At 37.2% G+C, this 104,861-nt stretch overlaps 1 protein-coding gene across 2 annotated transcripts; it reads right to left on the bottom strand.

The window, feature by feature from the left end:
* Positions 1–33,592: 33,592 nt before the first annotated feature.
* On the bottom strand, positions 33,593–87,430 carry N4BP2 (NEDD4 binding protein 2). Of its 2 annotated transcripts, none has more exons than XM_065907187.1 (17): positions 87,348–87,430; positions 85,141–85,480; positions 80,067–81,207; positions 76,492–76,616; positions 74,234–74,322; positions 70,674–70,750; positions 66,243–66,395; positions 62,182–64,550; positions 61,486–61,571; positions 60,935–60,980; positions 59,329–59,525; positions 55,627–55,745; positions 51,016–51,154; positions 46,354–46,542; positions 45,238–45,406; positions 38,542–38,665; positions 33,593–37,001 (listed from the first exon to the last, which is right to left on the bottom strand). In XM_065907187.1, the coding sequence occupies exons 2-17, from the start codon at positions 85,364–85,366 to the stop codon at positions 36,956–36,958; spliced, it is 5,295 nt and encodes a 1,764-aa protein (XP_065763259.1). In that variant the 5' UTR covers positions 85,367–85,480; positions 87,348–87,430; the 3' UTR covers positions 33,593–36,955. The 2 variants fall into 2 exon arrangements, with proteins under 2 accessions (XP_065763259.1, XP_065763260.1); XM_065907188.1 differs by lacking the exon at positions 87,348–87,430 and adding an exon at positions 81,431–81,485 and having other exon boundaries at positions 85,132–85,266.
* Positions 87,431–104,861: the final 17,431 nt, after the last annotated feature.

Here is a 104,861-nt window from a genome sequence, read left to right as displayed (position 1 = left end):
GGATTCTAAGTCCTATGTTGTTTGTCTCAATAGTTTTAAAGGGTCTAGAAAATTTTAAAACAAATTGTTACTGGTAATTTATTCCTTTTGCACAATTTGAACAATCAGAGGATCTTCAGAAACGTCTTCTGAAGTCGTCTGCTCACCACCCTACAAACATCTTAAGATAAATGAGAATTTATTCTTTCCTTTCTCATTCAACAAATACTCATTGAACCCTTGCTGTAATATTTATTGAGATCTGTGTTAGGCACCAGGGAGACAGCCGTGAACAATAACAACCACAAAAATAAAACAGCCTGCTCTCATATGTTTATATCTACTGGAGAGAAAAGTGATGAATGAGATAATTCAGTAATATAAAATGTTACAGAGTGCTAATTACAAAAAAAGGAAAATAAAGCAGGGAAGAAGGACAGGAAGCTTGGGTGGGATGCATATTTAAACCGGATGGCTCAAGAAAACCCTGGGTGCAAAGATGAGGGAAGCAAAGTCTTTCAAAGTCCAATAGCCACTTTAATGGGTAGTGGTCCTTAACATCAGCATACATCCCTAGATTTGATGATCATTGGCCTTCTCAGCGATGCAAGATCTGCTTCCTCTTCTACTCAAACTTGGGAGAGAGAAGCCAAGCACCCAGCTCAGGGGGCAGCTCCGCTTCCTCCCTTGACTGAAAGGGAAACTTGTGCATGCTCACCTGTCAGCCCCAGGCCTTCACTGAACCGCTCACCTCTCCTCCTTTCCTAGTCCTTTCTGACCCTTCTCTGAAACTTTGTTAAGTCATTTTCGTGATGGACTGCTAATAACTCCAAAGATACATGACCAGAACTAAGTACTGAGTGGAAGATTCCAGAGTAGTAAGAGTTTTTTCAGATACACCCGGCTCAATGCTGCCTTGACCTTGAACTTGCTATTGTTCTCTCCCTCCTTGATCTTTTTTTTTTTTTTTAATTTTTCAGTGGGTTTTGTCATAGATTGACATGAATCAGCCATAGAGCTACACGTATTCCCCATCCCGATCCCCCCTCCCACCTCCCTCTCCACCCGACTCCTCTGGGTCTTCCCAGTGCACCAGGCCCGAGCACTTGACTCATGCATCCCACCTGGGCTGGTGATCTGTTTCACCCTTGATAATATACATGTTTCAGTGCTATTCTGTGAGATCATCCCCCCCTTGCCTTCTCCCACAGAGTCCAAAAGTCTGTTCTGTACATCTGTGTCTCTTTTTCTGTTTTGCATATAGGGTTATCGTTACCATCTTCCTAAATTCCATATATATGTGTTAGTATGCTGCAATGTTCTTTATCTTTCTGGCTTACTTCACTCTGTATAATGGGCTCCAGTTTCATCCATCTCATTAGAACTGATTCAAATGAATTCTTTTTAACAGCTGAGTAATATTCCATGGTGTATATGTACCACAGCTTCCTTAGCAATCCCACTTCTGGGCATACACACTGAGGAAACCAGATCTGAAAGAGACAGGTGCACCCCAATGTTCATCTCCTTGATCTTTTTAACCAAGTCATAGTAACAAGTCACACTGGCTTGCCATTTATTGCACATTTAACAGATGCCAATCAAGCACTTTATATGCAGTTTCTTAATCAACCCAGTAATTATGAGGTAGGTAGCGTTATTATCTTCATTTGCAGAGGGGGAAACTGGGGCAGAGAGAGGTCATGAATCTTGTTCAAGATCTCAAAGCAGTAAATGGCACACCTGGATTCCATACTCCATCTGCATTTCTATATGACGGTAGCCTGTTGAATTTTGCCAATATCTTTGGTAACCTAACTACAAGATAGAGTTATATCTTTTAAATGTTATTTATCGGGTCTCTCACACCAGGTAGGTACATCAACATCCCAAACCTGTTTGCCTGATCCTGAATGTTCACATGGCTTGTTGATGAAGATTGCTTTTAAATTTCAAAAGCTGTCATTACGCTCATTCAAATAATATATTGTTTTTTTTCTACTTTTATTTTTTTTGTTGTTTTTTTCCTACTTTTAAAGAATAGTTCTTTGCCCCTTTTTTGTCTTTTTTTTTTTTTCTAAGATGACTCAATGTATAGGCATGAATGTTGGACCCTTCTGTTTTTAGGTCCTATTTTTGTTAGTGCCACTATACCAGTAAGTAAGAGGAACTTCACCCACTACTGAAAGTTGTGCTGACAACATGAAGAATATGTGTAAAAATGGCGCTCATATGTTCTCCTGAATAAAGTTCTGGAAGATGTTACAGATATATGCTGATTTATGGAAGAGGCAATTCACTAGTCTTAAAAACACATAAAACTAGAATTTATGTGACTTCTCAGGGTATATTGAGTTGAAAAAAAGATGACCAGGGATGCTTTCATTACATATAGCAGTCTAAACATTTTTTGCACAAATACCAGAAATGTATGTAGATTTTTGGCCTTGGATGAATATTTTTTGTTTGTTTTTTTTAAGATGCTGTTTACAGTATTACAAATGGTTAAGAAAACCAGCTCATGATCTCTTTAAGCTCACTAGAAAGTAGCAATACTTCTTTTTGGGGGGGGGGGCTATATGAAACTTTTAGTATTTTATTCATTTTCATAGTTTTACGTATTAGTAAAAATAATGGCCATTATAAATAAGTATAAAATGGAAGCTGATGAAAAAATAACCCCAAGTCTTCCTTGACTCCCACCCTCCCACCAAAAACTAGCTAGTATATGGCAAATATCCTTTTCATGCATTATCTTTAGGCATATATTCACTTTGTAGTGGTGGATGGTTTAGTCGCTAAGTCGTGTCTGACTCTTGTGATCCCATGGACTGTAGCCTGCCAGGCTCCTCTGTCCATGGGGTTTTCCAGGCAAGATTACTGGAATGGGTTGCCATTTCCTTCTCCATAGCAATACTTCTTAAGCCAATGTTTTCTTCAACAGAAAATTTATATTTGACTTGTTTGGTAAATCTGGAATAATGTGGCCTAAGTTTGGGGAAGCCAGATTCAAATGAACTTAACTCTTCTTCCTTAACAGTTAACTTCCTGTGTTGGAAATACCCACTTGTTCAAATGATAAATGTTGACTCAATGAAGTAAAATTATGAATTCTATTCACTTTATTACTGATGCAGCCTTCATGGAGAGAACTAGCTTGAAACATATGAGCAAAAGTTTTTATTTAGAATATTTATCAGGTCGATAGATCAAACAAAGCATCATGTCATTCAGCTGAGACTTGACAACAGTTGGCATTGCTTATTAGAAACAATAGCTTTGGATGCAATGAAAGAGAGGCTGGTGTAGGCAGTAGAGGCAACTACTTGCTTCTGCAAGACACTGATTTCATCTCTTGACTGATGGTGACTCAGTCCTAAGAAGCAAGCAATTTCAGCTCACTATGAATCAAAAAGTGCTTAATAACATGGAAATGTGCACACAATATATTGTTAATTTAAAGAAAAACAGGACAAAACTTGATTTTAACACATATACACACATATGCAAATATTAGTAGAGTAACCCTCTAGGTGATAGGACACCACTAATTTTTATGTCTTCCTTTTCTATATTTCTCAAATTTTCTATATTATGAAAAACAACTATATGAGCCATATAGAAAGTATTGGATTTTTTAATTGCATTGAGAAAGTCTACCTAACTTTTCTCCATAAACCCTTGTTACTGCTTCCGTCGCAATATGTTTTGCATAATAACCAGTGACTTTATAGCAGTTGATTCTCAGAGGAGAATCGTGGAACCAAAGCTGAACCTTGCAAAGTCATCTTCCTCATTGCTCAGCCTATACAGGGTCACATTTAAATGATTCCAACCAAATGCAAACTCCGCTTCCACACAGAATCAAAAACAAGGGATTCCAAAGGCTTTCACATTAAACCTCTTAGAAATCCTACCTTAAATTTCCCTTAAAATAGAAATCAAGGCTGGGAAAGATCCTAGGCTATTTAGTAACTTTATCTTCTCATGGGAAAGACAAAGGAGCACTCAGAAATAAAAGTGAGGTTTCCGGGAAATTTATTCAGTGTCTGAGCTCAAAAAGAAAGAGGTAGTGGGAAATGCTTGGTGCTTATGAAAGGTAAACATGTTTGTGACAAGGGCAGTGAACGATTGCAAGATTTGGTTTCAAACTAAACCTGCTGTTTTCTTATGACTATTATTACCTAAATTATTATAGCTGCATTTTTTAACCATTTTGGAGAAAGGAGAGTATTTTTGTAAATTCTCATTAATGAGTATTTTCTGTTTAAATGACACCTAAAATTATACATAAAATTTCAAGATTAGTCCTAAACAAATGTCTATTTCCTTTACTTTTCTTTTTACCACATAAACCTTTAAAAAGGAAAAATTTCTATTAAAATTTTGTTTCCAAATAAAAATTTTAAGTTCTCAGATTTATTGGAAACAAAATGGTTTTAATAATTCTAAACAAAGCTATTTCTAGGGTATGTTTATTATTCAAAACATAAAATAAGATTGTTTTGCTCTCTATAATTCCTGTTTTAAAATAACCTTCAAAATAAAAGTAATTAGTTTTTTTAACGCTTTGGAAGAAAAATGCTAAGGTTTCTTATAACTTTGAATCTTTGTCTTTCAGATTCAACTTACAACTTACAAACTATTTTTATGTACATTACTGTATTTGGTCCTCACAAGATCACTGTAAAATAGCAAAACAAGTATTAATATTATTCTCAGGAATCTCATTTTATAAATGAGAAGACTGCAACTTAAAAAAGATTAAACAATGTGTATAAGATCACGCAACCAGTCAGTAAGAGAACTCTCTAGGTCAATTCACTTCTATAGTATTTTCCCTGCCATAAAGCAAATTACTTTTACCAATTGATTCATTAAAATACAATATGAAATAAATATTGAAGTTGTTGTTCAGTCATATCTAACTCTGTGTGACCCCAAAGACTGCAGCATGTCAGGCTTCCCTGTCCTTCACATTGAAGAGAGATATGCAAAAAAAAATCCAGAAAATCTGTTATTTTTATATGGTCATAGATTTACTAGTATAAAGAAGAAGACACAAAAATAAAGTATCTGTGCAATGAAATCCTAATTTTATATGAAAAAATTATTCATATGTCTAAAAGACTGAGAATAACTATATCAAAAATTAATAGTGATTATCTCTGAATGGTGAAATTGGAGAGAATTTTTTCACTTATTTTTCTCTAATTTTTTGTATTCTTCAAATTTTTAGCTCTAAGAAAGGATTAACTCTATAATCTGTCAGATATTACCAGCTTTCTTTAATAAAGTGATCTAAACGTACAGTTTATTCACGTCAGTGATTCTCTATGTGGTTTCACTTCAGTTTTTTGGTTTGCTAGGAATTTTTAATTTAAAAAAAAAAGGCATATGTGGTTTCAGTTTTTTTAAAAAAAAAGTAATGTGAAATCACAGTGCCATATTCTGAAGAGTTGGTTCTCTCTTCTAGCCCATGTAGCAATATAGGGCAGGTTTTTGAGATCTCAACCTGAAAAACCAATTCTGTAGTTTTCTTCATGTCTGCAATAAGTCCCAAAGTTTACTGTTCACTTGGATGACTGCCTTCCTAATAGCCATTTCTTCTTCCTTGGTAGAAGAATCTCCATTTGGTGACAGGCACAGTGTCCCGAATCAGGGCAGGAACCATGACGTCCAGTTGAAGGTAGTGTGAGAGATTCCTCTGGGTTCTGGCTCCCCAACCTCCCTTGCAGCTACAGGTAACCATGTGACCCAGTTCTACTCAATGAAATACTCAGGAAGGTTTTTTTTGGCTGTTCCAGTAAAAAGTATTCTTCACTGGCTAGAACAGTGAGAAACATCCAAAAAATACCCATGCTCCTTTCATGCTTTGACTGTTGTCATATGAGAATTCGATGTTGTGAGGGCTACAGCAGTCTCAGGACAAGAGGGAAAGCCCAGAACACGGAAGAGATACAGAGCCAGGACGTTGCTGACCCACTTGCTGCCCCTTAATTTTTATTATGTGAGATAATTAAATGCATGTATTATCTAAACCACAGCTTGTTATTCTAATATTTGCAACTGAATGTCTTCTAATGATGTAATAACATAGAAAAATTTTCCAACTGAAGCTATCAAATCTTACAAAGTGTAAAAAAAAATTAGCGAATACTCAAGCTATATGGCCAACAGTGCAGAATGTCATAGAGAAATGGTTAGATATTCATCATATGTCATATGTCTCAATAAATCTGGAAAAGAAAAACAGTGGTTAGGTAGATTATTTTACTGGGATATCACAAAGTTAGTTAAAAATAACATGTGGGAAAATCATGTGATTACATGCTGTAAGATTATGTGGGGGGAAAAAGAAAAACAGGGCCTGGAATTGTATATACGCTATGATTACAATAATGTTTTTAAAGATTATGAAGAAACAACCCCAAATAACTATCAGGAATTATCTTGGGGGATAGAATTATCAATATATTGTTTTTATCGATTCCTCTATTTTTTAAATACTGGGCCCCACAGGTTACAATCTTTACATTAAAAATACAAAATAAAGTTTACTCATATAGATAGGCATACCTTGGAGATATTACAAGTTTGGTTCCAGACCATCACAGTAAAGCAAGTATCACAATAAAGTCACACATTATGGTTTTTCCAGTGGTCATGTATGGATGTGAGAGCTGGACTAAAAAGAAAGCTGAGTGCCGAAGAACTGATGCTTTTGAACTGTGGTGTTGGAGAAGACTCTTGAGAGTCCCTTGGACTGCAAGGAGATCCAACCAGTCCATCCTAGAGGAGATCAGTCCTGGGTGTTCACTGGAAGAACTAATGCTGAAGCTGAAGCTCCAATACTTTGACCACCTGATGCAAAGAGTTGACTCATTTGAAAAGACCCTGATGCTGGGAGGGATTAGGGGCAGGAGGAGAAGGGGATGACAGAGGATGAGATGGTTGGATGGCATCACCGACTCAATGGACATGAGTTTGGGTACACTCCAGGAGTTGGTGATGGACAGGGAGGCCTGGCGTGCTGCGGTCCATGAGGCCGCAAAGAGTCGGATATGACTGAGCGACTGAATTGAACTGAAAGTGCATATAAATGCTATGTTTATACTATAGTCTATTAAATGTGCAATAGCATTGTCTCTAGAAAACAATGTACATAGCTTAGTTTAAAAATACTTTCTGGGACTTCCCTGGCATTTTAGTGGTTGAGGCTCCACACTTCTACTACAAGGGGCATATGGGTTCTATCCTTGGTTGGGGAACTAAGATCCCACATGCTGTGCAGAGCAGCCAAGAAACAAATTAATAAAATAAAATAAAAATGCTTTTTTGCTAAAAAATGCTAACCACCATCTAAACCTTCAGCAAGTCGTAGTGGTAACCTCACTGATCGCTGTAATGAACATAACAATGAAAACTTTGAAATACTGTAAGAATTACCAAAATGTGACTCCGACACATGAAGTAAGCAAATGCTGGTGAAAAATGGCACCAACAGACTAGCTTAATGCAGGGTTTTCACAAACCTTCAATTTATTTTTTTTAAAAATGCAGTATCTTTGAAGCACAGTAAAATGAAGTGTAATAAAATGAGGTATAGAAGTATATACCCCTGGAAAAATTTATATCAATATAAGAATATGTTTGACTCCTTATTGTCAAACTCAAACTTGCCAGCTTGACTTTCAAAGCCCTTCCAAACATGGCCCCTGCCTATTCCTCTAGCCCCATCCCCCACTACACGTCCAGTTCCAGCCACAGTTAACACTAATTCAGGGCTGAAAAGTCTTTCCTTTTGTGCAAGGTAAACCTTGCCAGATGTGGCAGAGACTGCTGATTATTCCCTCAAATCCCTTTCTTCAACAGAGAATGATTTTCAATTGACCACGTCATAGCCGAAGATAAAGGCAACATGTCCTAGCCTTCCTTTAGTTATTTGACTTTCTTCTGGCTACTGAAGTGTGGGCAAGCTCCAGGAATGTCCTTAATAGGAGAGCTGCTCTCGTCTTAGTCCTTTCCTTCTTAGACGCTTACGTTTGGGCAGCCAACTTGGACCGTGGAAGGAAAGCCCTGAGCTGAGCTTGGAGGAACCGGAAGGCTGGGTCCCTGATGAGCCTGTTACTGCCACTCCAGCCCTGGGCTGCCTAGCCCTCGGTTTCATTTCCACAGGAGAGACAAATAGAGAATTTGCATATCCCACTACTGGTTTTGAGTTTTCTGTCACATACAACCTATCCTAACTGATATATTAATTTATGATAGAAGCTCCTGACAAATCTAGAAGAGGAATGACAACAATATCATTGAATCACTACCCAGAAGACATGAACTGAAAGTTGGAGGTTTGGGGCTGGCACGCAAAGGGAAACAAAGGCTGAAGAAGGGGGTGGCTGGTGGTAGGACTAGAAATATGGTGAAAACCAGAGCCACCAATGACTATTTGGGGAAGAAGATAAGGGTAAAGAGTTGACTAAAGTAATTTTAATAAAGATGACTAACAGTAAACATTAAGCCACCTAGTGTCCTCTGCTACAATGTAATTCCTTAATGTCACCACCAAATTCTCAGTAAAAAGCTAGTGTACGCAGTAGCCTGGTGTGAGCAGGGTTTTTTGGAAATCAAGGCAAAGGGCTCAAGGCAGAAAAAACAACAGCAGAAATGAAAAAAAATCCAAAAAGCTGTTCATTCACTGGAAGCTGGAAATTAGAGCTTACAATAAAACATAAGCGTTCCCAAATCCCCAGAAAAATAGGTATAAATGCTATATTTCCCATTCAATATTGAATGATTTTTAGGGTCAATATTTTGCATATACTAATAAATTTTAATGACATGTTTACATATACTTTGCATATCAATTTTCATTGTACCAGAAACAGTCATGCTAGACCTATTGTTCTGCAACATATTTTCTTTTGGTTTGGTTGGGTTTTAACCAATCAATGTGCCACAGACATCTTTTCAAATAGATTGACCTCACCCTTTAATAAAAGCGTAGTATTCCTTCATATGGAAGTACCATAACCAACTAGTCCGTGTTTTTTGTTGCTGTTGCAAACTGTGTTATACTTGCGCAAAACATGTCACACTTGAATGCAATTGTGCATGAGCAGTTAAGTATTTCTGTGGAATAAATGACAGGAAGAGGCTTTGCAGGGTTGCTGGACAGATACATTTTTATTGTAGCAGATACTATCAAATTACATCCCAGAGAAGTCCACCAGTGATGAATGGGAGCACCTATTTTCTTGTACTCTCACCACACGAGGTGTTATAAATCTTTTTCGTTTTCATCAGCTGAAAAGTGGTATCCTGGTAATTAATTAGTGAGGTTCAACATCCTCTCACGTATTTACTGGTCATTTCTATTCTTTCTCTGAAATGCATGTCTATATCCTCTGCTCACTTTTCTATATTGAATTATTATTTTCATATTAATTTAGAAAAATTATTTATATGCTAAAGATGTCAATAACTTGTCTCTGTATATTTTACAAAAGTATCTCTAGGTCTGTTATTCATCTTTTAGTTTTGTTTATGGTGCCTTTGGCTGTGCCCAAGTTTTTAATTTCCAAGATTGATTAGACTATTTACCACTCCAAAATGTAAACAGTATTTTCCTATAGTTACGATTGATCATCCTTTCAAAATTACATGACAATAATGTAATAGTTAAGAGTACAATCCTTTGTACCAACCTGCCTGAGTTCAAGGCCTGATTATGCTGTGTAAACTCAGAAAAGTTACTTAATTTCTATGTGCCTTGGTTACCTCGACTATTAAATGGAGATAATACTAGCATCTATATGTCACAGGACTTGATGAACATTAAATGATTTAGTACATACCAGATGCTTGGGACATTCCTTGCAACATATAAAGTTTCAATCAAAGTTAGTTACTATTATTTTGCTGTGTCTTGATAACAAGAGTTTTCCAAAATGTTTTAATATCTGATACGTCCCATAAAATAAATGCTCCAGAACACATCCAACCCTTAAAAATGGTCTTAACCTTTCTGCCACCTGCCTAGATCAGTAAAATGAAACTCTGCAACTGTAACAGAAAACTGAAGACTGCAAATGAGAAAATCAGTGTCACACGCAAATCACATAGAAGTAACAGCTGCAAAAGCTCAAGTCAGAAGCAAATAGAAGAGTCTACGGTAGGAATTATATATTTTAACTATGAGTCTCGCCCTGACAGCAGGACTCTCAGACAGCAGCTGTTCAAACCAGTCTTACCCTATCTGAGACAAATGTGCCCTTAACAGGCAATGGAATCTTATTTCCTATACATTTAGCTAATATACTGGAGCAAGTCTCAGGGATGATCCTGTCTGCAAACCTTTCAAAACCTTTCTTTAGCTTGAGCAACTTTATGTTATTTAGAGAGTTTGATCACTGTTCTTGTTACAATTTGTAGCTAAAGATCAAGCTTGTTCCTTGATTTTACAGTGATAAAGTGTGTCCATGTTTGTTAATAATCATGAAAATCGACTAAAAAGGCACATGTTCCCAAGTACCAGGTCCCATTTGTTTCTTTAATGCCTTTCTCTCTCCCATATCTGAGTATCTTTTTTATGCCTAAAGTTGAATTATTTTTTCTTTTCTTTTTCTTGGTGAGTCTTGCCAGAATTTTCTCTATAACATTTGTGTATCTTGAGGAACAGCATTTGGTTTAACTTACCAACTCTTGCTATATTTTTATTTTCTATTTCATTCATTTCTGATTTTATCTATTTCATTTGTATTGACACTGGCAGGCAACAGCAAAGTAGACTGCTTTTCGATTGTACTCACTTCTGAGTAAACAGTTCACTCTTCTGTTACTTTGATTTATTTTGTTCTTTGTTTTCTTCAGTTGCTTAACTGAAATGCTTAAACTCTTTTTCAGTTACTCTCACTTCACAATAAAAACATTTAGCTGTGGCAATTTTATTTGAATTTCAAAGGACAGGGTGACCCCAACAGACATCTAGGCTACATGTGATTTATAAAAGTAAAACCTGCTCTCACACACACAAGAAAGACCTGTGTACAGGCTGGAAAAAAAATTAATAGAACTGGAAGTAGCCTTGAGGCGAGCCAAGATCCTACACAGGTACAAATGAGGGCTCAGATGACAGATAATGAGATAATTTGTCTGACATTAAAAAGTCAGATATCCTCACACTAAGTCTGGGCTCTAGTTGAGCAAGAAGTCTTAAAAAGCAAAGCAAGGAACAACTATGGTCTTTCCCTCCCTTCCTTCCCTCTGCATGATACCAGACCACCTAAAAGTCCACAGTGGACCTAGTAAACCACTTCCTTTCATAAGCACCCCAAGTCCATACTGTGTCAACCCTGTTTTCAAAGTTGAGCTTCAGCTGGGCACGGCCCCAGCCCTCCTCTCCCCTCCTGGAGAAAAATCTTGGAAGGCAGGACACTGCCTGTTGGTGACATCTACTTTGACTTCAAAGTTTAGATGCAAACACAGGGAGCTTGAATTATTAAAGTAAATTCAGTGAAAAAAGTCATGTCACAGTTAATGGGGCCATTATTATAGTTCCTCTTGTCACATTTTCTCTACAGTCACCATGGAGTGATCTCATTGCCTTAATCCTGCAGTTAAGGAGCTCGGGGAGAGGTAGGCTATGCCTATGAGAACCCTCACCTTGAGAGGGTTTTATTGTTGTTGAAATTATACACTCCACTCTTGGGAGGATAAACAAGATCTAACTGTCCAAAAACAGGACAACATTTTTTTTTCTTTTTTTTTTTTCATTTATTTTTATTAGTTGGAGGCTAATTACTTTACAATATTGTAGTGGTTTTTGCCATACACTGACATGAATCAGCCATGGATTCACATGTGTTCCCCATCCTGATCCCCCCTCCCGCCTTCCTCCCCATCCCATCCCTCTGGGTCTTCCCAGTGCACCAGCCCTGAGCACCCGTCTCATGCATCCAACCTGGGCTCATGATCTGTTTCTCCCTTGATAGTATACTTGTTTCAATGCTATTCTCTCAGATCATCCCACCTTCGCCTTCTCCCACAGAGTCCAAAGGTCTGTTCTGTACATCTGTGTCTCTTTTTTTTTTTCTGTTTTGCATATAGGGTTATCCTTACCATCTTTTTAAATTCCATATATATGTGTTAGTATACTGTATTGGTCTTTATCTTTCTGGCTTACTTCACTCTGTATAATGGGCTCCAGTTTCATCCATCTCATTAGAACTGATTCAAATGTATTCTTTTTAATGGCTGAGTAATAGTCCATGGTGTATGTGTACCATAGCTTCCTTATCCATTTGTTTGCTGATGGGCATCTAGGTTGCCTCCATGTCAAAAACAGGACAACATGTTATGCTAAGTAGCCCATATTACAGAATATGTTTATAACCATTATCATGACTTTTAATAACATTAAAAAAAGATGCATGGTTTCTCATTGTAAAATGCAGGATATAAAAATATATGCAAAGTGTGGTTTCAACTACTTAAATATTTAATTTATATACACAGCAGAAAGTTGGAAGAAAATCACCAAAATGCTAGCCGTTGTTTTGAATAGGATTAATGGAGAGCTTTAAAATTCTTTTTTTTTACTTATAATTTAAAGTGAGAAACTTTATAAGAACTCTACAAACCTAAGTTCATTTGTTTGTTTTTGGCTGTGCTAGGGCTTTCTCTAGCTGTGGCGATCAGGGGCTACTCTTCGTCGTGGTGTGAGGGCCGCTCACCGCAGCGGCTCCCTTCTCGGGAGCACAGGCTCCAGGGTACGCAGGCTTTAGTAGCTATGGTACACAGGTTTTGCTGCTCCTCAGCATGTGGAATCTTCTCAGACCAGGAACTGAACTCCCGTCCCCTGCATTGGCAGGCGAATTCTTAACCACGGGACCACTGGGGAAGTCCTTTTTATTTTTATTTTTTTAGTTTCTTTATCACGAGTTTCATTGCTTTTATAATCATAAATAAATCAAGAACGGTTTATGTGTAAAACTTCAAATCTGTACCTTCCATTTCTTGAAATTAGTTCTGGGAAAAAGAAAACGAAGATGAGGGGAGGGGAAGAGAGGAGAAGTTACAACACAGAGAAAAGGAAATATTGTTGGTTTGCTAGTAGGAATGATAGTCAAAGTATTTAACTGGAGTCCAGCCCAGGCACCACATCGTGAGAACACAGTTTAACGGTAACTGACTGGTCCACTCATACTGATGCATTCTCACTGAGCATCAGCCTGATTTCAGGCTACTTTACAAGGCAAGGTGTTGCTGGGGATATCCTGACCATCCCTCTGAGTCTTTGTATACATTTTCTCCTTGAACAGAACACATTTAGCTCCAGCTCCATCTGCAAAACCCTGCTTAGGTGTTCCATCTTCCATGAACCCTTTCCAGGTTGTCCCAAAGTAAATTTATGTTTCTCTGTAGTCTTTTCCCATAGCATTTATCATAATAGTGGTGCCCTGTAGTATAGCAATTATGTGTCCTACTGTCTTTTCTCCTATTCCATATCCCCACAGTGCCTAACATGGTAGAGATCATCACATTTGAGTCCTCATCCAGCTATTTTTAAGCAAGGACCCTTGTTGTCATAGGGTACCTTCCAAAGAGGTCCCAGAGTTACGGCAGCCAACTTCGTCTTGCAATGTGGGGTTGTGGACTTGTTCACTCCCAGGATCTGAGCAATCTACTGAGTGGGATAAGACAGGTTTGCTAAACTGCCCTCTCCTCTGAGAAGGTGAGGGGCTCATGGGAAAGTTGGCCTGATTGCAAGGGATGCCCTCTACTGATGGTGAGAGCAGTAGATACATGTAGCAACTGGGGTGGGGAGTGGGGGAGAAAATAGACAACATCAGGGGAGTGTCAACTGTAGCTACTCCCAGAGGTACATACAGGGGGAACTTGGTGGTGCTTCTGCAAAAAGACAAAAAGTTCTTAGCTTGGAAACATCATAGATTTAACATAATCATCTTTTCATTTTGTCATCAAACATCAATACACACTGTGTGTTGGATGTTGGGAGATTATAATATATATTGTTGAGACGGTTGTGTTGAAATGGTCACTCTCACAGACTTAAACAAACATAGCTGAATTGAATTGCTCTAAACTCGATAGTTTGCTCGGGCTGCCATAACAGAGGACCATAGACTGAGTGGCTTCAACAACAGAAGTTTATGGTCTCAAGTTCTGGAGGCCAGAAGTCCAAAATCTAGGTGTCAGCAGGATTGATTTCTTCTGAGGCTGCAAGGGAAGGGTCTGCTCCAGGCCCCTCTCTTCTTGGTTAGAGAGGGCCCTCTCCTCCCTGTTTCTTTACATTATATTCCCTCTCTGCATATCTCTGTGTCCAACTTCCTCTCCAAAGGATCCCATTTTAACTCAGTTACCTCTGTAAAAACACCACCTCCAAATACAACCACACTGTGAGATACTGGGGCTTAGAACTTTAACGGGTATGAATCTTGGGAGAATACTATTCAACCTGTAACACCCAGCCACATCTTAGGCGGCAATCCAGAGGTAAACCCAAACGCCATCAGATAGCCTTGAGCTGCCTCTCTGGCGGAGTTGCATGGGGACTAGCACCCGGACTAGAGGCAAAAGTAGCAGGGACCCCAGTCACAGCAGCAGCAGATAAAGCACAAGATGCACTCGCATCTTGCCAAAGGGCTGACAGCCTTCTCACGCAGCTTAAATCCCACTTTCCTGGCTCTCTTCCCTGGCGGCAGGGAAAGGCCCCCAGCAAACAAGGACAGTGGTAGCGTGCTCTGGCTCTTCATTTCGGAGGCTTCTGCCAGGGTCAGAAGGCAGCCTGAGAAAAGTCGAAGCTCAGTCCTTTACGTATGCAACTCAGCAAGACAGGCCAACACATCCAGATGCCTCTGCCAAACCCCAGCATAAACAAGAAAATCATTAAATTGGACATCACTAAATAAAATATGCCAATCTGAGTTCACTGAAATAGGAAAGCTGAATTCTCAAACAAATTCCAAAAAAACAATTAAATCTCTCAATTGTCAACATGGAAAATATGTATTTCATATTATTTGTGTGGAGTCCTATCCCAAGGCCACAGATGCTAGGGCCTTGAACCAAGGCCACAGACCAGAACCACGGTCACGTCTAAAGGTGACTAAGCCCTCTTTGTAACCTTGCCAAAAGTCCCCCTGATACTTACCAGACAGCTTTCTGACCCCATATTAGGCAAAAATGCCACCCAGTACTCACCTTACAGTGCCCTAACCAATCACCCAATGCCTACCTTCAAGGAGGAGTTTTCTTTGTCTTGAGGCTATAAAAATTGGCCACTAGCCCAGGAAAAGCGTCTGCTCTGCTGGACCTGTCAGAAGGTTAGACCCCTGCATTTGCAGTGCCTTCATTATCTCTGCTCCTTGCTCTTCATATAAACTTACTCCCTTCTGAAATGCTCTGTGTCTGGAATTCTCTTCCAACCCAGGCTCGGACTGCCATGATAATCTGTTTCTTAGTTTCAGTCCTTTTCCAAACACCAAACAGGAACCAAAGTAGGAAAGACATCATTGAACAAAAGGAGGATATCTGAAATATAGTGGCACTGTGTTAAATGACCCATGACACATTAACTCAATGATTTAAGTTAATGCATAACTCAGTATAGCTATTGAGCAGGAAATGGTCTCATTGGTAGCATCTGGCCAAAAAGATACAGCTGAAAATATAGAGAGAGAGTCAACAATTTCCAATCAGAGCATAAAAAATGATGAGGTCTGCTGAGTTCCTTATTAGAAGTCTCAGTTCAGTTCAGTTCAGTTGCTCAGTCGTGTCCAACTCTTTGCAACCCCATGGACTGCAGTACACCAGGCTTCCCTATCCATCACTAACTCCTGGAGCTTACTCAAACTCATGTCCATCGAGTCGGTGATGCCATCCAACCATCTCATCCTCTGTCGTCCCCTTCTCCTCCCACCTTCAATCCTTCCCAGCATCAGGGTCTTTTCCAATGAGTCAGTTCTTCGCATCAGGTGGCCAAAGTACTGGAGTTTCAGCTTCAACATCAGTCCTTCCAATGAATATTCAGGACTACATAGTTCATTTATGTTGGGATGGTATATTTAAGTGTGTTCAATGAGTAAGATTAGGGTGAAGACTCCAATTAATCAAGTTGCTAAAATGTGGTGTAAAAAAGTTACAGGGGTTCCCTTTAAACCTCAAACCTATCTGATTAGTGTTCTGAGCCTCCTCAAAAGTAAGAAACAAAGGAAAAATACATAAAGCATTATTTACCAGCATGCTCTTGACGAAACCATGTAGGATTCACGGGCTAAATTCTGACCCCTAGTGGTAAAGTTTTAATAAGGTCCTCAAATCACACACTATTCTGAATTACTGCTACCATGGTGGAGAGAAACCATCTTTAAAGGACTGAGAGGAAGGCTGTCACCCACAATCTCGGGCACTGGCCGCTTTGACTCCAGGTTGTTCAGTGTGTCAGCAAACTCCTTGGCTGGCTTATGTTTCAACACTGATCTAAGCCTCACGCAAACAAGCATTACCCAAGAACTCCAGACAAAGCAACAGTCCTTCGGTTTATTTTCAGACTCTTTTCCTCTCCCCAGCCACTTCAGAGTACCCAAAAACAAGCACGCAGAGGAAGGAAAGAAAGATGTGGATAATCAATAACCATGTTAAGTGCTAACAAGTGCAGACATAACACTAAATGAGGTGCTTCCAAGAATAGAAACCAATAATGATACTCCAAGGGGAAGACAACATTTAGACATCAGAAACTAATTCTTCCACTATCATTTATAACCAATTAAATCTAAACTTTCTGAAACCATAAGATGGATGTAACTATTCAAACACTGGCCCCATAGATCAAAAATTATATTGACACAATATTCTTATTAAAATAATAGGGCAAATATAAAATTTGAGAAGAAACTTCTTTTTCAAGAAAACCCAAACTATATTCCCTTAAGATAATCGGGTGATCACTTTGACTCAAGTCTATTTCTATTAGCAGAGGCAATAAAATGGCAAATCCCTCAATCTTAATTATGAGTCCCATACAACCAGCGCTGCTTGAGAAGCTCATGGCATCTTGTCTACATCACAGTTCCTTCCACTGTTCTAAATTTTTTCTTCAGAACCTACATATTCATCCAACATTGCCACACCCACTCTACAGACTTTAATGTCTACTACCCGAACTTTCTTATATTTGAACATATGTAGGTAGATATATATATATATATTTGGCCACACAGCACGGCATGTAGGACCTCAGTTTCCTGACCAGGGATATAGCTTTTGCCCCCTTGCACTGGAAGCAAGGATCACTGGACCACCAGGGAAATCTCATGAGTGTGTTTTTTCTCTTTGTTTACTACTCCCCTCCACCTCACCCGGCAGCCAAAGTTAACTACCTACTGTTGATCTTTACACAGCCTTCTTCCTGTTCATATAAGTTCATATGAGTACACACACATATCCAAGTTGCCATTAACTATTTTACAAAACTAGAATTGTATACCCTTTTCTGATTTTATTGTTTGTTCACTTAACAATACATCACGGGATGCCCTAACTGGTAAGGATCTGTGGAATATTTTACTTTCCAAAAATAGTCACGATGGTGTGTTCTGCTCCACATGCTCTTCCACGGCCTTACCGCTGTCCCATAAAAATGTGGACTCTATTACCCCTTCTCTTGAACCAGCTGGGCCTGTGAGCATCTTGACAAATGTGGTAGAAGTTGATGCAGTCTGACTTTTAAGACTAAGTTAGAAAAGATGACACATCTTCCACCTGTTTTTTCTCTCTCTCTCTCTCTCTTCTTTTTCTTCCTTTCCCCGTCTCCCTGTCTCTCTCTCTCAACCAGGATCATTTTGTGAGGGAGCCCAGGCTACCCTGGGAGGCCATGTGTAGAAGTTCTCACTGACAGCTCTAAGCTGAAGCCTCAGCCAACAGCCAGACATGCGAGTGAAAGAGCCTTCAGAAAACTCCAGGTCTCTTCCATCAAGTCACCCTCAGCTATCGTGTCTTCTGAATGAGACCTCAGACACCACAGAAAACAAACCCTCTCCGTGGTGCTTGTAGGCTCTGCTGCACCTTGTCCGAATGGCACCCAATTCATGAGCATGATAACGTTGTTGTTTTACATCCGAAGAGCTTCAGGGACTCATGTCACACAGCAGTGGACAACCAGAAAAGGGTGAGCTCGCCCTTCCTGTGGCTCTATAGTGTCTCTGCAGGGCGGCTGTGACCGTTTGCTGACGCAGGCCTGCTCGAGCACACTTCGTTTCCAGTTTTGGTCACCGTGTGTGTGTTAGCTGCTCAGTCGTGGCCGACTCTGCGACCCCATGAACTTCAGCTCACCAGGCTCCTCTGCCCACGGAATTCTCCAGGCAAGAATACTGGAGTGGGTTGCCATTCCCTTCTCCAGGGGATCCTCCCAACCCAGAGATCAAACCCAGGTCTCCTGCATTTCAGGGGAATTTCAGGGAATTCATTATTTACCATGTGAGCCATCAGGAGATTAAACTTTGGTCACTATGAACATTACTAAGTAAATATCTTTGAATATATAATATTTCTTGAGATTTAAGTTTTATTCCCATAAGAGTTGTAGAGTAGAATTGCTAGGTTAAATGTGTATTTTAGTTTTTACTAGGTTTTTTTTTTTTTCTTTTTTACCCTCTGGTTCATAAGGGGTTAATTTTGGGAGGGGTGCTTTCGATTTATCTTTTCTACTATTTTCTACATTTCACAAAGTTAAGTCTTTATTTTTATTAATTCCCTCTTTTACTGTCTTCTTGGTTCTTTTTCTAATTTTTAAAGATGAATACCGAGTTCTTGTACTTCTCATCTTTGCACACCGATTTCGTCGGGTCTTTTCAGTTTGGTTTTGTTGGGGTTTCCTTTCTCACTCTAGAGTTCACAATTTCAACTTTAGTTTCTAGTTCTATGCAAAGGTTATTTAGAAGGGTGGGTGTAAGCATGCTAAGTCACTTCAGAATCGTTCGACTCTATGACCCCAAAGACTGTAGCCTGCTAGGTTCCTCTGTCCATGAGATTTTCCAGGCAAGAATACTGGAGTGGGTTGCCATGCCCTCCTCCAGGGGATCTTCCTGAACCAGGGATCAAACCCACATCTCTTATGTCTCCTGCGTTGGCAGGCAGGTTTTTTTACCAGTAGCATCACCTGGGATGCCCATTTAGGAGGGTAGTCTTTCTTTCTTTTGGATGGACTGTTTTCCACTTTAATATTTTTCATTGAGGTAGAGTTGACATTCACTATTACATTAGTTGCAAGGGTACATCACAATGATATGACCTGTATCTTGTGAAATGATTACAGGATGGTAATCTTACATTTCAAATAATTAAGTTATCTTTTATAAATTTATTTCAATTTCATTAATTTACTTCTAGGACTTTCCTGGTGATCCCATGGTTAGGAATTCACTTGCCAGTGCAGGCGACATGACTTCAACCCCTGGTCTGGAAAGGTGCACATGCCTGGAAGCAGCTAAGCCTGCACGCCACAGCTGCTGAGCCCGCTTGCCCTAGGGCTGGCGCAGCGCGGCAGGGGAAACCACAAGAGAAGCCAGGACGCTGCAGCCGGAGAGCAGTCCGGCCTGCTGAAACCAGAGGCCGCCCGCACGCAGCAGCGGAGACCGGTGCAGCCAGAACTAAACAAACGGACAGACAAGTCACTTCTGATTTCATCAGATAATGTGATCTGCAAAAATCTCTACTTTTAAATTTTCTCATTGGTTTTCTGTGTGTGTGTGTGTGTGTGTGTGTGGCAGTTTACGGTCAGGTTTTGTATATGGTCAACGGCCATCTGGAAATTATATGTGTTCTCTGAAGAATATAAGATTTATACATACTTAATAATGCATATATGTTGACTATATTAGTTTTTGCATGGCCTTATTTTTTTGTCTACTAGATTTGTCTAGTTCTGAAAAATGTATGATAAAAACTACTCTAATTTTATTTTTATGAAGTTGTCCTGTTCTCTGTGTGGAGGGAGAGAAAGCAAAAGCAGGGAAAGAAGGAGGGTAGCAGATGAGGCCTAGCACTGGCAAAGATATCAAGAGGGTTTTGGCGAAAGAGGGAGAATGAGAAATATAGGGCAGAGGCTTTGGGGTATCTATGGGATATGGGAGAAGGGGAGACAGAAAGAAATTCTGTGGTAATGTACAGGGGACCAGGGACGGAAACCGCCCGCCCTGGCCAGACACAATGGTAAGCGTTTACAGCAGGAGGTCCTGGTAAGAAACGCAGAACTAACAAGCTACCACCAACCAGAAGAGTTTGGGAAAAGGTCAAAAAGAGTGAGGAGACACCAGTCCATCTATCCTGCCAACCTCCCAGAATCCTCCTCGCTGGAATCCATCCTGGCAGAGCGATGCATGGGTCACCAGGAAGGACCCTGAGCCAGAAGTGATCAGCCAGAGACAACCTGGAAAGTAAGCCCATGGCCCTAAGACCCGGGACCCGAGCCACGTGGCTGAGGAGTGCTCCTGGGGCTGTCCTAGTCTCTGTCCAGGCACCCCCCCCAAAGAAGTCTCTTGCTTTGTCGGTGTATGTGTCTCCTCGGACAGTTCATTTCCAAGTGTTAGACAAGACTCCACTCTGAGGCCCCGGAAGGGGGTTCCCCATCTGCAACAGGAATGCAGACTTAAAGAGGTGCTCATACAAGTTACCTAACACATTATATAAAACACAAGTGATGCTCCTGTAAGTTCCTTGAAGAATATAAATAAAAATTAGAATTACTTTTACTATCTTCTGAACATGCTACCCTCTTGAAACGGAGTAGAATCCTGTGGTCCTTGCCCCCCACCATGTCTTCTGCCTGCCTTTGCCTGTGTTAAACTTTAGTCAAAGAATAAGATCAGGGAAATGAGAAAGGGGAAACAAAGAAAAACAGTCAAAGGAGACTAAATAATAATAATGTAGCCATTAAGCACAGTCAAGGACCTTTTGTTCTTTCTCAAGGGCGATAGATAATATTCTGAGCCAAACCCTGGGAGCTGTCTTGTAGATACTAAAACACCAAGTGGAGAATGTAACTACATGAGGATCAGACTATACCCAGGACGTGAGCTGCCACAATTCTGAAAAATGGCCGCAAGGAAACGGGAACAAATGGACCCTGGAACCGATGATTAACTGTACCTGAAACACCCAAGATGATGCTGGCCAGACCACTGATGACCAATCTGAATATGACCGCCAGAGCTGACTGCTGTTTCTGCACATAGCCCCCCATGCCACCCCCACTCTGTCAGGGGAGGAGGAGTCGGCCTTTGGACAGATGTCTGCTACCCTCCTCCTTCCAATTGCTGGCATCTGAAACAAAGTAAACTTTTCTTTCCACAAACTTGATCTGTTTATTGGCTTTCTAGTGGCACCTAGCCGGACCCTACATACACATTTCTTCAGTAACACTCTGAGGCTGAGTCATTAAAGTCCCAGGTTCTATTCTGTTCACTCTATGTGTGAGTTTGCATTCGTGTGTGTGTGCATGTTTGTGTGTGTACACAGAAAGCGAGGCATAGTATACAAGTGGATTTATCTTGTTTTTCAGTTGCTAAGTTGTGTCTGACTCTGCGACCCCGTGGACTGCAGCACACAATATAAGTGAATCTGTATCTATCCTTTTCAGAAAACAAAATTCTGTAAAGCAATTATCTTTCAATTAAAAATAAAAATTTTTTTAAACACAAATGGGATCATACTGTAAGTACCCTTTTGCATCTTGCTTCTTTTCCCCTTAAACATACAGATGTATTTATTTATATCCTGCCTGTTTTCTGAAAAAATCTGAGTTAGTTCACAGTGAAATCACAGGCACATGATGGAAAACTGTTAAAATTACTCCAAGGACGGGAACAAGAAAACAAGGGCTAAGGGAGACAGTACATTCAGAAAGTTCAGAATGAATTCATTTTTTGAGTGTAATAAAAAAATTAATAAGGTGCTTTAAAAACAGATTCTTAAGTAACCAAATGCCAGACATTATTTTTAAAGGGAAGAAATTTTTACCTAAGACAGAACAATGAAAAGAAAAACAGCCCAGACCCTCAAAAGACAGTACTTCTCACCATACACCTCTACCTGCTCCAGAGTCTGAGCAGAGATTCAAGAGAGTGCCATTAATTGTCAGTTGTTTATACAAACAGGGAAGCTGAGATAATCCAAAATAGCAAATGACTTTTAAAGTATATTTCGTTGGTTTTCATATATTCGGTGGATAAATGAACAAGAGTGGCTTCAAACACAACCATGAAATCCTACTTCAAAGAATTATTTCAGAAAGACCCTCCCCACAAAAAAAAGAAAGAAAAAGAAAGGCCTGAGAAACTATCCATTTCCCACAATCTTCTCAGCTCCTCCCGATGACCCCATCCATCTCATCTCTTTACTTGGTGCAAAACGGCAGATCAAAGCTGAAAAATCCTCACAAATCTTTCTGCAAAGTGTGGCTGTGTTGAGTCAGATCCTTTCAGTGTGAAGGATGGGGACCATGCAAATAAAGAAAATATTTTCTAATCCATCCATATTTTCAGCAGATTGGCTTTCAATCTTCCTTTACCCTCCACTGCCTGTCATCTTCCTGGGAAACATGTATATTAAATGGATGATCCAGGAATTTGATATCAGTTCTATGACCTTCTCCACTCGGATAACCATCATCCCATTCTCAGCCACAAATCAAACTCTGTTGGCAACACATATTTGCATCCCTCGTATCTTGTTCTCTGAAATTTCTCTCCCTGCCTGTGTGTCCTCCCACTTTCCCTCACATGCTCTGAGTCTGTTCTTTAATCTTCACTATTCACCTCCATTCCCCCAGTTTACCAGTCCCCTCTGGGTGCCACTCGACTCCTCACCGGGTCTGTATCTCACAGTCGACCATTTCGACTTCATGTATATAGCACTCTAAATTCTTTCTCCTTTCCTTCCCACACTGACCCCCTACTAGACCTGCTTACCAACCACTGACTCTACTTAACCCAAATGATGTCTCTCTTTCTCCTCAACTCCTAAGAATTTCTAGAAAAAAATCACTTAATCAATACAATATACAAATACCAGGTTTGGGGGATATTCAGATCTCAATCTGAAATCTGGTTCTGCTATTTATTACCTGGGGAAATTTGGGCAAGTGACATAACCTCTCTGAACATCTGTTTTCTAATCTGTAAAATGGGGTCCATCCATTACAATGCTTTCAGCTTAAAAGAAAACCCAACCCACCCATGTTGCTTCCCATAACAAGGTGGTTAAGATCTGCTCCACTGTAAATCAACTACACTCCAATAAACATTATTTTTTAAAAGTCTACCATTATTTCCTCATCATTTAGATTTCAAAGTGTATGAAAATACAGTAAAAGTTTTGTTTTGCTGGAAAAAAATAAAAAGACTGGGACTTCCCTGGCGGTCCAGGGGGTGGGAATCCACCTACCAATGCAGGGAACAGAGGTTTGGTTCCTGGTCTGGAAAGAGTCCATACGCCTCGGGGCAACTAAGACGATGTGCCACAACTACTGAAACCCACATACCTAGAGCCTGTGCGCTACAAGAGAAGCCTCCAAAATGAGAAGCCTCCGCACCACAGCCAGAGAGCAGCCCCCACTCGCTGCAACTAGAGAAAGCCCACAGGGAGCAGCAAAGACCCAGCGAAGCCAAAAATTAACTTTAAAAAAAAAAACAGATATATTCCGGGGTTAATTCAGTGGCTCGGTGATGTCATCAAAAACAAAGGTTCTCATAAATGGCACTTGCAGCAACATGGATGGCCCTAGAGAGGGTCATACTGAGTGACGTCAGTCAGAGGAGAAGTATCATATGACATCCCTTATATGTGGAATCAAAAAAAAAAAAACATGATACAAATGAACTTACTTACAAGACAGAGACTCACAGACTTAGAAAACAAACTTACGGTTGCCGGGGGAAGGGATAGTTAGGGAGCTTGGGAAGGTCACGTACACACTGCTATATCCAAAATGGATAACCAACAAGGACCTAGTGTACAGTGGCCCACCAGGCTCCTCCCATGGCATTTCCCAGGCAAGAGCACCGGAGTGGATCCACCCTCTCACCAGTCGCCGACAAAGGGAAGTGGCAGGGCCACGATGGCCTTTTCTCTCCAGTCATGATTCACCCTCTCGGGCTACAGAGGGGCCAGGCTTTCCTGAGCACACTGCCACCACATACCTGAGTAAAAAGAGTCAGGATAATGAGAACAAAGAATAGCTGTTAGGCTAACAACTTCTGCCACGTGGGTAATGATACCTACCTTGAGCATGGTTATAAAGATTATGTTGGCTACATCTGCAAAGTACCTAATGGTGCCTAGCATGAGGTAGACACGATGTTCTTTAAAGAAATCTACCAATTCTTTGACAAACTTTCCTTCAAAAAGTAGAGCTAATTCCCCTACCTTTGAATGGAGTCTATTTTTAGTCACTTGCTTCTAACAAATAGAATTTGGCAAAGATAAGGGTGTTGAGACTCACAGACATAGAGAACAGACTTGTGTTTGTCAAGGGGCTGGGCTCGGGGAGAGATGGGTTGTGGGGTTAGTAGATGCAAACTATTACATGTAGAATGGATAAACAAGGTCCTGTTGTATGGGACAGGGAACTATATTCAACCTCCTGTAGTAGACCTAAGGGAAAAGAAAAATATAATGACGTGAGACTTCCAACAGTATAGTTGTATTAGTCACTCAGCCATGTCCAACTCTTTGTGATCCCATGCATGGTAGACCGCCAGGCTCCTCTGGCCATGGAATTCTCCAGGCAAGAATATTGGAGTGGGTTGCCATTCCTTCTCCAGAGGATCTTCCCCAGCAGGGACTGAACCTCAGTCTCCTGCATTTCCTGCATTGCAGGCAGAGTCTTTACCATCTGAGCCACTAGGGAAGCCCGAGACTTCCAATACTAAGTCACAGAAGTCATTGCAGCTTCTGTCTGCTCACATGGATTGTCCACTCTGGGGACAGCAGCCATGTTATAAGGGCATTTAAGCAGCTGGTGGAGAGGCTTGCATGGGGAGAAATTGAGGATTTTTGCCAAGAAACCAGCACCAACTCACCAAGGTGGTGAATGAGTCACCACCTTGGAAGTGGACTTGCAAACCCCAAACAAGACTTCAAATGATTGATGCCCCAATCAACATGCTGGGTTCAAACTCATGACACTCCAACCTAGAATCCCCAAGATAGACCATTCCCATAATCCTAGGAAACTCTCAGGATAATAAATGTTTTTGCTGTTTTAAGCCACCAAGTCTTAGAATAATTTCTTAGGCAGCAATAGACAACTAATACAAATTTTGGTACCAAAAAGGGGGTTCTGCTATAACAAAAATCTAAAATGTAAGAGTAGTTTTCAAACTTAGCATCTGGGAGAAGTTGGAAGAACCTTGAGGAGAAAATCAATGAAAAGGTAAAGGGTCTTGAAGAGACTGTTAGTGAAGCCTGTTGAGCTCTAAGGAGACTGCCAGAGAGGGCAGAGGTTCACAACTAACTATGTAGTCCAGGTAACGTGCATCTTGGTGTTCTCCTTGATAAATTTGAAGTCTGAGCTTCTTGGACCATTGCTGGGAAGTAATATGCATCACAGTTAAACACACAGGCTTTGAAACCAGATTGACTTCGTGTGAATCCCGGTCTCATCACTTCTTGTCTGTGTAATCTTAGGCAAGTCACTTAAGCTCTTTGTTCCTCAGTTTCCCTCACTGGATTGTTATAGGAATTAAGTAAGCTATTCTATATAAATTTAAAAGAGTACAGGGGAGAGGGGGGAAGGAAATGGCAAACCACTCCAGTACTCTTGCCTGGAAAATTCCATGGATGGAGGAGCCTGGTAGGCTACAGTCCATGGGGTCGCAAAGAGTTGGACAAGACTGAGCGACTTCACTTTCTTTCTTTCTATAGTTCCTTTTGGAGAAGGAAATGGCAACCCTCTCCAGTGTTCTTGCCTGGAGAATCCCGTGGACAGAGGGGCCTAGTGGGCTACAGTCTATGCGGTTGCAGAGTCGGACACGACTAAGCAACTAACATACACACACATAGGGGAGAGGGCAGGAGAGGGTGAGATATATGGAGAGAGTGAAATGAAACTTACATTACCATATGTAAACTAGATAGCCAATGGGAATTTGCTGTATGTCTCAGAAAACTCAAACAGGGCTCTGTATCAACCTAGAAGGGTGGGATGGGGAGGGAGATGGGAGGGAGGAGACATGTGTATACCTATGGCTGATTCATGTTGAGGTTGGACAGAAAACAACAAAATTCTGTAAAGCAATTATCCTTCAATTTAAAAAAAAAAATTAAAATTAAAAAAAAAAAAGAGCGCCTATTTCTTTCTGGGTCCCAAGACAGTTAATTATGTTTGAGGACTTGCAAACCAGTATTGCAATAGAAGCCAAGAAACACTACCTTGAGTAACTAAGAAAAGAGTAAACTGTTCATGAGAGGCTATTCAACTAGGGTAGCATTTCTTAACGTATGGCCTACCTGCATTATAATCATCTGTGGTACTTATTTAAAATTCAGAGCCCAGCTTCCTGATTCAGGAAGTCTGAAGGAAGGCAAAACTCTGTATTTTAACTGAGCATTTTGTGGATAATTATTGTGTATCTAAGGGGCTCCCCTAGCGTTTCAGACAGTAAATAATCCGCCTGCAATGCGGGAGACCCAGGTTTGACACCTGGGTCAAGATCCCATGGAGAAGGGCATGGCAACCCACTCCAGTATTCTTGCCTGGGGAATCCCATGGACAGAGGAGCCTGGTGGGATACAGTCCATCACGTCACAAAGTCTGACATGACTGACGCATTGTGTGTCTAAAGTTTGAGAAGCTACTTTGGGGAAAGGGAGTCCAGGTAAATGGCCTAAAGATGAATCTCATTGAACCCTACTGTTATACTTTTTAAAATTAAGGCAGAGTTTTCCATTTTTCTCCATAATTTATCCATTTTTGTTTTAATATACAAATAAGGTACATTACATAATAATGTGCATTATTTGCCATCGAGTAAAATTAATGCTCCTGAAAGACATGCTAAGTTTACCCTGGGTTTGTGGTAACCCCTGGCATCTCTCTACATATCTTAGTTGACACACAAGGCTTTTGTGATAAACACATCAACCTACTTTATTTCTTGTGCATGATTTGACTAGTACCATCAGTGTTGTAAGTATGTACACTTGACCATTCACCCTCCAGCACCACTTTGAGACTTTTAGTAGTAAAGGCTGGAAAGTCTAAAACCACATTTCCTAAACCCCTCTTGCTCGTAAAATTCTGAATATAAAAGTTTCCACCAATTAGATATACTCTCATGAATCTGGCAGGCAGAAGTAAGTTGAAAACCATGTATTTATTGCCATTGCTCATTCTGCTAAAAAGTCAAGTTATGGGTAGATAGTGTCAAATTGAGTTGAACGGCAGAACACCTGCTGGTGTCACAGACAATAGCGTGGTGTGGGGGAAACACCACACATCTGATGAGCAGAAGTTAGGTGTTCTATGCCAATGGTGAACGAGGCACACAGAAAAGAGACACGCAGAAAGAAAGCCTGGGTTTTCCTACCGCAACCACAGTAACATCATCTCTAAAAATAGGCCCTTTAATATAATTAAGTGTCCAATCAATCTTCACATTGCCAATTGTCTTGTTATTGTCATAAAAATTTTTATACTTTTTTTCTGAACCAGCACCCAAATAAGGACTACAAATTGTAACTGGCCAATGTGCGTCTTAAATCTCAATGTATAGGTTCCCTTTCCATTTGTGGGGAGGTTGTCCCTTCGTAATTTTTGAAGAGACTGTTCGTTTCCCAGTCTGTATTTTGGTGGTTGCATTCACAGTGTTGACACAACCCTCTGTAATTCCTATAAACTGAGTGTTGGATCTACAGGCTTGAACCAGTTTCTGGGTTTGTTTTTGGCAATATATGGTAATTTCCACTTATTTTTGAGCACCTGATTCTAAGTATTAGATATCTTTCTGGGATACTAGAAGTCACCAAAACAAACAAAACCAGAACATTCTGCATTCAATCAGATGGGACCACAACTGTAAAGTTAATGGGGATAAACAAACTGACCCATCATTGGGATATTAAAGGCAGGAAATCTTTCCTTACAGTATTATCCAATTGATCTTTTCATTCACTATACTCTAAAGAGATGGTATTACCAAGACCCACCTAAAAAGAAGCCAGTTCATTAGCTTATTATGATAGTTCAGGTAAAATGTGTCTTGTTTTTCTCTTGATAAACTATAAGTCTGAGCTTCCAAGACTCCCTTGATTGTTGACTTTAGCTTATATAAAGCTGAGTAGGAAACTTCCCAAAAGCCAGTTGGATAATGGTTTCCATAACTGGTCAAAATTACATGTGTAACTATACCCAAAAGTCTACTTTCATTGCTGACTGCTATGGATGGCCAAGCACAAGTCTCTCAAGAGATAAACGTTTTACTGTCTTCCTTGTTTCTGGGAAGCATGACATTTCCAATAAAATTTAAATAGCTTAAGATCCTGGATAACTTTTTTTCATTTTACTAACCAGGTTAAGGAATTTGAGCAACCTCACTGTGTTATTAGTCAGGGTTCAGGTCACAGAACAAAAACAATTCCAGGTATTTTTTCAGAAAGAAATCTCAATTACTGCAAACATTGGCGCCACCATGCAACGTTAGCATTAGCAGATGTCTAAGCATAAGTTTCTAGAAACAAGCAGACTTTGACCTCCTCCCACTGTTACAAGTTACATATTTAGTGGATTTATAGCAGAGGGTTCAGTTAGTCATTCTCCCTAGTTCACAGCACACTATCATCTTTGATCTGTGTAAGACCCCTACATATTATTGATTTAATTCTTTTCTGCTGCCTTCTTCATTTTCATATCCTTTCCTCACCGCCAGGCAAACTTTCTATTTCCCTGTGTATCACTCTTATCTGTTGTTGTAACACATGTATTGTTGCTTATATGTATTTTTGATTTACACAGTATTATGTAATACTGTTTAATTTAAACAGTATTGTGATGCATAGCTTTTTTTTTTGCACCCCACTGTTCTTAAGGTTTGTCCACATTGCTGTGTGTATATCATGCCCACTGCTTTTAAATCCTTCACAGTACTCAATAGTGTATTATCCATCACTTTCAGATTCCCCCGGTGATGAAGACCCAAATTACCTCCAAATTCCAGCATTCTTGTGAACTTGTGGAGAAATCCCTTTGGGATACACCCAGAAGTATGATTGCTGTGCCACGGGATATATAAACATTTTAACTCAACTAAGCACTACCAGAATGCTCTTCGGGTCTTTCATAAGTGGTGCATGAGAGTAACATGTAGCACTATACAGATTTCCGTTTTGTCAAACGAGTATGTATGAGAGAATACCTCATTTTTAATGTACTAACTGCAGTTCTCTTAGTAGAAATAAATTTGAGCATCTGTTTATTGGCTTTTAGAGCCTCACACTTCTGTAAAATGACCTTACCATATTCTCTGACCATTTTCTATTAGATTTATTTTCACCAGAGTTCCTCTTATATTTGGAAACAAGTTCCTTGTCACTCAGACATTGCAAATATTTTCTATTGTCACTCATTATGTTCTTCAGTTTAGTTCAGTTGTTTACTCATGTTCAACTCTTTGTGATTCCAGGCACTGCAGCACACCAGGCTTCTCTGTCCATCACCAACTCCCGGAGCTTACTCAAACTCGTGTCCATTGCATTAGTGATGCCATCCAACCATCTCATACTCTGTCATCCCCTTCTCCTCATGCCTTCAATCTTTCCCAGTATCAGGGTCTTTTCTAATGAATCAGCTCTTCGCATTAGGTGGCCAAAGTATTGCAGCTTCAGCATCAGTCCTTCCAATGAATATTCAGGATTGATTTCCTTTAGGATTGACTGGTTTGATCTCCTTGCAGTCCAAGGGACTCTCAAGAGTCTTCTTCAACACCACAGTTCAAAGAATCAATTCTTCAGCACTCAACCTTCTTTATGGTCCAACTTTTACATCCATACATGACTACTGGAAAAACAATAACTTTGACTATATTTTCCTTTGTCAGCAAAGTAATGTCTGCTTTTTATATGCTGTCTAGGTTGGTCATAGCTTTCCTTCCAAGGAGCAAGCATCTTTTAATTTCATAGCTGCAGTCACCATCTACAGTGATTTTGGAGTCCAAGAAAATAAAGTCTCTCACTGTTTCCATTGTTTTTCCATCTATTTGCCATGAAGTGATGGAACCAGATGCCATGATCTTCATTGTTTGAATGGTGTTAACTGTATGGTTATACATGGACAAAACTCATGAATTTGCAGTGTTTAACCTTTTTCCTACTCAGTCATTAAAAAAAAAATCAAGAGAACAAAGTTCAATTTTACCACCTCTAGAAAGAATTACTTATCTCCCCTCTATGCTTACACAATTTTTTATACATAGCTTCTAATGCTCATGACATTTACATACTTATATCCCCCTACCCTAGTTTGGGCTTCCCAGGTGGAACTAGTGGTAAAGAACCCGTCTGTTAATGCAGGAGACCTAAGAGATGCAGGTTCAATCTTTGGATCAGGAAGATTCCCTGAAGGAGGGCATGGCAGTCTACTATAGTATTCTCATCTGAAGAATGCCATGGACAGAGGAGCCTGGCAAACTACAGTCCATAGGGTCGCAAAGAGTTGGACACGACTGAAGCGGCTAAGCACATACACATGCACCCCAGTTTACTTGGCTTTACATCACCTGTACCAAGTACTGAGCTTGTATACATGGATGGATTAAAGAATGTTTAAGAAAACACAAATGTCACTATACAAATATATTAACTAAACAGTATCACTAGAAATAGCTTACATACTTAATCTAGTTGCCACAATTGAGTCATTAGATCAAAAGTGATCCCATTAGCAGTTAAGTCATCAACTGAAAACCCATTCCATCAGCAATGTTGGTTGCTATTTGAATATTTAAGTTAAAATACATACAACTGTGCGTTCCTTTGTTATTCCTAGCACATAGTAATCAACAAAGACTTGTTGAAAAAATTTATAAGAACTAATTTTCACATTATTTGCACTCAATAATCAAAAATGATGTGGCAGAGACTACACTTCATTCTCTTCATATATTTTTTTCCTCCAAGAGAATGCCCGCATTTTAGCAGAACATATGGTAGTATGAAATAAAGACAACTTCCCAGCCTCTCTTGCAGCTAGATGTGACCACGCGACTGAGTTCTGGCTAGTAAGATGTAAGTGGAAGTGTTCTATGGCAGCTTCCACAATTCTTATGCAAAAGACCACTGGCATTTGCCCACTGCTCCCTTCTTGTCTTTCCTCCAAGAGAGTATAGATGTGATGATTAGAGCTGTAGCCACCCACACTGCTTTAGGAGAATGACAGCCCTCTTTGGATCGGCTAGAGTGATGAGTTAAAAGGATCCTAGATCCTCAAAAACTTCATGGAAAAGAGCATGCCCATCAGTCCTGGACTCTCTTTATATTTCTGAAATTTTAAATGAAGAGAAAAATCATCTTATCTTTGCCATTGGAGAAACCCATAATAGCCTCTTTAACCTCCTGGATAAAGGAGGAAGACAGATTTATAAATGACAGACTTCCACAGACATACACTGTGGAGCCACATCTCTCTCAGTTGGGGATAACAGGATATTATCTCTTTTTCAGCAATTATTCTTACTCTTAAGACAGATACAGTTGCTCTATACTAAGAGTCAGAGAATCCAGGTTGAAGTCTTACCTCTGCCACTAACTAGGCATGTCTATTTAAGCTTTTGTAGGACATCTATGTAATAAAATTCCCTTGAGTCTTAAAATATAATGTATATGAAAAGTGTCCCACCATATAAATTACCATACACAAAATAGTTGATGAAATACCTGTAGAGAGAAGCTCCATCTGTCTCAATTGGTATCCCCATTAACAAATGTCCAATAAATACTTGTTGAATAAATATTTCTAAGTCCTTGCTAAATGCATAAATTATTGTTTTGGAGTTTAATAAAGTTCAAAAGACTTTAATATTAATTAAAGTATTACTTGAATCCTTTAGAGATACAATTCTTAATTGTGACATCAGTCAAAAGACATAATGGCATGAAAACAAACCTAGCTAACCCATTCATCTGGTTCAAAAGCAGACCCCTATTTGCTACAGTAGTAGCAGTTAGTTGCTCAGTGGTGTCCAACTCTTTGTGACCCCGTGGACTGTAGCCCGCCAGGCTCCTCTGTCCATGGGATTCTCCAGGCAAGAATACTGGAGTGGGTTGCCATTCCCTTCTCCAGAGGATCTTCCCGACCCAGGGGGTGAACCCAGGTCTCCTGCACTGCAGGCAGATTCTTTACCATTTGAGCTACAGGGAAGTCCTTTTTTGTGACAGCAAAATAGTTTAAATTAGAATAAAGGTTGTGGTATAAAAATAAAAAATTTTTGACACTTTTTCCTTGAAATTACAAGTTCAGTTCAGTTCAGTCATTGTCCAGCTCTTCACGACACCATGGACTGCAGCATGACAGGCTTCCCTGTCCATCACCAACTCCCAGAGTTTGCTCAAACTCATGTCAATCAAGTCAGTGATGCCATCCATCCATCTCATCCTCTGCTGTCCCCTTCTCCTCCTGCCCTCAATCTTTCCCAGCATCAGGGTCTCTTCCAGTGAGTCAGTTCTTTGCATCAGGTGGCCAAAGTATTGGAGTTTCGGCTTCAGCATCAGTCCTTCCAATGAATATTCCGGACTGACTTCCTTTAGGATGGACTGGTTGGATCTCCTTGCAGTCCAAGGGACTCTCAAGAGACTTCTCCACCACCACAGCTCAAAAGCATCAATTCTATGGTGCTAAGCTTTGTTTACAGTCCAACTCTCATATTCATACATGACTACTGGAAAAACCATAGCTTTGACTAGATGGACCTTTGTTGGCAAAGCTAAGTCTCTGCTTTTAAATATGCTGTCTAGCTTGGTCATAGCTTTTCTTCCAAGGAGCAAGCATCTTTTAATTGCATGGCTGCAGTCACCATCTACAGTGATTTTGGAGTCCCCCAAAATAAAGTCAGCCACTGTTTCCCCATCTCTTTGCCATGAAGTGATAGGACAGGATGCCATGATCTTAGCTTTTTGAATGCAGAGTTTTAAGCCAGCTTTTTCACCGTCCTCTTTCACCTTCATCAAGAGGCTCTTTAGCTCCTCTTCACTTTCTGCCATAAGGGTACTATCATCTGAAACTTCTTTGTGTTGAGGATGGGGTGGAGTGGAGTGACAGAAGTCCTCTGTCTCATCCTTTTGTCTGTCCTGCTGGTCTGGTCCCTAAGAGTGTATGCTTTTGCAAATGAAAGTTAGGAACACTGCTTTGGTTTTCCTTTCTGCTGGTCACATCCTTCCCCTGAAGCAATGGGAGAATAAAGGCCTAACTGCTTGAATGGAGAGGAAGGGGAGGGAAGCGGAGATTGTGACCATGTGAAATATTAAGTTACACATAAAAATGTACTTTAATATTTAAACCACTAACCCCACCGCACCAAATAAAGGATATCCTCACACTGAGAAGTGGTTTAAGTATTTTATTAAATTAAGTATGTAATTTGCAAATGGTTTCATAAGAAATTTTAAAAGCAAAGTTATAAAACAGTTTCAATAAAAAAGTACAGAGTTAACAGCAAAATTACATTTTCTTTATAGTACAAATAAAAGGATTTTGTTTCTAATAGACTGTCTGAAAATCTTATAATATATTCTCCAACTGACAGTTGCAATATTATATTTTAATGAGAAGTCTCATGGTTAATTCTCAATTATATGTTAATAAATGGGTTCATCATTTGGACCATAAAAGTAATTTGCTCAACTTTAAGGAAAACAATAAAATTTGTCACCATATAATGTGAAGTTATAAAAAGCTCTTCGGGATGTAGATGTATTCTAGCCTTATTTCTCTAACAAATTTTGCAAAGAGACATTAAGTAATACTGTAAACTTGAATTACATTTAAAAATAAGCACCATTTACATATATTCTACCTAAACTTACTTTACCTTTTAAATGAGAAGGTTTTTTGGCCACACAAACATTTAAATCTGTTTTACCATGTAAATAAAAATAAGCAATATTTAACCACAACACAGAAAAATTATCAAACTTCACCTCAATTGCACAATGAAAAAGCAATTGGAAAAAACAGCACACATTATTTTTGTGTCTTTTTTATACATTGTGTCATTTTCTTAAATTGAGAGCAGTTAAAACATTGTCAGAGCAATTTCCTGAGTTTCAAAGTTTCCAATTTCCAGCTCAGAAATAACCAATCTTGCTATTATACAAGTCTTTTTTTCTAAGCATACAAAACACTTGAATTTAAAAAGGACAAAAAAAAGGATTGGAAACAATCCAACAGAATTATTTAGCTTTTCTCTCCAAAATGTGTTATAATACACAAGACACTTTAAAGTGTTAAGTCGGGGTTTCTACTATACAATATGTCCCACATTCAAAGGCCTTAAAATTACAGGCAGTATTGAAACACTAATACAAAGAAACCTCAACTTGAAATAATATAGAGATACATGAACAGCCAATAAATGTAAGACAAAATACTTCCATTTCTCATGTTTAAGGAAGGAAATGAACAGACTGAAAATACTGTTAAGAGTCCCCTCTGTCCAACCCCACTTTCCCTGTGGTTTTGACATTAGTGCTCATCTTCCCCAGGGAGATACTGGTAAGAGACTATTGAAAGAATATAACTGTTATTAAAATCTTCCAAAATTACAGACCTGCTATACTTTTAAAATATTAATAACTTTGCAAAGAGCCATTCTAGTAAGTCATGTATTAGAACAAATATACCAAAACAAACACGAAAACTCTGATAAGCCCCACATTATCTTTAGTTTTGACACACAGGATTTAGAAATGAGTAAAAGAGAAAAATTTGATAATCCTCAAACTCTGTTTACCTTTGGCATACAGGATTTAGAAACACGCAAAACAAGAAAAGAGCCATTATAAAATTTTCTTTCATAATTACATGTTGCTTAAACTATACTAGATAGTGGGATAGAAGCCAGTTTGGTACTAAACAACTTTATAAAAACATTTATAATGCTCAAAATTTCTCCATATATTTTATGAATGATGATTAAGAAGAAATGCCCGAGATTTACCAAAATAAAGCATAAAATCAGAGTTGGTACAGTTCAAAACATAGGTTCTTTCATTTGATTTCTGCCCACAAAATACCTCACTTCTTGTTCTTTTTGACTGCTCCCATATTAATCATAATTATAATAACTAATATTGAAGTAAAGTCTAGTTGAAGCACTCAAAAGAGATGTCTTTTTTTAAACTGGGATGAGGAAATATAGAAACACAGAAAATGAGTATGCAGCTGCATACACTCAAATAATTCTAGGTTTTAGTACTGTTATACACATTACTTAAATCATATCAATTTATACACAGAAAGGTTTTATTTCATTAACAGTTGTAGTTTTATAATTAAATTTGTTGAAAGGAATTGTTTTATTTTTAATGTATACAGCTCTTCTAGACCTCAAAAAAAACATATGCCAAACTGTTGGCATTTTTTTAAACAAATTACCACAAATGTAACAATGTGAATAATACTTCAACACCAGTCACTATTTCTAAGTAATAAACATATATTTTTATGGAAATAAATTCAATGATATGGCTCTTCTTTTACAAGCATGCTTTCATGATGTATAAAAACATGTTTCTGAATTTTATTTTCATTAAAATGTCTGCTCTTCTGGGAATTCTTTCAGTAATAGCACAATCCTAAATCCTATCACCTCTAGTCCAAATAATTTTTAAGCTTATCAAAAATCAATACAGTTTTTTGCTAAAACCACGTATGTTGAAAATACCCTTCATATCCAAAGTCAGATTTATTTAAGCCAGAGTCTCATATTGAAAAATTATACTTTATCACACTAAACTTGTGTAAAGGAAGTTATAACTGACAAGTATACTAACAGGGCTTTTTCAGCTGACGGAGAAAAAAGAAGTCAGTGAAAGTTTCCTTTCAGAAAGTTGGTTCTTTTTAAAAATAAAGGTAAAAAAGTTTAAATTGTAAGAATTTCTTTTATGACTATATCAAAAATGTTTTCTGTATCTGTTTTAAGTTAATAGGATTTTACCTACTCTAGTTTAGAAATTACATGCCTCAAATACAAAATATAGCTCTTTAGTACTGTCTTCAATAAATATCACACAGGCAGTGCTCTAAGACTAGGAGCAGCTCTAGAAGACAGCAGCACTCCTTTGAAAACTTGTCTGCCTATGGAAGGTATAAAACTGAAACATAATCTCAGACCCCAACTTCGCTTCTAGGAAATGTACACACCCAGAAAGAAGGAACAAAGGTAAGCGATCACAACCACATACAAAGCAGAAGGGCAGCAGAGTGTCTTCCTTCCTGCAGAATACAGCAAACTCTTTGTTTCCATTGTTTTGAAATCAAAAAGCACTCAAAGGTTTCTGCTAGATCTCCTTTCTTTCAGTACTGCTACTACCACCAGATTTCAAAGCACTTTAAGTACCTCTCATTGAAGCCTTTAAGGTTTGTCAAACAATTTATATAAAGGTAACATTTTCTGTCTGAGAAAGTATCAGAGCATTTCAATCTTTAAAACCACAGCTGATAATTTTCTTAGACATCTGGTAATCAATAAAAACTCTCTTTAATATCTTCAATAGATAATATATTTGGCATTTGATTCAGTAAAAATTAAACTTCTCTTGAATTTTGAAAAACCCATGTTTTTCTGTTTATAACTGGACATCACTACTAATAAAACATACATTTACATAAAATTGACTAAATCACTGCAAATAAAACTAATTTTAAGCTACAAAATGTCACACTTTTTAGTCAAGGATGTTTATTTTACTTTAGCATGACTTTCAAGCACCCTGGTTTAATTTCAGAGAACCTGCAAAAATGAAAAGAGAGTTAAAGATAAAAATTTCAAACTGATTAAGAAATATATCTTGTAACCAATTCTAAGTGCCTATACCAAACATAATACTCACTATCAAAGCACTCTCCTTTAAGTTAAATCAAGGACTAACATCTATGCTTGTGTTCTTTTTAATCTACTGTCAAAATAAATACATGACTAAGGCTGGGGATTACTCCTAACAACAGTTATTACAATTTAAGATTTTTAAAAATTCTCAAGCCTGATTTTGACGTTAATGAACAACAGTAAGCTGTATGAAGGATATGATGATGTCTGAATTACATTCTCTCTCTGCATTATAACAGTACCAAATAGAAACTTCCATAGGTAAGTCTGATTTATCAGAATATGAAACTTCCTCCATGTGAAATTTAAAGAAACACCACCAGTCTCTAAAACAGATGATTAATTCCAATATGATAATGTTCTAGCTTATTTCTTTTGTAAAAGTAACCCTAAAATGTCATCTGTTCTCATGCTCAGAATTAATGCTACCAACCTTCTATAACACAGCCAACATTTTATTACACGACATAAACAAAACAAGCTGCAATAACTGAAAACCAGAAGTAATGGAAGGAGGGCACTGGGATTCCTCAGGGAAACTATCCATCAACAAGTCTTTCTTCTTGGACTTTTCTTGCCATTGGCTGTTACTGAATAATAATCACTTAATGAAAAAGGACATTTCATATTTGCCAGCTAAGACCAATAGTGGCACTTAATTTATGAAGATGCATAAATTCATAACTGACTAGAGATTTCCACTAAAGTTTAAATACATACAAAATATAATCACATTTTAGCAGGAGCTCCAAATTCTTCCAAAACCCACAAACATGTACTTCTTTTCAAAAGAATTAAACAATAACCTTAGGGTGGGAGGAAAAGGGGACGACAGAGGATGAGATGGTTGGATGGCATCACCAACTCAATGGGCATGAGTCTGAGTAAACTCCAGGAGTTGGTGATGGACAGGGAGGCCTGGCATGCTGCAGTCCATGGGGTTGCAAAGAGTCGGACATGACTAAGCAACTGAACTGAACTAAACTGATGATATGTATAATCTATCTTGAATTATACATAAAAAAAAGAATATGGAGAAGGATATGGCAACCCACTCCAGTAATCCTGCCTGGAGAATCCCATGGACAGGAGGAGCCTGGGGAGCTACAGTCCACGGGGTCACAAACAGTCTGACATGACTGAAGTGACAAAAAAAAAAAAAAAAAGAATATACTTATTTTCTTTTAAATTTTAAATTTATGATAGAAACAAGTTTTTTCAAATGACTACTTAAACAACAAACAATTTTTCTTTCATTTCTGGTTTACTAGACATCATAAATCTAGAAGGGATGTTACATATCATAATTTAATCACAAGTTTGTGGATAAAGGCAGATAGCTGAATTTAGTAAACTATCTTAACAACTGTTCTGAGCATGCTATTAGAGTTTACTGCCTGCATATGGGCAACTGCCATTATCGATAACAGAAATCTATACTCACCTAAAGTTATGGCTTGTGAGGTATTTAATGACAGCTGGTTTGATGCGAGCAACTCCTCCCTGGCTGTGGTTTCCTCTCCCCGTTATCACAGAGAGATAGGGCTTACCGCCATTCTGCTTAAATTCTGTTACAACAGGAATTGGAACAGTTAAAATTTATTTATCTTACAAAACAAACCTTTACTCAAACACATATGAAATTGTTTTCATGAGGATTTAAAGATGTATTACTTCAAAAAGTCCTACACTGATGTTTTTAAATGTATGTTTCATCTACATTTTTAAGTATGGAAGCTTCATAGCAATTGATCCACCTAAAGACTTGAGTGGAACTTGAGTGGGGAGAGAGACATGCATGTGCTACCAGAATTTCTCGCTGAAACAATGATGACAATAATAATATTAACGATACTGAACAATTATTACACACATGGAATCAGGCATCACTTTAAGTGACTTACATTTATTAACTAAGAATCTTTACAACAACTCTACTAAATAGTCTGAAGCCAGACAGCTTTGATGTTTATTATAAGCAGCTCTGCCACTAAATGACTGTGTATTGAGACCATGGACAAGTTTCTTAGCCTATCTGTGCCTATTTTCTTGTCAGTAAAATGAGGCATGAGACAACTGCTTTATAGGCTATAACCCTGAGGAATAGCCATTGGCAAACCCACTAATTATAGGATGGACTGCAGTCTTACTGTTAAAGATAATCAATTATTAACGTAAGAAAGTCTTCCAAATAAATGATTTTAAAATATCAAATGAACCTGAGCCTCTTAAAAGACCATAGCTCCTGCTTTGGAAATGAGCCTGTGAAAATCAAGTATATAAATCTGAAAGTAACAGCTACAATAAAATAGCAACAACAAAAAACCTGTTTATAATAAGAATTGATTTAACACTTCAGTAGGTATTCACTCCTCAGTTTTAAATAGCACAAGTTATGACCTTTAGCATAAAAACATATACCCATAAATATTCCATACTCTGTTCATTTAGTTTGCCATAAGACTCTGCTGCTGCTGCTAAGTCGCTTCAGTCGTGTCCGACTCTGTGCGACCCCACAGACGGCAGCCCACCAGGCTCCCCTGTCCCTGGGATTCTCCAGGCAAGAACCCTGGAGTGGGCTGCCATTTCCTTGTCCAATGCATGAAAGTAAAAAGTGAAAGTGAAGTCACTCAGTCGTGTCTGACTCTTAGCGACCCCAGGACTGCAGCCCACCAGGCTCCTCCGTCCATAGGAGTTTCCAGGCAAGAGCACTGGAGTGGGTTGCCACTGCCTTCTCCGGCCATAAGACTTGAGCAGATCCACAAACATTGTTTCTGAAGTCTCATATCTCCCAGGCAATATTTAGTCTGGAATTAAAGTGGACATGTTGCTCTTGTATTTATAATTCCTGTTTAAACTCATTTAAAGCATTTCTCAGATTTCTTATCATTTCAACTGTAAATATTTCAGTATGTATTTTAAAAGATAAAGACTCTCTTAAAAAAACATAACCACAATGTCACAATCACATCTTACAAAGTTAAAAGTAGTTCCTTAATGTTTCTAAAAATGGCTAAAAATGTCCCCCAATAGTCTCAAAACCACCTTTTTACTGTGATTGGTTTGAATCAGGGTTGAAACATGTCCACACATTGTATTTGGCTGATGTATTTCATAGGGCATCCCTGGTGGCTCAGACGGTAGAGAATCTGCCTGCAATGCAGGAGACCTGGGTTGATATACCTCTTAACTTTTAAAAGGTTCTTCCTCCTGTGTGATGGGGTTTTTCAATTTGTTGGAAAAATAAGATCATTTATCCTAAATATTTACAGTCTGGATTTTGTATCCCCATGGTGTCATCTAACATGTTCCTCTATTCCCTACAAATCTGAACAAAGCAGTAGTCAGATCTAAAGGCTTTATCTGCTTCTGATTATTTGGGGGCAAAAAGCTTCATGGGTGGTTGTGATATATATATTTCAATCAGAAGACACAAAAGGGTCAGATTTTTTTTTTATAATCCATCCCTAATTTTGACCATCACCTTTTACAACTAAAAGCAATGTGGGACAGAGCCACAGATTGTTCCCCTGGACACGTTTCTGTTCAAAAATACTACCATCTGGTGGTAAGCAACCATGACTACAGGTCACTCAGGTAGCGTGCACAAGATGGGCTTTGGCTTCCAGAGAAGGTTTGCATCTTGGGTCTGGCCAAGCATCACCTTAAATAAGTTATTTAACGCTTTCATTCTCATAATTTTTTCTACTGAAATGAAATTCACCTAACATAAAATTCATGATTTTAAAATGTACAATTCAGTGTGGTTTAGTACATTACAATGTTGTGCAACCATCAACATGATCTAATTCCAGAACATTCCATCATCTCAAAAAGAAATTCTGTGCCAGTTAGCAGTCAGTCTCCATCCCTGGCCTTCCAGTCCCAGAAAGCAATAATGAACTTTCTGTTTCTATGGATCCTATTCTAGACAATCTGTATAAATGGAAATCATATCATATGTGGCCCTTTGTATCTGGCTTCTTTCACACTGCATGATCCTTAAAGGTCCATCTGTGTTGCAGCATGTGTCAGCATTTCATTCCTTTTTATGGCTTAACTATATTCCACTGTATCGATACACCACATTTTGTCCATTCACCAGTGAATAGACATCTGGGTTGTTTCCACCTTTTGGCTATTATGAACATACATAAGTTTCTGTGTGGATGAATTATGATTTCAATTCTCTTGTGTACAAGCCTAGGACCAGAACTGCTGCGTCATATGTTAACTCTATGCTTAACCTTTCAAGGAATGTCAACCTTTTCCACAGGTTGCACCATTTAACATTCCCACCAGCAATAGAGGAGGGTTCCAATTCTCTGAATCCTTAATAACACTTATTATTTTCCATTTTATTAAACTTATTAAGTCATCAGTTTCCTTATCTATAAAATGAGAGGAATACCTACTCTTTATTCAGTCACTTACTCTAAAGGTTTTTAAAGTGTTGAATGGAAAGCAGAATATACAATAATGATTCAATAATTATCTTTGACTCAATTTTTGGCCAAAAAGATGGATGTTTAGTAATCAATTATAGGGACTTCCCTCGTGGTTCAGTGGCTAGGAACCCACCTGCCGCTGCAGGGGACATGAGTTTGACTCCCAGTCAAGAAAGTTCCCGCATGCCATGGAGCACCTAAGCTCGGGCATCACAACTACTAAAGTCGGCACACCTGGAGCCGTGCCCCACGAGAAGAGAAGCCGCTTCAATGAGAAGACAACGAGAGGCCTACACACCACAATGAAAAGTAGCCCCACTCGTCGCAACTAGAGAAAGCTCACTTGCAGCTATGAAGACTCAGCACAGCCCCCATGCAAAAAGTCAACTCTATAAGAAGCTTTTTATAAATACTGTGATACGCAAGAGTACTAGCAGAGGTTTTTAATAGGCAGCCTAATTTAGTCTGAAGTCAACAAGCAGTAACATAGATAAACATAAAGAAACGGAAGAGGAGTGAAACACAAGACAAGGACGGAGACGCAGGGCAGAAACGACTTTGTAGGGGTGTGGTGAATTGTGCTAAATGAAGCATGGCAGCCTTATCACAGTGTTGATTATGCAATCAGTCATTCACTATCATCTATTCTACTAGAGTTTATGGCAAACTCCATAAAGACGGGAACTGTGTGTCTTTTTCACTGCTTTATCTTTGATGTCGAGAATATAGAAGATGATCAAGTTTTTATTGAGTAAATGATATATTCATCCTCTATAGACAAAATATTCCCTATAATACTTCTATATAGGAATTTTTCTTTTCTCCAGATTAAATAATGTATTTAAGCTGCTCTTAAATTTTCTCTTCTAATCTTTGCTGCTGTTTTCTAGATTTTCTCCAAGATTTTCAAAATTATATTTAAAAAACAAGTGGGGGAGGTAAATCCTCTACTCTATCAAAGAATGTCTGCTAATAAGGTAAATCCTCTACTCTATCAAAGAATGTCTGCTAATAAACACAGAAGGAATACAAACTATAAAACACCATTATGGAACCACCAATAAAATAACTGATTCAGACAAGGATCATAAATGAATGCTAAAATCGTAAGGAAAAATGAGAACAGCTGTATGAAAACAGTTATTCACACAGTCACAAAGAATCAATCACCAAAATTTACTAACTGATTACAAAGGGAGAAAAAGTACATTTACAAAGCAAAATCTGATATGATAAGAGTTCCACACCTCAGCCAAGAAATCAAACTTAACACCACCAATAAGGGAAAACTGACCATATATGTCCTCTAATGAGCTCACCAAGGATGACCTAACATCACCCATGCAGCATTTTTACCAAGAAAATTTTAAACTGAATCTAGCCACGAAGAAACAATCAGACAAATTAAAACTGTACGACAATCTACCAAATGACTGACTTGGAATCTTCAAAAATGTCAATGACATGGGAAACAGAAATTAGACAAAGGAACTACTCTATATTACAGGAGGCTACTGACTTGGGACCATCAACTGGAACATGCGATGCATGACTGGATCCTGGGCTGGGGGTAGAAAATGGCACAGCTGCATAAGACCTTTCCACCCAGCTGAAAATCACCAAGTATGGCCTGTATGTTAGACGACAGTTCGTTAACAATGTCAAATGCCTTAAAGGTGATGATGTACTGTGATCATGTAGGAAAATGAATTTGTCCTCAAGGGATAAACACGCTGAGGTGTTCAAAAACAAGGCACCACGATGTTTAAACTTACTCTCAAATGACTCAGCAGAAAGCAATTCTAGAGAGAGAAACAAATGTGGCCAAATGCTGATGACTGATCAGTCTACAGTTCATTCAACTTCTCTGTGGGTTTTAAATTTTTCCATATAAAAAGCTAGGGAAAAAAGATAGTGATAAGAGTAGACATGTATGTTGATATGCAAAATAAAAATGCCCATCAATAGAGAGATGGGCACATTATGACATGGTCACTTAATACTATACAGCAGTTTTAATTTTTAAAAAATCCATTAGGATGAGTAAGATGAGTAGATCTTGAAAACGGGATTGGGTGAAAATAAGGAACTTGGCTGATGATACAGTGTGACACCATATATGTTCATTTTTTAAAACTCACAAAAGGAATACTATAAATAGACTGATAATGAATGCAAACTGAAGGGTGTTGATTTCCACCAAGAAGGTAAGATAAAAAAAAATAAAGAAGCACATACAGTAATATGTTACCACTTGTTACTTTATACTCATGGGTACAGAGGTGTTCTTATTTTACTCTGCAACCTTTTCAACATGGTTTGCATGATAAAAAGATGAATTTTCAACCTTTTATATCAATTATATTTAATCAAGTATGTAATAATATTAATATTAATACTAATTATTTATAGTATTTAATATAATATTTAATAATATAAATATATTATTTATATAGTATTTAATATATATTTAATTTTAATTATTTAAATTATTTAATTTATTATTTTTATAATTTATTATAATTATATTTAATAGTATATATATTTAATATATATAAATATATAAATAATATATTTAATATTTTATATATATTATGTTATATAATTATAAATATATTATATATAAAAATATATATAAAATATATAATTATATATAAATATAAATATATTGTTTAAATTTATTTAAGATAATTTATTTAATTATTTAAATTATATATAATTTAATATATATAAAATGAATATAGTATTTAATAATACTAATAATACAACTGATATGTGTTGAACTGATAAACTTATATAACATATAGTATACAACTTTCTAAAATACATATAAACTAATTAACCAGAATACAGTTATCAACGACAGAGCAGTGTGATGGAACCACAAGGAATAACTGAGGCATTTAGTTAGGCATTTATCTTCCACAATAAAATGGAAGATAAAAGGAAAGTCAAGTTGAGAATTCAAAATATCTTAGCAGTGGTAAAAGGAGATGATTCCCTAGTATTAGATGATTCCCTAGCATTAGTCTGGGTACTACAGAGATTGACTTTTCCTAAGTGCTACCATCTGGTGATGAAAAGGAAGCAAGATAATAAACCAACAAGATGCTTTAATGCATATGAACTACACGGCACCATTTTTAGAGGCAGGCAGTAGCTTTCCTACTGACCTGCAAAGACTAAACACAAGCAGGAAGGGAGGAGGGCACACCATTATAACGCAGACACTCAGAAACCCTGAATTTATGATCATTCTATAAAGGTCCTATCACCTTATCTCCTTCTGTATTTTATTAAGTATCTGTGAGCAACTGACATCTAATAAGTATCTAATAGCTCTAGTAAATGTCTACGAACAAAGATGTGTAATATCCCTGAAAGGTCCAGAGAATTCTCAGATTACATCATGCCCTCCCTTTGAGGCCCAAAAGTTGGTTTGATATATATACATGCCTGGTATAACAAAGGAATACAAACATGACTGAAGCAGGAAAATAAAAATGTTAATGGCCAAGGCAGTGAGAATTCTTTCCCAAGGTTTTCTTGAAGAATGAGTCTAATACAAACATCTATCAGTGTGGCACACATATCCTTAGCCTGCACATTCAGACTCCCTTGAATTTGCAAGTTATATCAATATAAACAAAGACATACTTTCTATTGAAAACGTGTCATGACTACAGTCCTACCTTCAGTTTTCTGCTGTAAAACTGTCGTCAAATGTTCTATGGCCTCATCCACATGCAGCCCGTGGAGGTCTAGAACATTCTGTGGCAGTAGGGAGGCATTGACTTTCTCAAATATCTCCACGGCAGCAAGGTGATTAGCTTCTTTCATCTTCTGCTCATGGAGACTACCCTTTAAATATAAACATATCACCAGTGATCACTTTTCATATCTACTACTTAGCAGGCAATGAGAAAACAAATAGTGCCCCTAGTAAAAAGAAGAACAAAAAAATGGAAAAATTAATCTAAAATTTTTAATGCAATGGGCTAATATGCAAAAATGCACCAAAAATTTAGGTGGATTTCAGTGAACTAATAATAACATAGCTCTTAAACTACTGGATCATCATTTCTAACACATTCTCTGACCCAAAAATCATAGAAGAGGGAGACAAATAAACAACATCCATCTCAAGAAGGAATCCAGTGGTTTACCTTTTGATAATCCTGAGTCTCAACCCTCTTAACAACTTGGAGTTACCCCTGAAGCCATCCCTTAAGGTCTGCTATTGTTGTTCACTAGGTAATACCAGTTTGATACTTTTTCTGCTCAGTCATAAAAAAGTAAGCTACGTGGAACCACAAGAAAACAAAAAGTCAATCAATCAGATTTCTTTTAACTATATGCCAAATGGGGTCACAACTGAAGTGACAGAGCACATCTATGCCAAATGAGCCTCGGTAGAAAGTCTATTTCCCTAAAAGATATCAATGCCACTTTCTTTTTCTGACTAGGAAAAGTGATACCTAACTAAAAACTCAAGCGTGATAGAAAGCACAAGTCCTCTGTAATCCCACCTGGGAAGGTCATTACTGACATCCCGCTGCATCTCCTCCATAAAACGTGTAACTGTTTAGAAGCAGTACTCAATGAGAGAACCCAGACTAAAAGAGATCGGGACTGCTAGGATTCTCAGGCCTCACAGTCCTTAAGGAGTAGGCCACTTTACACCACTTACAGAATATCATCTACATTCCCCAGAATAACTTCATCCAGTCACATATGAGCATCATCTCCTTCAGATTATTCAGACATCATAAATGACAAAGAAAAAAAGAACTGGCTTTCCTCTTTACCTGCTGGGCATAAAATGTGGCCACGTTCTTCTTCCCCATCCGATAAGCCTCTTTTGCCTTGCTGTAGCATTCCGTCCTCTTCTGCTGGTGCAGGAAAGCCTCTGCCCTGTAGTCATCATACTCTGGGTACTCAAAGTCCTGGAAAGATGGTTCACTTGGTATATCTTCAGTCTCTTTCACTTTCTTTGCCTGTAAGGTGTTACACAATAAGTACAACCCAAAGAAAAGGAGGACACACAAACTTTACCTTCAGAGTCTGTACATGAAAACTGGGTTCTACTAATTTTTATCTTTCTTCTTAAAAAAACAGACAGTATTTCCCTACTGTCTTCCTAGTAACTCATGCACTTGTCAACCATCATTAACTTTTTCATACCATAAGGGTACTCCATTTTTAACCACTCTTATCTAAGGAGATGTTAAAAAGTTCTCTAAAACTATGGAAATAAAAAAATCAAACCAAAAGAGAGAATATAAAATATTCAAAGAATATTTATCTAATGCAATATTTTCCAAATTTTAGTTTGCAAACCCATTCATAGGGTCAGTCCAATCACTGAAGGAAGTAATGGCATATTGCAATTTATATTTTTTAAAAACCAATCAATAAAATAATTGAATAATATTCTTTTGAAAACAGAAGAGCATATGGAATGACCATGCCTGATAGTAGGTAAAAATCATAAGGAGGTTTATAGGGCAGTTTTCAATCAATTCAACCAACTAGCCACTATGGTAGTGTTGACTTTTTGAGCTTTCTGAAATATGATCAAGTAGCTGTTACCCATATGGAAACTTAAAGAAACTAAATAACTCTAATTTAAAACATGAGATCATGAAAATAATTATGCAAATTAGCTTCAACACTAAACCAAATAGAAAAGAATAACATAAATCTATCACCACATTCCTAACTCATTACTAGAGTCAAAAATCTATAAATATATTTTTATTTTTGCAACCAATACCCACAACTCTCCCTTACCTAAGAATATTCATAGGCCCTACATCCTTATGTCATGCTCACTAATAATCATACTACTGTTTAACTATTTCATATTAATGTTTAAATAGTCTATGAGTACATAGCTTGCATTCTGGATAAAACCAAAGATTTTGCAGAGAGGGGATTAAAAAAAAGAAAACACTTTTTATGACCTTTGAAAAGCCATAGTGCCTAATATTACAAACATAAATATTTCATAGCCTTAAAAGTCTCTATTGGTATTCATACTAAAAAATGCAAATCACATTCAGTTCTCTGGAAAGAGACCCTTAATTTCTTATTTTTAAAAAAGAAAAAAAAACAGGGAATTCCCAGGCCATCCAATAGTTAGGATTCTGTGGCTTCACTTCCTAGGCCTGGGTTTGATCCCTGTTCATGGAACTAACATCCCACAAATCACGTGGCAAGGCCCAAAAAAAGAAAGGAAAAGAAAAAGTATATAATGAGAGCTATTCTCATTTTAAAATAAAACCAAAATCTATTTTTATGTCCCTTTCACAGTGATATGGTTTACTATAACTTCATTAACTAGGGCCAAGTGAAACACATGCTTCCTAAGAATTCACATAATTAGTATCACTTATTCTCGTGAAAGCATGATGTAGTGTAATATTAAAACCATTTCCAAAGGTAACAAACCTGCAAATTTCATTAACAACTAAAGGGAAAAGGTACTAGTATTAACAAAACACAGTTTTAAATAAATGTTAATTTCTTGAACAAAACAGGGAAACCAAAATGTTACCGGTATCATGATACTCTCTTTTAGTATCTCTGGTCCTTTAGTGTTATGACATCTGCCTACATTTTTTTGAGAAAGGCTAAGTATAACTTATCTCCAGTATAACTTATTCAAATTTATGTTTTGGCCAATGTGTATACAACTCACAAACTCTCCTTGATTCCAACATCTTCTAACCATCTCCCACTTTCAGCAAGCACACTTCCCAATTGCTTCCTCTACCACCATAATGACCAAGAGTGCCTGGCTCTTATTACCAGGAGAAAAAGTAATCTTTATTCCCTGTCTGGCACTGAAGGTCTCACCATCATCTTGTATTCTTTGAATCCTGTAACATACTACACCTATCCATGATGAACACAGGCATCAGTGGTACCACTACTTCCTATTCTGTGTACACACTAACAGATAACATACCACACCTATCCAGGATGAACACAGGCAACAGTGGTACCATACTCTTCCTGCTCCGTGTACACACAAATAGATAACATACTACACCTATCCATGATGAACACAGGCATCAGTTGTACCAGATACTTCCTGCTCCATATACATACTAACAGATCACATGAACACCAAAATTACCCAAGTCCTATCAGCTAAATTCTGGTGAAACAGTCAAAGAAAAAAAGGAGCACACAAGTTTATCCATGAGTGGTCTTATTAACAAGGAAAGCAGGATGACTGAGGACTGTTTAAAAAAAATTCTAAAACTAATACAAGATTAATATACAAAATCAATTGTATTTCTATTTGCAGTGGACAATCCAAAAATAAAATTAAGAAAACAATTTCATTTACTATGGCATCAAAAAAAATAAAATAAAAAATAAATAAATAAAATAAAATACCTAGAAATAAATTTAACAAAAGTCATGTATAACTTATATTCAAAACTACAATACACTGTTGAATGAACTTAAGAGGAGCTAAATAAATTGAAAGGTACTTCCACATTCACAAATTGGAAGACAGTATTGGTAAGATTGCAATACACCTCAAATTGATCTGCAGACTCAATACAGTTCCCATGAAAATTCCAACTGGCTTCTTTGCAGAAACTGACAAGCTGATCCTAAAAATCACACAGAATTGCAAGGGGACCAGAAGAGCCAAAATAATCTTGGGGGTAAAAAAAGAACATAGTTGAAAACTCACATTTCTCAAGTTCAAAACTTACTACAAAGTTATAGCAGTCAAGACTATGGTACGGGCATAATGACAGACACAGAACAATGGAATGAAATTGAGCATCTAGTAAAAAAACTTACAGTCAATTCATTTCCAACTAGGGTGCTAAGAAAATTCAATGTGGGAAAAATAGTCTTTGCAACAAGTGGTATTGTGATAACTGAATATCCATATGCAAAAGGATAAACCTGAACTCCTATCTCACCATATACAAAGATCTAAATGTAAGCTCTAAAACTATAAAACTCTTTAAAGAACAGAAAACTTGGGTGTAAGTTTGGTGACCTCGGATTAGGCAACAGTTTCTTAGGTATGACACCAAAAGTACATCCAACAAAAGAAGTGAATTGCACATGATCAATTTTTAAACTTCTGTGCTTCAAAGGACATCACAAACAGTGGAAAGACAACCCATGGGATGGGGAAAAGCCTGCAAGTTATACGTCTGAACAGGGACCTGCATGCAGACTATGTAAAAACTCATACGACCCCTAAAAAAAAACTCATACGACAAAAGAAATTTTTTTTAATTGTAATGGGCTTTGGATATTAATAGACATTTCTTCAAAAAAGATATAATACAAATGGCCAATAAGTACATCAAAAGATGCTCAACATCACCAGCCATCAGGGAAATGCCAATCAAAATCACAATGAGATACCGCTTCTGTATTAACTATGTCTTATATTCTGATGCTTTGACATGAGGCCTTGCTAATCCCTAGAGACAAAGCCCCCACCTTGGGGTTAGCTAATTCCTAGAGATTGGAAACAATTCACTTGCTGGCACACTTTATACATTGAAACCATCCAATCTAGAACCCATACCCACAACCACTTCCTTTATGGGCTCGCTCTCTCTGGCCACCACTCACACACCCTGATCACCGAAGCCAGGTACCAGAAACTAGGCACAGTTCCTATGCCCCAGAGCCTGCTGAAATTACTCAAACTAGCCAATCCTGAACATACTTATTACCCTGCTTTGCCAAGTCTTTCCCATAGAAACCACAAAAAAAGACTCTTGTGCACATTTCCCCCTTCTCTCTCTGTCTCCTTGACCCTGGTGCTTCCTCATGGGGCTCTGGGTGGTAGGCCATACCTCCTGCTTCTGTAACTATAATAACCTTCTTCCTTCATGTCATTTCCATGCCTGCTGTCTTACCATACCTGATTAAAACAAATCCCAGGTATCCATCAAACAACTTCACATCTACTCAGACAGCTATAATCAAAAAGACAAGATGATAACAAAGTGTCATAGAGGATGCAGAGAAATTCTAACTCTCATACACTGCTGACGGAAACCTAAAAGAATGTAACCATTTGGGTAAAACGTTTGGCAGTTCCTGTTTCTGGGCTTCCCAAGTGGCTCAGCCTGCGATCTGGGAGACCCAGGTCTGACATAGTTATACTCTAAGACCCATCATATTGCATTCCATAGTTACTCAATTAAACCTCTTATGTTTCATGTGTAGTCTACACAAGAAAAGTTAAAGAAATTCAAATGTTTGTCATGTACAAAGACACTGAAGAAAAAAAATATAATCAGCTATAAATTCATTATTTTGAGCAGATATTATTAACCAAATATGCTATCATTGGTTAAATTTCCAGTCTACAAAAAATGGTGAGAAATAAACATTAATCTAACAAATCAATTATATTTCATACATAACTATTATTTACAATTATTGTAAAAAACTAAGAAGCTCTATACCTTTTTCTCCTTAGACTTCTGTGCAGCATGAGAAGTGATATTCTCATTTTGGTGAACAAATTCTTGTGCTACCACTGTTTTTACAGGGTCTCCTTCAAGAACACAATTTAGAAACTGCACTGTGTGTTCTAATGAATAGCTGCAGAGAGTTAAAGTACAAATATGAGGTCAATGAATGAAAATAAAAGTTATGTGGAAACATTAACAAAGGCAATCTTTAAAACATCTAGAAGAATACGAAAAATTGGCTCACTTCTTAGTTTTAAACATCAAAATTAAATGCTCATTGTGCATCTCAAGACTCAAGAATGAACACAAAGTGTAAAGTTAGAGGCTCTCAAAATTAATTTTTTTAATGAATACCCCAAAGTAACATATTAATAATTAATTCATTTTCTTATCTTTTATTACAGATAGATTTCCCACAACTCTTTCTTTCATCTTATCACCCATACTTAGCCCCCTTGTTGAATTCACACCTTTCAGTTTCCTTCATACATCAAAAACAGACAACAGATCTTTACGCTGACATTGTATTCTGTCAAATTTCACATTTTACTTAAACCATGGGGTTCCAGTCAAAGAAATTCTAAGCAGAGATATATAGAAAGGAAAAAGTAAAAAACTATCCTACCTCCCACCACTACATTATTTAGGCATATTTTCATGGTGATACCATATTATGTGGAACATGAAATTCTACAAAACTTGACAAAAGCCTGAAACACTCATGTTCCCATAGCCAAAGAAACTAATGCATTCCAAAGCAAATTATAAATGATTTTATACTTCTTGTTTTTTATGGCTCTAATCTCTTCCAAAGGCTAGATAATGAAAAGCTGACTACAAAGGGCTGTTTTTGAAATGCAATACTTATGCAAAATACTGTGATATTTTGCTATTCTTCAATTTATTAAAGCAACCCCTTGAAGGGGAATCATTTGGGACTACCAGTTCCACTTGAGCACTCCCATCTTACTGTCTAACATACACTCAACAAACAGGAGTTTCTTGGGGGCTAGAAACTACCAGAAATTGTCCACATCCTAATTAGTCTTTAAAATCACATAGTTTGCCCACTTCTAGGGCTGGAAGCCAGTCTCCACCACAGGTGTGGTTAGCAGTATATGGCTCTGGAAGATTATACTGCAGGCATAGAATGCAGTAATTGACTGAACCTACCCTTCTTATCAGGGTGAAGCAGACACTACTGCTGTGACAAGTATCCAGCTGTTGGCAGACAAATGGAGGATCACTGAATATCGTAATACCTACCCTTGGGACCTGACTGATCAATCAGTCCTCTAACCTCACCTGGGACCTGCAGCCAAGGGTAGTTTCACATCAGACCTTCTTGCCCTAGGCTCCCACAGAAGACAGCTGCCATATGCCAGCACCAGCCCTCCTAACCCCCAATGCCTGGGGTATTTTAAAACATAATTCTAAGAAAACAGCTGCTCAGGTAACAGAAATAAATAGAAAATTTGTGGACTGAAATAATACCATGAAAAACTTGATTCAAGTGACATATTTAGAACTCTGCATACTCAGCAGAAAATATTCTTTTTCAAAAGCACCTTCATGAAATATTTATAATAACTGATCATGTATTAAACCACAAAGAAAATTTCAAATTCCCAAAAGCAGGACTCTTTCAGGCTGCATTCTTATACCCCAACACAACAGAACAAAATAAACAGTAACCACCACCACCACTACCATCACCACCAAACTATTGATCCATTTAGAAAATTTCAAACTCTTGGATGAATGAGAAAATCAAACTGAATTAGATTATTACAGAGAAAAATGAAAGTACTACATATCAAAGTCAAAATATTACATATACATATCAAAAACAGAGAGAAAAATTCATACCCTTAAATACGTTATTAAATACTAAAAGGAAACAAACTAACCAAAGAATTGAAAATATGTCAACAAATTTAAAGAGAAAGGAACCAACAAAGATAGAAAGCAATTACTAAAAATAAAAGCAAAAATAAATGGTCAGAGAATATAAAACAGACTTTGATCAATAAAACAAAGAGCTTGCTCTTTAAAAGGGCCATTCTGACAAATAGCAAAAACAAAGAAAACAGAAAAAAAATATATTAGGAAAGGAAAAAAGGATGTGATCAAATACAAAACAATAGTTTTAATTATCACAGAATATTATATACAACTTAACAACAATAAACCTGAAAATCAAAGTAAAACGAATGGTTTTCTAGAAGACAAACCACCAGAAAAGACTCACAGGAAAAAAAAAAAAGGCAAATATTTGAATAAAGCAGTGCCCTTAAAAGTTAGTGAAAAGTTCTAAAAGACTTCCCTAAAAAGGCACAACCCCAGAATCTTCAAGGTACTCATTTATTTAAATTTTCCAGAGCAAGTTGCTCAGTCGTGTCTGACTCTTTGTGACCCCATGAACTGTATCCCTCTAGACTCCTCTGTCTGTGGTATTTTCCAGGAAGGAATACTCAAGTGGGTTGCCATTTCCTTCTCCAGGGGATGCTCTTGACCCAGGGACTAAACCTGCGTCTTACGCATTGCAGACAGATTCTTTACCACTGAGCCACCAGGAAAACCCTTTTATTAAGCCAAATACCAAATAAAACCCTAAAGCCAAATCTGACAAAGATAACAAAGAAACAGAAAATTACAGACTAATCTCACTTAACAACTGTTGCAAGAAGCCTGAAATCAATTCTGATACTGCATTAAAGGAAAAAAACAAAAATATGAGAAAATTTTTATTCTAGAAATTACTGGTGATTGACATGAAATATACTAATAAACTAAAGAAAAAAATCTGTATTAGATTCTCCAAAGAGCCTAAAAAGGCATTTATTTATAACAACTCTTGCTAAAATGGAAATTTAAGGAATACATGAAGATGAAAACTATGTATTACTCAAACCAGAAGCATCCCTAACATAGCAAACATCAAAACACATTATTACAATATTGAAAATAAAATTTAGGACCAAATGGCTCAATGGAATCAAAGAGTCAATAAAAGAAAATGTATATTTGAGAATGTAGGAAACATTAGTGATTATACTTTATATCAGGGTGTAAAGATGACCTATCTACCCAGTTTATCATTCACAAAAAAATTAAGTTAAATCTCTACTTCATCCTAAACACCCAAAAAAGGTAAATTTTTTAAATTTCACTATTAAAAATACTGAACGATGGTCCAAGATTCTGTGTGCTACAACGAAGACCTGGTGCAGTCAAAAATATAAATAAATAAAAATAATGAAGGGCTTCCCTGGCGGCTCAGTGGTAAAGAATCCACCTGCAGTGCAGGAGACTCGGGTTCGACCCCCGGCCTGGGAGGAGCCCACATGCCTCAGAGCAGCCGAGCCATGTGCCACACTACTGAGCCTGTGCTCTCGGGCCCAAGGGCCACAGCTACCGAAGCTGCGCCCTGCAAGGCGAGAAGCCGCCGCAGTGAGGAGCCTGCACGCCAAGACTGGAGAGCAGCCCCTGTTCGCCACAACTAGAGAAAAGCTTGAGCAGCAGCAAAGACACAGGACAGCCAAAAATAAATAAATAAGCAAAATTATATATAAAAACGTTTCCTTTTAAAAAAAAAAAGCTAATTTAAAAATAAATACTGGAATAAATAAATTCCATAATGTTGGGGTAGGACAGATTTTCTCAAAAAGAGTTAAAACTCTGAACCAATAAGGGAAACAATTTTCTGATAAAACATGAATTAAAATATGCATACGACCAATGAGATTTTATCAAGAAAATTTATTATAATCTATATTAACAAAGATAACTACACATAATATATAAAGAATTCTCATACATGTAAAAAGAAATACAAAGAGCCAAAAGACGACAGGCAAAAAGTAAGCAATTTAATAGAAAAAGAGATCAATGGGAAAAAAGCTCAACCTCACTAGTAATAAAAATTTAAGCAACAATGAAATATTTTTCCCACCAGACTGGCAAAAAAATTAAAGATTCTTAATGTTCAGGGCAAGTTACATAATCAGTGCACAGAAGTAATATGGAAAGCCCTTATAAAAGGAAATCTGGCATTAGCTATAAACACTTTTAGTGTACCTACTCTGAACCAGCAATTTCACTTTTAGAAACTAGCTTACGATAACATTCGCCCATGCACACAAAAATGTATGCTCAACGTTGCTCAGTGCAACATGGCTTCCAACTTTTCTTATAGTCAAAAAGCCTATAAACAGAGCATGTTTAATCAAACTACAGTACTTTAAGAAATCACTTTCAGAGTACTATGGAATACTCTGTAGACATTAAAAAGAAAAGAGTATTTACTCTGTCACAAACTATGGACAGAAAAAATAAATAACAACAAAACTACAAAATAGTCCATAAAACAAATAGGTACACATGTGTACGCATACTTAGTATATGAACGTGAGAAAAAACTGAGGAGGAATATGAACAAATTGACAAAAACTCCTCACTTTCTACATTATTGCATTTAAACGGTTTATAATACACCTATATTATTTTTGGTATCAGAAAAATAAAAATAAGAAATTAAAATGTATGACATACACTTTCAATCACAACAGAAACTGCAGACTATCCTTCTAGTATACTCACTTGTGGTCCTTGAAAATGTCCACCAGGAAATTTTGGTTAATGGCTGGAAATATCTTAAAGAGTTGCTTCTCCTTTAGCTTAGTGGCACAATCTTTCTCAAACATAAGCGTCTCCCTTTTCTAAAACAAACAAAAAAGACAAAACTCATTCTTACGATGGAATTTACAATACTAGTTATGCTGATCTAAAAGCATGGTTATTTCATTGCAAAAACACTAAAAATTTAAAAGCAACCACAGACTTTCTTCATTGATTAAAGGCTGAAATTAGTAATATAAGTATTCTTGCACTGTTCATTTATATCCCACTTTTCACTAAGTATTTGAAGCTGCTTATTAACATACACACATAGTCACACATATACATATACATGTGTGTGCATTTGTATATATACACTCTCACATGTAACACACCTAACACATGTGCTGAGTGCTCAGTTGTGTCCAACTCTTTGTGACCCCGTGCACTGCAGTCCGCCAGGATCCTCTGTCCATGGGGTTCTCCAGGAAAGAACACTGGAGTGGGTTGCCACACCCTCCTCCAAAGGATCTTCCCGACCCAGGGACTGAACACAGGTCTCCCGCATTGCAGGTGGATTTTTACCGTCTGAGTCACCAGAGGAGCCCACATTCAATCATGTATTACACATATTAAAAGAATGATGAATATACATACAAACAGGATATAAATAAAAGAACAAATCAAAGAGTAGAGAAAATAAAGCTAAGAATATAGGATAAAGCTAGCAAGAAAATTAGTATAAATAAATGCATGCTACAAAATCCTGTACAATTGCTAAAGGTGGGTCACAAATTCAGTTCTGAGCTTCTCAATGGTCAAAGGATAGGAGGAAGCAAAGATTCTCAGTGTCCATGAAATAAAAACAAACCGGCTGCTCAGGAGAAGAACAGCTTCCTCTGGTACTGAGACCTGAGAGAAATTTCTCGCATGGGTCCTCATAAAAGGGACACTGTGATGCTGTGAACAACGGCCTTAGAAACACATTCTCCTCAATGGGCAGAAACTACAATGTACAAATGAGTTCAAATTCAGGTTGACAGAAAAATCCACATTAAAAAAATTTTTTCACAAACATATTTGTTCCAAAGAATTATATGAGAATTGCTAATTGTTCTTTTTTCAAAGTCATATTTGGATTGTTTAAATTGCTAAACCAAACAGGCTTTTCTAGTATGTGCTAATTTAATTCTAATTAAGGATTATAGTAATCATCTGTAAAGGGATTTCTAACTCTAAGACAATTTGTTGACACTGTGATTTAACTATGTAATATTTTATTTATTCCAAAAGTCCTAGTATCTAAAAAATAACTTCCTATAAAATTTCAAAGGGTCTCTGAAAATTTAAAAATTACAATAATTTAGGATAATCCTAGAATAGCTATTGGTTTTGAAACCTAGCCATATTTAGGCCATTTATAATACCAAACAACAACAAAAAAAGAATCACAATAGGCAACAACCTGACCAGTCAAAAACACCGATTCATGTCAATGTATGACAAAAACCACTACAATACTGTAAAGTAACTAGCCTCCAACTAATAAAAAATAAATGGAAAAATATATATATATATATGAACAACAACAACAAAATACCAGTGAAGTCGAATATATCACACACCACAAGAGTGATGAAAACAAGCCACCTCAAGAATTTTAAATACTTCACATCTTATTTTAAGATGTACATTATAATCTGATCTTACTAAAAAATTCAGTGATTTTTTTTTTTTTTTAAACCTCAGTAATCAGATTTACTAGCATCTGCCAGGTCATAGAGTATCTCTAAACTACAAATTCTAAGGTCTTATCAATTAACAGAAAACAGCAAGGAGATCAAACCAGTCCATCCTAAAGGAAATCAACCCTGAATACTCATTGGAAGGACTGATGCTGAAGCTGAAGCTCCAAGACTTTGGCCACCTGATGCAAAGTGTCAACTCACTGGAAAAGACTCCAATGCTGGGAAAGATGGAGGGCAGAAGGAGAAGGGGGAGGCAGAGGATGACATGGTTGGATGGCATCAGCAACTCAATGGACAAGAGTTTGAGCAAATTCCAAGAGATAGTGAAGGACAGGGAAGCTCGATGTGCTGCAGTTCATGAAGTCGCAGAGTCAGACATGACTTAGCAACTGAACAACAATCATCTTACAATTAATTATCCTCTTCATGCATTATGCCTAATGTTTATTTTATATTCTTTGCTTTAAAAGAATTTAAAGTGTATTTCTCCTTCGGAAAATTCTGAGAAATTACTGAGAAATTTTTCCAGAAATTCTCTTACTGAGGCTCTACTTAAGCAGGAATATCTTGAAGATCAAAAGAGCATAGCTTCTATTATCAAATTCACAGAAAGACAAGAAAAATCACTGATAGAAAAAAAAAATTAAGTTGGAAAGTCAAAGAAACTTATTTGTTCATCATTATGTGAAGTGAAGTGAAGTGAAGTGAAAGTTGCTCAGTCGTGTCTGACTCTTTGAGACGCCATGGACTATACATGTAGCCCATGGAATTCTCTAGGCCAGAATCCTGGAGTGGGTAGCCTTCCCCTTCTCCAGGGGATCTTCCCGACCCAGGTATACTAAGAGATAAAAAGGCAGGTTAGAATCATAAAGAAAAGTTTCAGCAGAAAAGAGCATTTCAACAAAAAGTGTCTCATCATTTGAGCATAAGTTCTAGGCTTTCCTTATTTTTTAAGAAAATCTATTTCTCCAATTAATTACATATGTAAATTGAAGAGGATATCTGAAACAACACTAAATTATAAAATCCTACAGAAGACTGTTCCTTGGATTATATAAACATGTAAAGATGGTAACAGTAGCATATTTCCAACTTAATTAACAAGACAAGTGGGAAAAATAAACATGAAAATGGAAGAATCCCATCATTCTTTCTATGCCCCCATTCTATCAAATATAAAGGTGTTCCTTTGAGCAGTCAAATGACTAGAAAAAGAGGGTAAAATGTTATAAGATCACCAACTAAGAATTTTTTTTTTCCTTGAGAACTGAACTAATAATCTCTAAGGTCTTTTCCCTTTTGATCTTGAAATTCTCTAATACTAATTTTCAGAATTCCAAAAAAAGTTAAGAAAAAGAAATGTGAAAGAAACCAAATTCTCTTATGACTTCATATAGCTAGATAGGTTGAAAAAGAACAAAAATTAAATTCAGAGCAAAGTGAAGTATCTGTTTGAACTTGTCTTATTGAAAAGTGAGATAGGAAAAGAAGAGTATTTAAGATTTGAAAGTTTCTAAAATTTTTCTCTAAAAAATTTGGTTTCAAATATGAACTCTTCAATAGCAAAACAGTCATTTTTTATTAGTAACTTATGAATTAAATTATCTTCAAATCAAATATTTCTTTCATGTTTTTCTAGAATGAAAAAATTACAGAAGTAAAATTATAGACAAGAAATACACATCTGCAAAATTAAATCCAAAACAACAGATTTAACATAACTGGCTTACTGTTATAGAATATCAACTAATTTTCCAGAAGTAAAAACCTCCAACTTCAAACTACATTTAAAACATTTTTCAATTTTAACACTAACTTCAATCAGCTTCAAACAGATTCCAGACTACCAAAAGTAGACTCAAATGAAAATCACAAACTAAACATATAATCAAACTAGAGTAAGAAACAAAGGCTTAATATTTATACGAACTCATACCATATCATGCTTTTCCTGTAAGGCAATTTCTTCTGACATTATTTCTCTGAGTGATACTTTTTTAGTTTGAGTGTTCCAATGATCCAATAAGGGTAGCATTTCAGGTGCTGCTAAAGTCTTCAGTAACTTTTTGCCTGTTCTCTGAGATGATTTTTGTTCTGAATTATCAAGACCAACATGCCCAACCAGGGAAGGATCTACAAAAGCAGTGTCAGTAGTGTCAGATCGTGAATAATAAATGTATAAATTAACAATTATTCTGATGTAACACAATTCATTCTGTTATATTTACCTCAGGCCCAGAAAACATGACTTTTTACTCTTTGCTTATAATACAGTTTGCAAATTTCAAAATATATCTTTACATAATTACAAGTATGAAATATATATAAATGTAGGAACACTTCAAATGAGCAACAATCTGCTGCTGCTGCTAAGTCACTTCAGTCGTGTCCAACTCTGTGTGACCCCATAGACGGTAGCCCACCAGGCTCCCCCGTCCCTGGGATTCTCCAGGCAAGAACACTGGAGTGGGTTGCCATTTCCTTCTCCAACAATCCGAGTATCATTGTAAATCAACTCAATGCTTCCCACTCTTTTTCACATCCCTTCAACAAAGAAAACAGTAACACACATATGCACTGATAAACAGAGGGAGCTGCAGTCAGCCAGGAGCGACCAGTGAGAACAGCTGGTCAGCTCTGCCTGGCCACTCCAAGAACTGAAAGAATAAATATCTTTGCAAACCTGTAACCCACTGGAGGCACACAATAAATATTGAACATTGATATTCAAGATAAAGAAGGAACTGAACATTCTAAGAAGTTCATAACAGTAAGACAACATATATTTCAGTTTTTCTAAAAGCAACACATTCTGATATACACGTTTGCTCTCCTAGAAAGTGAAGAAATAGCTAATACTGTCATCTGAATAACTGATACTATTTGGGAACCTCCAGCTCTCAAACAACTTTGGTTCTTGAAGCTACAATACAGGTCTGGATTAAAGTTAAGAATCTTCACTCTAACAATCTTCAGTCTGGAGTCCTAGTATGAAGTGGACAGAAACATCTAGAGAAACTCGAGCGCAAAACTCACTCAAATATTTTCACTTTGGCAGATACACCCAAAAAGCAGGCTGACTTTTATGCTTTAATCATATTAACATCAATAAAAATTTAATAGCCAAAGTAATATTTCAATGATGTTATCAAAGACAGGAATATTTTATTGCTCTCAGAACAGTTTTCTATCATTCAGAACAAAATCATTAACAGGAAACACTCTGAATATATGCATTAGAGTACACCTAGGTGTTTCATAGCCTCATAGTTGAAAAAAAAAATTTTCAACTAAAGTATAGTTGATATATAATGCTGTGTTAGTTTTCAGTTATAACCTGAAAGTTAAATAATACAGGGACTTTTTCTTCTTTAACTTTTATATCAATATAAAATGTTAAATTTTTTAAAACTTATCTACAAATCAAAATTCTTTGGTAACACATTTTGTGGAAGTATATTTAAAATGAGTTGAAATTCATACACACACACCAAGTTTCAACATCAAGATAAGAACATCAGAAGTGAAACTATGTGATTTACCTTGCATTAACTTGCCACAAGATACCTCTTCTTGTCTTTGTCGCTCCTAAATACAAAGGCAGAATAGGGGATTGGCAAAGAAGGGTGCATTAGAAAACAAGCTTATGCTATTTTTCTCAGTAATCATTTCTCCTTATAAAACTATCAATCATTCTCGCTAAATCTAATAAATCTAGATAAATATAAATTATATCTATGTATCTTTTCCACTTATAGAGCTCTTATGCTGTAATTTTTTAAAAACTGTTTATGAAACTTATTAGCATTTCAAGTCTTTAAGGAGCAAAAAATTATTTATGATTTTTTTCCCCTAAAGTAAAAAATCAATCATATTGAGCTCCATCATTTATTATAAAGTTTGGTCAATCTGGATATAATCTAAAATACTGGAAAGAGAAAAAAAAATCAGTAATCTGTTAACTGGTAAAATTCATTTTCTCTCAAACTAAAAATTCAATAGAATCCTTTATATAACATAACAGATTGTAATGACAAGCAAAGGAGACAAAATGGACACAAAAGGAGCTCTTTATAAAAAGAAGCCTACCAACCATTACAGATTCTTTCCATTTCTCATGAATCACTTTAGCCAGATTCAGATCTATATGAACCACACAATCCTCAACTGTTAGGGACCCTTGTGAGGAGAGGCAAAAAAGAAAAGAAAATATGACCATTACTCATTATACATTTGCAGAAAACATACTCAACTACCTTACACATCATAAAACTAATCTGTATTTTTAATTACTAACCTATGTCTCTAGTTTTAAAACTCTTGGAATATTTTTATGTAATATGTCATTGTATTCACACTTCTTGGCAGATGCAATTATACAATGTTTCATATATTTAAGTTATTCATGTCCATTACACTAAATATATTTAGTATGTTTACGTCATTAAATTAAGACTTTCCAATAAGTGTGTCCTAAGGAATTATCTTGCCTTAAGTGTATCTGGAGTAGCATCAAAGGATTAAAAAGGTGTATCTGTGCAAACAAGTATGAGGTAGATATGAGAGAAAATTTTCAATATATGCATGGGATGAACACAAACTCTATATTCTCTGCTTCTTGAAATTATATATTTAAAAATCTTCTACAAACACATGGTGCCAAAAACAATGTAGTCAACATACTTTTACATTTGTTAACACACAAAATAATTTAAAAATTGAACTGAAACTATCTATATTCTAGTCACAGAAAGATGCACATATAGGTAATAATTTACTTTTTCCTTACCTGAATCAATACCAACAGGGCCAAATAATTCATTGAGCTGAAAAGCCAGTTCAGGGGGCAATGCCAATTCAAGACAGTCTATGGTCAGAGATTTGGTTGTCACTGGAGCTGGATTCAGTGTCTCAGCTTTATCTTCTCCAGTAACTCCAGCTGACAAAGTACTCCCTGCCATTAGAATTGTCTCCATTTCCTGTTCCTCTTCAATCGTAAATTCTTCTGTGTTTGGAAATTTCACATAGTCCTTTGAAAGATTTTCAGTTTTATTTATTTCAAAAGAGTTAGTAAAGTAAGTTTCTTCATGTAATTCAAGATTTGAAGTGCCTGATACAGAGTTCAAAATATCAGACAAATTCAAAGAAGGTGTATGATCTCCAGTCTCTGCAATTTCTGAATTCTTTTCCATTTCACTTACATTTTTAGTGGTAGTAGCTTTTAGAGTATCTGGAAAAAACTGCTTCACATTATTTAAACCTGCAAGTTCTGTTTGACTATTAGGAAGTACTTCATTACTATTATTTAGCTCTACAGTAGGAAGTATACTTGCTATTAATCCAGGTTTTTCAGTAGTTATAGCTCTTATTTCTGCCTGCTCTAAGTTTTCCTTTTCGGAATTACAGGTAGACGGTACATTAGTGTTACTGATATCAATTCCATGGCTAAATTCTGGCACAGAAAAATTAGAATCCTCTAAGCTTCCTCTTTGGCTAATAATTTCCTTCAAATTCAGTCCCAGGGAAAATGGCCCAATTTGTGCTTCATCGTATGATTTTTTTATATTCTCAAATTCAGTATCCTCACATAATTTGGTTTCAGAATCCAATAAAAGGCTTGTGGCCCAAATAATATCTTTGTTACACCTCTCATATAAGTCTTTCAGGGCTTCTAATGAAAAAGATCCAAATAGTTTACAAAGAATGTTAAGATTTTCAGATTCATCAGCACTGGTAAGCTCACTTTCTTCAACATATGTGCTTTTGTCATACATTACCCTATATGGAATTGTTTCCTGAACATCCAATTTTGTGTTAATATTCAAAGTTTTTGGTTTAAATCCATCTAATCTTCCTGTTAATACTCTCAGAGAATCGGAAACACTAATTTTATTTCTTTCTACTTTCCACAAGAGAGCAAAATCCTGTGGTTCAGTCTGGGTACACATGCCTACTTCTATTCCAGGGACTCCTTTAGTCTTTTCTTCTGAAAATTCAGCTAAAGTTTGTGGTCCTATTTCTCCAGGGACAGTTGGCACACTATTGATGAAAGGAAGAGACAATGTGTGTTCCCTACGAAGCTTTTTACTTGGACAAGTCTTACTCTCATAGGTCATTTCATTGGGCAACATTTCAGAACTTCCTCGAGTACAACTACCCAACGTTTTTAGCTCTTCAGGGCTTGTGCCCCAACAGACCTCGTGTGCTGAGTACAAGGATATTTCATTCGTACTGTTGTTAGTTCCAAATTCTAGGTTGGGTTCATTTAAGCCAGCCTTTGGTATTCTTGATCTGTGCTCTCTCTGAGCTAAAGAATCAGGGGAAGGCCAGTCACCCACAATGTTGAATGAATCTCTTTCAGTGTTTTTATAAGTATCATATTTACAGCCATTGAAAGATTCCGAGGCATCATCACACTGTGACCTGCTGTCATCCTCTACATTTTCATATGGAGATCCTTGTGGCTGGATACAATCTACATTCACAGATAAACTATTATCTTTATGTGACTGAGGGCGATTATACTTTTTGTCATTGTGTACAGATGAAGCTTTTTCCATTTTTCGGTTCCTTTTTGTCCTCTGACCAATAGTCTTATCAACTGGCCAGTCACCAACAAAAGACAGCTCGTGTCTTGGAAACTTTTCCAAAGTTGATTTGCTTTTTTGTTTTCCAAAGGCTTTTTTCTTTACTGCCGCTCTTTCTTCCAATATTTCACTAGATGAAGATTTTTCATTTTGATGGGGTACAGGATTTGAAAGACCACAGTCTCCTTGATTATTTTCACCATAACAACTACTTGGTGACATTCTCTCTAACAAACTATCTGCACTGGTTTCACTACACTCTTTTTCAAGAGCCATTTCTACTGGCTCTTGTTTTTCACTTTTGTCTGTAACTTGTACTTCGCTTTCAGAATCAGGAAAGTAAGTGTTTGGAGCTTCCTGAATGAAAGCATTCTGAATACTGGGATTCATATCATTTATTTCTTTTTTTCCTTTGTTTAAATCTGTGTTAGGGAGATATGCAATATTCTCAGGTAACATATTTTCTTTGGTCACATCGAGTTTCTTCTCTTCAGTTAACTCTAGATGCTTCAAAGACGAGGATAAAACATTTTCTTCTTTTTCAGAAGTAATATCTTCATTGTCTCTTGGGCTGTAAGATTTTTTTTAAGTATTATAACGAAATCTCTTACTATCATGATTAGTAATATTAATACTGTTAATATTTAAACTAAAGAACATTAACATTATGATTTAAACTAAAGAATCTTTCAACTGAAAGACAAGATACCTGATCTTTCCCTAATAGACGGTGAACACACCCCTTTATTGTAATCCCAACACCTGGCACAACGCCTGGCATACAAGAAGCACTCAAACTTTTTTTCAAATTGAATAATTAACAAGAGATTTTCAGTTAGGGTGTTTATTATGCATTAAATATTAAAGTTAAGGTTCTAAATTTGTTCCCAGGAAAGGACACCTCCTGGGCTCCTTTCCAACTTACTTAAGCTTAATACATAAGAAACTAGGTCTGCCTCTGTACCACCTGTCATTTGCCAGCGAGGAAAATGCGTAAGATTGATTTACAAAGTCACAAAGAGCCAATCAGCATGATTTGCACAATTAAGTCAAAGGAGAGAAAGAGAGGACAGCTCTCCTCTGAGATGTCACTTTTGCTGAATTTCTTTTTAAACCACCCTCAATGCTATTTCCAGACTCAGAGCACTTTTGCCAAATCATTATATTAATACTTTCAACTTCAGTGCATTTTCCTTATTTGTCAACTCGTCTTGCTTTCTTTATTGCAGGAGTTCTCAAAGGCCCACCTCTCCCACGAAGCCCTCCTAAGTGAAATCACACCTAGCCAGTTTTCTACATCCAGATGCTACTATAAGTCCTTTAAAAGTATTAATTCATAATCCTTACGGGATCCTTATAAGCAAAGTGTTAGTGTCATTTTGCAAATGAGGAGCTGAAATATACAGAGATCTTATAATCTGTGAAGATTAAGTTCTAGGATATGAAGCCAGGAAATACAGCTAAGGAGCCCATATTCTTATCCATTTTGCAACAGTGCAGTATTTACAAATCTTCTTTTCCTAACTCCTTTTCAACAGAGCCACTCATCCCCTACCATCAAAAAAATGTGAGCATTCAGACCTTGCTACATATTTAAGGCTCCTCTTTCCTCACCTACTTATTCAATTGTTTATGTGCCCTAAATATTTTTTAACAGGATCAGTACTATCCTGAACTACAAACTTCCAAAGGCTATGATCTGTATTATTTAATCAAAGTATACCATGAATAATAAATTTTTATGATAGTTTGAAAATATTTTTATTAACATCTAAGAGAATTAAGAAGTAATGTAACTACAAAATAACAACAGCGGGTAGATAAGGTAACAGATAAATACTACAATAGCAGCAAGTTAAATAAAGAAGACAGGAATATTCATAGCATAAAGATGTACCTATATAAATCAGAAGACAATGAAACTCCCACATATGTCATCACTCACATAAACTTTTACTTCTCTTGGTAACCGTTAAGTATCCTGCTCTAGGTAAAACTATACCTAAACCTTATAAATAACAAATGCCTAACTTATTTTTAAAGCTATTTCACAGTGATTTTAGAAGTTTCAAAATTTTTTTTTTTTTAATTTATTTTTTCTGGGCTTATGGGATCTAGTTCCCTGACCAGGTATCAAACCTGGGCCCGCGGCAGTGAGAGCAGAGTCCTAACCACTGGACCACCAGGGAATTCCTTCAAAATTATCACACTTTTTAAATTAGGTTTTTAAATTGAACTTTGGTACATAGAGACTCTAACCTACCTAGTACTTCTGTCACAAGAATATGCACACAACTCAATGCGTTCGATTTTCTCTGGAACTGAAGAACTCATGATTATTGGCACTGAAACAAAACGCTGATAGTGTTCCAACATTCTTGTTATTTTTTCTTTGCTTATCCCATGAATATTACGCCTAAAAATTCCAGGGGGGAAAAAGGGAAGGAGGAACATCAGTGATGACATTTTTTAAAAATCGGCTCATATAATGTCAAAAAAACAAACATTTCTAATACGTAAAAATATCAAAACTGGTTTATTATGACACAATGTAAACTATTTAATTTTAATTTTATTCAGGATGTCCTAAGTTACTATTTTCTTAATCATGCCACACAATCTTTTCCAAACATCCTTTATCAAGTTGGAAAAAAACAGCAAATCTTAATAACTTTAAAAGAACTTATTTGCAAGTGTTATTAAAACAAAACTCATAAGAATATGGCCATCATTTTAATTAATTAATTACTAACTAGTGACTAAAAAAATTCTACTCAGAGGCTCTCACTTACACCAGCACAGCAGACAAGACGTCCCAAAGGACTCTCCTATTACAATAAAATTGGATCCCATATAAATTAAACACACACTTTAATACATCTTAAGTTCAAGAGAAAAAAAATCCTATTTGAAGTTTCTGGATGTCCAAATGTGAGATCTGCTATATTTGTGCTTTCACTCTTGTAGCTTATTTCTTTGTTTTTGTTTATAAGCTCATATACTTAGCTGAATCTAATATATGGGAATCCTTAGGCCTGAAACTGAGGTTGCTTTCATTCATATAGCATCAGGAGTTGCATCTGCCAAGAGGCAAGATGGTATGCTTTAGTTCTTTAAGGGTTTTATCTTAATGAAAACATCTCAATTGCAACTCTCCTATCTCAGGTTGGATCCAAGGTTTAGTGTCTGGATCCTGGGGCTAGTATCAGTATTTGCCAGCTGGGCAAATCTGGCTTTCATATTTACATACCTCCATCTTGTCTGGTTTCAGATCACAAAGAAGCAAAGAGATAGAAAATATGAAAGAGAGGTTAAGAGGCATAGACATAGAGGACAGACCAAAAAGGTCTAGTATGTATCTATCCAAGTCCCAGAAAGAGAAGAGAGTATGTGGGACAAACAATTTAAAGAAAAATAGTTTAAGAATTTTCCAGAACTGATGAAAGACATCAATCTCCTAATCTCACAAGTTCAACAAATCCCAAGCAAGATAAATAAGAAATCCACAACTAGAAACACAGTACTGAAACTGTCATTCACCAAAGATAGAAATCATGTTAAAAGCAAATAGAAATTTGATAAACGAATTATCTAAAAAGAAAACAACCATTAGAATTACACCTGGCAACAATAGTAATGGAATCCAGAAGACAGTTAAATGTTACCAATAACAGAAACTGTAAATCTAGAATATATACATTCAGCAAAAGCTTACAAGAATGGGCACAATAAAAGAACTTCCAGAATTTTTTTTTTTTAAGTTTGACATAAAGCATGCCTAAATTGTAAAGAAAATTCTAAAAGATGAATGTCAGGCAGAAGAAAATTCTTAGATGAAAGGCCTATGATGAAAGAAAAATTAAGCACAAAGCAATAACTAAATGAGTGAAAACAAATACTACCTGTACCTTTTAGACAGAGCCTATAAGCTAGAAGGGAGGTTAATTATCAGAGTTAATATGTTTGAAAGTTCTTGTATGTGGGAGGAGGAAAGCTAAGAAAATAGTTTAACTTAAAAGTCTGAAAAAAAAAAAAGTCTGCATGATAAAACTTTTAGTGTAACCACTAAAAGACTTAGCATATGTAATCTCCAAACTAGTAGAGAAGGAAAAAATGAGCAAGCAAACCTGCATTCAATTTTAAAAACTCCAAAGTAAGGCAAGATAGGAGGAAAAAATCAAATATTTAATTTTCTGTGATAGGAAGAAACAATCACAAAAAATGTGAGATAAATAAAAAGTACACAGAATGAGACAGTAAGAAATAAGACCAACTATATGAATTATCAAAATAACTGTAAAAAAAACTAAAGTATCAGTTAAAAGCTAAAGACACAGTGAATTTTTTAAAACCCAGCCACACTGGTTATAAGAGATACACCTAAACACAAAGATACTGAAAGGTTGAAAGGAAAAGTATAGAAAAATTAATAACACTCAAATATTAACTAAAAAAAGCTGGTATATTTTTATTTATATCAGACAATTAGATTTTATAACAAAAATTAATAATAATAAAAGAAAATCAGTGGACAAGGATAAAAGCTTCAATTAGAGCGATACAAAGGTCTTAAGATTATATGGACTTCAAAAAATATCCTCAGTATATTTAAAACAAAAATAGAATTATAGGGAAAGGCTAATATAATCAACATAATAGTGGTAGAGGAAGATTTCAGCACACCTCTCACAGTAGATTTTTCTCATCCCTCTCTTAAAGATTAACCCATTAAGCAAAATTTTCAAAAAAGTAAAGTTTTATATAATGTGAGCAAATTAATAAGCATGATTTAATGATATATTAATACACTATAACCATTATACATTCTTATCAAGCAAATATGAACATTATAACAAATGATAATGAACTAGTAAAACACATCTTTAAAAATATCAGAGAATTAGTATGATACAAACCACACAATCTTATCTACTGCAGTAAAGTTGAAAATCAATTTTTTGAGACGATAAATTTTATATCCTTCTACTCAAAAATTCAAAATATAGTTCTAAACAACCCAAAGGTTAAAGAATAAAAGTAACAGTAATGCAAACTAGAAAATAAATGATTAAAAGAAGATATTATACAATAAAATTCTAGGAGCAGCTAGCATGGTACTTAAGGAAATTTATAGCATTAAATGCTCATACTAGAAAATGACCTAAACTTTCAGTTCAAGCCTTACAAAAATAACAATAAACAAAACAAAATAGTTTCTTTTTTAAAAAGCAAAGAAAGTAGAAAAAAGAGAAGCAGAAATGAGATTAAACATAAAACAAACTTATAATAGAAAGCTCAACAAAACAGAGATGTTTATTTGAAAATGCTAATAAAAAATCTGATCTCTGGTGAGAATAACCAAGAAAAAAAGAAGATATATATAAACATATTAGGATTAAAAAGGGGAACTAAGATAGATATAGCAGAGATTTAAACTTTAAGAGAATATCAATCATCTTAATAAAAAGTCTTAAGAAAGTTGACAACTTTGGTGTAATGGACAAATTCCGACTGAAACTTCTTACAAAGAAAACACATAATACAGACAGTTTCATAAGTAAATCCTATTAAACATTCAAACTTACATAAACTCAGAAAAGAGAAAAAAGAAAACACTTCCCAACTAACTCCGTGAACCTAAAACCATCATATCAAAACCAGGCAAGACAGGGCAAAGAATAAAAACTGTAAGTCAATCTCACTCATTCATGCAGATGCAAAAATCCTAAACAAAATATTAGAAAACCAAATCTAGTAAGGTAACAAGAGGATAATAAAAGGGAATAAAGTACTGATACATGCTACAACATGGGTGAAGCTTGAAAACATTGTTAAGTGAAGCTGCCAGACACAAAAGTTCACATATGACTCCACTTACATGAAATGTTCAGAACAGGCAAATTAACAGAGACAGAAAAGCAGAGCAGCGATTGCCAAGGGGCAGAGTGGAGCTGGGAGTGACTAGCAGTGGCCGGTACAGGGCTTCTCTTTGGGGCGACGAAAACATTCATTAACTAGATGGTGGTGATGGCTGCACAATGTTGTAAACATCCTGAAGATAAGCTGTCCTTCAGTTAGTACTGAAATCAGTTCAAATTACCAAATTACCCTGACCAAAATTAATTTAGGGCTACCTCTATGGGAATACAAAGCAAAAAACAAAGTATACTGTCCACGTCCCGAGTAACATTTTCATCCAAAGTAAACAATTAAAGAAAAAAGTATAATCTTGTGGGGGAAAGCAGCGTGAGTAGTGAAAAACCCGGACAGCCAGCAGTTGCTACCTTTCCTGCTTACACGTTCTCACGTCCCTCCGGCACTGTAAGTCACCGGGCAGCTACAACAAGCTGTTCTTCCAGTGGCACATAGTTCAGGTTTGCCAAACCCCAAGCAGCAGCAGTCTCTTCTAGTTTCAGATACTGACATTATGTTTTTAATAAATAACAAAGTGCTGGCTATATAAGACAACTGGAATTTTTGTTTATTAACCCAATTTCAGAACAAAAAGAAACAAATTCTTCATAAACTAAAAAAGAGAACCTACAGGCAAAACAAAATTTGCCAATTTTTAAGTGGCGAAGCCACAATCTAATCCATTTTGTTTTATTCATTATTTACAAGAGGAAAATAATCTAGGTGGACTTTCTATCACTCTCACAAAACTAAAACATTTTATATAAGTTCCAAGTTTTACCTTGCAAGTTCCTTCGGTTTGAATTTCCACCATGTATCCGGTTCCCGGAAAAGGACTTTATATTTATGTTTTTGAGACTACATACAAAAAAGACAAATGCATTGTTAAATAATTACTTCCATGAAATTAAATCTTCCCCAAATTCACAGCATGTTAAAACTGAAAGAATATAAAAGATTATCTATCTTGATGAGTGTGTTACCTGGCAAGATGAAGTCTCTTTGATCCAACAATGAACTTCTAGAAATTTATGCTACTGATAAAAACTTATGTCAGAGTGCAAAATTATGTATACAGCAGAATATCTAGCTCATCATTATTTGTAATAGCAAAAGAATATACACAACTCAGTGTCTATTAATATGGAACTGGCTAAATAAAGGAGGATATAGTCATACAATGAAAATACATACAATGGCTTTTAAAATCCTCTATGTGTTAATAAGAAAATGTTCTTAATGTAAATTGTTAAGAAAGTAAGATACAGATTTCACCAGAATAAAAAAAGATTAATCACACATTTGCATAGGTATAGAAAACTTCTGGAAGGAGTCTCAAAAATACTATGAAAAGCATCTACCTCAAGAGAATAGGACTTTAGGCTTTTTTTTTTATGGTTTGAATACCTATCAGAATACATACATGACTTTCATAATTTTAAAACTATTTTAAATGACAATGCATTCTTTTTTTTTTTTTTTTTTTTTTTGACCACATTGCACAGCTTGAGGGATCTCAGTTTCCCAACCAGGGACTGAACACGCACCCTCAGCAGTGAAAGCAAAAAGTCCTAACTACTGGTCTGCCAGGGAATCACGGAATTCCCAATAACAGCTACTGGGAAACTATTTTTCAAAACTCTAGTATTTTGGCACAGCAATGCCAAAAAAAACAAAAGAGAAAAACTATTCTACCTGAATTTTTCCATCTCAACTGATGTCAATCTTCAGTTATACAGGCCAAAACCCAACTTGATGCCATACTTAATGCCTCTCTTTCTTTCACAACTGTATCAATCCAATAAGAAATTCAATTGGCTCTACTTTAACAATATATCCAGAATTTAATCTCTACTCACCATGACCTTCACTGCCTCCGTGTTGGTCTGAACCATGTCGTCGCTTACTTTAACTACCACGATAACCCTCTAACACGTCTCCTTCCTGCTTCCATTCTCCCCCACTCCCAAGTCTATTCTCAGCACCGCCCTACAGTGACTCTTGCAACAGTCAGATCATGTCACTATTCTGCTCAAAACCGTGTTATGAACTAATGAATTTATCCCCTCAAATCTTGTATGTGGAAACGCCCACTCCACTATGTGACTGCGTTTGGAGATAGGACCTTTATGGAAGTAATTAGGGTTAAATGAAGTCAAGAGTTTAGGGCACTGATCTGCTAAGATTAGTGTCCCTATAAGAAGCGACACCAGAGAACTTGCTCTCTCTACCATGTGAGAACACGGCAAGATGGCCATCTGTAACGCAAGAAGGGAACTCTCAACAGAACTTGATCCTCCTGGACCTTGATCTGGGACATCTAGTCTCCAAACCTGTGAGAAAATAAAATTCCTCTTCTTTAAGCTATCCAGTCTATGGTAATTTTTATGGCAACCTGAGCAGACGAATGTATCTTCCATGTCACGCAAGGTGAAATCCTAAGTCATCACAGAAACCTACATATAAGCCCTTACATAAGTCTGCCCTGCCATCTCCCTGCCCACCATTACATCTCTGACCTCACCTCCCACTACTGATCCCTTCAGTTTTATGACGAGAAGCCAACAGTGGTCATTGCTATTTTCTGTCATTCTGACAGAAAAGTCCAAATCAACCCAGACGCCAAGGTAGGTAGTGACATAATACCCTATAATGAGCCTGCTCACTTCCATCTCCTCACCTCAGCACCAAATTTCTATAACTTATTCAACGGCCGGCAACAGTCCAGGTCTCTAATTACCTAAAGGGGTACATTTAGCTCTTAGAATCAAATTAATTTTAAATGCACACACACACACAGAGAAAAAGAGACTAAGCATTGAAAGACTTTTTCACACCCATATCAATGGACAAATCTCAACAATAAGCTATATTACTTAAGAGGATTCTGACTTAGGCCAACCTATATGACAGCCCACAGAGGGAAGATACTACTTTGCCATATATTATTATGTACACACACACACATATTTATGTTTACCCAGTAGAAACTAAGCATACTTGACTGCTCCCTATTTATCCCTAACTTACTATTTTAGCTACTTTTGTGAATGACAGTCAAGATGGTAATAGACTATTATCTCCAATCTATCCCACTCTTCTACACCTTTCATTATCTTAATAACAAAAGAAGCAAAAGCTGATCCTCTTCTCTACAGTAATTCCTGCATCTACTTCTTTATGAAGACAAAAGCATTTCACATCTAAGATAAGCAGGAGTCCTTTATATTTCTAAGTAGAGTTGGAAAGAGTCAAGGAATCAGTATTGGAAAAAAAAGATTCACATTTTTAATTATTATATAATATATAAGGGAAAAGATAACATTATAGAAGACTGAAGCCTAAATTAAAATCAGAAACACATAATTTGGGGACTTCTTTATTTCCTACACCAGAAAATAAAGTGTTAAAAAATTTTCTAAGATGACAGCAGGAAGCTAAGAAAAACCTACTGAGGAGTCAAGTAAGGTTAAGGGTGAGGCACGTCCCGTGGTAAATATATTAGTCTAGAAATTAGGAACTCCTAAGGCCAGAAAGTGAACTGAATTTCAGCTCCCAAAGAAGTCTGTTTCCTCTACCATGCTGCACAGAAGTAAAATCTCACTGGCTTTCAAAGGAAACATAATTTTCTTTAGCAAAGTAAAGAATCACACCCTCAAAACAGTACCACACACCAGGCACAGCAAAGGGGGATAAGCTGGATGTGTTAAAACACAGGCAGCAAGGATAACACCCATTAACTATAGAAACAAGCTGAGCTTCAGCGTGCCAGACAGGTGCTCATCCTGGGAGAACAAAACAAATACACACACTCACAAAAGCTCCACTCATCAATTTACTCAATAAATATATATTTAGTATATGCCAGTGCTACACTTTGTAGACTCAATGATGAATAAAGCAATAGCCCTACCCTCAAGAAAAATAGATGGCTTAAAGCCAAATTCAGCCCATCAGCCAATATTTGAACAGATTAGGAACTAAGGAGATATATATATATATATATGTATATATATATATGTATATTATGTTTAAAGGATTGCTTAAAAAGAATATGCAACAGACTGTGGCCTGCAAAACCTAAAATATTGACTATCTGGTGTTTTCTAGACAAAATTTATTCAACTCATGACCTACTGATAAAAACAATGTACTTAATGCTATAACAGAAATAAGCCAGGATGCCATGAAAGAAGAGTGCCCAAGTTAGCTTTTTAGGAAGTGAGTGAATGCTAACTTACTAAAAACCCAGGACTGCTTGCTTGAATTCACCTAAGTATTAGTATCCCCCCAAAATTCCAAACCCACTATTAAAGACTTATGACAATTTATGGTACAAACCAAAGCAACATATGGCTTCATTTCCCATGCCTGTAGGTTTGTATTATCTATTATTATAGGAGACACCTTCTTCTCAAATGCTTCTTTTGCTGAAAAACAGAAAATGAGAAATCACTTATTAACAATATGCTTAAAACCTAATCTTATTGATTAGATTTGAAATTTCATAATTTGAAAATCATAGATATGTGCTAATTTTACTCACAATTCTACTTCTAAATACGCTGAAGAAGGAAATGGCAACCCACTCCAGTATTCTTGCCTGGAAAATCCCATGGACAGAGGAGCCTGACGGGCTACAGTCCATGGGGTCACAAGAGTCAGATACGACTTAGCAACTAAACCACCACTATTTCTAAATACTATTTCGAGTATATGAAAAACTAAAGTACAGGAAAATGCTGAATAATAAATCCTAAATACTAAAATTATAATCAGAAATTAAATAAAAACTGGTCTAAGTATATTAAATGTACAGACAGCATAAATGGGGAAAGTTTTCATTAAAACCAATAAAAAGACAATTTCAATTTAAAAATGGCAAAAGATCTAAATAGAAAGCTCTCCAAAGGAGATAAACAAATAGCCAATAAACAGACAAGAAAATGGTCAACATCATTAGCCATCAGTGAAATACAAATCAAAACCACAATGAGATACCACTTAACACCCACCACATCAGGATAGCCATAGTTCAAAAGATCAGATTTAAAAAAATTTTTTTAATTAAAAAAAAAGACAAGTGTTAACAAAGAGAAGTTGGAACCCATAAACTGCTACTGAGAATGTAAAATGGTGCTCTCGCTTTGGAAAATAGCTTGGCAGTTCCCAGAAAGGTAAAGCACAGACAGGGATGTTCAGAGCAGCGTTATTCACAGCAGCCAAAAATGAAACAGTACAAATGCCATCAACTAATGAGTGGATAGATGAAATGCGGCATAGCCACATAGTGGAATGCTATTCAGCCATAGAAAGGAACTTTCCACAACACAGATGAACCCTGACAACATTATGCTAAGTGAAAAAAAGCCATTCACAAAAGACCACATATTATATGATTCTACTTGGATAAAATGTCCAGAATAGATAAACCTATGGAAAGTAAAGTGGTGGTTGCCTGGGGTTGGGAGAGAGTTAAGGAGAAATGAGGAGGGACTGCTATTGGGCACGGGGTTTTTCTGAAGTGATAAAAATGTTCTAAATTTGATTGTGGTGATGATTGTACAACAAGGAAAACGTTTAAAACTATCTGACTCTTATCTCAATAAACTTATTAAAAAGTTCTACCAATTAATTTCAAATTATTATTGCTGCAGTTTTTGTTACAGAAAGGCAAGTTGAACTACTGATAAGCACTCTTCATTCTCATTTAACCTTTATAAGAATTCTGGGGGATTAGTACTATTAAACTCTTTTACAGATGAGGACACAGGATCCTGGAGAGTACAAATAACTTGCTTAAGGTCACACAGCTGGTAACTGGCAAGTCCTAGACTGCACTTGATCACATCAGACTGTTTTATTTTTGTGTTGGTAGTTTCATATTCCTGATTTTCACTTTAATATTTAGTTCAAGAAAGAATATAGAAAAATTTAACCATGTCTAAAGATGACAAACTCAAGAATAGCCTTCATAGTGCAAAAGAAAGGCTAAGTAAAAATATTGTCTATATGTCTTAACAAGAATTTCCCATATAAAACTCAAACTATTCATAACTAAACATTTCATGATAAAACCATCTTCAGTGAATAGTTGCACTAATAAGAAAATTAAGGTTTTACCGATAACCTTCCTGCAGGTTCAGTTTGAGGGAAGTCATTTTCCACCCTCACACAATCCTCTACAAAAATTAACCCAATCTAAGGAAGACTAGAGGTTAACAATGCAAATTCTATTTTAGGAAACTGGAACCAGAGCGTGCCAGACAACTGTAACCATCTTGAGCTATTTCCAGACCAGTGTAGAAAATGTGACTTACTTCTGACAAGATCTCCATTGACTAAATAAAACTTAAATATTTCAGGCAATGTTCCAAGCTATTTTACAAAAATTAACTCATCACATATCTATTAGACTACTTCTTCCACTTATTATGTAATAAGAATTGCTATAGTTATAATTGTATCTATATTATATAGTTATAATTTAGAATGAAAGTTAACTACAACTTAAAAGTTGTATGTCACTCAAAAACACTTGGTGGATTTTTTCCTTTATATTGCTTTAATATTACCCATCACCTGATGTCTATCCTTACCACGATTCTGGTTCCATTCATGTGCTTCTCCTAAGTATCTTACATCAAACTGGTATTGTCCATTTATGTAAAAATAATCATCAGTACTAAGAATGACTCCACTTGGATTATCTTCTTGCAAAGTCCTGTGAATGATAAATATAATTATTTTCATTAATTTTTCTTCTAAATTCTCTCTCCTGATTTTTGCAAGGTCATAATCCAAATTAAAAATTCAAGTATCATTATTTAAAAGAATAAAGACACTTTATTTCTCAAACAAATCACACTGAAAATCTCTAAGCAGAAGTCTGACTCCCAAGAAAACTGATCTGAGGCAAGTCTACTTTGCTTTATGTAAATTATTATTTTGGAAACTTTTAAAAAATATTATGAAGTCCTTTGTCCTTACTATAAAGGTATAAAGATTAACACAATTTTAAATATCAAGAAAACCAGTAACTAACAATGCTTCAAAATTCTTATCAATCACATGCATCTCCCTCATCTGGTCACTTGATACACACAGATCTACCTTACCTGTTCTAAGCTGAAGGTCACTTCCAGGTAGGCGAGTACCTTGATATTCAATTCTACTTCAAAAGTAGAGGAAGCTCTTAGACAATTAATTTAATCTGCTCAATTATACAAAGTTAAGGACTAATGCTGAAGCTGAAACTCCAGTACTTTGGCCACCTCATGCGAAGAGTTGACTCAATGGAAAAGACCCTGATGCTGGGAGGGATTGGGGGCAGGAGGAGAAGGGGACAACAGAGGATGAGATGGCTGGATGGCATCACCGACTCAATGGACATGAGTTTGAGTAAACTCCGGGAGTTAGTGATGGACAGGGAGGCCTGGCATGCTGTGATTCATGGGGTTGCAAAGAGTCGGACACGACTGGGTGACTGAACTGAACTGAAGGACTTCACTGGTGGTCCAGTGGTTAAGAATCCACCTGTCAATGCAGGGGACATGGGTTCAATCCCTGGTCTGGTCCAGAAAGATTCCATGTGCCACAGGGCAACTAAGCCCATGTGCCACAACTACCAAAGTCCCAAGGCCCTAGAGCCCATGCTCTGCAATAAGAAGTCATTGCAATGAGAAGCCCATGCACCACAATTAGAAAGCAGGCCCCACTCATTGCAACTAGAGAAGCCCAGCACACAGTAATGAAGACCAAATGCAGTCAAAAATAAATTTAATTTTTTAAAAATTTTAATAAGTAAATAATACAAAGATGAGATAGTTTTATAAGGGTTTTCTGACTCCCCTCGTTCTTTTGGCCACATTAGCTTGCAGGATCTTAGCTCACCAACCAAAGACAGAATCCAAAGCATGAAGTCTTAACTACTGGACCACCAGGAAAGTACCCCATCTCTCTTTCTTGACTCTGGAATTTATCTTCTATATAATTGAGATACATGTAAAAAATAAGCAAAGAGAATCCACAGAGACATAACAGTGCTACCCTCTTGACATATATGTACAACTGATCCACTTTGCTGTACAACAGAAACTAACACAAAATTGTAAAACAACTGTATCCAAAAAAAATCTATTTTATTTTATTATTTTTATTGTGTTGGGAGTACAATTTACTTACAATGTTGTATTAGTTTCAGGTGTACAACAAAGTGAATCAGTTATGCATATACATATATCCACTCTTAGATTCTTTTCTCATATTAAAATATATCTTTTGAATTTGATTTTTATTAGTATCTACTAAGCAAAAATGGGATTCCCTGATAGCTCAGTTGGTTAAGAATCTGCCTGCAATGCAGGAGACCCCTGTTTGATTCCGGGTTGGGAAGATCCCCTGGAGAAGGGAAAGGCTACCCACTCCAGTATTCTGGCCTGGAGAATTCCATGGACTCTTTAGTCCATGGGTTCGCAGAGGTGGACACGACTGAGCGACTTTCACTCTCACTTAAGAGAAAGAGGTGCTGTTTTAATCCCTAGGCATCCATCAGTAAATTGCATTCATGAAGCTCACAGTGTAGTGAATGCTCACTTGATCTCACTTTCTAAGACTCCTATATTTATCTTCTTCTCTTTTATCTCTAAGCTTTCCCCTCTGACACTTCAGATCTATCTCAGCTATCTTTTGAATTTTTAACCACATTTTAAAGATCCCTTTTCAACTGTTACCCAACTTCTCTCCTTAACTGCTTTAGTATGAATGCTTCTTTAAGGTTTTAAGGTATTCCACCTGTCCAGGGCAACAAAACTGTTTTTCAAGATAGCCATTTGTGGCCTTCTTTCCAATAAATCTGAAAGTCTTTTTCATCTTTCATTTTCCTTGGGCATAACAGCTTAACACTGTGGTCCACTCTCTCTGAGAAAACTCAACTGCCTACCTCTGCACTTCCCAGTTATTTCTCTGTTTTCATTCAAATATTAGCAAGCTCCAACCTTTGTGACAAGCATTTCTTTCTCTTCCCAGTCTGTAACTGTAGCTGCTTCTAGCTCTAAGGCGTCTGAAACCTACTTCTTCAAACCTGTGTCACAGCTCTATTACCTTTTAAGGTACCCCCTTTTGTTTCAATCTTTAACAAAATGAAGTATCATAATTGACTGTATTATCTATATTATTATTTCCTCTTCTTGTGGTCATTAAATCAAAGAGAAAGCCTATGTTTATAGAAGAATATATTTATAAATACATGAGTAGAATATGTGAAAATTTATTGGAAGATAAATCCAAACTAAGAAAGGACATTTAAAAAACAACTGAAAATGAGCTTATCAAGGTATACATGAGTATTCCCAAAGACTAGATATACCTAGGATCAAATAGAAAAGACTCAGCTAAGAACAGCAAACCATGAAAGAAAACAGATAAAACTTAGAAGGAAAAGGGAAAAACTGGCAAATAAAATAAATTAGATGTAAATATTCTGGAATTTAAAGAAGAGGACTGAAGAAACTTTGAAAACAACACCCTTCAGCAAGTATCACTGAAAGTATAACGAAGTTGCCTCTAACCCTGACTCTGGTCTCTCAGACCAAGACATCCACAACATATCTTAACTACAAAAAGCATATAGATGGGATACACAAGATAGAACAACTGAGGGTACCACATTTGCAAGAAAAAAAAAAAATCACTGAAAATTTGAAGTTCTCTGATTACCAGTGGTTCATCCTATGTTCTCTTCCTTCAAATTATACATTTCTAAACCTTATTTAACAACATGCTACAATTCCAAATTTCCAACTACCAGCAGAATTCTTGTTAAGACTTCCTTGAATTCAAAATCAACTATGGCCCTTTATCTATATAATCAAAGCTGAATTCATCTTTCTCCCACTCAAATTAGTTCTCTTCCACATGAACTTATTTCTTTTGATTTTACAAGCTCACAATCTTGAAATCATCTTTAATTTTTTTCTTCTATTCTGTCTCTCAAAATTATATTCTAAGACGAATTCAATAAAAACTTCTGGAGAAAACAGTGCTATTAGCTACAAAGTTAGAAAAAATTAGTAAACATCTCTATGAAGTAAAAACATTTCATATATTCAAGCTGTTAGAAAATATTCAAGTTCACACTTTACACTCATTTTTTAAACTCAATTAAACCTCATACCTTGCCAAAAAAGATTTTCCTGATCCTGGAAGGCCTCTGAGAAGAACGAGAACTAGTCCAACATAAGATGATGTCTTCTTTCTTACAACCTGAGAAACTGGAGTTTCTTGTACCTGATAAGCACTTGTTCCCTCTTTACTTCTCCATACCTTTGTTGGGGAAGTATGAGAAATAACTGGGGGTGGAAACGTGTAGTTGACAGGCCTCCAGTGTGCAGCTGTGGTTACAACAGGAGCTACAAAGCCATGGTTTGTTTGAAAGAGGTCAAAAGCAGGAATCATTGGATTCCACATTGGTGGAGGGGGAGGAGGAGGCAGCAGTAGAGGGAGGGGGGTGAGTACTGGGCAGTAATTCACATCCTTCCCCTTTGGTGGCAGTTCAGTATGCTTGTGTGGCTGGAAACTGAATTCTTCAGAAGGTACAAAAACATCAGGGACAGGCGTGGATTTCTGATCTCCACCTGTACCTATTAAACCAAGCCCTGGATTTTGGACAGCAAGGTTTAGAGGAGCCTGAAGTTCATTGGCATCCAAATCTACAGGGGTTTGAGAGAACTGAGTCTTAACACACTCAGATTCTGAAAGCTCTTTCTGAATTTGGTTCCTGCCATCCATCACAGTGTCATTATCTGCATTTAAAGAACTACTGAGATGAGAATCTTCCAGTGCCAATGTGTTATCTTTTGTAAAACTTTTGGACCCATTTGAAACTGAACGTGAAGTTAAGGAATTTGAACTTAATGCAGAGACAGAATGCTCTAAATTTTCACTGTTCAAATCCATATTTTGGGTAGAAAGAACGGGAGTCATATTACTTGAATCTGAACTTATAAATGAACTCGGGTCACTAAAATTATTAACATCTTGCAAAGGCAAAAATGAGTATGCTTGGTTATCAGGAGAAGAGTTCAATTTCTCAAAAGCATTTTGTATTAAAGAATCTAAGTCTTCAGTTAGCTGCATGTCCAAAAATGAATCCATTTTTGAATCTTCACTCTCTTCTTCTGGAGGACACTTTTCCATTATTTCACATTCCACTGCATTTACTTGTTTCTCAGAAGCAACAGAGGTTTTTGAAGATGATTCTTCTATCTGAGCATCAGTGGCTGATAATTCTAATAGATAATCCATGGCATTTTCAACTGTACAACAATAAGAACAACAATAACAATAAAATATATCTATATGGATTGAAAATAGTAAAATATAATTTAATTAAAATTCACATAAAATTATACTGACTTTACACTGAATGAAATGTCAAGAAATTTATAAATATTCAAGTCATTTTTAACTTAACACTTTACTAATATTTAAGTCTGTATAGTGAAAGGTTTGAATAATGGAGACATGCAATGTTGTTACCTTCAGACAAACAGTAATAAACTAGGCCAATAAACTGCCATCAAGTAGATATTCTCTGATGAATTTATTGAGTAAAAGAAAAATATCTGGAACTGTATACTTTAGGGTTGTTTATAAAGATCCTAAAACCAGGTGATTTAATCAACAAATACTTACTACATGCTATTTTAAGTATGAAGTATTTTATTTATTAATAAGTATTCTAATAAATCTAATTTGTTTATATGGTCCATACTATGAATTTCACTTAACACAAAAAATATGCATAAGCATGTACTACATATCAGACATACTTTATACAAAGATGAATAGGATATAGTTTTTACTATACTCAAAGGATTTTCGCAGTCTAATGGAAACAACTGAAGATGTTAGGAAACAATTATACTAAAATATAGATTAAATACTGCACACTCCTAATAATATACAAATGTTTAAACAGCCTTATAGGAAAGTAAGGAAAGATTTAACATGAGATGATATGTAAACTGGGAGTTGAAGATCAAAAAGAAACTTGTCAATACAGAAAGGAAAGGCAACCCCAGTCCTGAAAACACACAGCATGTTTAAGCTATTGAGTTTCTTGGAACGCAAGTACACAGTAATATGGCAGATAAGAGAAGGAGATAAAAATGGAAAGGGAAATCAAGTAAAATTGGGACGGGTCCTCTATTTCATGGTAAGAAATACTAATTTTATTTTCTAAGGGAACTTGAAGGGAAACTACCTGTCATAGCATTTTGGCTAGATGTTTTGTCGTCTCACTGAATCTTCAAATGATACTACAAGCTATAGTATTCCCAGCACACAGAGAGAGATAATGAAGTTTAGAAAGTACATTAACTTAGCCCAAGTCACACAGATAATAAGTGTCAGAGTCAGGACTGGTGTGTCGACTCCAATGCTGAGCTCTTTCCATTATAACATAAATACAGAGAAATTACAGTTGTTAAGCATCTGAAATCTGAGGCTTTTTCATATTACTTTTGTGTATTATCTTAAGGAAAATAAATGTGGAAACAGCAGAGCACAGTAGGTGAAAGCTCTGGTCGGGAATCAGAATGACATTTAAATCCCTACTTGCTGGCATGAACACTTTGAACAAGTTAGTTAACTTTCCTAAGCTTTGATTTTCTCATTTGCAATGTGTGGATAACAAAAGTACCTACCTCATAGGGCTGTTGTGAGGATTAAATGAGATAATCCATGAAAAAGGGCTGTGCACAAGGGCTGGCACTTAGTAAGCACCCAATTAGTGTTCCCTTAAGAAGAAAAACAAAGAGGGGTTGGAGGGGGCAAGCCTGGCAGAGAGACCAGTTAGAAGACTATAGCAATAAACACGGAAAAAAGGGAAAAAAAAAGGGGGCGGAAAGCAAATCTAAGAAGAATTTCTAAGAAAAAACTACACGATAGAAAAATCACAAAAGATCAACCAAAAAAATTAATGTGTATATAATGAAAAACAGTATATGTAAAAGGAACTAAAAGATCAAACTATATACATAAAACACCGAAGTTTCTACAGTGTTGAGAAAAACTAAAACAATGGTATAAAACAATGAAAAACACATCAACAATTCACACAATACAAGAACTAATAAACAATCATACATAAAAAAGTTAAAATTTCTCTTTATCTTAAAAAAAAAAAAAAAACCATGAAAGAAAAGGTAAAACCTTATTCCTAAAATCTTAAAAGAACACCACTCAATGCTGATAAGGCTGTAGTGAAACCCTTATACAGTGCTAGTGTCATTACAAATTGGCACATCTTTGTTGTATAAGGTAAATTTACTTTCTAATTAATTTTTATTGGAGTGTAGCTGACCTACAACGTTGGCTACAGTTTCTGCTGTAGGGCAAAGCGCAGCAGTCACATGTGTCCACACATCCACTCTCTATTTTGCTTCTTCTCCAGCACAGGCCCTTCCAGGGTACTGAGAGGAGCCCCCTGCCACACGGCAGATCTTTAGCAGTTACTGTTTCACATGGAGCGGTGTGCATGTGTCAACTAAGTCTCCGGATTTATCCGTCCCCCCGCCTTCACCCCCGTAACCATCTGCCACACCTTGAGTGGGCAATTCAGCACTGTGTTTCCAAGAGCCAAAAACTGTCCTCACCCTGTGATAGAAGCAATCGGAACTGGGAGGAAGCCAGAAGACGGAAAAGGTTATTCATACCAAGACGTTCTTTGCAATATTAATTATTCACGTAAGACACAGCTATAATTAAATAAATTAGAGCGTAATAACCCAACAGAATATTAGAAACCTATTAAAAAATATAAAGACTGCAGCCAAACCGGAAAAAAATGCTTGTATTAAGTTTTAAAAGTAAAATATACAACATCATAAATGTTATTATTCAAACTACTCAAAACATCAGTATTTATGAACAAGGTATAGAGAAGATCCTGGAAAAGAAAAATGTTTTTTGTTAGGACGTAAAGGTAACATACTGATATCTTCCTTGTACCTCTTCACTGCTATTAGTGTATGTGCAGAAGTAAACTTTAAACACACCAAAATTAGGAAATATATGTTGAAGCCACAAGTAACACTGTAAACTCTATTATTTCTGACCATCATGTAGACTGCTGAAAAATGGTTTTCTGCATACGTAATAGGAGAGGTAAGATAGGCTCACATCACAGACTGTGGAATGTAAAAAAAAAAAAAAAACCAAAAAACTGAAGTTTACCCCATTACCAAAATTCCCCAAACCTAGAATAATTTTACTTACACTAATCATGGCCAACAGCAACACTAAACATCAATGTTTAACTTACTCATCCATTTAAATTTGATAGTTTCCCCTGTCTGCAAACATATATCTAAACAATTTATTACAAGTCATTAATAATTTACTACACTGAAGACTTTATCAAAACAAAACAAAAACTCAATCCTTACTGAAAAAGTCCTATGAGGTATATACTATTATTTTTCTCTTTAACAGATAAGAAAACTAAAACCCAGAGAGGTTAAGAGGTAAAGCTGGAAAATCAACCTAGTTTTCTTGACTCCAAAGCCAATTTAAAATCACACTGATCTGTTAGCCTCAACTCTTAATCAGCTCTCATTTCCATAATTATAATTACCTTTCCACTCAATAAATATTTACTGAGGTCCGAGCGAGTGATTTGGTATTTAGGGGCTGGAGATACAGCAGTACAACAAAACAGTTTTTTAAATCCCTCTCTTTATAGAGTACTCTAGGTCAGTGGCTCTCAACTGGGAATGATCTTCCCCAGGGAACATAAGACGATATATAGAGGCATTTTAAATTGTTACAACCGCGGGGGTGGGATAGGGGATGTGCCACTGGCATCTAATGGGTACAGGCCAGAGATGTTGCTGAACATCCTATGATGCCCAGGAAAGTCATTCACAACAAAAAGTTATCTGGTCCAAATGTCAATAATGCCAACCTTTTCAAGAGGGAAAATAAAAAGAAATAAAACATAAAAGATGAAATCTACACATACATCCTATACCTAGAACTATACATTTCTTGAAAGAAGAAACGATGTTTTATTCTTCTTTATACCCCTCATAGCACTAAACTTAGTACCTTACCCACAGCAGATATTCAAAAGGTGATGAACAAAAGAGAAATAACGTAGTCGTTATCTATATTACTACTGGTCACGGCATAGTACATAAAACCTTTTTATAAAATGCAAAGGGTTCAGACTAAACTTTTCTCACCTTTGAAATCACATTCAGAAAGCATCAAATACACTACATCAGGGTCCAGACCAGAAAACATCTCTGCGACACTGGTGACGAGTTCTTCCTGATCAACCTCTGCCTCATACACGGAAGGGAGAGTCGTGGCTGGCTCCTCACGGCTAGCAACACTGCGTACAACTTCCTTAGAGTTTGTGGTCTTCCGAAAAGCATTTCCCCCAAGATTTTTCCTTCTCCTTGGCATTCTGACTTCCAAAACTAAAATGTTCCCCTTTTCTTATATAAGATGTTTGATATTTAAGTCATACCTCAAAGAAAATAGGGTTAAATATCTTGCACAATCCAGTAGTAAAAGGACCTAAAATAGAAAGCAAGTTGAAACACTCAGACTATAGTTAATAGTTTCAGATCTAAAACTGGAATGACATCTTTATTTAACTCTAAGAAAGTACCATCAACTCTGGTGGGCACCAAAGCCCAAGAGCAGTCAATTTCCCTCTCCAAAATATTCAAGTTTTTCAGGATAGAACATGTTAAAAATTAAGATATTAACAAATGTAATATAGTTTCAGAATGGTGAGTACACTATTTTAGCACAACTACTTCATTTAAAGAAACAACAACACAATATTCATAATGAGGATGCCTACTGAACACCTATCTGGATGTCCAACAGGCATCATAAACGTCACATGTCCAAAACTGAGCTCCTTATCACATACTTCACACTTGTTCTTCCCAGTCTTTACCATCTCAGTTAAGGCGACTCTATCCTTCCAGCGGCTCAGGTCAAAAATCTTGGAATAATTCTTGACTCCTCTCATCCCACATCCAATTAGTAAGCTAATTTTGTCAATGCAACCCTCAAAATGTATCCAGAATATGATCATTCCTCACCATTTCCATGGCTACAACAGTCTTGCCTGGATTAGTATAAAAGTCTCTTAACCTTCTTGCTTCCACCCTTGCCCCTTCAGTCTACTGAGCACAACAACTAGAGTGACTCAGTTAAACCACAGGTCAGATCACACCTCTCTTCTGCTAAACTACCCACTAGGTTCCCATTACACTCATAATAAAAGTCAGGACCCTTAAAATGGCCTATAACCCAGACATTTTTTTACTTTGGTGCAGTCATCCCTATTCCTCTTTCCCTTGCTCATGTCACTTGAGCCATACTTCATCTCCTTGTCCTTCAAACATCAGTCATGCTCCATCTTAGAACTCTTATATTTGGTCCCTTCTGCTTCCCTGGTGGCTCAGAGGTTAAAGCGTCTGCCTGCAGTGCAGGAGACCTGGGTTCGATCCCTGAGTCAGGAAGATCCCCTGGAGAAGGAAATGGCAACCTACTCCAGTATTCTTGCCTGGAGAATCCCATGGAGGGAGGAGCCTGGTAGGCTACAGTCCATGGGGTCACAAAGAGTCGGACACGACTGAGCGACGTCACTTCACTTCACCTAAACTACTATTATCCCAGGTATCTAAAAGATGTCTTGCCTATCATTACTCAGTTGTTACCTTCTCAGAAGTCAGGTGTCCAACACCACTTACCCTTCTTTCCTTACTTGAATTCTCTCCATAAAACTTACCTTCTAAAACAGTATATGTGTTTCATCCACTTGTTTTATTTATTACCCATATTCCAGCAAAGTGTAAGCTCCACAAGGGCAACGACTCATAGATCTGGAGAATTCTGACAATCTACTTGCTTTCTCCGCTTGGATCTATCTAATGAACAATTCAAATGTAACAGGATCTAAAACCAACTGTTTGATATTTTCTCTGAAACCTGCTCTAAACATTTGGTCTGGCTATAGGCATCCTCCATCTGTATTCCTGTCTCCTAAATGGTCTCCCTGTTTCTACACCTCTTGTCCCCTACAGTCTATTTTCAATACACCAGCCAAAACGATCTTCATACAACGTAAGTCAGAACGAGTCACAGTATGCTTTAAATTCTCAACTGGCTCTCCGTATCACTCACAGTGAAAGCTAAATTTCTTACTACGGCCCACTTCCACTTTTAGCCTTTAATATACTTTTTCCCAAGATACTTACATTGCTAACTCTTTCACCCCTTCAACTCTTTGTTCAAGTACCACATTCAATGATTTCTTCCTTGATTATCTAATTTAAAGTCATATTCCCCACTTTTTCTTTTCCAATCTCCCTTTTCTGTTAACCACCCATTGCCCTTAACACCTTCTACATTCCATAAAATTTACCTTTTAATTAAATTTATTGTGTCATAGCTCTCTCCATCTTCCAGGACTGCAATCTCAATATGGCAGCCACCAGCCACATGTGCCTATTTGAATTTAAATTAGTTAAAATTAAGTAAAATTACATTTTATATATAAATATCAGATAAAGTAGATTTTAGAGCAAAAAAAAAATCAGCAAAGATAGAGAACACTACATAATTATAAAGGATCAGATTGACAAGAATTCAGAGCAACCCTAAATGTGTAGACACCAAACAGAGCTACTAAATTAAGTGAAACAAAAATTGACAAAATTGAAAGGAGAAATAGACAAGCTTATAATTATAGTTAGAGACTTCAATACCCCTCTCTCAATAAGAGTAAATAGACATAAGATCAGCAAGGATACAGAAGAACTCACTAACCATCATTTAAGGATCTAATCAACACTTATATACTCCATTCAATAACAGCAGAATGCATATCCTTTTCAAGAACCCAAATAACATATACCAAAATAGACCATATCCTAGACTGTAAAACAAACCTCAACAAACTTTAAAGAATTGAAATCATATAAAGTATGTTCTCTGACCACAATGGAATCAAACTCAAAGTCAATAACAAAAAGATAATACAAAAATCTCCAAACACTTAGAACGTAAGTAATATACTAAATAATCTATGGGTCAAAGAGGAAGTCTTAAAGAAAATTTTAAAATACAGAAAAATGAATGAAAATGAAAATACACCATATCAAAATTTGTAAGACACAGCTAAAGCAGCAATGGCAAAAATTTATAGCAAATTTGTAACTATAAATTCATACATTAGAAAAGATGAAAAGTCTCAAATCAATGATGTAACTTTCCACTACAAGAACCTAGAAAAAGAACAGCAAAATAAACCCAGAGAATAATAAAGACCAGAGCAGAAATGAATAAAACTGAAAAGAGAAAAACAATCACTCTAGACCCTGCAGACATCAAAAAACTTAGAGAATACTATGAGCCAGCGTATATACAGAAGTCTGACATCTTATACGAAATATTTATTTCTCAAAAAACACAAATTATCATAACTCACCTAATAGGAAACAGATAAAAGCCCTATGATTTTTAACGAAATTTAATTCACAACTTACAAATTCCCAAAAAGGAAATTCCAGGCCCAGACACCTTCAGTGGAGAAGCCTACCACATACAGTCTCTTTCAACAACAGAAGAAGGACACTTCTTAATTCATTTCATTAAGTCAGTACTGTTACCCTGATGCCAAAATCAGACAAAGCAGTACCAGAAAAAAACTACAAACCAATATCCTTCATGAATACAGGCATAAAAATCCTTAGAAAATATTACTAACAGAAATCAGCAATTTATTTTAAAAGAATTATACCATTATTAAATGAGGTTTATCCCAGAGATACAAGGCTTCTTCATTATTCAAAAATCAGTATAATGCATTATATTAATAGGCTAATGAAGAAAAACCTTAGTTGCATGAATAAATGAAGGAAAAAAGTGACAAAATTCAATACCCATTCATGATAAAAACTACCCAAAAAATAGGAATATATGAGAACTTCCTCAAAACCCTACAGATTACATTTCATTTAATAGTAAAATACTGTATGCTTTCATCCTAAGATTGGGAACAAAGCAAGATGTCCACTCTCACCACTCTTAAGAAATACAATGCTGGAAGTTCTAGCCTGTGAAGTAAAGGAAGGAAAGGAAATAAAAGATATACAGATTCAAAAGGAAAAAATAAAACTTTCCTATTTGTAAATAACATAGCTATCTATGTGGAAAAAAGTCCCAAGGAATCAATAAAATCTCCAACATGAGTTCAGCAAAGGATACAAGATAAATATACAAAAGCAACTGTATTTATATATTCTACTAATGAATACATGAATCTTGTGATTAAAAATACAACATTATTCACAAATGCTCAAATAATGAAATATTCTGAATAAATCTAAGAAAACATATATAAGACATACGCTAGAAATACAAAATAGTGATGAAAATTTTCAAAAAAATAGATGAATGGACTTATGAGCTGTTAAGATTCAATATAGTAAAGATGTCAATTTTTCTCAAATTGACATACGGTTTAGCACAATTCCTATCAAAACCCCAGCAAGAATTTTTGTGGATATGGACAAGATTATTCCTAAATTTAAATGGAAAGACAAAGGAACTAGAATAGTTCAAACAATTTTGAAAGAGTAAAAAGATTCAGTTGCTTCCATTTTAAGACTTACTATAAAGCTACACTTATCAAAACTATATGGTATTAGTGAAGGGACAGGCATACAGATCTGACAACACATAGAGATTAGGAAACAGAAGCGACCTACATGAATATGCCCAACTGACATCTGACAAAAATGCAAAAGTGATTCAATGGAGAAAATATAACCTTTCAACAAACAGAACTTTCAACAAATGGAACAAATAGACACCCACATATAGAAAAAGAAAAACCTTGGCCTAAGTCTCATACTTTATTGAAAAGACAACAACAATAACTCAAAATGGATCAAGGACTTAAATCCATAGTACTATAAAACTTTTAGAAAAAAAAAGAAAACCTTAAGGATCTAGGGCTAGGCAAAAACACCAAAAGTATGTTCCATAAAAGGAGAAACTGATTAAACTGTACTTTATCCAAACTTAAAACTTTTACTCTGTGAACAATCTTGTTAAGAGTATAAAAAGAAAAACTGACTGAAACAGACTGAAAGAAAATATTTGCACACCCTGCATCTGACAAAGGACTAGTATCCAAAATATATAAACAAACTTCATCAAAACTCAAAGTAAAAAAAACAAACAAAAACCAAGTAATTCAACTAGAAAGTGTGGGGGGCGGGGGGGGGGGGATTTCACCAAAATGAAATACAGATGGCACACAGGTACACAAAGAATTTCAATATCATTAGCCATTAAATAGATGCAATTTAAAAATACAATGAGATATTATAATACTTATACATCTATTAAGTTAGCAAATATAAATAATAATGACAGTAGGAAATCCTGGCAAGGATACAGAGAAATAGGATGGCTCATATGCTGCTGATAGGAATGTAAAATGATAAAACCACTCTGGACAGCAGTCTGGCGGTTTCTTAAACTAAATCTGCAACTACCATACAATTAAGTAATTGCACTTAAGGACATTTCTAAGAAATGGAAAATTATGTTTACCCAAAAACCTGTACATAAATATTTGCAGCAGCTTTATTTATTATAACGAGAAACCAGAAAACAATTCAGATGTCCTTCAATGGGTGCACAGTTAAACACACCATGTTACTTCCATCCCATGAAGTTAATAGTCAGCAATAAAAAGAAACCTACTATTGGCACACAAGACCTGGCTGAAATGGCAGAGAATTAGGCTCAGTAAAAAAAAGCCCATCCAAAAGGCTATGTATTGAATGATCCCTATTTGCTTAACATTCTTGAAATGACAGAAATATAGAAATAGAGAATAGATTAACAGTTGCCAAAGGTTAAGGAGGAAGGAAGAGGGAGTAGTGGATGTGGCTATGAAAAGGAAATTTGAGGGATTTTTGTAGTGACAGAAATGTCCTATATCTTGACTGTATTAATATCAATACCCTGGTTGAGATGCCGTAAATCATTTTGCACATGTTTCTTTCATTGGGGAAACTGGATGAAGAGCACAGATTTCTCTGTTATTTATTACAGCTGCATGTGACTCTCAGTTCAGGAGCTCAGTCGTGTCTGACTCTTTGTGATCCCATGGACTGCAGCACAACTGGCTTCCCTGTCCATCACCAATTACCAGAGTTTGCTCAAACTCATGTCCATCACGTCGGTGATGCCATCCAACCATTTCATCTTCTGTTGTCCCCTTCTCCTCCTGCCTTCAATCTTTCCCAGGATCAGGGTCTTTTCAAATGAGTCAGTTCTTTGCATCAGGTGGCCAAAGTACTGAAGTTTCAGCTTCAGCATCAGTCCTTCCAATAAATGTTCAGGACTGATTTCCTTCAGGACTGTGGTATGATCTCCTTGCAGTTCAAGGGACTTTGAAGAGTCTTCTCCAACACCACATTCAAAAGCATCAATTCTTTGATGCTCAACTTTTTTTATAGTCCAACTCTCACATCCACACATGACTACTGGAAAAACAATAGCTTTGACTAGGTGGATCTTTGTTGGCAAAGTAATGTCTCTGCTTTAAAATATGCTGTCTAGGTTGGTCATAGCTTTTCTTGCAAGAAGCAATCATCTTTTAATTTCACAGCTGCAGTCACCATCTGCAGTGATTTTGGAGCCCCAAAAAATAAAGTCTCTGTTTCCATTGTTTCCCCATCTACTTGCCATGAAATGATGGAACCAGATGCTGTGATCTTAGTTTTCTGAATGTTGAGTTTTAAGCCAACTTTTTCACTCTCCTCTTTCACTTTCATCAAGAGGCTCTTCAGTTCTTTGCTTTCTGCCATAAGGGTGGTGTCATCTGTATATCTGAGGTTATTGATATTTCTTCCAGCAATCTTGATTCCAGCTTGTTTTTCATCCAACCCAGCATTTCACATGACGTACTCTGCATAAAAGTTAAATAAGCAAGGTGACAATATACAGCCTTGAAGTATTCCTTTCCCAATTTGGAACCAGTCTGTTGTTCTATGTTCAGTTCTAACTGTTGCTTCCTGACCTGCATACAGATTTCTCAGGAGGCAGGGAAGGTGGTCTGGTATTTCCATCTCTTGAAGAATTTTCCACAGTTTATTGTGATCCACACAGTCAAATGCTTTGGCATAGTCAATAAAGCAGAAATAGATGTTTTTCTGAACTCTCTTGCTTTTTCAATGATCCAGCAGAAGTTGGCAATTTGATCTCTGGTTCCTCTGCCTTTTCTAAATCCAGCTTGAACATCTGGAAGTTCACGGTTCCCATACTGTTGAAGCCTGGCTTGGAGAATTCTGAGCATTACTTTACTAGCATGTGAGATGAGTGCAACTGTGCAGTAGTTTGAGCATTCTTTGGCACTGCCTTTCTTTGGGATTGGAATGAAAACGGACCTTTTCCAGTCCTGTGGTCACTGCTGAGTTTTCCAAATTTGCTGGCATATTGAGTGCAGCACTTTCACGATTTGAAATAGCTCAACTGGAATTCCATCACCTCCACTAGCTTTGTTCATAGTGATGCTTCCTAAGGCCCACTTGACTTCACCAGGATGTCTGGCTCTAGGTGAGTGATCACACTATCGTGACTATCTGGGTCATGAAGATCTTTTTTATATAGTTCTTCTGTGTATTCTTATCACCTCTTCTTAATATCTTCTGCTTCTGTTAGAGGTCCATACCATTTCTGTCCTTTATTGAGCCCATCTCTGCATGAAATGTTCCCTTGGTATCTCTAATTTTCTTGAAGAGATCTCTAGTCTTTCCCATTCTATTGTTTTCCTCTATTTCTTTGCACTGATCACTGAGGAAGGCTTTCTCATCTCTCCTTGCTATTCTTTGGAACTCTGCATTCAAACGGGTATGTCTTTACAACCTCAAAAAGTTGTGTGACTCAACAAAAAGTTATGTGACTCTACAATCTCAAAAAGTTTAATTTTGAAAAAGAGTATGTAAAACTAAAAATTCAGTTTCTCAGTCATCCTTGTTACATTTCAAGTGCTCAATAGCTACATGTGGTTAATGACTATCAAGTCACATATGAACTTTTCCATAAGCACTGCTCTAGAATGTAAGTTCCATGAGGCAAATGAATACCTCGTTTTAGAAAGTTAAGAAGTTTTATTTACAGAAAGTACAAACTGAAGGCCATAAAGAAAAAGAAGTACTAAACACATCTAGCCCCATTTAAATATAAAATACTTGTATATCAAGAAAAAAGTTAAAACATGTATAACATAGAGTAACTGTTTTCAATTTCTTCCCCTTCATCCTTTCTTAAACATGATTTTGCCCCACCATTTCTACCACTATACTAAAAATTGCTCATATCTATATCACCAGTAACCAATGTCAATGATAAAAGTCAAAGATAAAAGGTCTAATCCACCAAGAAGGTAAAGCAATTCTAAGTTTGTATTCAACTAGTAAAAGCCCTCTCTCTGTAATTTTTATAACAAGGAGGTTCCCACCTCAGTCACTAACCCGCTCCTCACACACACACAGAGGAGAGGAAAGAGAAAGAAAAGGGAGAGGAAAAGCAGTAACGACATAAAAGATTTGAGTCATGTAACTATAACTTGAATTAGTATCTAAATAACACCGGATCCAATAACCACAGAATATTATTTTCAAGGTCACATGGAATTATGCTAGAATCAATAGCAAAAATATAACTAGAAAACCCAATTATATGAAAATTGAGAAACATACATCAACGCATCAAAGATGAATTCATTATGTAAGTTACATATTAATACTGATTTTAAAATAATTATTAATTATAAAATATTTTAAACAAATAAAAACATTATACATCCATACTTGTAAGATACAATTAAAGTCATGCATAGAAGAGTCTGCAAATGCATATATTAGAAAAGAAAGGCTAAAAAAGACAATGATCTAAAATAGATTTACTGAATTTTTATAGCTCCAGAAACTATATGCAAAATACCCTATGTACTCTGTACATCCCAATATGACTGATTGTACATAAACCATATCTAAGCCCTACTCAATCATTTCTTTTTTTTTTTTTCCCAATCATTTCTTTCCTACCAACTACCTCCCACCAAAAGTCTCTATCCTCTCCTACCTTTAAAAATACTAATTCTAAAAAGTTCAAATTCCAACTGTTTGAAATCTGATTTCTCAATGCACCCTGAATTATTAACTCAGAATTCTTAACTGAGTTAATAGGAGAATTCTTAACTCAGACTATCCGAACTCCCAGGATTTCCTAAGCAGTTTGTTTCTCAAAAGTAGTTTACATTTACTGTTTCAACTTCCCACTTTCTGATGACTTCTTGAGCCAATGTAATCTGTCTCCTACATCTCATAGTTTTTCTCTGGCTGCCCCTTCTCAGTTTCCATCATTGATCTCTTTTCTTCTGCTTACTCTTTCAAGTATCATTGCTACCCCGGGTTCTATTCCCAACCATCTGCTCCGTCACCTTTTTCTAGGTCCATCCAAACCCACTGCTTCAATACCTATGACTCCAGCTAAGAATTTTCTCCCAAACTCCAATATAGTTAACTGCCTTGAGGTAGGAGATAAGATAGGCCCTTGGGCTGGACAGCTGGTGTTTGTCAAGCACAGTAAAACAGAAGCTCTGTTACCCCCAGACAAACCAAGGATAAAAGCTACCAGCAAAAGTGAGCTCTGTTGAAGTAAACAGATAAGACAACCACTCCTGAGTCAAGGAAGCTTCCCTGTCTGCACATGAGTAGGAAGGCTCCTTGGGGGTCAAAAAAGGAGAGAGCACCACCCCTTAATAAGTGTGAACACACCCCCACAGGCCTCTGAGGTAGAATCCAACTTTAGCAAAAAGTTGCACACATGTTGGAGAAGGGCCTAGGACAGGTCAGAAGGGGAAAAGGAACGAGGTAATTCAGCAAAGGTAAATGAAGACCTTGAAAGACCATCCTATACAAGTGACTTAAATCACCTCTTTACTGTGCTCCTCCCCATACACTTGCTCCCCCAACGCGTATTTCTGCCTTGTGTGTGCGTGTGCGCGCTCGGTCTTACTTCAGTCTTATATCAACAAGTTTAAAATAAACAAGTGTGTTCTCCCACGTGTGGTGCTGTCTCTAACAATAAACTTTTATCTGTTTTTTTACAGTTTTTGCCTCCTTGAAAGATTCTTGCTTTCACACAGAAGCAACAGTCAGGGCCATTTTGCTTCTAGACACCAACCCCTGGTGGTGTAGTGGTTTTCTAGCCTGGTTTTCATCTAGGCTGCCCACGTGCAATTCTTAGGCAGGGAACTAAGATCTCTCTTCAGGACTACTCACTGATGTCTCTGTGAGTTCAGCCTCACAGACTTATCTACTTGGACACTACTTTGGCACTTCAGTCCTGAGAGTTCCAACTTAAAATGCTTCACTGTCTCTACAGCTCTCAAGACCAAGTTCCAACTTTCCAACTGTAAAGCATTCAAGGACTTCTATGATTTGGCCTCTTACCTACCCCTACCCTTCTCTTCTCTATTCTTCCTCAGGTACACTCTGCTTCTCCTGTATCTAATTATTTGTTTCCCAAAGTAGACCACTTCACATCTCTGTGCCTCACACATGTTCCATCCTTATTTCTTGGCTCAAGTAACTTTCTTTCAAGAAAGTTTTCCACTATCCCGAAGCCTGATTTACACAGAGCTGCTACTGCACCTTAAATATACCTCTATCTTAGCATGTGTACTTATTTGTTTAGACTGCTAGTCTATAAGCATCTCACAATATGTTCTTATTTAGCAAACAAGAGATTAACAAATATTTGTTATATGCCAGCACAAACCAAAAAGTCAATTTAGTTCTTTAAAATATGGGACTTACCATTTCAGTAGCTAGACTACTCAGGTCCATAATACAGGGCATCTCTTTCCCATGAATAAAATATCTAGGAAAATAAATTTGAAATCAGAAGGGTGGTTAAGATTCAGAATGAATATTCTTTGCCCAAAACTCCTTCTCCCCTACTCCAGCAGGGGCCTAATTTCTGCTAACAGACCCCTGGCCATATAAGTAAGCACATCACATGATTTAGGCTGAACTAGGCATATACCTCATCCCCTCAGCTGCAGGAATTGGTCAAGGGACAGGCAAGTGACCAAATCTATCTAGAGCCTCTGACGGGAGTAGCTAAGTAGATAAATTTGTGCTCAGGAACCAGGTTCCAGCATGTGGAGAAGCATCCCGCAGTAGGAGAGATGGTGCCAGAGTCACAGATGATAAGCACAGGAAGAACTGGGAATTCCCTGAGAGTCCACTGGTTAGGACTCTGCGCTTTCACTGCCAACTCCGGCCCTGGCCAGGAAACTAAGATCTGCATCTTTATATGTAAAGATACAGTTAATTAAAGCTGTAAAAGGACCTACATAGTATGCCTTTCCTACTTAGAAAACTTGCATCTGTCAGATATGTCTTTCTCTTCCCTACTAGGTAAACCCCAATATTACTATTTAATTCGCTTTGAATACACTCTTCACAAACCACGTCTCTTTTCTTTCATGGCTGCAGCATGTGGGATCTTAGTTCAAAGATCTGGGACCAACCCACGCCCCTTGCAGTGGAAGGGAGAAGTCTTAGCCACTGGAATGCCAGGGAAATTCCTCACGTCATGGTTTAAGGTAGTCAATTTACTTCTTTCTTTTGTTACACTCTAACCAGGACATGATGAGATGACAATGAGCAATTTCAAGGAGAATGTAGAATGCTAAGGAAAGTAGCATGCCTCTCTGGCTTCCCAGGAGAGGCACCACCTCTATGGGGACCTGAAAGATAAGTATGTGTTACAAAACCAAAGCGGAGGGAAGCAGGGAGCAAGGGAAGGCATTCCAGACAGAGGACAGCTTCTGTACTCAAGACGAGATTTAACAAACTTGGCATCTTGAGAGAGAAATGAAGTAACTGAATATGACTAGCATATTGAGGGCAAAAGGAAAAAGTGACAGAGGATGAAGAAGTTAACAGATGCCAGGTCATGATCCTGAAAGCCAAATTAAGAAGTTCAAAGTTTATGCTGACGGCAATGAAAAGCCACACACACAAAAAAGGTTTTGAGCTGAGGAGTTAAGGGTTTAAATGTGTTAGATTACTCCAGCTACAGTAGGATAAAATGGATGGTGGGAAGGCAAGACTGGAAGCAGGCATAACCACTTAGGAGGCTACTGTGGCAATCCAGGTAAGAGATGATGCTAACTACTGAACAGGATGGTAGCCTGGGAATGGAAAAAAGATACAGATTCAAGAGATATTAAGGAGACGGGACTTCCCTGGCAGTTCAGTAGTTAAGACTCCAAGTTGCCACTGCAGGGAACATGAAGGTCAGGGAATGAAGATCCTGTAGGCCTCACAATGTGGCCAAAAAAAAAGGAGAGATACTAAGGAGTACTCTCTTAGTATCTCTAAGAGATACTAAGAATCCAACAAGTCTCAGTGATCTATTAGAAAATGAAAAGAAGGAAAGAAACAGCCCAGGTTTCTGCCAAGTTATTGTTAGCAGTGCCTACTATTTACCAAATTCTTACCACATATGCATTATCTCATATAATCTTCCCCTAGGAAGAAGAGGTAGTTTGTTTCATATTTTTGGTTTGAGGCTGGGGAAGGGAAGGTTGATAATAACTATAGTTTGGGATACGCTCAGTCTGAGTCACCTGTGAGAGAATATAAACGAACGTGTTATGAAGGTAGATAATAACCCGAGTCAATTTATCAAGAAACAGCTCTGGGTTGGAGATATAAGAATTATCAACATACAGATAGTAACTGGGAGAAATATTTTTTTAAGAGCAAAATATCTTCTTTAACTCTGAACTTCTACTGCCAGGGGCTGGGGTTCAATTCCTGGCTGGGGAACTAAGATCACACATGTCATGCAGCAAGGTCAAAAAAAAGAAAAGAAAAAAAAAATCTCCTTTATTCATGCCAATATTTATTTAATACCTACACAACTATAGCTTTGGAACTAGAATTAAAGGAAAAAAACTGAGTAGAATTCAGTGAAACTCACAGTTACTATAAGAGGAGGTAGCTCCATATAGCAGTAAGTGGACAGTGGAAATACTATGTTAAACGTTCAGAGGTAATATGATGAGTATGTGATTATCTCTGCTGGAGGAAGAAAGCAAAGCAAACTTTACAACATATACCACCTAAATTTTGCAGTAGGTCAGCAGAGAGTTTAAGGTGGGTAAGGCAGGGAGAACAGTGAAGACACTACAGCCAGAAGAAACAAATTCGAAGACAAAAGAAAATATTTTTTAAAAGACAGCCTGCTTCAGAACAGAAAAATTAAATATTATTCATGTCTGTCCCAAGCTAATTCTTAAATTTAATAAGTAGAGTGAACATATTTTTAAAAAATTTTAAGGACACATGCAGGAAGTTCATTCTACTAAATACTATATCATGTTAAAGTAACATTGTAAGATTAAATCATACAGCTACAAAAATCCAATAAAAGATAGAAGGATCGTTATTAAAAGTTAAGAGTCCAGATATAATCCTAATGACATTTGGCTTACTCATTGTCTGGCATGGCAAATACATATTTTAAAAAATTCAATCTCTTCTTTAATTCCTAATAAAACTACCACTACAGGCATTTAATCTGCTAAGATCCAATGTTTGATCTGACAAAATGAAATTCTTCCCATGACTTACAATGTGAGTTTGCATATAAAAAGCTGAATAGAAGAAAGGCAAAGATGTTAGCTCTTTTCTAAAATTCACACTGACTTATAAATGGTTACTGCTTTGCATATCAAAAGATGCATAGCCATAGATAATCATGAAGAAAAGGGAGATTTTAAGAGAAAATCCTCACATAGTATTTTTTTTTTAAATGCCCCTTCACTGATACTATTTAGCCTCTATTATGTACAGATACTATGCCTACTTCAATAAAGAGAAAACATTCCATAACTTAAGCCCACTTTTTCTATGAAGTCCAGTATTTAGTCCTCTTTACTACTCCCTTCAAAGCAGCTAAAGTCAACAGGTGCACAAACTGACATTCGTTAAGTTCTAAACGCTGATTTGTCCCGTGTTTTGTTTTAGGTTAGTGTTTTCATGAACTAAAGTGTAGTATTCTTATAGAAAAGCAGCCATTTCTTTCCTATTCTTTTCGCCCTCTCCATCACTGTAGCCCCCACTCCCCGCCGTCCTGGCACAGCCACTTGAATAAAAAAGCTCTGGCAAAGGAACAAAAAAAAATGTTTATTTAATTTCTGACCTTGCAAAACGGGCAAAGTAAGAAAATTGAACCACGCTGATTATCAAAACACAAACACATGACGTTTACATTTCTTAACGCTTTTTAAAGAATTCTTTCATTGAAAATTGAAAGGTGAGGGTTAAAATGAGTTACAAAAGAGAACCAGGCGTTTGAGAGAAAAACAATGGAAATAATAAAAACAGAATGACAAGGCTGCTGTTAAGATTAAAAAAACAATTTTTTTTAAAGAGGGGGGCGAGAGGCAGCTGCAAATCAGTCACTGTTTTCTGAGAAGCCAGGTTCATCTCCAAGATTTTCTTCTCTGAGCTCAACCAATCCCCACCTTTTCTGAGTTATCCAGTCTCCAGGCAAGCAGCGCTTCTTGATTGGCTTAAAGATGCCGAGTAGAAAAACCAACCAATCCTGCCTTGAAGTCAGAACTGTGCTATGGAGACATTACAACCACTGCATGGCGAGAATGTGTACAAACCTGTCCGTGCCACAAATATCAGATCCTAGTTCTAAAGACTGTTGCAGAAAAGATTTTTCCAAGCCAACACTGAGCGTGATCTGGCGTTTACATTTTTTTAAAATTACTCTCTCTCTCTTTCTGAGAGAGAGAAAATAAAAATAAAAATACCACGTTTTAACCAAAAGAGCGTAAGGAATAAACTGCTCCGGGTCGGATGACTTACTCTACGGATTTTCAAAGGGACCTCTCTCTAGAGAGTCCAGATCACAGCGGGGCTCAAGGAGGGAGTCTGTGAGGATCAAAGTTGCCGTGGGGGAGGGTGGTATGGACGATGATCAAAGAGACACAGATGCCAGTAACCGGGAATGCCTCCCCACAGAACCCAAAATCGGAACGTGCGGAGAGGCTGTGTTTGGATTTGAAGTGAGTAAATAAAACGGCTGTGCTAGGGCTACGTGCCCCGGAGGGTGGCCCCAAGTTCCAAGAAGGTTCCGCCTGGGAAAGCCGAAGGAGCTCCGAGGGCCGCCAGGTCAAGTCCCAGCGGGAACTGACGGGGAAGCCCCGGGGGGCGAGAGGGGTGTGTCACGGGCCCGGAGGCCCGCCTGGGACTGGGAGGCCAGGAAAGCGGCCACTGCCTCCGCCTTCGCCCGACCTCGGGCGGCGAGCCAGGGCCCGCCTCTCACCGACGCCTCACTTCCCCTCCGTCCGGGCGACCGGGCCCGCCGGCCGGATTGGAGACGGCCGCGCCGGACCTCCACGTCCGGGGGTCGGGGTCTCGGTCGCAGCGCCTCCCGCCGCTGCCTCAGGCCCTCCGCTCGGGCTTGGGGACCCCCGGGATCCCATTCTTCCCGACCCTCAGCCCAGCCCCGCCGCTCCGCCTCCCACCCGCCGCCCTTACCTGCGCCAGAAGCAGGCGGAAGGCGTCGAGGCCGGGGCCGCGTCGTCGAGTGTGCGACGCGGCGCCGCGGGTCCGCAGCCCTTTCCCGCCGCCACCACAGCGCTCTCCGGCGCGGCGCAGGGCTGGCGAGCGCGACGGCCGCCGGGGGGAGACGCGCGGCGGGCGCCTGGCGGGGAGACACTGCCGCTCTCCGTCCGGCCGGGGAAGAGCAGCCTCGCAGCAGCCAGCCGCGAGAGGGCGGGTGGGCGGCCGAATGGGGAGGGGTCTCGGCGAGCCGGGAAGGGCTGCCACGTCGCCCAGGTGGATTGCCGCTCCCCGCCTCCCCCGCCCCCGCCGGCTTCGGGCCGCGACCTCTGGTTCGTCCCCGGGCTCAGCTGGGGCGCGTGGGCCCGCCCCGCCTTGCCGGCCCCGGTGACCCCGGCCCCAGGCTCCCGCCTCTCCGTCTCCCCTCAGTGAGCCGGTCCCGGCCTGGCCCGCTCTGCCGCCTGGGGCCCGCCCTCCCCCGCCTCGAGCGAAAGCCTGACGTGATTCCCCCTTCCCCTGCCGTGGGGTCACACGGAGGAGCAAGCCCTTTGCAATGTGTCGGGTTTTCGAGGAAGGCGGGAGTCGGTGTGAGCTAGTGCACGTAGCGATAGGGGCCTGAAATTTCTGCGGAAATAAACTGCGCGATAACCACAGCCGTGCCTAAGTCTCTTTCCGTCTCTCCCAGTCCCCCCACAGCAAAAACAGAAAAGGCAAGGTCGTACTGGCTGGGCGGGGCGGGCCCGCCAGGTGGCGGGTCCCGGCGGCAAGTTGAGAACGACCGCGAGGCGGACCCGGCGGCCTCGGCGTAGCCCCAACTGGGCAGTTGCCTCTGGCCGAGCGAGGCCCGCCTCCGCGCGCGCCGCGCCGCCCGCGGGAGGTTTCCGGGCGCGCGGCCCGCCGCCCCTCTGCGCGCTCGGGAGGCGGACGCGGCGTGGCCGCTGTGGAGCCGGGAGACAAAGAGGTCGGCGGCGGCCGCGGCAGGGACGGAGGTCTGCGTCGCACCCACCGGCGCGGCCCCTGTGCCTTCTGAAGAGGCTGACAGAAGCACAAAAAAACCGCCTGTTGGCAACGTAGGGCCGCAGGCGCTGACCTTTGCCCTGCTTAGGGCGTCAGCTTTCAGGTGCCGGGAAAAAGCAACGAGGTTTTCTTCGCTCTTGCCATCACTGTGTCGTTAGACCGTCACCCAAGCCTGCTCCATTTTTTTTTCCTCCTAAATTCTACCTTCCTTGTTTTCCTGCTTCTGTGTTCTATCGTGAAATGTCCAGTGTTTTCAGGTACACGAATTCCCCCCCTTCTTCTCTGGTACTGCTCATTGAGGTTATATTCGATTTTTGCCCCTCCCTCGGTTCCCCTCCCTTTGAAGTTACTTTCTGTTCCGTCATCAGTGTTTTTCGTAGAGAAACGAAATACTCCCCTGACAGACATAGAAGAGACAGTCTGTCGATGTTGTTATAGTAATTGCTTTAAACTGAATGGAAATGTGGGGGGACATGTAAGTGAATTTTTGCTCTTCATTTAGGTCTAATTGGAACACTTAACTCACGAAAACATTCTAGGGTGTTTTTTTTTTTTTTTAGAATCTCGAAATAGTTAAGCAGAGATCTCGGGATGGTCCATTTTCTGATGAAACCAACCACACTGGGAAGGAGGATTTTTTTTACCCCACCTTTGTGTGATTTTGTATTTTTGAAAAGTCTCCTTGAGCCCCTGTTTAGAAATTACAATGCAAATATCTCTATTAATGCTTTTATTAATTTCGAAACACAAAAATGTTAAAGTACCCCAAATCGCAAGATCTACATAACCTTAACATTATGTTGCCTAACAGCCATTAAAAGAGACTAATAACAGTGTTATATGCCACTTGAGGAATGAAAGAATCCTAGTAATTATAAACTTCAAACAAATCTATAAAGTTAATTTTGTTCATATGAAATATGTTCAGCATGATACTAAAAACTGGCATTTAAATTTTTGATTTTTCCTTTGATCATTGTTAAGGATTTATCACATTCTTAGGTCTGAACAATAAGAAGTAAAGTATTCTTAACACTGGTAAATATCTTTCAAGCCAGCAAGACATCACCCAGGAAGAAAGGGGGAGAAAAGTGTTTGCTTAGTATATCAATGGAAGAAAAACATAAATAAAAGTTCTGAAAATCAGACTCTAATAAGGAACAAAGCAATCTTTACTCAACATTCACAATGCTAGCCTTCGTTTGTGAATATTTATAAAGATTCCCTCCTTCCTTATTGGTTTAAATTCTAAGCCAATAGGAAAAGTACAACATATCTTTTAAAGAGTGAGACATAAGCATTAGGTTAAAACATTGGATAAACGGATTGTTTATCATGCTATTCTCATTTCAGATCGTGTATCTTTTAATTTTAAAGAAGAAATTTAAGAATCTTTGAATTATTGAGTATCTTGATGTAACTTAAATAGCAAGGTACTACTCCTGGTCACATTCTGCTCTCTGTAATCTTCCTGTTGGTTTTGTTACAATATTTAATTCTCTAAAATGCCAGGTGACTATGAAGAATGGCAAACTGCCACTGCTTAACCTTTTAAATAAATAAGATGAACCCTGGCATTTCTTTAGATGAAAGACTGGCCTTTAAGGAAATAATAAAATTTAATTTTTTTTAATTTCTCAAATTTTGGAATAAATTTTTTAATTTATTATAAACAAGTATTTTATGTTTATCTAAAGCATCTTTGGTCTGTTTAATGGCTAAATTCTAAACATGCTTATGTTTAGAACTTAAGTGTGATTTCATCTCAGTCACAAATAATCAATGCCACCTTTGCATTTCTATGCTTTGAATTTGACTGGGAGCATTCTACTTAATTATAATTATTTGCATATTTATGGTCTTCCCTGGTGGCTCAGATGGTAAAGAATTCGCCTGCAATGTGAGAGACCTGGGTTCGATCCCTGGGTCAGGAAGATTCCCTGGAGGAGGGCACGGCAACCCGCTCCAGTATACTTGCCTGGAGAATCCCCCTGGCAGGCTACAGTCCATGGGGTCGCAAAGAGTCAGACACGACCAAGCAACTAACCACAACACAGCACAGCATATTTATAATTTCACTTAGTAGGTCATCAGTCTCTTGAGGATAGGTTCTGTTTCCCATTCAGTCTTGTATTCCTCATTACCAAACTCAGACCCTTATACAGAGCACCTCTTGGACATTTGATGAGTAAAAGAATGAGCAATACTCCATGGCACAGCGTATGGCAAATCAAAAGAAAGTCGGTCTCAGGATTTTCTTTTTTCCTTTTTAATGTAATGGCTGACAAATACTTGTTTTCACTCCCAGTTAAACAGAATAACACTTTGCAAGAATTTTACTAACAAGTAAAAACCAACGTATGCTGAAACTCCTGTGTTTTTCCTTTTTAAATCTGATATGAACTGGATAGTGAGTTATATTGCCATTATCTAAAGTAAATAATATCAATGGGCTTATCTTTATTAAAACATTTCTTTACCACACTAAACAGGAGCTACAAGTTCTGTGACCTTGGGAAAATTACATTAAACCCTCTAAAACTCAGTTTTCACATCTGTCAAATACATTCACTCATATCTATTTTATGATTAATTAAAATAATGAAAGCATGTAAAAGTAAAAGCTCAAAAGATCATAGTTATTACTTGCAGATATTGGTGGATTCAAACATGAAAAGAAGTAATTTTCTTTGTGCAATTACTTATGTATAAAAAGGCAGGCATAAAGTGCTGCTTTAAAAATAGTGAGGAAACATATCTTAAAGGAAGGAATAAAATACTAAGAACTAAGGAGATAACTTTTAAGAATTGAAATTTGCCAAGAGAATAGATCTTAAGTGTTCTCAGCACACACACACAACTATGAGAAGTAAAGGGATGTATTAATTGTGATAACACATTTTGCAGTGTACATACACCTATATCAAATTATGTTGTACACTTTCTGTACCATTTTGGCAGTCATACTATACCTCAAGCTGTAGTAATCGGGGAGGTAAGGAGGGTGGGGGAGAAATCAACCTCTGTTGAATAAATAATAACCGACAAACAGAAAAACCAAATCCCTTAGTGTAGCTTCCAAATCCTGCCCTCCTACAGAAATGGGCTTCAAGACCTCGAGCCTAGATCCACTGACGGATGCTCTCAAGAACTGGACCTTTGCTCTACCTAGTTTCTTCATAAGTGTATGGCCAGAGTACCAGTCAGGCGGTCTCCAGACTTACCAGGGGAAGGTA

Source organism: Muntiacus reevesi, chromosome 16 (genome assembly GCF_963930625.1).
Source record: "Muntiacus reevesi chromosome 16, mMunRee1.1, whole genome shotgun sequence".
NCBI lineage: Eukaryota > Metazoa > Chordata > Mammalia > Artiodactyla > Cervidae > Muntiacus > Muntiacus reevesi.
Note: the sequence above shows the minus strand (reverse complement) of the source record. Positions and strands in the feature narration are given on the sequence as shown.

Bases quoted from the DNA above. Each gene is read 5' to 3' on its own strand.
- N4BP2 (XM_065907187.1), bottom strand. From the start codon at position 85,366: ATGCCAAGGAGAAGGAAAAATCTTGGGGGAAATGCTTTTCGGAAGACC. The intron at 46,543-51,015 runs GTATAGAGCTTC...AACACCTTACAG, and splicing joins AGAAGTCTAAGGAGAAAAAG to GCAAAGAAAGTGAAAGAGAC. The intron at 37,002-38,541 runs GTGAGTATAGAT...TCATTTTTGCAG, and splicing joins CTCACAAGCCATAACTTTAG to GTTCTCTGAAATTAAACCAG.